We start from the raw sequence: 143,043 nt of genomic DNA, 5'->3' as shown, positions 1-143,043 counted from the left end.
CTCCAGGGTTTGGATTCTATCAGCCTCAAGCCAGAAACGGACCTCAGCATTCAGCCACGGCTTCTGGTTTCACTGTTTGGTGACAGTTCTTAAGATCACTACATCATCCACACACTTGCTTATATAGCCAGTGACAGACGATGCATATCCATCCAAGTCTGTGTGATCTCCTTGTGTAGCAGCATCCCTGAACTCGTGCAGTGTAGCTAAAACAGTCCTATAGGGTCGACGCTGCTCCTTCCAGCCACACTTTGATGGTTTTGTGACTGGTTTCCCTTTTTTTTTTAGAAGTGATTAGTAAGCAGGGAACAGCATCACACTGTTGTGGCCTGAGAGTCCGAGGTGGGGCGGGGGACAGCTTTGTATACTCCCTTTGTAGTGGTGTAAACACTGGTCCAGTGTATTCTCTCCCCTGTTGGGACAGAAACCAGTTTACATGGTTGAAGTCGGCCATGACAATAGTGAAACTGTAAGAGTGTCATAGAGCTCCCCAGCACATTCTTAGTGATGATGCTAGTGCTGGTACTTTATCATTACTCATTCCACTGCGGCAGAACAGTGACTAGAAACGAGAGAAGTGTTCGTACACCAACGTTTAATCACAATGACGCGCAGTCCGCCTCCTCTCGTCTTCCCGGATAATAGGTTTCCATCCACATGGTAGCAGGTAATTCTGTACAGCGTAACTGCTGAGATGAGGATGTTGCTTGTGACATAATTGAAACGCAGCATTCCCACATCTCATATTGTGCAGTCATTCTTAGCCTGAGCAAGTTCATTTTGTTGTCAAGTAAGCAACAATGGCTAAAAATAGCGGGGGTACAGCTGACCTGGAGGGGTTAGGTTATAGCGTAGCTCAGACTTCAGTATGTCTACCATGTTTGTGCTTCTACTCACATCCTCTCCTGTGCTTCGTCTCCCAGGATTGCCATTCAAGGGGAGACCTTTGTGATTGGGCCTGGCGTCTGCTGTAGCCCAAGTTTATTTAGCTCCTCCACTAGCCCTGTTCGTGGTAATTCCTAGTAGTGTTGCTTATAGTAGAAGCTGTTCTTGATTGTGTCAGTGTAGCACATTTGTGTTGGTTCGGTGATAGACCGACTGTGGAAAACATACAATAAATGTAAGATAAATGTATAAAATCAACTACAGATGTGGACTTGGAAAAGCTGCAGAAATTCCATTAAGTAATTAATTCTTAAGTAATTAAGCCCTAATCAGTATGCATGACTTTGGTTGCCATAACACTTGTGTTCTTTGTAACTAAGATTGAAATCTAGAAAGAAAAGTCATTTTTACACATATTTAGCACATAAAAATTTAGTGTTTCACTTATACATACATTATTCAATTCCTAATCCTGTCCAGAGAACAGCTTAGCAAAGGTGGACCTTTTCTCTAAATATCTTCTGTCTTGCTCCAACCCACAGATGTTTAGTTAGCTTATGGTCTAACCTCTTATGGATCTGGTAGCAACAACCTTGAACTGAACTATTAGCGAGCTATGCTCTCAAAAAATAAGGTTCCAAAAAGGATTCTTTTCAGTTTTAGTACCCTGAAGAACCTGTCAATAGATATTATACAACCTCCAAGTTTAAAACATTTCTTTAAGGTTTTAAGCCGTTACATGAAAAAAAAAAAATCTATACCAAATCTTGAGCCATACGTCCAAACCAAGGACTATTTTATAACTTTTATTTGTACGAGTGTAAAGGAGATCCCACTATTTGTGTCATCTTTCTTTCACCTGTTTAATCAGCAAGACATTCTGGACAGAAGACCATTGTCAGTATGCATAGACAGTAACTTAGGCAGGAATATATTTTGGTAGGCTTGTGAAAAGTAGGTAGGCCAATTTAAAAGACACACTCTGTCTGTTTTTACATTAGGCTATTGCCTATTGCTGACAATTGCTACATCACACTACCTATTCCAACAATTCTGGCCCAATGGGGTTTCAAAACAATAACTAGACCATGTAGTTAATGCAGAATTCTTGCACCCTTCACTATAAAGCATGCATCCACTTGACACAGGTACAACTTTTGTCTAATGAAGACAACATAAGAGTTCAAACCGGAGAGCAGAGATGAGGGAAAACAACACAGCAAACCTAAAGCCCTAAACCTAATCATCCTAGGCCAAGCATGCTGCCACTGCAGGCATGAAAAATGTTCATGGAGCATTTATGTCTTACCATTGATGGCTAAATGCACTGAAGTAGACATTATAACACAGCCCATTGTTCCTTTTGTAGTAAAAGAGCACTGTATTAAGTATTAAATTCTCGGACCATTATCAATGATGTTAAAGAAATCTTACTTTTACAGGTCCCCCAGATACATCACTTGACCACAGCTGGAGCTTAAAATTCAAACACAGGCATGTTGATAAAGAACTGAAGGCTTGAAGCAATTTAGATTTCAAATGTTGTTTTACTTAATTATTTCATTATTAAATATCCTTTCCCCCATCTGTTTTGTAGGCCTGTGGTCAATCTGGGTTGGCCCAGGTCCACCCTGGCCTACCCATGGCTATAGCCCCTGCATGGAGCACTGTTGAAGACCCATCAGCATTATCCAACAACATCACTTTTTTGAGAATGCTGTAAGGCACATCCAACCTTTACTATCATGTTCCATTCAAAGAAATACTGGGCTTTATACAACAGTTGGTTACTACAACACAATTTATTGGCTGAGAAGCATTCTACCAGTTTTTTACAGCTGCAAAAGCATAGATATACATACCTGTGTGTATATCTATGAATCAAAATACGTTTTTACTGTGAAGGCAGAATAACTAAAAACTGTGGAATTAGCGAGAAATTAGCAGAATGAGCTGTTAAATGCTTTGCAGCCTGACTGGGACAAGACAACATTGGGTTTTATCTGGCAAGTACTAAAGTATTGAAAAAGCTGTGATGAAACTGAGATTGTGACAGTTTTATGGCTCTATCCATCACAGCACACTAAAGTTGCGTTTATATTGGGTATTTTGCTGGATATTCAACTTTCTCTTTTCAATTTCTCAAGAAATAGACATCTAAAAACAATTAAACCTACGTTTTTTTCACTTCTAACAAGACAACAAACAAACTACAAGAAATATATTTCAAAAATGTCCGCCCTTAATTTCGTTGAACATAATGATTCAGAAATGCAGACCGCTGACGCTTCAGGCATTAGGTGCATGGCACAGATGTCTTTCTAAGTTTTATCTCCCATGTGCTTTACTAAATTAAGACAAAATCACAACAAATCATTTGGAGTAAACAGGAGTTGCTCCCTTTAATCCTACTTCAAATTCCACTTAAGAGAAGCCACTCACATTACCACTAGTGACTTGAGGTGATGTTGCATTCTGTTAGCTAAATACACGGGAAATATGTTTTGACGGTGCCTCAATAATTAAAGTGTCAGTAATCTGCCTTTCTGAAACATTATGTTCAGCAAAATTCATTTGGATATTTTATAAACATCAGTGTCAAAGCACATTTGATGTATTATGCCGTGCTACTTTGTTTTGCTTTTTTATTTAGCAGAACTGTGTGTGTGTGTGTGTGTGTGTGTGTGTGTGTTATTGTTAACAAAATCACAGTACTACAATACTAGCATCTGATTATTTATGATAATAACCCACCTCGTGTTCTATTGCAGAAATCAAAGCTGTTGAAAAAGCAAAACAAACAGAAATAAATCAGCTACAGTGACTGGTGGCCTTTCTGTAGTCCAGTGAAAACAATGGTCCCATCAACCACAACCAAAGTCCACCCTGGAGATACAGTTGACATTCTCAGAGAAATGTTGTGTCATTTTACCAACAATATTTTTAGTTCGTTAAAATCTTTTTAGTTATGAAATCTACTGTATAAAAAGGTGGTTTATTTTTTACCAAAGCAACACCAGCTACATTTTTTCCAAACAAACCCTAACAGCAAAATATTTTATTTAAAAAAAAATCAAATAATACAATTTCCCTGCTTGGTGTTCAAAGTAATTCACTTTAAAAATGTTTGATTACTTATAGAAATATTTACTTATTTTGCTTAAACATGAAGATTATAGCATTGACAAGGTCATGACAAGTGGACCTGTGCATGATACGGTGCACTGGCACAGCATTTGAAGCACTGATGAATGATATTTCATGGGAACATTTTATTCAGTTAAATCAAAATCAAATTTGCCACAATTTTTCCCATTTGCCTTTCGGCTTTTTTTCCATGTCAGACTAACCCTTTTCTGAGAAAGAAATTCCTTGACTTCACTGCTGCTGCTGTGAAGGCTAGGTAGGCTATAAGGGTTTTCACACTTGTCGCTGAATATATGAGTCCGCACCCAGAACCAATTCTGGGCTCGTTTTGGGGGAGGGGCTCATTAATGCTGGTTTGCTCTCACACACAAGAATTCCATCCCAACCGTGGCTCGATTGCGCAATTCCATACGTCACATTTCTGTGCTTTGCTGTGCTGGGCAGTGGGTTGGTGGGAGCGGGAGTTGGTGGGTTTGTGGGAGTAGCGCTGAGTGGAGGCACCCCCCACTGCTGTGTTGAATAAAAGAGCATTCACTTAAAGCGTTGTTTCCCACATCTTATTCTTCATTGACGCCGCAATACTTGATGGACATTTCAAATCATTTTGAAGACTTTATTTCCTTCAGGACGTAGTGCTACATTTACTGAAACGTATGAGGTTTTGATAGATAAAGGTTTCCAACTCACTAGCGTCAGCTATTCATACGTTTATTTACAGACAGTCAAATCTGATTTGACTTTTTTTTGGTAAACCTACCATTTGCTTAATCTGGAAGAACCTGATTTTGTTATTAAAAAGTTCAGATTCATGTTACAAGATGAACAAGATGAAATGCATGCATTTTATCCGATTGCAGTCCACTAACTCCTTAAACTGCACTCAAAAAAAATAACCAATAGGGTTGCTTGAGTGAAAGATGGGAAATATGTAGACATTCTTTAAGTGAATTGTGTTGTCTTGGATTACGTGGACAAAATTTATTGAAAGTACATTTCAGTGAACGAAAAGAGTTTACGTCGATCCAAAGCAAATTCCATTCCAATGAAACCTGAATAAATTCAGTGAAATGTTTCAATTTTGTTCCATCAACAATTGACCTTCATGTCAGGAGGTAAAGTCCAGGTACACTGCCTCTGCTCTGTTTGACTGAATAGAAATGTGCGGCATAATTGAATTCAGTTCATACATTTGTGCTTAAAAGTCTATATGTGGGCCCACATTTCACTGCCTCACATTACATAACTTAAACAGTCGTATGTAAAAGTTTGAACACCCTGGTCTATTGACATGTTTTGTTGATTTTCGATGTGAAAAATAAGTTTACACATCTGCCACAGAGAACACACTTAAAAGTGGCATTTTCCTGCAACTTTGAGTTCCCTGTAATTTTGAGAATTTCCTCTGCAAATTATTTTTTTATTGGAAAAAATAAAAACATGTGCCCTATCGTTCACACAGGCCACATTTTATGTTTTATTCTTACACCAAGATGTTAAACGTGTGTTCTCTGTAGAGGATGTGTGTTCTATATGTATAGTATGTATACATCCACTTCTGTCAGAGTCTCTAACAGCTACAGCCAGCTGGACAGAAGACAAGACGGCGCTGCAGTTATGGGCAGAGCACACAGGCCCTGGGGTACCTGAGGGGGCTGAATTCCAGGAAGTATGAGTCATCTGAAACACACATTGAGTGGTGCCTAATATAAAGCATATGATAACAGCATGCAAGAAGGCTATTTTATCTTTAATTTGCAAAAAAAATTAAACAGCACTGTAAAGGTCAGTTTTTTTCTTTTATTTATTTAAGTCAAAACAACCATAAAGTACAAGTTATTTTTCAGCATAAAGAACAGAACCAGAAAACACATATAAAACAGAAAAAAAACTTAACTAAATACAAAATCACATTATTCAGTATTTAGTGTGTTCACACTTCACCTTCATTTTAGTTTCCAATTTCAGGAGCAATGCGGCTTCTAAGACTGAACTTTTCCATTTTTCAAATCTGCAGAGGTATTTTCCACACCTACAAAGTTTTTAGAAGTTCTTAGATGTTGCTTCTCATGGTCCAAGTAAGCCCAACCACATTCAGTGATGTTGAGGTCTGTCCATTGTTCTGAGAATACAAGCAGTTTTTTTTTAGTTTATTCTTTTTTGTCGATTATCTTTCCTTAGTAAGGGCTTCTTGACAGCTACATATCCTTTCAGACCCATAATAAAATATTAATTACTTGGACTTAATGGCAGTTTTGACTTTTGCACAGTACTATACACCGATCAGGCATAACATTATGACCGCCTCCTTGTTTCTATGCCTTTCTTGTTTCTAGTAAGTGGACACAGTGTTAAAAACTTCCAGTAGCACTGCTGTGTCTGATCCACTCAGACCAGCGCAACACACACTAACACACCACCACCACATCAGTGTTACTGCAGTGCTGAGAATGATCCATCACCCAAATAATACCTGCTCTGTGAGGGTCCATGGGGGTCCTGACCACTGAAGAACAGGGTAAAAGGGGGCTAACAAAGTATGCAGAGAAACAGACGGACTACAGTCTGTAATTGTAGAACTACAAAGTGCACCTATATAGTAAGTGGAGCTGATAAAATGGACAATGAGCGTAGAAACAAGGCGGTGGTCATAATGTTATGCCTGATCGGTGTATATGTCAAAGGTATTCGGGAAACCAAACATGTGCATGTGGTTATATCCATTATATTTCTCTTCACAGAAACACACCCTTTGAGGCATCTAGGTCCACACACATAGGTTGGTTCAAGGGTTCAATACTACATTCAAGTAGTGCATATAAGTCAGTTTACCCTGATTTTAATGTGCTTCCCTGTTTAGCTTCTTAAATGGCTTATGCCAGAATTTTGAAAACATTGGTGGAATTCCCCTTTAAGCTTTTTAGTTAGCTTTGACTGGCTAGCTTCCAGTGCTTCACAATAAGCCACAGATCAGTAGGCCGTGTATACACGGCTCCCACTGAGACTGCAAAGGAGTTCACGGATTTCATTCCAAAGTGATCCAAACTGTTCCGCCCCCTCTCGTCTGTATTATTAACCTGCTGGCATGAAGTATCTACACACTCAGTAGCTGTTCTAGATCACTGTGTACATGACAAGCAGAGGTACATCATCCACTGCTTTTTCTTTCATATTTATCACAGGTACTTCGAAGCATATGAAATGGTGTGTGAAAAGGTTGATTCACGGTCAGTTCTGCTCATCCTCTGCACTTAAACAATGTCAACAGTACTATTAACCTGAGGAAATGCATGACAGTGAAGTGATGACTGGACTAGTGAGTATACTGTGCCTTCTAAGGGAACCCCAACACGTGTGCATCCGTTCACACAATTCGTTCACTTCCCAAAACAAACTGTGAACCCACACGTCTTCCGAGTTTATATATGTAATGTGATGGTAAAATAGTTTTCCGTATGAACTATTTTGCATTACAAATTCTATTGTCGGCATAACAATTTAAGTGAAAAGTCAAATCTTTCTCATTTTAAATTCATTTCATGAATTTCTTTGTATTTGATATGTCCTTCTTTTGCTTTAATGACAGCGCGCACTTGAGCTGGCACAGATTCTGGCATAAGCCTCTGGTAAGTCGATCAAATCCATCTGATAGTCATCTGAACACGTACTTCAACGATAGAGTTCAGACTGAAAACACAAGACTAGACAAGCCTAGTTTAGCCAGACTGCACAGCGTTTGTCATGCAAGTGTCACAAAAATAGGGAAGTAGGGTCCAAAAATGTATCCTTGGTATTAGAAGTCAGCAGCAGAGTTTGACTAGGCCCTGAGCCATGGATTTTGCACCAAGACAACAGTGTTTGACAAACACATTCATGCCACAGTATGTCTTCACACCGCTTTCCTTCTCAATAGTATTTCAAGCGAGGACACACATCTACGTGACAACTATAGATAATCTAAGGTTACCTCTTGTTTCTGCCATGGCAAGATGCACTCCTCATGCACATTTTGTGTTTCAGCAAAGTGTGTCAGTTAGTCAGTGAGCAAAAATGAACCTTATAAGCTGGCCCACTTGGCAGTCCAACAAAAATCTGACCTTTTTGTGCAAAGGCCTGTACATAGTTTATATATATATATATATATATATATATATATATATATATATATATACACATATATCAGTGACCCACTGCTGGCTGGTGCTGGTGCCAAGAGACTCTGGAGTTGTTGTTTGATGTATGGATGGATATGTGTATGTGTTAATGTTAATGGCTCGTCATCACCCAAAGTCCAGAATATAAGGCAGATCACATTTTTAGACTAGAGGATGACTAACACAAACTGTGCTGCAACAAATGAGCTACTGTCTCTTTACATCCACAAAGTGGACCAACAATGTACTTGTCTAAAAGAGTGGACAGTGAGTGGACACAGTGTTTAAAACTCCAGCAGCACTGCTGTGGAAAAAATTAACAAAGTGGACAAAGACTATAGATACAAGGAGGTGTACTTAATGAAGTAGCCGGTTGGAGGCAAATGAAGCCATAAGTTCAGAAAGTAAAGGAATTATATTACAGCACTGGACAGAAAAATACTGGACTTCTGGAGGTCTCAGAGTTCCAGGAAATGGAACGCCTTGAAATGGAGCCATGACCTTCGCACTAATCCTGCAAGGGAAGGTTCATTTCCCTGTACTGTACAAAGCAGCTAGTCCACTTTCTACAATATGATTCTTGAGTTTACAATCCAGTCATTGCAAAAGGTATTGGGTAGTGGCTGACCTTTTCAGAAATGTCTTACAGTAACTGGAGTGAAAGATGCTTTAAGAATGATTATGAAACATTGATGTACTCAATAAGTAAGTCACTCTTTTGGCTGAGGCAATGGTGAGAATGTGAGAACTGAGGGAAAGAGGAAAAGAAATTTAAAGCGATACTCCAGTCAGACTAGAAAAACCTCCTTTAAGAAGAATAATTTTGCATGCTGTGCACGGGAGTGCAAATGACCAGGTTTTACTGTGGGAACCCTATTTTTGTATTAATTTATTTTTATTTTTTATTTATTTATTTCAATGTAGTTTTTGCCTATTCAAAATGCACACTAAAATTCCTATTTCTAACACAGTTTACATTGAAATACACCTACAAATAACCCTTCCATCCATAGCTTTTATATTCAATGAATAAATACTTTACTCTAGGGCATTTCATACATTAAAAATAACAAAACATTTCAGTAGCTGAAAGTCTAATTTTGCTTTCTTAGAAACTTTACCTTCACAGAAAAGACTAAAAAGCATGTTGATTCTGCATTAATGCTTTGATTAAATATCAGGAATTCAGCCATTTAAAACAATTTTATTGCAACTCAGACCTCAGTCCTTAAAACCTATTTATTTTTATTAAACACAAATGATATCATTGATAGATATATATTGATTGCAGGAAATTTAAGGATAGTCATTGCTCCTAACGCCCATTGCACATCCTTTATATTACTCACACAATTTTGTGTACTGTCTATTTGTGACCTTGACCATCAAGATTAACATTTTACATTATTGTGAACATTTTAAAGTGAGCTCTATGGAAGATTTTCACCCATAAACACACCAAATCATCAAATACTATAAATTACATTATAATCTATAGGTATCCAAACGCAAGCCACCACTTTCATTACCCATTGTGGAGTTTCTTGGTTGTCTTCACATACCAAACACTCCACATTCTGACACTCGTTACCAAGGAGTCTACTGGATGACTTTCCGTTGGACTGTACGCTGAACGTGAGGTGCTTTCAACAGACACTTTGTTTCATTCAGACATTTTAGAACAGAGTACATCTACCAAACTATGTTTACATATAAAATTAGTTACCTAGATTTTTGCAATCTGTCTTAATTTGTGCTCCTGGAATGAAGTTCTGGTCCATTCCCACCTCTGGCTGTGCAACTCTTCCCCCAGCAGATAAACCTAGAGAACTGAGGATGTCCGTGTTCAATCAGCAATGGGAGTCTAACAGGGTTCAGCCCAAGGACCAGGGCTCAGAAACTGAATAAAATTAGTTCTCCAATATAGTTCTCCAAAATATTAACGTTTTTCCTTTCTCATGTTCCATCACCAAAATAAAATTCTTAAACCAATTAGAACAAAATTTAAAACACGTTATTTTCATTCTTTTCCCAAAGACCAGTGGGACGTGACGTGGCTGGTGGCCATGAGTTTAATTTTTATTTTTAATTTAATTTGTAACAATATAGACATAATTTCAAAAGGAAAGATCCCAAGCCTGGGCAGTTTACAAATGAAGCATTCAATGTCTCAGACATTAGCCATGTTTACATGCCACCTAATAATCCATTAATAATCCAACAAATAGCTCAATCGGAATAGAATACGTCCATGTATACACCTCAGTCAGAATAGACTAGTCCGACTGAGGCCATTCAGAATATAATTCCTTTCCGATTGAATGAGATGGGTAATCCTGTAAATAATTTGTTAAATAAAAGAATAATATCTGTGTTAACGCCTGTATCTGTTTACATTCCCTATCGGGAAGTGTAAGTACATTCTGCGAATGTGCGCTTGCATCATCGAGCTGTGACATCAGCATCAGTGAGTCATTCGGCTCAGAATATCACCTAAAATCCTGATAATATTGCTCTGCATTTCGGCCTTCATATTCCAACAAAGGGTTAAAATAGCAACATGATTCACAGATCAGATCACTCATTAGACTCTGCCCTCACTATCAGAGTGATTTCTTCCACCTTTGACCATCCATCAGCCAGCAGTCCAGCTCCAAAATCACCCAAACCCACTCACTACTGTTATAATACATATGACAAATATTATTATAAAATTAATTATATCTAGCTCTGTCTTTCAGTTTACATTGATTTTGAGTATTAAAAATATCTGATATTAAATATGCAACTCAATTTATAATTAAAAAAAAACTGTCTTGCTGTCTGTCAGAGTTTAGCACTCAGCATGAATTAAAGAGCACAGAAAATCAATTAAAAATCATGTACCAATAGAATGAATCACCATCAAAATTGTTGCACTTTCAGCTCACAGACACTCCAGACTAACAATTTCTAAAAAGGTATCTGAGGTCTTGTTTTTTAAGATCTCTATAAGCAAAAAAAATTACAGAATTTTGCAGGCACTATGTAAATTTTTGATCAGAAATGCCCCAAGTTTATAAAGATTTCAAATTTCTGTTAGCAATAACATGTCAAAGAATGGCATATCTGAGTAGCCCAGGGTCTCCTGAAAATAACAACATATGGCATGTGTGGCTGTCACATGTGAATCCTTTATAATTGCAATTGTAATTGACCCAAAATACCAAAAAATTCCTAAAAAATCAGAATGTATTCAATCAGATTGACAATTTTTTTTTGCATGTAAACACAGCCAATGAAAAGAAAGAGAAAAGTGAGAAAACCAAGCATAAACCAAAACAAAGAAAAAAGACAGTGCTTGACGTAGTGCTAGGCTTCACATGCGTGGGAACCAAAAACACGCTGTGTTAAATGCTCAGATGTCTTTTCAAATAAAGCTTTAAAGCCGAACATAGTGAGCATGCATCAGAATTTATTGAACTGAGCCAAACCTTTGTTTGCAACTTTAAGCCTGATATCTAACACTTTATGCATCTCATTAGGCAGTCAGAAAACATTATGCATCTCATTAGGCAGTCAGAAAAAACAATCAGGGCTGGGTTACCCCACAGCATCTTAGCACAAAGATGTTTCTTAATTGTAGCGCAATCAACACACTGAATGCCCTTGCTACTAGTTAAGATCTTAACAAGATCTTAATACTAAAATGTTTTTAGGAAACTGGACCCCAATTGGTTAAATCTATGTATAGACTGTATGTAGGTCTCAAGTAGTTGAAAAATAGGTTTGCAAAGATTGTGACCATCATATAGCCCATGATTATTTACCAGAATTATAATTAAAATAAGAGCAAATGTAATGTTATATGCTGACTGTGGTTGTGGGCTATATGAAATTAAAAAATTATATTATTAACCCCTAACATAGACCTAGGCATCAATCCGTACAGGCTCATGATGGAGTTCAAATGCCCCCACACTATGTTTTAGCATATTTTTCTTCACTGACTCATTAAAGCTACTGTTTCCATTTTTAGCAAAAAGTAAAACAAATTGCAATTTGTAGTTTATTTGTATTTAATATAATTAATCTGCTTATTGTATTTAAACTCTGCAGATAGAAAGATTTTTTTTACACTGATATAGCCAAGCATGTTCTGCCCATTGGTTAGGACTTCAGGAGCTGAACTGAAAGCCTAACATGTCAGATTAACCTCAAACAATTCATAACTAATGGTGGAACTGACTAGTCTTGTTTTAATATATAGTGGGTGAAACCAATTTACTGTATTCAAAATAATTTAGTTTAAAAACATGGTCCAACTTTATATGAAGTGTCTCTAATAACTGTGTAGTTACATATGAACAACATATGCAACAACAATGTAACTACTAATGATTTAGTCCCTGTTACAGATGGATTATAGAAGTACACCTTATTTAATTACACATGTGTATTAACGTCAGTTTTGCCTCATGTAATTACACAAGTATATCTTAATAGTTGTAACAGCCTATTCTCTCTCATGTAATTACACAAGGGTAATAACACATGTAATTACATTTGTAAACAGAGTGGAACAGCATTTTTTTCACTTTTTTCAGCAGTAAAAGGAAGTATGTAATAACTTACATCAAGACATTACTTACACTGTATCTGCCAGCTTTTCTAACATTTAGCTAGCATTAATGTTGCTAGTGCTTTGACGTTGTAACCAATTTGAACTTGAAACCATTCTGTGTGTATATGTGACAGTACAGCAGATGACCCCTTCTCTTAAAATGTAACTTTTATGACATTAATTAAATGTGTTGCATTTCCCCAAAACAATGTCTCTATTACCACTCCATTATTACACAGTACCTGTATAAAAATTACACAGGAACTTATTTTAAAGTATAACTTAACACTACAGGAACGTTCTTGTATAGAGGATACACTTGTGTAATTACATGAGGCAAAACTTAAGCTGATACACGTGTCATTACATAGGCTGTAGTTCTGTAATCTATCTGTAACAGTGACTAAATCATCAGTAGTTACAGTGTTGTTGCATATGTTATTCATGTGTAACTACACAGTTATTAGAGACACTTAACATAAAGTGGGAACAAAAACATCACTCTAGGCATTCTGGAAGTTGGAACTGCCAATATGACTGCTAGCCTGACTAATGTGTTTCATTCAGATGCTAGAAATGGAAAACAGTGGTAGCTCTATGCCAGAGCTCTTTACCGAGTCACCATAAAACTGCTACACACAAGGTAAAATATATGCTAATATTTGGTGTTTTTTACAAGCATCAAATGTTCTTGTTTATCTATAACAGCCAAATAATGCTCATGGGAACTGCTGCTCATTTAGCAGTAACATACTATTTACACTTCATACAGGTGCTGCCACAAATTAGCATTATGGTAGAGGTATTTTTTTCCTTAAAGACCTGAACTGAAGGCCCAACTCTAATAGTCACTGATATATGCACATAGTAATTCCATACACAGTACTGTATGGGTGTGTGGTGGGTGAAAAAGTGGCAAAGTTATTTTGTTGTCTCAAATTCTTTTTACAGGCAAATGAAGCAATAACTTCAGAAACAAATTCTCGCATCGAGGATTGTGACAAGAATACATACAGTCCATTTCAGTACCACATATGGGGCCTTGGAAATTTACCTCAGGGGAATCCCCCAGGGGCAGTTTTATTTCTGTATTAGCTGTCTTAGACACGTGTAGTCACGTGTGTTAGACGAGTCCTTGGAGCAGTGAGGTATTGTGGGAGCACAAAAGCCGACTTTGGCAGAAGAACTGGTCCAAATCATTGCGACCTGATGTTTTCAAACCTGAACAAGTGTTGGACAAAGCTAATTGTAAGCCATGGAAGTGAAATACTTTAAAATGCTTAATATTTCAAAAAGTATTGAAACAGGCTCATAGCCTGACAACACAGTACAGATAAAAAGTGAACCTCCAGAAGGCTCAATGCTCCAGTAAATGGTATGACTTGAAATTGAGCCACGGCCTCCATACAACTCCACTGTAGTCCTCGCACTGACCTTGTAACTGAGAAAGAACATTTGCATCTCTCTGGGCCTTGCTGTGAGCCCAGTTTCTAGAACATGACTCTTCTGTGATTGCTAACAAGGTTAACACTGGCTATAATTTCAGAAATAGCTTAACTGAAGCGATTACCTGAAGTAAAACAAGTTTCAAGGAAAAACTGCGTAAGTCATGCATTCCTTTAGCAAATTCACTGAATGTAATGGAGTGAAAAGTAGTGGTGAGAAACTGATAGCTTGAGGAAAAAGGCATTTTAGTAAGCATTCTAACCTAAAACTAGAGTTTATTATTCATGGTCATGTTATGTAGTGTAGTGTTGTATCCCTCAGCCTCATTGGCTTTTCACGTTTTAGTCCGTCAATGTTTCTTCACCACAATACCCAGCATGCATTACGCAAATACCTCATACAGCAATTGGGAATCCCTATGGTGTCTACTAATCCTCACTAACTCTAGCTTGACTACTGATCTATAGGCTAATAAATACAACCAAGACAGCATTAGTGTACCTTTCCCCAGGTGCTGAACAAAATTGTAAAGAAAACAGCAATTCTGTCTCAGTTTGGCATCTAGATAACCAGATAGCTGCCTTACTAACTGCAGCTTCCAGTTTGTTGTCCTCCTCATGTGATGACGCATTTCTGCCGTATGAGTAATCTCTCCATTGTGTTGATTATTTGAAGACAATTACTGTACTGTACAGAAAACCCTTTTCAAAACAGCTACCTCTAAATATCCTCCCCAAACTATCAGTAGTTTTTCAAAAGTTCCTTCCACCATCGTCAGAATGGGTTTTTTTTCTAATCTTTAAACTTGAATATCTTACTACTGTGTCACCACTGTAGGATGTGAGTGATCATAAAATAAAAAAAAACCCAAAAGTGACATGTTCAAGTTTGAATGTCTCTTTAAAAGAAAAAGAATCAAAATTAATCCCACAATGAGAAAAAGAAACCTGCAAATTGTATCTTATAACTAGCTAATCACAACAAAAAAATCTGTGATATGGGCTGTTAATCCTCATTTGCATATCTAAATGTAATTCTTTATAATATTTCTGATACAAAATATTGTATTTGTAAGAATATCTGTAATCACCTGGCAAAAATTCATTTAATGTTTTAAAAAATACACCATTCACTGGTAGTGTCTCATCTTCAGTAGTTTCTTTGAGCTGCTACTTTTGTACTTCTCCCTAATTTCTAGCAAAGACCTTTAGTGAGTCATTATTTCACAAAAATAACAATGCTTTGAATAGAGCATGAGTTTAGGTTCCTCCACCCACTTCTGCTCTTGAGGTTAAGGAATTTGCAAGGAAGGGAGGGAAAGCATTTGTTTCCTTCCTTGCAGTTATCAACAGTGCATCCCAAACAAACTGCTAATAAATTTAGATAACCCAGCCAAACCTATAAGACGTTTACCATTTTTTGTGACAATACAAAACAAAATTCCTTTTAGTTAGTAATAGTGCTCACATTAAGCTATTTATCATCACAGACATGTGGAAGTATTACATTAACCAGATGTTGCTGTCAGAACAAAACCTCATTCTCCAAATCTTCAAAATGGCAACTTACAGTAGAAGGAAAAACTTTACTTTTAATGCAAGTCAATGGAACCAGACTTCTTCCAAGTCATTTTGGGCCATTTCTTTTGGTTCAATCATCATAAAATTTACCAACCGGCATTTTCAAATTATGTAAAAAAAAAACGCTAAAATGACAAAAATGGACATACAAGGTTTTATTCTGGGAGCAGAGCATCACAAAAAACTGAAATGACACCCTTGTTTACACACCCTTGTATGTTGGGCCTGTTAATAGGCATGGGAATAGATCCTAATGCAAGGCCATGACTTAGTAAGGCATGATCTTGTTCCCACGCCTTACTAAGTAGTGGCCATGCATTGGGATCTCGATCCCACGCCTTACTAAGTCGTGGCCACGCATTAGGATCTTGATCCCATGCCTTACATCAGCCACTGGTCATCTGTTAAACCATTAGGATCCTTTACATTGGGATATTAACCCATCACAAAAGCCAAAACACATTACAAAACCATTTGGAACCAACAGAAACACAATGGTTTCTAGGTTGGTCTTTACGGTCATTTTGTACCACTCTAAATTTGGCTACTTAGCTACGTGCTTACCAGTTAGCTTCCTTAGCACACTCAGAAAACGTCTACATTTCCACAGAATCAGGTGTAGAATCAAACAAAGCTTCAACATTCCTCTGTGGTCGCTAGCAGAAATGCTAACAGCATTAGCTTCTTACAGTTTATGTCACCTTGTGTTGAACTCTGTACAAAGTAATAATCATAAAAATCGCAATCAAGTTATCCGAATGTAAGTATCACCAACCATTTTGTTTACAAACACTCTGATTTGGTCTTTATTATTGCTGATTGATGATATCCTGCTTTTCCTGCACCACCAGCACACTTTTTCTGAAAAAAGAGCCACATATACTGACTAAGAGACTGCTCTGTTCTACGGATCCTTTCTCCAGAAACCCATTTCAGCTTCGCAGGTTATGTGGTAGCATCACACAGAAGCCTGCTTAAACCAGAGAAAAGTAACCATGCTTGAGTTTGTGCTCGGAAACTTGTAAGCTAACTTTGTTCTTGCTCTGGTTTGGTTGTTTTTTTGCTTGTGTGGGAAGTTGCTCTGTGTGTGGAAGACTGTAGCAAGGTTTTATCTGGTAACCAGCAAGACCACAGTCATGAAAAAGTGCTGCTTCATGCTGCTACAGAATGTTCCGAAGCCACACAGTAGGGGAGAGCAGGGAACAACCTAATATGGGCCATCCTGACTTTTTATTTTGTTTATCGGACATTTGTATTTTAATGGTTTTAAATAAGTATATTAATGAAACTGACATTAACAGTTGGTAAAGCTGTAGTTATTCAGAAACATATGTGCCATATTTTACTGATAGGTGATGTTTATGTGCTCTCCTTAACTGGACAAACAATAGATTTGTCATTTTTTGACACAGTTTCATGTCAATTTTCATATATAATTTAATGTGTGTGTTTTTATCAGTTGAGCTGTCTGTCTGTCTTATAGATAGATAATACATAATGCAGTATAGCTGGAAAATATATTTCTTTCTCATAACATAAATTATATTAAATTAACTTTGTTTGCAATTTTTCAGCAGACTTTGCTAGCATGTGTTACAACAGACCCTCAGTCTCTAACAATTAACCCCACCCATGGGACTCCTGTGCATTTCCTGTCATTTTCAGTAGAATTACACATGAACAGTAGGTGCTAGAGACAAAGTTCAAGCATTAATTTGAAGCAGAGATGTATATGTTGCTTGTATAAAAACATGATCATTCCAACTTAAATAATTGTAAAATTATTTTGCAAAAACCAAAAAGTGCCCCACTCTTCCCTATATTAGGTTGACATGAACATGGACATGGACACATTACAAAGAAAACATGCTAACAGAAGTCAAAGACTGCAGGACAAATCTGATTACTTGTGCATATCTTAAAGCTGTGGATAGGGAAAGTTCAATCGCCCATCTACATGGAATCTGTCAGCGATTCACAATACTATCTTACATCAATCAGCACTACTCAAAGACTGATGAAGAAGTAAGAAACCACTAGTTGCTATGGATACCAGGCCAATATCAGGAAAAGAAAAGTTGTGCAAGATGCAACAATTAAAACCCACAAGCAACTTCTACTCAATACAAAGTGTTGCTTAAACAAAGTAGTGTAGCTATTTCAGAATGTAAATGCCTAAATATAAATGGGTTGCATGGTAACTGCAGGGGAAAAGCTATTATTGCACCCGCACCACACCCAAAAAACAGCCTCATCTAGCAGCATCTAGAGAAACCTCAAGGCTTCCTCAAGACTATCGTACCTGGAAACGGGTCACTTAGAAAGGTGAGGCGAAAATCTAACTTTATGGTTGTAACTAGAAATGTTATGTCTGGAGAGGAGTCAACAAGGCCCACGAAGAGCACACCATCCCGACTATGAAACATGGAGGCGAATCTCTGGTGTTTTGAGGCGCGTGAGCTACAGTGGCACAGGAAATGCTGATCAAACTTGATGACCGGATAAAATGCAGCAGATCATCAGAAAAATCTGCATGCATCAGCTTGGAAGCTGCACATAGGCCACAATGATTCAAAGCACAGGGTCAAGGTGAGCCTTCAGTGAGTGGAGCAGAATGAAGTAGTGGTTCTGGAGTGACCTGCACAGCTCCCAGACCTCATCATCATTGGGGCACTTTGGGGAAAATAAGGGCACTTTTGACTGTTTTGATTCATATAATACATGCAAATCTCTTTGATAACAGATAGTTTCATCTGAGCACTAGTATTACACAACACACAAGTGTTTTGTATGATCACTCACATTTTTTTAACATTTTACAAGTTTAGCCAGGGGTGTGTAATCTTTTGAGCAGAACTGGAACACATGCTTCTTACATGCTTAGAAGGAAAGATAATTCAGATTAATAACAGGTTATATTATATATTATATCATATTATATGAGGATGTATCTACTCATGGCCTTACAACTAAGTGATGTCAGCTAGTCTTTGTCAAAGTGAAAGCCTAAAAAGAATTTCAGCAATAATTAATAACTAAAATAATTAATGTAATGAATAGATAATTGGTTATATTGAGTGGTTTGTATAGAGAAACTGGTAACACTTTCTCTGAATGTCATGTTTGTAAGCATCTATAAACACATTCATAACATGTTATAATGCATTCATAAGGCATCAAACATGGCAATAAATATTTATAAAAATGCATTTCATGGTATAGCCATGCTTATTATACATTATGAATTGTTAACATAATGCATTATAAGTACTGTTCATAACAAATTATAAGATGTAAGTCGTATTTGTCTGCTCTAAGTGAAGCATACTGTACTAAAGCCTCCTCCAGTGTTAAGAGTGAGGCTTCAAGTTGAAGTATTTACTGAAGAATTTACTGAAACACTAAAACATACACAATAAAGCACATTACAGGCCTCAAATGTCAGAGTTTAAACTAGTGCTGCTATCAGTAGTGTTTTACCCAATGTGGGAAGGTTAATGTACACCACCGTTAGCTTAACTTAACACAGCATATCCAATAGAATGCTAGCAGAAATTAGCATTACTGTAGTGTAGTGTGGTGATGTTACAGAGTGAAGGTTTCTAGCGCTTGACGTTAGAACCAGTGAGGGAAGAAATTACAATGACAGCACTCTACTATCTCGCCTCTCCCTCTCCAGGCCTTCACTCCACAGTAACTTTACACTCAGTGTGATGTCAGAGGGGGTTCAGGAGAGGGGCTGACAGGTACTTGGTTTGCTGCGATGTAATGTAACATTTAAAGTGAGAGCACTGGTTAAGAAAAGCACATTGTAGCAACAATTCTAGGCTGGACAGCCTGTTTAGAGAATCTGCTATAAAGTGTAATTCAATGTAATTAACTTTTCTAAATATTTAATAATAATACCAAGAAACTTCACAGTGGTGGTTGATTGGAACCAGATGTCTGAAGAGTTTAACGCCTCTACAAGTTACTTCACAGTAAATTATTAAAAGAAATGCTTATGAACATGCTGCTTAATCTTTGAGATATTGTATTATATTTGTTGGAGAAAGTTTTGGCCTAAATCTTCTTTTTAATATGCATTTAAACGTAGAAGTATAGCAGTTCATCATAAGGCAAAATAGTCCCCAAAGACAACAATTTTTTTATCTATTTTACCATCATCAACATTATAAACAAACACTTAGAAGACAGTGTAGTTTCACTGGTCGATAAATAAAATGGCTATATTTTATACCCCTGGTTCCCATCACCACCACTGTACTGAAATCAAAGTCAGTATGTTTCTCTACAATGAACCACCTCCCATCAAACTACTCAGAATGACTTTGATTGATATTCAGACAATGATCACAATTAAATTATGCATAAATATTAATACATATGTGAAATTCTTCTTTAAGTTGACTGATTTTGTAACTAGCAATGTGAAATAATGTGAAATACCAAGTGCACATGTGGTTCCTAGTTCCACATGCTGTTGGTTAAAACCAGGGCCTCAAGTTCTAACCGATTCTGCTTTTTGATGAAGGTGGTTATCTGGACTGGGTACATGTGGTTTGCTGGAGAAGTTCTGCTTCCACTGTCTCAGAAGAGAAGTGAGAAGCCCTTTGCTGCACGTGAGTATACAGTAGCTTGCCCAGCATGAAGACTCACTGTAAGACCATGGAATGTGTTTGGGGTTATTCAGGCATTGTTATGCTGGGGGACTCTTATTGGGAAGAGCAGCATTGGGAGCCTCCATGTTTGGGGAACATGGGAAGAACTGGGGGTCAGGATTGGGCACTCGAGCGATGTGGATGTGCCATAGGCTCCTTACCCCCAGGTTGGGAGGGGAAGGCCTGGGTCAGCAGCTAAGTTGGAGAGCTCTGTTAGCATTTTGACCACGTGTGTACAGTGAAGCTGTGGCCAATACAGCTCAATAAAGCACCTGACTTGTAAATAGGTGTGCTTGTCTCTCTTCATAGTAGCCGGAACGCTATAACAGCATTATTATGATTTAGACTGTTGAGCAAATTTTCAATCAAACGGATTCCACCAATGATAAAATTACACCAACAGCACTGTGCAAAGGTCAGACACCAGCCTTTATTTATCTAAATATTTATATAAATCAAATTTATTATTTATACATTTTCAGCAGATATTTCTGAGGAGATTAGATATGAGACAATCCATTTGCACAAGGAAGGGAAGCATGAAAGAAAAGTAAGTGGAAAAAAAGTGGAGTTCAAAAATGATTAAAAGATGTAGAGAAAATGGGACTCCTAACATCTCCCACAAGACCTGGTAGACCACCGAAACTATCTCCATCAGATAAACAGTTCTTAAAGCTTTCATCTTTGAGAGAGAGGAGAAAATCAAGCTCCACTCTTGATTCATATCTAAAAAAAAATCCACAGATGTTTCTGTCCATCCTCAACACTATGAGTCTGAAAGGATGTAAAGCTCTCAAGAAGCCTATACTGGGAAATAGAAATGGCAAATTAAGCAAAGAAGCTGCTGGTGTTCTCATAACGATGGAGTCCAGACTTCGACATCTTTGAATTTGTTTGGGATTCAAAATTAATGATGAATAAAACCAACTTCTAAGACTGAACTTTGGAGGTGTGGAAAAATATCCCTGCAGATTTCTTTAAAAAACTGAAAATGATTCTCTTAAAAGGAATAGAAGTTGCAATAAAGGTAAAGTATGGACACACTAAATACTTTAATTTCTGATATTTAGCTCTATTTCTATATTTTATCTACTGAAAGCCCACTGGTAGATCATTTTACTTGTTTTAAGAAACAAGTAAAATTGCCAATGGAATAAGACACTGTACATAGACAAAACTGCTTAAAATAAAAATGTCTAGAAATAAGTTACATAATCTTATAATATTCTTACTGATATTTTAACATGAAACATACTAGATATAATAACTAGATTTAGGATGGTTTCTTTTTTTTGCATCATAGACAGCAGCATAAATCTAGAGCATAGAGTAAAGGGGTGGCCAGAATGGCCAGTGCCTGTACTGAAATGTGATTGGCCACCCTAGTTCCCAAGCCAAAATTTTTGCCACATCATTGGCTTCCACATTGAGTATAGGTGGGTGTTTATGCCTTTAAAAAGATGGTTTAGTGATCAAATCCCTTATAAACCCCACCAAGCCCCCCACCCCACCACCACACACACACACACAAACACATCTACACACCTAATTTCAAACTGTGCATTCAGGAGGCCCCATTCCCATTTTTTGAGTCCACAATCACTAAATCTCCCCCTGAACACGCCATCCTTTGCCTAACTTTCAGAAACTGTTTCATGTGTGTGTTACAAGTTGTCTTTTAACTGAGGATTTTAACTTTCATGTGGATGACAAACTGACTGTAAGGCCACTGAATTTTTCAAGTCTTGGATTCTTTTGGCTCCTTTTAGCATGTCATTGAGCCAACCTATTAACATGGCCATATTTTAGATTTCATAATTATTATATTATATATTAATTATTATACGAGGTGTTAGCATTAATCTGTGTAAGATTATTCGTGTAGTGATTTCAGACTATTCCTGCTTGTTTTCTGATTTGACTGCATGGTCCGACCTGAACGTTGCAATACTGAAGATTGTTAAAAAAAAAAATAAAAATTACATGTGGACATTTTGCAAAATTACCAAAGAACCAGCTCCCCTATCTCAGTGCATGATGTGGTTCAAAATTTTAACAGTAATTTAAGGCAAACCCGTGATGCAGTGGTGCCTAAACGTATTAAGAAGCCCGAACAGAAAGTTGTGCCATGGAGAACTGAGCAGCTATGATCACGTTTTGTTGATATTTCTAAGTGAAAGTAAGTTAACACACCCTCCACAGGGAACCTAAATATGACATTTATCTGCTTATTTTAATTCTGGGTGACCAGGGTTCCTCCGGTTCTTCTGGTTTCCTCCCACAGTCCAAAGACATACAGACAGGCCATCTGGACTTGCTAAATTGCCCCTGGGTGTGAGTGTGTGTGAATGTGTATGTTTGTCTGTCTGACCTGTGATGGACCAGCGACCTGTCCAGGGTATATCCTGCCTTCCACCAAGTGACCGCTGGGATATGCTCCAGTACCCCATGACCCAGAAGGATAAGCAGCTTAGATTGTGTGTGTATGCATTTGCTCTACGAATTGTAACATATTAGGGAGGGAATATATATTTTATGCTTTATTTCTTTCCCAATCTGTATTATTCAGGGTAAATGTGCGCTGCAATGTGCAGAAGTGTGTTCTCTGTAGAGGATCAACAAGATTAACAGTTGTTTAAAAATAAATAGAGACAACAGAAATTTGGGCACCTGTCTTAGCTGATCACATGTCTAATTGCTTAACTTCTGGTCAAAGTAATGAAGTATAAACGTGTTTTGATTTGTGTAGAAACAATAATATGATCTATGATTCATAATATGAATCGGTTTAGAATCGGTTCTGCCTGCTGCATTCCACAGTCACATGGTAGGTGGAAAATTGTGCCTGTGCACAATAGGAAGTCATTTCCGCAGCTTGCAGATTCTATAAGGTCTCACGCCCACACTAATCATTGAGTACAATACTACAGCCTTCAGAACACAGACAGACTTTTTAGCAGGGGCACAGCCAAGCAGTGACAAGTTGTGGTCAGTGTCACCCCTCTGGCCAGCCCAGTGAGACAGTCAGTTTTCACCCACAGAGAAGTTCTGCTGCTTTTGTGCAAACAGTTTCACAGTGGAAATCCACCATCAGGGCAGCCAGCAGTCAGTTATGATCTGGCGCAACAATTAATAATCAGCATTTCTCACAGGCGAGTCAACACTGCACAAATCCTTAACTTGTTTGTTGTGCTTAAGCAAGCAGCTAACGTGGCTTTGTCCATTAGGAAAGCATGAATTAAATCTCTGCATCAGTGCATTACTGCATTATTTGCTGCACATTGTATTATTTACTGATTATTATTCTCATTGTCCTCTATACATTATTCGTTATTGTTAGACATTGTCTCTGATTAATGTTACTGTGAATGAAGACTTTAATACTATTCTACAGAGAGTAGAAATGGTGCAGGGAAAAAAACATATCATATTTTTTACATAGTCTAATGGAAAACAGTTTTTCAATTTTGGAGTGAATCTGAATTTAAAAATGTGGTTAACCATTTAGTAATGCTATAATTTTTTTTCAAATTAATAGAATTATGACCACACTAGTAATTTGCCCAGTACATTTCTATGATCATTTATCATATATGCTGAACACTTTTTATGTGTATGTTTATGTGTAAGATGCAGGCTAGACTTCATTATATATATATATATATATATATATATATATATATATATATATATATATATATATATATATATATACATAGAGAGAGAGAGAGAGAGATATAGATATATATAAAATGAAGTCTAGCTGATCTATATATATAGATATATATATATATATATTGCTATATATCAGTTTTTGACATAATTTAAAAATACCAGTTGTCCTTTACATTGTGTGTAAAATTCATGAAGAATGGCCCAAAAGAAAGAAATGTGTGTGTGTGTGTGTGTGTGGGTGTGTATGTGTGTGTGTGTGTGTGGGTGTGCGTGTGTGTGTGTGTGTGTCTTAGTGCTGTTGAGACAGCTTTACTGGAGACTTTATTTTTAATGTAAGTCAATGTAACCAGGTCATATTGGGCCATTTTACACATAATATAAAAGGCAACAGTCATTTTCAAATTATGTCAAAAACAAAAATAGGACAAAAATGGAGAAATTAAGTTTTGTTCCTGAAAACAGCCATATATATATATATATATATATATATATATATATATATATACATACACATTTTCTCCATTCTTTATTTAGTTTGAAAACTCCGGCTACTCTTTATTTTGTGTTAAAATTTCACCATTTTAACAGAAAAACCCAAGATTACTTCTCATTACATTAACTTGCATTAAAAGTTAAGAATGTCAGGTGTATATTGGATTAGTGTTTTTTACAAAAAAAAAAAAACTTAGTATCATGATACATATACACTCGCATGCATAAGTTGGAGCACCCCTGGTCAAATGACGTTTTGTTGATTTTCTAAGTTAACACATCCTCTATAGAAAACACACTTAAATATGACATTTTTCTAGTGCCCAATTTATATTTATTTATTTATTAAAAATAAAAAATCAAACATAAAAAATTGCTAAAATTTAGTAAATAAACAGTAATTGTTCATTAAAATGTGAAAATGTGTGTTCTCTGTAGAGGATATTTTACCTTATTTTCACTTAGAACATCAACAAAACATTATTTGACTGGGGGTGTTTATTTGCGTACGACAGTGTGTTCCTTTTTAAGCAGGGACTCAAACATACATCTTCTCATGAAATGCAAAGTTAGAGCTTAATGCTTTAATACTAAATACGTTAAATGACTGTAAACATTAAATGTGCACGAAAGGAACCACTTTTCCTTTCGTCTTCTCCACAGGTATGCAAAGAAAAACCACAAATAGGTCCCACCTAAAGAAATGCTGTTGCTCAAACCAAGCAGTGACAGGTGTTGGATTGTGGTGTATCTGCTTCTAAGGGCCTGATCCTTTTAGGCCATCTTAAGAATGTTCTGTACTTTTCTGTGCCTCTCTATCATGGGTACAACTTGGTGGGGGGTTGTCTGGGCCAGTTGAGGGTGATAACTCTCTGTACAATTGGTCTTTGCTCCTGCTTTCCTGTGGGAGAAGAAACTAACCGGTAACCTGTGAACATCTCTGTATGAAGACGTCTTGAAATAAATCTAACCTTCTCCTCAAAAGTGCATGACTCTGTCTAGTTTATTCTCAATAACTACAGTAACGACTTTACAAGTCAAGGCAGGCAAAGAAGCATAGCCAAGCAGTTAATCATGCAACGGCAAAATGAGTTATAGCCTACAGTTTTCTTTCACTTTCTTTTGTTTTTATCAACAAGATCTTCCTAGCAGAGTTTAGAGTGACTCAGTGAATCTGCCTGAGGCATAGTTACTTTTTAATTAGGCCAATAATTTCATTTTATTAGTTCTTGTCATTTTCCACCTCAAACTGTAGCACAGATGAGACAAGTTAGAAATGAGTTAATCAGAAAATGGAAATTAGCAAATTAGCAGATAGAAATTTAGCTAGTTTTGAAAAAGAAATTTAGCTAGTTAGCAGATGGGAAAAAAAAGTTAGCAGAAGGAGACTTAGCTAGTTAGCAGATGGAAATTTAGCAGAGGAAAGGTAGTAGCAGATGGATATTAAGCTAGTTAGCTGACAAATTTAGATAGTAGTTGGAAATGAGCTAGTTAGCAGAGAGAAATTAGCTAGTTAGCAGATGGAAATTAACAAGTTAGCAGAAAGAAACTTAGCTAGGATGGAATTATGCTAGTTTGCAGATGGAAATAGTCAATAGATGGCCATTTAGAAAGTTAGCAGATGGAATTTAGCTAGTTAGCAAATAAAAGGCAGTAGCAGATGGATATTAAGCTAGTGAGCAGACATAAATTTAGATAGTAGTTTGAAATGAGCTAGTTAGCAGAGAGAAATTAGCTAGTTAGCAGATGTAAATTAGTTAACTCTACTGCAAAGTCACCTTTTCTCATTTCAGATAAATGCTACCTGACAAAGTAAACATGATAAACTAAAGAACACAGAATAGGGCAGCCAACACTGCTGCATGTGTTAAGCTAACGTCAACAACTTATCTTCAATAAATGTCGCTCCTACTGCGAGTTCAGTGCCTCCCAAGAGCCTCCTCACATGCTGCTCTGCAGAAAGCACAGTGGCAGTTTAAGACATCTTGGCCAGGCTTGGCTGTCGCTATTGACCCCTTGCTGTAACACTGCAGCTTGTCCTTGTGTTGACATTAACATTAACAGACATCTGGTATGCTAATGGTAAGTGATGCTAACATCCAACGTACACTGTTTACAGTAATCACACAAACATTTGGTGCATGTGTGCAGTGTGGATCATTTGTGTGGCCTGTCCTAAACGTCCATACATTTGGGACAGGCTGTATAACGTCCAGTTTTGTGTACTTGTGTGCATGTTTATGTGCATGCCATTAAGTATTCAGCTGTGTCCCATTTCTCACATGCGCAAAAGCATACTGCGCAAGAGCAGCTAATCACACACTAAATGCACTCTTTCAGTATCCTAAGTCAGTACTCCACAGTTCAACATGTTGATATTTAGAGCAAGGCTTTCACTTTCAACCATAAACATTAGTTCTTGGTCAAAAAAATGAGGAAAGAAAACTCAATGATAAAGCTAATCCTGGAAGCTGTCACTTCCTAATTATGTTGATGCATTAGGCCTTCTGTTAATGTTAGTTCGGTGTTAAACATGTCAGTGTGAACACTGAGCAAACCAGAGCTAAAATACAACAATGTATCATTCTCTGCTTTGGTCTGGACCAAGGGAGCCAACTATATAGTATAAACGGAGTAGAAACACTGCCATACTGCTACTAAACAAGGGTTTAATGTTCTTTACAGATGTTAGCTAGCAAAGTTTGCTATGTGAGCAAAATCAAGTGAAGCATGCAGGGTCAAAACAAACACTGACACTGTTTATGAAAACGTTCGCAAGGATGTGTTATTAGCATGACATATGCTACATATGTAAAGCTGAAAGTCAGTTTTAGTCAATCAGTAGCCTAATTGTCTTTTGTCAGTCACTGAGACGTCACGGTTCCATGTTCTACTTTTTTTGTTTGTTTGTTTGCTTTTTGGGAAACAGTAAGTCTTTGGACCTTTAGAAGTGAGGTGTGGTGACACCTCTGGCCTGACCAATGGGAGAGCTCTCTTGGCTGTACCGACATAGATACCACATGAAAACAAAATCCCGATTTGATTTTTCTGTGGGGCGTTTTAAGAATATAAACCTTTTGTTTCCAACCAAATGAAACAAGATCCTCACAACAAGAATGATTATATTCAATAAAAATGAACTAAAAATTACAAACATGCATATTCAGTTGCCAGAAATCAGTAGGCCTTCTCTGAGATATTAAAGAGACATTCATCGATGTTTCAAAATTTAAGTCATACTTAATACTCCATTCTAGAGAAACTTACTGAATCAGAATTGTTCACAGTGGTGGTGAAAGGAATCGGACATCTAAAGGTTTGATGCCTCTTAAAGCTCCCCCACAAAAGGATATTGCATGAAATGTAATGAATGCCTAAGAAAACAAAAGAATGTTGTTTTATAGTCTCTAGGAGAGGTTTGGGGGAGGTGTCCATATGGGGTATTGGCCAAAGTTAAGTGGGAGGGGTCCTAGAGTGTAGGAGAAGATTGAGCAGTAAGAGAGGGGAAAAAAAAGGCAGAGTTTCAGTTTTGTCAAGGGAGAGTGGTGTCTGCTTTGGGGACGGCCTCCATTGTTGTTTTCCGCAGACGACCTTGGGTTTCGTTACAATCGCTCTAGAGAAAAAAAAAAAGGCAACAAGAAAGCCTCAGCACAAGCTCCGCTTTCCATCTTAATCACTGCTGCCACTAGAGTTACCCCGCAATGCTACAGTAACCATACGTGTGGAATCTGGGGGAGGCCAGCTGTCTTTATTCTACGCTACCAGAGCCATCCTGCGTAGCTTAAAGGAAAAAAAATAACACCTTTATTCAGTCTTTGTATTATTGTGCTCCACCCTGTCATTTACTGTTTTTTTTACAGGTTATTCTAAGGGCGTTGATTTTGTGTGCTCTAGTGACCTCCGCCCTCATTGGCTGCCTCAGTCGAGAGGAAATGTGGGGGTGAGCAGTGTGCGATGGAGGAGAGGTTAACAATGGTTAGAGCGGCGCACAAAGTGCACCTATACAGTAAGTGGAGCTGATAAAATGGACAATGAGCGTGGAAGCAAGGAGGTGCTCATAATGTTATGCTTGATCGGTGTATGTATATGTTTAATGATACAAGAGTGTAATGATGAAGGCCAGCGCTACATGTATTGTTTTTAAAGTGTAGAAATGTTATGCTGTAAATAATATCTTTCTACATAAAAATCTCAAGAAACTTGTTGTGAAGTAAAAAGTTTTTAAGTACGACTGCCAGAAATAGAGAGGCGAAAAACAGGTGATATTTTTCTGTTCTAACTGGCTCAAATGAGCACCTGTAAAGGTGAACCTGCCCTGCAAATTCATTCATTTGAACAAAATGTGGCATGTACCGTAAGCGCCAAAAACTGGGACTTGTGCAACCACATGCAATGACACCGCATGGGACCAGTGCGCAGGGTTAGAATTGCTACAATTGCGTAAGTGACAACAAATCAGGTATAAACCTAGGTTGTGGGCAGGAGCAAACGGCATAGATTTCAGTGGGGGTGGACAGGAAGTGAACTAAAACTCTCTAATAAAAGTGGGGGTGCACATGCTTCACTTGCTCTATTGCTCAGGCACCTATGGAGCACACTGTAGTGAAACCATACATGCTCAACTTTTTAAGCTAGTTTACACTGAGAGCCAGAAAAAGTCACTAAAGCATGAGAATGTTCCGGCCAAGCAGTGTGTCATGCATGATTTGCTTTGTAAGTGGATTTTTTACTTGCTTGCCAAGCTCGCTGATTTGTTAGCATCCCAATGGGATTTCAAATGTTACGTTAGTACCAAGTTAACATAGCGCATATATATATATATATACATTCTATAGCAGCTTTCTAGCTTAAACACACACATTTGAAGCTTGTAACTGACATTCAGGTAGTACATTACATACTCTGGGTGTTACAGTTTAGCTGTTGACTCCTTCAGTAAATATTTAAACTGAAAACCTGTCTACAAATGTTATTACAGCCTGTTAGGTTAGCTGGTATGGTCCAAATTATGGTCCAGTTAGCCCACAGAGATCCTGTTAACATCAATAAAAAAGAGTCTGCACAGTCAGTCACTAACAAAGAAGTTTAATGTTTGCAAAGTGTGACATTAAATCACCGTCATGTTTATCTGAAGAGTCTGTATATGAAACGACAGCTGCAACAGTAAAAGTATGAAAGCTGGTTGAGTGGGTATGTTTGAGTGTGGTGCAGGATGTTTGCTTGATGAGATGCATCTTCACATGCTTTATGTAAAAGGGAAATATGCCAAAACGGCAGAAACTTCACATTTCTGAGTTTCTCAGATGGTGGATACAAGTAACATGTTTATCCACTACTGGCTGCACTGCCTCAGAGGAGCTCGGGAGGTGTGGCCATGTGAACGGCCATGCACGGAGGCTCATGGTAGAGGCCCTCATAAACAGGGATTTATTTGTTGTTGTTAATGTCACTGTTTGTTAGTGTGAAGGTATGTGTTTATTGTGTTGTTCTGTGTCAGGGAGCGGGGTTAGTTAGAGGGGGTTGTGTCTACGACAGAGTAGATGTCTATGGCTAATGGTGACCTCTTCCATGAGTTTAGTGCTTTGTATGTTCCCTTCTGCCCTAGTGTTTAATAAAGTGCACTTCTCGTGGTGGAATCATGGCTTCTCCTGTGTCTTACTCTATATCGATGCTACATTTCCCTGTATGTTTTGCATTATCTTTTCTTATCTCAAATTATTTATTTCTGTATTTCTCATTTACTTATTTCTGTATTTACTTCTGTTTAAATGCCTTGTTGACATTAGGGATGTTGTTGCATGTGGAAAGCACATTATACTAACTTAAGCTTGTTTTCTACCAGAAATCAAGCAGAATGTGGACAGAAAATAGACAAAGCTGATTCGTGCACTGTTGTTACAGGTCTTGTGTTAATATTGTTCATCATTTGAAAACATTTTCATATTCTTATTATTAAGTCAATTATTTTTTCCCTTTTTTTGTCATCAGTGGCCTTCTAAGGTCCACTGACTTCTCCTTAGTTTAGGCCTGAGGACCACCAGTGGGTGCTTTATTACCAACTTGTGGTCCAAGGACCAGTGGTTGAGAAACCCTGGTTTAAACAAACAGCAGATGCAGAAGACCATAATTCATGAATGAGTTTTGGTTCCTCAAGCTCTTAGGGACTCATTAAGAGTCCACATATAGGCTTTACATAAATGAATATGAATTTAATTTCCTAACACGCTCCTAAGCACTAGTACTTCAATTTCAAATAGTTTGGATACTTATCCCCATCATTCTGAGCAGGTTTTCTGGTTAATGCCTTGGGTTTTCACAGTAAGTTTCACATCCTTGCATGTGAAACTATAAAGTGTTTTTTGACGCAGTTGCGGTCCGGTCACTGGGAAATTAACAGCAAGAATACATCTTCCTTATCTTTAGTTAGGGAGCATAACTGTATCATATTCAGTTGCAGTTATATTTAAAAAAATAAATAACTGATTTCATAGCCACTGTCTTCTCTCCAGGCTTTTATTTTATTTTTCTATTTAAAGTGATTAAGCTATCAAAAAGAACAAATACGCCCCTCTCCCAAGGAAAACTGAATGTAATGTACTTTTAAAACTCATCGAACCTTTGGGACAATCTTGTACCTTTGAGGGTACATTTTAATAGTTTGTACTTTGGGGGACTAAAATGTACCTGACCAGTCAACCAGGACCATCACATTACAGTGCATAACTTTAATACAACCAAGAAAAGGCCTCAACTTGTCAAGCTTGCATATATCCAAGGTCCTCCATTACATACTGGTACTCTTCTACCACTAATATAACCAGCTTTTCTGTATAAAATCCAACTTCAAATACATTTATTACCAGAGGTTATTCTATTAAAAGAGCCAATGTTCCACACATAGTGTGTGTTTTTCAGAACAACAAGAGTGTAACTCTTGATTTTAGGTCAAAATGAATTAGGACTGAATCAACGCAAGTATTTGAGAACTATAAATCACCCTAAACAGAAGCTTCATATTGACCAGCACTGTTCTCTAGATCTAATTTTTCAAACACACCCTAGACCAGTGGTTCCCAAACTTTTTACAGCCCCATACACCTTCAGGAGTCAAACCTGAACCCCCTCTCGCAATTCATATACTGACATGACATTTAACCTCTCAGCATAGTTTCAAATGTTACAAATTATGTTTCAAAAGTAAAGATATGGCACGGAAGAAGTGTTTACTAGTGTTATATTCAAGAAATATGTATGAAATTTAATAGTAGGTAGATAAACAGATAAATCCTCCAGATGTTCCGAGCTGCTGCCTGCGCAGAAATGTGTCTAATTACATTTTGCCATTAATATTCAAAAACTCAGGCTTTCATCACGGATCACGGACATATTGTGTCCGAATTTTGAATGCTCAGTAGTAACGTGATATCCATAACCTATAGCTAGCTAGCTAACTAACTGCTGGCCGTGCTTCTGAAACAGAGGCCACACAAGCTCCTGTTATGAGTCAACTTGGACATTTTCGGACAGCGTGGAGAAATTTCTTGTAAAGTACATTTGCAGGGAAAAACTGAGTCATGACTGTATGGGTAGCTACCATTTCTTTTTATTCCTACAGTTAAGGTGGGCTCACTACAACTACAAACCTGTGAAGGTGAAACTAACGTCAGTACCCAAATAACAAAGAGTATACATTCCTTAGCGACACCTCTTTTACACTAGGAGCAGCAGATGACAGTCATCTAATCGATAACCAACACAAGGAAGGTGCTGGAGTGAAACAGCCTTTCTAACAATCTTTTGTACAATTAATATTGAATTTAAAGCAGAATCACTGTTTTTAATGCAAGTTTTTATTAACATAAGACATGACACGTTACATTGGTTACAATATGTACATCAATGGATTACACAACATTATACACATTAACAGAACAGGTCAGGCACATTAAAAAAACAGCGCTGGGCTAATTAGTTTGATTACAAACTGAATAGCTACACTGAGAATAACTGTTTTTTATGTTTCCAGGCTTCCTTAGCAACATTACAATATTTCTCTAAGAGGCTTTGCTTCCATTTTTAATTTAATTTTTAATTCAATTTAAGAAAGTGGACCAAACCTGATCAGTTTTCCCTTGATAACCATTACATCTCGTAACCAGAGCTTCAAAAGAGGCTGTAACTGTCATTAATTTAAACAATTCTACAAATGTAGGCTAACCTGCCTCTTCCAGTGATGGAGGATGATTCTTGCGGCAGTGACTGCCAGCGCTAGTCCAAATGCTGGTGTAGATACACATGGTGGTAAAAAAGATTTGTCTCCCAGCAAATAAAGCTGGGGAGATTCTGTTAGCGGTTTTCCCACCCACCCTCCAAGACTTCCGATTGTTTGCTTGCAGAAAGGAAAAACACAGGAACACACCCACGTTGCGTGCAGGAAGGTTCCTGCTCTGCCCCTACACTTTCAGCACAGATCATTATCCGCTAATCCTGTTTTCTTGTGTTGTGTTTTACTGGTGAGTAGTAAAATCTATGCATGTGTAATTTTACCTAGTGCATCCCTGACTGAGCACCCAGCACACCATGTCTTTCCATGTATCCTCTGCAATGTCCGAGCTCAGGTCCTTTTCCCAGCTTAGCCTCAAATTCCCACATTTGCCATACAGATTATCTGATAGCATTTTAGAGCCTTGCAGCTGAAGGCTCAGGAAGCATGCCTGTTTATTCTCAAACTCCATTAGCATGATGTCAAGGCTCTTTACTCAGCTGCTCGTCTGTAAAGTCTCCCTTGTCTTTTAAATTAAAACACTGTTTAAGCTCTTGAAAGGACTGAAATATATCATCTCGATACAGGTCAGTGACTCTGTTATGTTCCTGATCTAGCCATGATTCTTACAAAATCTGATTTTCCTCATTTAAGTAGCAGGATTATTCCAAACAGAGAGGTATCTCTGTATTGGACAATGCACAATACCTTATGCAATTTAGCCCACACCCCCTCAGAATGTTGTAATATAGGATTGGTGTTCCTCTTACTAACTTGTGGTCAAGTGATTAGCCAAGTTTGTCATTTCGAAAGCCATATTATATATCTCCACACTGGACAATGCTAAATGTCATATATTCCTAGTTGTATATAATTTTTGGATTTTAATTCAGGGTCTTTTGCATTCTACAAAAACTCCCTAATTAATTGACTGTACTGTTTAAAAATCCATGCAGGAATATATATTGGCACTATCATTGAAATACCGGGTGAATCAGATTCATCCAATTTCAAAATAATTTATTTCACTTGTAAACAATGCAGTAAATTGTAATTGGTAAATGGTCCTCCAGCTGTACAGACGACATCAATGCGAGAGGCAAATTCATCCCATTGATTCAGCATGTGGGGTGTCACTGTACTCATGGCTCTCTCAATGCGTATTCGGAGATCATCCATTGTTGTGGGGAGTCGTGGCACATAAACAGAATCCTTAGCATACCCCCACAAAAAAAAGTGACAGACGTGAGATCTGGTGATCTTGGGGGACAGTCAGAAACTATGACCCCCTCTTTCAATTGGTATGTGATTGTTTCCTAGGCGCCTCACGGTTGTAAAAATATGGCGCTTTGAAATCAGATGAATCTTTTTGAATCACCCTGTATAATTGAACTGGGGAGTGACTTAACATTTTGATGATGCTTATCTTTCCCCATAAACTGAGATTTATTGATTTCCATTTATCTGAAGAGTTACCTTGTTCCAGTGAACGAGGAGCCAGGTAACTCCAATATGTTGGATGGTTTGATATGTTAATGGTTTATCATGTCCCTCACTGATGGAGACTTTCTATGGGTCTAACGACACCATAGTAACATCTTGCCCTGTCACAGAGAAGGAACACAGAGCAATCCTAGTAACGTGGAGTAGGACATTAACAAGAAGTTATCTAGCAGAACTTTACTGAGAGCAAAGGGAAATTAAGATGGTCGGGTGGTGTGGCCGTATTCAGAAATGGGGCTTGAGACAGTGTTTGAACCACTTCTGTGAGGATGATGAAAAACAGTCATACAGGAAAAGTTGTCGCCATGTTGGTGAGTTGGAATGTTAGAGGTTTAAACAACACAATAAAGAGAAACAAAGCTTCTGTTCATCTAGATAAATTAAAAGGTGAAATTGTGTATCTACCCTTATGCTTTTATTACTATTTCAAACTATTCCAATCTTTATTGCTAAAGAACTAAATAAGTTTACTTCCACCTTCTCCTGAAACAGGATCTTGCCTCCGATTAGGGAGGAATTTTTGAAAGAAACAGGGAGGAAGGGGGGGCTAGCCTTGCCAAATTATGTGTACTATTACTGGGCAGCTACTCACAAGCTATGGTTTTGGGCCCTAGTCTCACTAAAAGAAGTTCCAAAATGGGCTAAGATGGAGCAGCATTTGTGTAACCCAGTATCTGAGCCCCATTACCCATTAGCAGACTTCTTTTGACAAATAATCCAATAGTGAGTGGATCACTGAAGATCTGGTCTCAGTTTAGGGTGCATTTCAACAACAGACAGGCTCTCCCCTCTGCTCTTATTGTGGGAAATGCCCTATTTCCTCCATCACTTATTGACTCTGCATTTCAAATGTGGGCTAAGAAAGGTGTGAGGTGTAAAAGACCTGTTTAAAAACAACATCTTTGGTTCATTTGGACAGCTTAAGTCAGACTTTGGTATCCCACAATCTAATATTCAGGTACACAGCTTCATCAAAAAAATATTTCTCACCATTTAGAGTGACTGGATAGACGAATGCTTAAATATAAACCCTTCAGTATCTGTACTATATGAAAAGAGTTACAGAATACAAGAGTACAAGAACAATCAGAAGTCATAGTATGATCCTCCGTGGGTGGAAGAGGGCCGAGACACCGTCTCGTAAAAACAGGATCAAAGAGGTCACCGTCCATTTTAAACTTGAACATTTGAAGCATATTACCAGGTTCAACCAGGAGGTTCTGTAAATGCCGGCAAACGTTTGTGACACATTTTGAGACATTCTACATTCTATTCTCACTCACTAAACATACCATAAAGGTCCTTTTTATTTATTTTTTTCCCCCCTATTTTTTCTCCTTTCTCCCTCTTTTGCTTTGCTCCTCTTTCTTTCTTAACTTTAGCTAGGTCTTAGAATATGTGTAAGTGAGGATCGCTGTTGGGGGGTTTAGGGGCCAAAAGAATTTGACTGGAAGTGTTTGTGCATAAATATTGAAAAATCAATAAAAACATTAAAAAATAATAATGAATACCTGATTTATGTCCTGGGTTTTCCACTTTCATTTTTAATAAACAGTATTACGTAAGTTGCTTCCTTTTTGTTTTAGTTGTCTAGCTAGCAATTATCTCTGATCTTCGCTTTCAAAGAAATTGGTTTTAGTTTGAAACATGACATTAACTTTTTTTGTTTATCTCATTCAACTCATACTTAATTTCACAAATCTGTTTCAATAAGGCCTCACTATACAGGGTGATTCAAAAAGATTCATCTGATTTCAAAGTGCCATATTTTTACAACCGTGAGGCGCCTAGGAACCAATCACATACCAATTGAAAGAGGGGGTCGTAGAGTTTCTGACTGTCACCGGAAGATGGCTCCCTTCAGTCTGCGAGGAGATGCGACCCCTGAGCAGAAAGCGTTTTGTGTTCTCCACTTCAATAAGAGTGAATCCATCATGACTGTGCAGCATGATTTTCGTTAGCAGTGAACCTCCAACAGCTCAGAGCGTTCGTCGTTGGTTCCACAACACTGGATGATCTCCGAAATCGCATTGAAAGAGCCATGAGTGCAGTGACTCCCGACATGCTCAATCGAGTACGGGATGAATTTGACTATGGCGTTAATGTTGTCTGTACAACTGGAGGAGGTTCATATTGAGCACTTGTAAAATTACATAATAAACTTTATGCTCATTTAAACCATTTACAGTTTACTGCATTGTTCTGTAATGATTTATAAGTGAAATAAATTATTTTGAAATTGGATGAATCTTTTTGAATTGTATTTTTTCCAGTTCACTCTCTTTCTTTTTTAATTGGGTTTCCAATCTATTGATGTTGTCCTTGTCTTTTTTGATGCATGGGCAATGATTTTTCCACTTTGAGGCCTTCCACACTGCCTATTTATTCAGTAGACCCCACATTTATCTGAAAAAAAAAGTTTTTAAGTTCCTCTGGCAACAACTGCTTAAATGCTGGATTTTGAAAAAGAGAGGTATTAAGTCTCCACCATTACTCTTTACTGTTTGAGCATCTGTTGTTAGACACAGCTGCACTGTTGTGTGATCTGCAAGAGCAGTTACACTCATCCTACTCTCTAGGGTTGACTCAGTCATTCTACTTAATACTAGAAAGTAATCTGTTCTACAGGGAGATTCACTCGAAAGAGGCCCCGGATATTCTGTAATAACTCTCGCTAAGATGAAGCAATCTGAACGAAACAATGTGCAATGTGCTCCTCAGTACATGGAGCTTTGAACAAGCTGGGATGCCCCTGCGTCAGAGCGATGGGGTAGGTGCCGGACAGCCGTTACGACGCTTAACCTCCGTTTGGAATTTCTGGGTGCATACCCCCGTAGCCCTTCATGTGTCTGACAGAAAACAGAGATCATTTCCAGCATCGCACGTAATGCAATCGATTACACATACATTAAGGTATGTAGTGTATTTTTTTGGTTTAGATTGCTTTATCCCTAACGGGAGTTACAACAGAATATTCAGGGCCTCTTTCAAGTTAATCTCGCTGTAGAATATGACTTATGTTTATGTGAACAGAAAGTTTGTTCTCTCCTGTTGGAATGTGTTAACCTCCAGATGTCATCTAACCCAAAACCTTTCATTAGCTGAAATAATGCATGTCTGTCCTTTGAGACATTACACCACCAAGTATTGTATTCCCATCTTCGATAGTTCCCACCAGCCTGTTCACTTCATGGAGAAAACAGGGGCGCAGTATTTGGAGGAAAGTTAGGACGAAGTGCCTGTGACTCACAGATGCCCTCAAAATGATTAGAAGATAAGGTAATCTGTGCAGTCTGTAAGTGGTGGAAATTAACCTCTTAGCTTAGTCCATAGTTAAATAGGCTTCTGCACCCTTAACATTAGTTACTTAATATCTTCAGAGAAATTCAGAGTGTTTCGATTTCTCTCCTCTTTTAGCCAACATACAATCAATGCAGGCAAACTTAGCAAGCTATTCATACTAAATGAGTTAGTCTGCCTGGTGCCAGGCCCAACAGATGCAGCTTTAGGCTCAGCAGTCCTGTCTCCCCATCCAAATACCCCTTAGTCTACATTCCATTAATTATGGCCTCGACACATATTATCCTCCCCTCTTTGTCTTTATGTTATTTCAACAGAATGAAATTGAATTTCTCATTCACTAATATAGCAAACCCTCAACTCTGACTATTAAATGAGCTATAAAAAAATACCTGGCTGAGCCAGTCTGTCTTCATTTTTTCAGCATCTGATTTATTCATATGTGCTTCTTGTATAGATGCCACATCTGTCTGATGTGATTTGAGACAGAGCTTGTACGTCCATATGTCTTCAGTTGTGTTGCCACTCCTATGAGCCTTTTATCAACAGACGTTTTCCAACATAGACAACAAAATATTTTACTATTGCCTCTCTAGCCATCAACATCTTTAGAATGAAAGAATGTACTGCCAATATCATTCAGCGTACCAGTTTGAGAACCACAGCCGTGGACAATTCATAATATTGTTCTATCATAACACTAATAAAGTGTGACATCAGTCTAGGGGTCTCCGAAGACTGAGCGAAAAATATAAGACTGAGAACATTTGAGAACGGGTTTGCTGGCTCAGCCTACAAGACGCTTATCATTGTTTTGACTCTAAAGTAAACTGCAAACAACACTGTAAGTGCCTCATTAAGTAATCGACAAGAACCCAAACTTTCCCATTAATACTACTACTGTCACACAATGTTCAAAGCATAACTGAAACGGAGACAAGAGACCAGAAATCTGAAAAAACACACAGTTGCACAGTTGTCAGCAGCGCTTGGGTAACTGCCAGGAGTGTAAACATTTCTGAACACAGAGCTCAGTTCCGCATTTAGTGTGGGCACATTTGTAACAGGAAATTGCACAAGACATAAAATTACACGAGTACATTTACATCACGTCATAAAGCTGTTACAGGAACTTGATCTCTACCACACCTCTTTCAGTTAATCAAAGGCTTCTAAAGACAATCATTACTGAAACAGTTTGGCAAAAAAGTCAAGCTCACTTTTGTCCTTTCTCCAAATGTAAATCAATAAGACATGTTTGAAGAATACTTATTTAAATAAATACACACAAGTCTAAGAAAAAATACTTCACGATAGCTGCTACTGTTTAGTTATGCAACATAGTTTTCATACTTTTAGATAACAACGTCACAGTGCCAGAAACCACAACTCTGAGTTTACTCAACATGCAATTTGCGGCAACTGTGACTTTTAAGATAACAATTAGAGATAATAATAATAATAATAAGAGACAATTAAGATAATCCTTTATCAGTCCCTGACTGAGGAAATTCACAGTGCTACAGAAGCAAAGGGACAGCAAAGCACTCAAGAAAAGGAGTGTCAAGAAGAGAACTGAGAAAGTACTTAATCTTATTAGTTACTTAACAATGTTACTTATTACTATATAGGCAACATACACCGATCAGGCGTAACGTTATGACCACCTCCTTGTTTCTACGCTCATTGTCCATTTTATCAGCTCCACTTACTATATAGGTGCACTTTGTAGTTCTACAATTACAGACTGTAGTCCATCTGCTTTGTTAGCCCCCTTTTACCCTGTTCTTCAGTGGTCAGGACCCCCATGGACCCTCACAGAGCAGGTACTATTTGGGTGGTGGATGATGGTGGGTGCTGAGAATGATCCTCCACCCAAATAGTACCTGTTCTGTGAGGGTCCATGACCACTAAAGAATTGAAAAAAGAGCTGAAAAAAGGACAATGAGCGTGGAAACAAGGAGGTGGTCATAATGTTATGCCTGATCGGTGTATATAATACTAAAGATGAACATAAACTCTATCCTTCACAATTTAAGAAAAACAAATAAAAGAGCAAATTTTTTTTACACTATATAGAGATTTTACACATATTGCACATGAAGTATTGATTCATTGGTGGCTATAAATGATTACTTGTTAGATACATTAGCCTCCAGGCTCAACACCAAAAGTAAAGCAAATGACAAAGGCCATCCCAATGCGCTCACTAGTTCTGTATGTAGTAAATAAGAACATGATTCACTTCCTAACCAGTGTGACACAGACAGTATACAGCACCACCGAGTGGGCAACTCACCCAGTGTGTTGTGCTCAGCCATACCGTCATTTTTAGGATGGAATATTCTAGTCATTACATAAACATTTCATTTTGTTTACACTGAGACCCAGACACAGCCATGTATCAGTCACAGTGTTTAATGCTAACCCTAACTTTTGATTTACACTGCTAGCAAAATGCTTTTTTTGCTAACATTGCTAGCACCAAGTTAACCATGGTTTACCCATGCAATTTAGCAGCTGTTGCTAAAACAGTAGATTAATAACTTAACTGAATTTCTGTTAACATTTCATTTGACCATATCAATACTGAAACAAAGCCTATTACTGAGTATTTCAGAAGGGGCCTAATTAGCCTGCTAGCAGGTCAGCTAATGTCACATTTTGCTCTTAAAATGAATAAAAAGTAGTACTTTTGAAATACATTGTTACAGACTTTGTATAGAGTAGTTTGCGGCAAACGTCTAACTTAATATGCTTGATGTTAGAGACGGATGTAAAGGGTTAGCAAAGTGTCTAACAGGTTGCTTTGAACACTTCAGTTAGCTGAAAACTGATGGACATGTCTCACTATAATCAAAACCTTTATTTTTACACAATACTCAAGTGTGAACATTTTTTGGGGCACAGCAGGTGAGAACAACATTCACACCCATTTTAGAAAACTTTCCAAAAAAGTTGGACTGAAGACAAGATGCCATTTCCAGTCAGAGAGCATAGTAAACAGTCAATGCCCACTGGCTTCTATGGGGCCTAGTGGGAACATTAAAGGAACAAAAGGTTTCTTTGCACTAGAACATCCTGGAAAAGGGCAGATTTACCATAAATACTCAAACAGGGAGCTCTAGACACATTGTAAATGCTTGGCCACTATTTTTGGGTTAAGGCAAAATGGCAAATTTTATTATGACCAAGTTATCACTTCATAAAGTATTTAAATTTGCTCCTGGTGGAGCGGAAGACTTACTGCTTAAGTCGCCGTGTGTAGAAACTGGTTTCTACAAGCATATTGAAACAAGGTAGTGGGCCAAAAGATCTTGCTGCCATCTAGTGGTAGCCACAAAGCACTTGTATTTCTACTCAGCAAGCAACAGGCAGTTTTTTAAAAAAAATGTTTTATTTAGACCACTTTCTCCATTTCATTTTAGTACATACATTTATTAAAATAATGAACCTTAAAATGCCTGGAAGGCACTATGCCATAGCTTCTCATAAATAACTTAAACACTTAAATCAAGCTGTGTACACCTGCCAAGAAATACAAACACAGACAGACAAAGGCTTTTTCCTATGAGCGGTTCTTGCTGACCCAGTGGTATTTGTCCACTCGTGGACCAGAGAAGGCATAAGAGGGCCTGTAATTTTTGAAGCTGTTGTGTGGAGGGTACGGGCCACTCGAATGCTGCTGATAGCCGTCCCCAGCATAGGGCTTCCTTTTTGAATAGGGAGCCCAGGACTGCATGGGTGCAGGTGGGCCAAACTCGCTGAACTGAAAGAATAAGAGGGAAAGTTTGAACAATCCTTAAATAAAAAAAAGGTAACTCCTTTCATAGCAACATTCTCCAGGAGAAGAGAACTGTGGGAGTGCTGGAGCTTACATTTCAAAAAGGTACCCTCATTTGATCAGTGTGCCAATAGCCCTTATAGTAAACAGCAATCTTGTGCTTAAACAGATTTGCTAGGCTTTAAGCCATTAAGTCTGCTGTAGGCCTCCAATACCAGTTTGGACAACATGGGAAGTTTAGACATACTTAAGCAAACAAGCACCTTAACTAGTTGCTCAGCCTAAATACTTTGAGCTGTTCTTTCAAAGTCTCTTTAGCAGAATTAAACTACTCAATTACTAAGCACATGTAAATGTTCCAGACTAAAACATGCTGTTTTATGTGCCAAAAAATTCACACTTGTGAATTCAGTAAAAATAAGGGTTTTCTTTATAGCAAGACATCCATCAGTTTTCAGCCAACTAAAATGTTCATAGCCAGTTTCAGGACTTCATAACTGCATCATTCATGGTTCAGGTACCAAAAAATCAATTCATTTCTACATGACCATTTCAAAACTCTTACTCTTACATCTGAACAGGCTGTGGCAATGTGCCTTCAAGACTAATATGCAAATGAGCTCTGTTAGGATTGGTTGCCCTGTACCCATCTACTGTGCCACAATCAGTAAGCAGCCCAGCCTGGAACATTCTTTATAGCTTCAACATGAATGGGTAAGGCTAAACTGCTGTTAATTTGTGACAAACTAGGACCTCAAAACAGCCTGCTTCATATCTGGCCTGGGCAGAGAAGGTTCAGAGTTGTGTTTTTAAAACCAGTCCATTTTACAAAAAAGGCTTTTAAAAAGTGGCTTCAGCTTTTAGCTCCATGTCCTGAGGACTCCTGTGATTTGCATTCATTTTTGGTGTCACTGGATGAATGAAGTGACAGATCTGATGTTAAACTGGTTAATACACCAGTAGTTCCCAACCCTAGCTCTGGAGTGCCTCTGTCCTGCACACTTCCACAGCTGCCAAGACACCTGATCCAACTAAGCAGTCAATTAGCAAGCCCTTTCAGCTCAAGTGGGACTTTTAGAGCAGGAAAACAAGTGTGAGGGGCAAGGCGTACTTCAGGGCTGGGAGCTTTAAGTACACAGTTGATTAATTAGGTATAGCAATAATCTTTAACTAAAGCCCAACCAGGTCAGGGTTTAGAATACACTGGTCTTTATAAACCTCCAAAGAAAATGTTATATAGCCAAAGCTAGAGACAAGCCTATCCCATAGAAGAAAAGCTATAGGTTGTTCCTGAGGAGTCTTACTTGACTCAGAAGATTACTGAAACTTATGAAATGCGCTCCATACCTGGTAGACACTATTGGGGTTGGACACAGTGGGGATGCACTTCGGCTCAGGAGCTGAGAGAGTACTGCTGCTGCTACTGCTGATCATGCTGCTGTTGGAGCTCTCTTCGTCTGAGGACGTGCCAGAGTAGTAGTCTGAGGAAGCCCGCTCCACAGCGTTGTTTATCCTGCGCGAGAAGTCGCTGTCACCCTTCTCCCCATCCAGCAGAGTCACGCAAAACGGTGTGGTCTTCTCACCATACCTGTAAAACCAGTTGTCAGACAAGGCAATTGGTCAACAATTCTGACCTTATGAGTTATCAGTAGTGATGTTTAGCATTGCTAAAACCTACAGAAGACTCAATCACTTCCCAAGCACAACACATGAAAACTGCTAAAGCACACTTGTTAATGCTAACACTAAGATGGCATCTTGCCTTAAAGCATGCATATCAATCTAGGGACCTTCCAGGTCAAAGTGCTGCAGAGATTAGCACTTACCCTCATCCAACACTCTGAATTCAATTCATGAAGGCCCTGCTAGTTAGCTAATGAGCTGAATGCTCATGCAGGGTGTCATGAGGCAAAATACACCCCAAAGAAAACTCAGATTTACCACAGTTTCACCATAATCAACATTACATATGAAAAATACAAGACACATGCATGCTTGCATGTCATTCTGGATAGCAAATAAAAACAGCTATTTGTGTTAGACATCACAACCCCAGTACTGAGTTAACTAATTAACTATTAATTTTAGATCAAACTATCCCAATTGACTCTGCATGCATCGAAATTAATGGATGGAATTGGTTTCAGGCAAAGTAAAGCATCGCTTCAGCATTTAAAAGCAGAAGGTTTGAGGTGTCTTTGAGGATGTCACCTGCAGGACACTTCTCCTGGGTCCACCCAAATGGTGATCTCTTTTGGCAAACCCAGGTCCTCATAGTCAACACCACTCTGTCTGCAAGCACGAGCAATTGTGGGATCCCTCACTTGGGACTTGTTCATCCTCAGACACCTTAAAAAGAAGCATAGTTGATTAAGACTGAAACCAACTGCTGCAAGAGTCATGCCTCTACACAAAAGAGCCTCACCGAAAAGCCTGTCCTTTGCATGGGTTCTCAGGGTACCAGTGGCTTTTATAATTCTCAAACAGAACTGACGTGAAAGCGACAGCAAACTTCTCCCTGTGCAAGCGGTCTAGTTTTCCATGTTTCTTTGCCAGCCTTGCCACAAAGAAAACTGTGGCTGCAATTTCTTCTTTCATTTTCACAGATTTAGAGACTTTCCACACACAAGAAACTACAGTCCACCTTTTTTGTGTTAATCTAAAACTTCAGTAAAACTAGAATAAAACCAGGACTCTTCACAAACAAGTAAACAGACTTGCTCTTAAAAACTTTACAAAACTGGCAGAAACAAGCTCAAAAGCACAGACCAAAGGGAGGACACACTGAACATTCAAAGCATTGTAGCAAATAAAGAAATGCTACCTTTTAAAGAGGTCAGTGGATACTTAGCTGGTTAATGGCTAATTAGGTGTTTCAACAGGTGTTTTAAATTAGGAGAGCTTCTTCACATTGCTTTACTGACGTTGTCCAGTAGATGGCACCAAAGGAGAAGTTGTGCCCCCTTCCAAGTTCCCCTCAGTATCAACCGGGGCCAAAGGTTCCCATTTTAGGCCTTAGCTTGGCTACCTCAATGTGCCACTGTGTCATTCCCACATGGGAAGAATGTGTGTTACAGGACCGTGAAAAATTCTCTGTTGAGGGGCATTTAATGGTTTAATGGCTTGGGCTATTTGAATTAAATAAAAAAATCCAACAGTTTTTTTTTATTTTCTGCATAACAGGCAGCGTATATAACCATAACCATTTCATGTAATAACTTTCTGTGTTGTAGCTTTTAGAGGCATTAAAATCACCACCACTGAGAACAATTTTGTAGGTTTTGAAGTAGATAGATATAGTGGGTGAACTGTGATTGGGTCATGTGATGTCTACTGCAAGAGCTTCCATTTCTGGTCCTGGGGGTTGGGGGGGTTGGGGGGGTTGGGGGGGGGCAGAGTCCAGCACTTATATACATTTATATACAATCAATGGATTCAACACTTAAACACACATATATGTGCTTGATAAAAAAAATACATTCAAAATGTGAGATATTATTATGGTAGTTATTTTTCTAAGTGTTAGTTGGCTCAGAACTAGTTTACAAGTCTGTATACGCTTTCAGTCTTTGCACTTCAACCTACATAAGGTCTACACTGCACAAAAACGATATCTTAGCAAGTGAGATCAAATTAAATTTAGGCAATATGTCTAATATTTCTCATTTTGAGATTGTTGTAAGAATACTGAGTTGTTTTTAGATATTTTACTTAAATAATTTTATTAAATGAATTAAGCAAAATTTCTGATCAAATGTAGAAGTAAAAGCCACCATAGAGTCGACAAATACAGGTAAATCACAAGGATTTTAAATCAAATTCAAAAAATGAACATTGGGCCCATGTTTTATATATATTTATTTTGCTGAGGACTCTTATTGTAGAGGGAGGGGCTAGGAGCTGCCCCAGAGTGTCTGTGAGCAGCAAGACAAGAGCTGAGTAGCAAACAAGCTGTTCAAAAAAGAAAATAATTCACTTAACTAAACTTAAACTCAACTAAACCTAACTAAACTTAAAAATTAAAAAAAAAGTGAAAATTATTATACATGAACATCTATTCAAGATCATAATTCAATGTTTTAAAAATTAATTTAATGCTTTAAAGCGCTAGGAGCATTTTGGGAATTAATGTCAATGTTAAGACATGTAAGCATCAATATGGTATACATGTCCAGTACTATTAAATTTGTCAAATAAACCAAGCAACACATATATATAGAGAGAGAGAGACCCTGTCTCCTGCAGGTTGCCATTTTTGTTACAGCATCAAATCGTTGCTCTTTCTCTTCTCCACTGAGTGAGGAAAAGCCAGCTAAATATCTATTTTAACTCAAATATATTAATCATCCTTTCCAGGTTTAGTTAGAATGTAAAAATGAACCAAGAAAAAAACTATTGTCCTTTTTCAGCAGAACTGTGCAATAATGGTGACCAACTAGTAAAGGGATTTTACCAATTCCCATGTGTTTTTATAATAAACAAAACATTTCCGTTTAGTTGGACATGTGCGCTATGTTAAAGGGGATTTTATGCATAATTAAATCACTACAATAAAAACAAAGTCATTTACAGTTTCATGCAAAGTGTAGTGTGTTAACTGTAGGGAAACTTACTGACTCAGATTTCTTTATAGTGGTGGAGGAACCACGTCTACAACTCAAATAGAGCCATTTTATTTACTATCCAAAATCACCAGTCAACATACACATGTGAAGTTTTCTTTAGGGACTATCTTGCCTTATAACACACTACATGATCTCTCTGCCTTGACTGGATTTTGTAAGGTAGGTTTTAGGCCAAAACCTTCGCAAAATTACTCAGACATCAACCATTTCAAAGTAACAACTCTGTGAAGGAGCTTTCAGAGGCATTAACCTCTTCAGACGTCTGGTTCCTATCACCACCACTGTGAGCAACTCATTCAGTAAGTTTCTATGGAACTGAACATTTCACATCAAACCACTCTGAATATATGTAGTAAAATTCATGGTACCACACTGAGGTGAGTTTTTCTTTCAGTAGCAGTTTCTTTCAGAGCAACAGTTGGTAATTTTGTTAAACGATAAATGTTAAACTCTCAGGGCAAGTCTGGACATGCCTTCAGTGGAGGCAAGAAACATTTAGTAAATGGTTTCTCTAGTAACCCGGTCAGGCAAACCTTTTGTCCACAGTCAACACGTGTAACACGCACCCTACCAACAGCAACAACACGGCCAACTCGGACATAAATGAAGGCTCTCGGTGGCGGGTTTACTTCGTATCTAAGGAGTCACTGAGCCTTTTTGTTTCTTCTCTTCGTCTAAACTAGCCCAACAATAGCGAGCCCAACGGTGCCCGAGTGACAGTTACCTTGCACTTTACGACCTTGAGTCACCCCGACACAGGTAAGATGGTCATTCACGTCAGAGAAATCATTAACCATTAGCTTTACTCTGGACTTGAGTCGCAGACATTTATGGGACGATAAGTTAAAACCCGCTTATTAAACTTTATTTTCAAAGAATTAAGTATAATACCAATATCTCCTTGTAGAAAAGGTGGGTAGAGTTGTCTAACTCAAAGGGGAATTCCACGGATTTTTCAAAATTTCTGCACAGTTTTACAATAGTTTTGTGATACGGCTTTGGACTAAAACCTATTTCAGTAGATTTATTTTAACCTATTTATGGCGGAGAGATATATAAAGGGTGTTCTAAGACAAAATAGTCCCCAAAGAAAACGTATTTTTCTTTTTTTTTTTAGATTTATGACTATTTTGCCGTCATCAACATTACAAACAAAAGCTCAGAAGGCACGTGAAGGTTCACCAGTGGTTTTGACAGAAAATAAAATGGTTATATTTGTGTTGTAGACATTGTGACCCCTGGTTCCTGATATATCACCACCACTGTAAAGAAATCTGTTTGTAAGTTTCTCTACAGATGAACCATTCGGTTCACGTCAAACCATTCGGAATGACTTTGTTTACATCACAACCACTGAATTATGCAGACATTTTAAAAAAACGGTGGAATTCCCCTTTAAGCATAAATATAAACAATGATTCCAGTAGAATGAAAAAGTAGCTACCAAAGCTAACTTGAGGTAAAAATCAGGTCTCTGTATGTCCCTGGGTTCCCTGTAGAACTACAGCAGAACTCCTTGATAAATCCAGCCTCTACTGGGAAGTTTACTAGGCTATGTTCTTCTCTTTTTTGGGGATTTTCTAGGTCTGAAATAAAATGCTAAAGCTAAAGAGGTGCGAGCAACAGCGAAGTCGAGGCTGAAGTTGGCTTCCTTTCGCCAGCTTTTTGTTGGAAGTCTCCATTCCACCTTTGGTGTGTTATTTACTGAATGTAATGTTTATTTTCCATACGGGAATAATCAGAAAATAACAATCCATTCAAATTTTAGTACATGATACTGCGTACGCTTAGTTACTGCTCTCTACTATGTGATGGTTGCTTAATTAAAAGGGATGGTATTTTTTAAGTATATTCTTAAAGTAAACTAAGAGTTTATCATTACAAAACGCAATATAAACCACTTTGAAGAATGTTCTTTTTTACGTTAATTATTTACGTTGTTGGGCTGTACGCATGCGCGAAATATCAACGTTATATTATGACAAATGCCATCTTTTTTTAGAGAAATAAATCTGTTTTATTCGTCAGTTGTTATTCTTTATAATCTGCATATCCAAAATCGTTACAGATGGATATAAACAGCATTTTGGAATTAAACTCTTCAAACCCCAACGCTAGAATTAATTCATTCCTTCAGTGGCGGTAAAGAAATGCCTACAAACGACATAGTGCGAAATGTCATCATGTAGCCCGCGACGCAAGTTTACCACCCGTTTTCGGTCCCGCCTCTTGCGATAAGTTTGGCTAGCGGTTCATAGTTACAAGCGATTGGCTGGCCGTTTCCGAGCGTGAACTATTAGCCAATCACAGTGCAGGATTCCACCACCAGCCAATCATCGCGCAGGACGGGCGGGACGTGTCGGAATACGGGCGTGAAAAAACATCAACAAACTGCCGTAACGATTAGCTCGCTGATGGCGCCCCTGTTCCCGCCTCTGACTGCTGGCGCCTCGCAGGGCGCTGAATTTGAACGACCAGCGGCGGCTCCCGGTTATAAAAGCCCTCGAGTTTGTGTGGTTAAGTACAAACGGGCTGTAGAGGCTCACTGCACACTGGGCTTCAAGTTTGTGAAGTAAAATCCGAGTGACTGCGACGGCGAAGAAGAAAGTCTTCAGCCGGACTATGTAGTTCTGGACGGCTTTCCCTTCATGTGAGTACTGAGTTGATGAGTAGACATGTCCCAGCTTAACCCTTTTCCTTTATGGACATAACTTTGGGAGTGTGTTCTGTCTCAAATCTGCTGTGTTCTGCTGTTATATCTTATACTTACAGGGGCAGCTTCCCAGACCTAGATTGACCCCAAGTCTGGACTAAAAGTAATAACCAAAATTGATTCATTTTCAGTCCTTTAATTTAGTCAAGGACTGGGTTTAATCCAGGTCCAGAAACTCGGCCCATGTTGTTGTCTGGTTGCCTGTCACTATAGCCATTAATTGAGTCTTTTCCATTTTATAACAGCAGTTATTAAACAGCTTTTTGTCCAAACAGGGTTTAAGCATCTGAAAAGTTTGAGCATTGCACTGAGAAAAAAGCAAAGGCCTGCTGAAATAGTGTATTTTAATGGTGTGCTGGGGTGGGCAATATAACAATATTTTATTGTTATTTTGATACAAAACATGCTTTTCTGAGCATAACATGGATATAGTCAGTTTTTAAAGATTACTGATCAATGCTTTCTTACCAAGAGGGCAAAATTAGTCCTGTTTAACTGGATTTAGTGCAGTACAGTATGTGAAATGCTAAATAATAATCATTGTATTCATTGTTTTTGATTGTAGGTTTTAAATGTGACACTACTAGTGTATTTCATCTGTGTCAGAACATCGTTATGCATATCGTATATCATGAAAATGTCTTTAAGTATCATGACATACTATTTTTCTATTTTGTTAACCCCTGGTGTGTGCAAAACTTTTACATGAATAATATATATCAAATCTATTAAATCAATCACTTATTGCCAAAAGCAAACAAATGAAAGCCCAAATTGTGTTGATGTCATATATTTTATTCATGTCGAAATTATGTACACAAGCAAACAGGTAGCGTAACTAACCCATAATACCATTCATTGCTTCTCTGCTCTACTTTGTTATGGCTCAAACAAGTTGATTTTCTGGTGCCAGTAGTATCACATTAACCAAAATGTTTACGTTAGACCTCTTATTTAAGATTTTAGAATTATGTATAATGAGTACATCATGTTGTGAAGCTTATCTGGTTGTCAAGAAATTAGATCTTGGGTGTACTGCACCATGGGCTCCAAACAGATTAGACCGCACCCCCAGTAGTTATGCCATCAAGGCAATTCAACGCATTACTTTTTCAATGACTGCTAACATTGCATTGTGTGGTATATCGTTATATAAATAAGGCAGGACTTTCACAAGTATTGCCACGCATGTTTATATAATTGATATTCTCATAATAAATGTAGAAAGTCTTTGTTAAGTTATTGCAAGCAAGGCGAAGATATCGTGCTCACTTGTATTTTGAAAAGCTTAGTTTCCTCAAACTTTTGATGCAGTGCAGCATAGAGGGAAGAGTCAGCGTCTGTTCTACTCACCTGTTCACCTGCAACCCCACCTGGTGGTGTGACGTCACCAGGGCCGTGACAACAAGAGACACAAAATGTACACACACAGCAGAAAGGAGAGACACTAGTGTAAAGGTGGCATTCCTTCAGATGGGGCCTTGTAGAATGAGGAATTAGTTGTTTTGAAATTCATCATGGATCTTGTAGAGGTGGGTGGTAATGAGTTATATGTTGTCAGTATTAATAGTACTTTTTACTTTTACTCAGGTATCTTACAATTGCTAAAAACAAGCTGTGTTTACAGAGATATGTAAGGTCTCTGAACTGTAGTCAGCACTCTTTTTCTGTATGCCCTGCAGATAAATGCAGCAACATTGCTTGGAATAATCTGTTTTTTTCTCAGTACTCCAGTCTTATAAAAGGAGAAAACAACCATCAGACTCATACTTTGGACTTGGAGTGAATAAAACATGATGTAATCTGAGTGTTTTTCAGCCTGCTGCTACTTTTTGTACTCAACCAGTTACTTGTGCCTTGTTCTTCTTTACTGTTCGGTCCAGATTCACATTTAAACCAATGTTATTTGTCAGAATGTTCTTTGTTTATTTGCTCTGCAACTGTGGAAGTAAAAGTATGTCAAGTTTCACTTTTTGCCTGTTTTGTAAGTTACAATTTAGTTCACTAATGTGAATCCACTTGCTGTTCTTTCCCCCTGCTGCTGTTACATATAGTCGCCTGGGTTACATGTTGGGGTTGGTTTGTAGGCAGTGTTGTTAGCTGATTGTTTTATACACTCTACAATCACTAACCATACTGCCAACACAACGGCCTGCAAGCAAGCACAGATCATCGTCTACAGTCCCATACTGTTGTCAGACAGAGTAAAATATTATGTGGTAATGTTGTGGCATTCTGGACGGCTCCTGGAGAACTGATACTGTGTGGTCATTTGGCAGTGTAGTTAGCTGATTACAATGTACAGTAATCACTAACCTCACTACCAGCTGAACAACAGAACTTCTCAGCAGATATAGCTTTACACCTTTTGTTGTTATTGGTTATAAAAATTGTAATAAATTGCATTTTCATAATAAATAAAAAGACAAAACATCTACTTATTTGGGTGTCTGGCTTAAATATCTAAGTAGATAGTCCTTACATGATGACTCAGCCTTCTTTGGTCTAAATGTTCTAGCTAGTAATGTAAACAATGACTGCTCCAGTTGGCCAAATTCCATGAGTAAGTGTGGAAGAAATGGAACAAATTTACCTTTGTTATTAAAATAATGGGCTGTAGTAACAGCATGAGACTGAAGTTGACATAAAATTGACTAAGACATGAAGTTATGGTAGATGATGCAATGGATGAAACTGTAATCACAATAGACATGTTTTGAATGGTTCTTTGAGAAAAAGTCCTGGTGGCTAAAAAATGACATGGGTTTTTCAATGATGGGTAAAAAAAACTGCCTGCGAAAATTATATTGAGATCATTATCTTGGGATTATCTTTAAATAATGATCATGGGATATGTTAATTTGAGAAAAAATCTCAGGTCATTTTGCAGGCAGTTTTTTTTACCCATCACAGAAAAGCTCATGTAAGTTTTTCCCAACACACCTCCCCTCCAAATGTCATTTCAGGGGCTCTGTAAAAAGTAAGCTTCAGTCAAACAATGAGCCTCATTCACCAATATCTTCCTAAGTTTGTTCCTAAATGTGTTCTTGGTAAAGGTCCTAAGAAAAGTTCTATGTCAGATTCATTTGTGTTCTTAAAGTACAGAATTGTTCTCACCTTTGTGTTCTAGAGTGTGTGTATATTCTGATCTTACCTAAGAACAAACCCCAAATAAGAAAACATGAGTGAATGTCAGAATCTTTGTGAAAACTGTGTAAAAGGGTTTTAAGAAGAAATTTCTTTTTAACAGTTGGTGAATGAGGTCCAACGTTTCCTGTCAACATGCAGTATTGGGCAAATGCTTTTGGCACCTGGGTCATTCTACAGAAGCGTCCACTTTTTTATCTATTCATAGGAGTCACTGGTGTTACTGATCGTCCTTGGTGTTACACATAAAAAAGGTAACACCATGTAACCCTAACATGTTTTTTCAAGTGTAATATGTCTGAAAACGCTAGAGACTTTTAAATGGCCGTTTCCATAGAATAACTCACCTGAGAAAATGAGATTTAAAAAAAGGTATTTAATCTGTCAGTAAGCATTTTATTTCTCTGAAGAACTGTAATATTTGAATAAATACAAATAATATTAATAGAAAGAGTACTGATTGTACATATACCAGTGTTTTCATTTAACCATTTCAGAACCTCTCCTCGAGGAAGCCCATTATTTGCAGTTATCATTCAACACTTTGGCTAATCAGTCATTCATCAGGTGTGCTGGTGATGGAAATGAACAAATCTAGGAGAAATTTAAGAAATGTGTTGCTTTTTGCTGTGTTAAAGGGAAATTCTGCTGATTTCTCAAAATTTCAGCATAATTCAGTGGTTGAAATGTAAACAAAGTCATTCAGAGTGGTTTGATGTGAAATGGTGCTTTTGTGGAGAAATAATGCAAATATAGCCATTTTATTGACTGTCTAAAACCATCTTACACATGTCTTCTGAGTTTTCTATATGTAGTGTTGATGTTTGTACACTCTTAAAAACAGATGGTTCTTCAAGGGTTCTTTAGTAGAGCAAATGATTCTATATAGAACCATGAACACTCAAAGAACCCTTTGCACATTTAAAGCGTTCTTTTCATCATGAAATGGTTCTTCAGATTGATGGAGAATGTGCTGTAGGTGGTTCTATATAGAATATTTTTGAAAAGGGATCTATGTAGCACCGAAAATGGTTCTGCTGTTGTTATGATTTCAAACTTGTAACAATAGAAGATCACTTTTCACGTTCTCCTTAAATCTGCAATCGTGCAGAGGGTTCTTTGAGTGTTCATTGTTCTATGTAGTGGCAATTTCTTTACTAAAGAACAGCCGAAGAACCATCTTTTTTAACTGTGATAGTGACAAGTCTGAAAAAAAAAGTTTTCTTTGGGGACAGTTTTGCCTCACAGCACCCTGGATGTATCCCTCCGCCGTGAATGGATTTATATCAATTTATTGAAATATGTTTTAGACCAAAAACATTATCACAAAACTATCATAAAACAATGTCTCAGACATCGAATGTATTCATAAACACTTCGTATAATAACGTTTCCGTGAGGGAGCTGTTAGAGGTGGATGTCTGGTTCCTATCACCGCCACTGTGAACAGTTCTGACTCGGTAAGTTTCTCTAGAACGAAGCATTTCACACAAAACCACTCTGAATGACTTTGTGGACACGTTAACCTTATAATTATGCAGAAATTGTGAAAGATCGGAGGAGTTCACCTTTAATGTTTGCGATTATTCTGATTTTGCTTTTTTAACAGCAAAAACACAGCGTATAATAATAATACGCTCCAGTTTCACTTTGGCGTCTGGATATTTTATCTACAGTGTAGAGCAGAAAGAGTCCCGTCTCTGTGACTACCACGAAAGCATCCAGTTTCCTTGGCAACAGCGTCTAGCAACGCTTCCTTGCCAACCAGCCAGCGCTCTTTCCGGCGGCGGCCTAGAACAAGAGGATCATGAATGACCTGCAGGACTTCAGTGCTCTGGACAACCTCTCAGATTTGGAGAAGTATTTCACCGTGTTTGAAGGCTCGTCGCAGGAAGACGTGGCCTACGCGAAGGTCTTCTGGAATTCGCTGTCTCTGCAGCCACCAGTAGAGTCCAGCCTGGTCTCTGTAGACATCAGGCAGCGGCTGAAGGTGGCCAAGACCCCACAACGTGAGTTATACAGTTCGGTGTACGAGTATTTAACTCTTTGTGGGGACCCAAATTGAATTGAAAACGGTGAAATGCAGTACACACGACATTTCCATACTTTCCATAGTGATAAGATAATATACATGCCAAAATGAAAATAAAGCCTCTATTGCATTGTATTAACGTCGCTTGACCTCTTTGCTGAATGCACGATGATATGCTTTTAAAAACGCTGAATTCATGTCAGAGTTGAATAATCCACTTTACACTGTTATAGGGATGGGCAATATGATGATATTTTATCGTTAAAATGATAAATCACAATATGCTTTTCTGGGTGTATCATGCATAATTAGGCCTGTTTAATTGGATTTAGTGCAGAGCAGTTTGTGAAACGCTGAATAAAATCTTTGTAGTTGTAGTTATTATTATTATTATTATTGTTGTTGTTGTTGTTGTTATATGTGGCACTACAGGTTCTATTTTGTCTGTTACAACTGATTGTGATGCATATCATGCATCATTAAAATGTCTTGTATTGTGATATCGTATTTATGCAATATCGCCCCCTCCTAAAATGTGATGAATGCAGTTATATTGTTTTTCACTGGGCAGTGCTTTAAATTAATTTTCCTTATTGAAATGCAACAGTGAAAATAGCTAAATACAATGCACATATGACATCTTTTCCACAGGGGGCAGGCGGTATGCTTTCACATGTTTTCACATGTCTTGATCTCTTTTTTTTTGTACTTTGTACTTTAAATGTATTTGCCTCATTGAAATGTAACTAAAATGGTCAAATAGATAGATAGATAGATAGATAGATAGATAGATAGATAGATAGATAGATCATTTTAAAATGATTACAATTAGTACAAATAGTAGTGATTTAATGTATATCATTGCACATTATTTAACCATTTCCAAACCTCTCCTTGAGGAAAGCCCAGTATTTGACATTTAACAAATTTATGCAATGGATGGAGGCACAGAGGAAAAATCGATGCCTCCATCCATTGTACAATTATTATTCTAGCTAGCTCACATGATATGTATTTATGTTTATTATATTAATTCTGATTTATATATACATATGCAAGTGACCAATATATTGTGTTTTTATGTGTATCATTGTCTAAGCACCACCATTTCCAAAGCTCTCCTCAAGGAAGGCCAGTATTTATATTCACCATCCAATACCTATTTTATCTAATCAACCCTTTATTATTATTCATAAATTAAATCAGTTGCTGCTGATGGAATTTAACAAATCCATACATTCATAGGTGTGCAGTGAGACATCAAGAACTGAACCTGTTTTCTTCTAACATTTTTTGTTCTTCTAACCTTTTAATACAACAAGTACTGGTATTTATTCTAATGTTATATAGCATTTTACTGGTTATAAAAACTACTCTTACTACCAAGATAAACAGTTTTGCACAGTACTTTCATTATATATAGATATAAGTATGTATGTATATGTACAAAAGAAAAGTCCTAATTGTTTTGTTATGGTTATTTTCCTTGTTAGCCACCAACCATGGTCCCAGGCATTCATCAAACTCCAGTAAGTAACATGCTTTATTCTGCATTTCACTTCTTTCTCTCCCTTTCATTCACCCAATCTGACCCCATGTCCCCCTCCAGAGAATGATGAGATCCTTCAGAGGGCTTATCAGAGACAGATGGAGGACGAGAGGAAGAGATATATGGAAATGGTGAGGAACAATCTGTCTCTAAACTGCAGTGTCCTTGTATGAGCATAAGGCATCGAAAAGTCGGCGTCATAATTGTCATAACGATGACTTGCACAAAAAAACGGGTCATGGTCTTAATGAGAAATCCAAGAGGAAATGCTTCAAACCGGCTTTGCAGGCCAAGTATTGATAGCATCGGGAGATGACTCGTCCTCTCAAATTGAAGACGGTTCGATTCCGTGCTCAAGTGGCCTGTGATGTATGATGGTACTCTGAGATGTGCTGTGCTGGGCCCTCCATCACTTCTCTAAATCTTTATATGATAAAGGGTATGCATAACACCATGCCAGTCTCAACTTGCTGCAATGTAATTACTAAAGCACTTGTGAGAACAGAGATACGCAGATCATGCACAGTAAAATTAAGCCTTTAAGATGAATTTTAGTTTAAGGTGGCTGACAACGACTTAAAGGACTTTAAGATTCACTTGTAATTTGTGTTTGAAGACTAGCAAACCAGCTATAACTGCTTTATGGACAGACTAAGGTGCTGCATTTGGCCTGCAACTGCTTAACTGTGCTTTCAGCACTAATACTTGGCCTAAAGGTGTTAACTGTATGTAGGTTCAAGGTGCAAAAAACACCTCTTGGACCTCCTGAATGCCTCAAAATCAAAATCCTTGTAGGGTCCCAGAAAATAAATGTATGACATTATACTGTCTATTAGGGAAAAATAGATGCTCATCTACAAATTCAGGGAAAGGTCATTGTTTAGCAGCTTCACAAACAATCTGCTACAGTCTTTGATATTCCCACTAGAGATGCAGCGCTGGTCTGCCTCAGGGTGGTGCTGTAGCAAATTGGTTCACCCAGTTCAGAGGTCAGCAACCCAAATGTTAATAAGAGCCATTTTGTCCTTTCAACAAAAATCAAACTGCTTTGGGAGCCACAACATTTTATGTCCATTTTACCATCTGGGCTGTGAATATGACTCAATATGTGCTAATGTACTAATATAGGCTACAAAAATATTATCTAAACGAAAATGCAGATTTACTTTGCTCTGCTTTAAGCTTTAATTCAGCTATAAACACTTTTCTCTCATCTCCAGCAGGAAACTTTTCTGCAAAAGTAGAGTAGTTTCTTGTTAAATTTCAGACAACGTTCAACTTTTTATGAGGCTGAAGTCAGCTTTTCATTCGCAGCTTCTTGGCGCCAGAATGTAACTGCTGCACCATTTAAGGTGGAACGGGTGAATTCAAATGAGAAGCTTTCTCTTTGTCTAAGCGTTAGCTACTAGCTAGACTAGATTGTTGTCTGCATTGCTATAGTGATCAGCAGTCTGTGCGCCAACCTTCAGGATTAAAGGATGGGGAATTAGCAGCATTTATCCACCATTTAAGATAATTAATTAAATTAAAACTGTGTTAGAATGATCCGCAGCTTTATTTTACTGCAAAGAGGTTTATTTTATATATACCTAAAAATCTAATTCTGCTACCGCAACAGGGCAGTAATAGTGCCACATGTTGCCGACCCCTGACCTAGTTGGTCCTTCATAGCCCAGCAACTTGAATTATGCCCAGGATACCTCTGAAAAATTTCACAATATGCTGTTGTACATTTGTTAATCTGAAAACGTGCCTAATTCACCAAGAGTTTGGTGGAAAGAGTGAATTGTTACTTATTTCTCAAACCAAAGACAAAAAAGGAGATATATAAGATCTCAATTGATGTGTGGAAGACTATTACCAAACTGTAAAAAAGAATTTCCAGAAGAACAATTGTTAAACCAAACATTTTGTTGCCATTGAAGCTAACATCAGCAAAGCTATAGCGAGTTAGCAGCCCACCAACGCTGGAGTAGCCAGCCAACATGGTTCCTGCTGAATACCAAGGGGTATTTCGCACGCTGTGTAGGTTTATGCATCACCATCCTGTTCATGCTAATCTCATGCACAGATCTGGTTTAGCTTCACTCTAAATGGACATTGTTCTTAAGACAGGTAAGGCAGTTTCTCTCATTTTCTTCTGCAGATTCCCAGTATGATAAAGATTTCTCAAAACATCTTTTACCAATAGTCTGGCCTACAAGATAGGCACATTACACATGCATGTTATAGATGTGTAATCTTTCTTGTGAAGTGTACGTCTAATTGAGTTTTCTTCTATTCTTTGTAACTGTATACTAGCACTAATGGTGGATTGGGAGCCAGTTTGCAGTGGGCAGTTATAGATCTCTGATGAAAGATGACTTGAGATCAGAGGGGTTTTGCTGGGTGTGGATCTGGCAGGCAGAATCTGCTGGCTTTAAGCAAAAAGGCTCAGCAGACTGCATTAACAAAATGAACCTCCCACCAGCCTCACAGCGCACTTAAGATCACGGCGTAAATTGACCGCCACCACACGCCCCCGCGATTCAGGCTAGATCGCGCTGAAACTGCTGCAGCTGGATTAAATCTCTGTATAATTTTTTGTGAAGAATATGCGTTGGTTACAATAATAATATTCACCTGATTAGCATCGTAGTCTAGGCCACACACTCCAACATGTCCAGAGGAGCATACTTTAAATGGATAGTAGGACGTTTACCAGTATAAAGGTGAATACCAGTATAAAGTTACTACTGGATATGGCTTTAACCCCTTAACAAGCCAATTATTAACATTATTATTATTATTATTATTATTATTATTATCAATAAAAATGCAAAATTTTGTTAAGTATAAGTATACAATTATTGTCCAGGTCATGGAAAATATTGTGATAAGAATTTCAATTTATATCACCCACCCTTAAAGGGCCCATATCATGGAACACCAAAATTTTCCTCTTTTTTTAAACAAAATAGTCTGATGTAGTATGTAAACATTTTTAAATATTTTTAAATATATACTGTTCACTCCCCCAGTCTACACTCCATATATGGAAACTAAATTGCAAAAACAGCCCTGTTTTAAATGGACTGTTTTTGTGATGTCACAAGAAACAAACACATTTACATTTATCCGCCTATTCAGCCTACCACAGTTTAGTCCCACCCATTAATGCTAATGTTATTAGGAGTGTTGCAGCCAGGACTGATTTTTAAAGCCAAACAGAGCAGAGCTTATTTACATATATCAGTCTAAAAGACAGTGATTCTAAGGGAAGAGAGGATGGACAAGGGTCATGCACAAACAAATTATTTTGACTGTTTTTTTGTGCATTGAACCACACAAATGTCATAAGTGGATCTCAGAGAAAGAAATATAAGACCAGAAAAAAATAGGATTTGGGCTCCTTTAACGGATACCATCATTCCTCTAAAACATTTACAGCTCCTGATGTGTTGTGCGTTTCATATTATCAGCTAATAAAACTCTCCTGAGTGATTGTCCATCTTCTGTGTGCACCTGATGCTTTGAATCAGGACTAATGTGATGAAAGCAGTCTGGGGCGCTTTGATTTAGAGCCCTCCAATGCTGTCCAACTTGTGTAAATTCTCCCACTGCAGAACCACCAGGGAGCCAATTCAGTAATGCTATCCCAGAGTCTGGCATCTTTAACGAGCTTCTTAGCCCCACTTAGCCCTGCGCTCCTGTGCTGATGAATGTGCCTGTGGAGCCTCCATCTCTTGCTATGTCCTGCTAACCCCGACCACTAATCGGATTAGCAGGCCAAAGCCTGCAGTGTGTACTCTGCAGATCAATTCATCTGAAGGGGGCTCGGAGACTTCAGGGAAAGTCCATTTATCCCACTATGGGATCTGGAGTGAGGAAATGCCCTGTTTGAGACTGGAAATGGCTTTAAAATGCAGATAGTGTCACTTGTTTAACTCTCCAAGGCCCACAGGATCACACTTGGTGTAATTTATATCTTTTGATCATTTTATGGTTATAAAGTAACTGTAAGAGGAGCCTGAGGTGTGAAGTATCTTGTATAAATTTGTCTCCTTTTCAAAATGGTGTTTTGTGACACGAACAAAATAAAAACGCATGGATTTTTAGCCATGTTAGCTCTTTTTCTTTATACACTGCCTGGCCAAAAAAAAGTTACCATATGGAATTAGATAAGAAAATATATAAGAGCCTTTGACTGTATAATTACTGCAGTGATCAATATGTTTCAGCTGGCAACAATTCTTTTAACCTGAACTGACGCAGTGAGTAGCTTCTTATTTCTTAAGCAACCATGTCGGAAGATGAATCCTGTGGTCATGTGTTTCAGAAGGGTCAGATTATTGGCCTGCATCAAGCAAAGAAAACAACTAAGGAGACTGCCGAAATGACTGGAATTTGGTTAAGAACCGTCCAAATGTATTATTAAAGCCTGGAAGGATGGGCTGAGCCGTCAACTTTGCGGATGAAATGTGTTTGGAAATAAAATGACCATGATCAGACATCACTTAAACACTTGGAGAAGACGTATCGTAAAAAAACGACAATAGAATTCACAGTTATGTTTAATAGTGCAGAGAAGAGCATTTCACACACAATGCAATGAGAACTCACAGGATTGGGACTAAACAGTTGTGTGGCTATAAGAACACCACTTGTTAGTGAGGCTAACTAAAATGAGGTCAGCTGACTCCTTGAATATACTGACCATCAATGGATTTTTTCTTCGCTGATAGCAGTGTATTCAAGGACGACAATGCCAAGATTCATCGGGCTTAAATTGTGAAAGAGTGGTTCGGGGAGCATGAGGAATCATTTACTCACTTGAACTGGCACCACAGTCCTGATGTTCAGACTTTGGTTTGACTCTCCCGTCACCAATACAAGATTACAAGGCAAAAATGAATGCAGTAAAGCCAAAGATTACTGTTATGATGTTGCATAAGGTTGTCAAAACAATGCCACAGTGAGTGTGCACCATAATCAAAGCTAAAGGCAGGCCAACCAAATATTAGTGTGTCATTAAGGGGATAAAATTCACCTTGGCCCAGGATGAAATGAACTCCACAGTGCTGGTTAAATGCTCCAGCCAAAAAAGAGTGTTGAATGGCTACTTTGATTACTGAAATGCAACCTGCAGTCTTGCATTTTCAGTTTCAATGTATTGTTCTTTTATTTAATTATTTTTTTCTAAATTCCACTTCAAATTCAGTTTGCTTTGATGTGATTGCTCCTTCGTCAGCCAGTGTGAGGCCATTCAAAGGTCTGTTTTTGGGACACAGATGAGGCCTAGTCTTAGAAAACATTATAAGAGGTGATTATTAGAAATTCTTTTAAAGCATTTAAAAACCTTAGAACTTAACCCTCTATTGCACGATGTTGCATTAATGCAACAAACTCATTTTGCTCACTTAATAACATTACAATAACATTAATAACATAATAAGATGTACAATAACATTATATATAGTTAAAGACAATAATAGGGTTAACAATAAAGGGAAGAGTTTGAGTCAACGAAAAGCATGTACTTGGTCATACTATCTTTTAGTTGGCACATTTAAACCTCTTTTTTAACATTCAGTATCAATTTTTTCGTTATGAGAATTTGCAGAAATACGTTTGTTGCCTAGAAGCAACACTGTGCGACAGTGGAATGGATTTAGCCAGTCACAAGCCAGGTCTCACCACTTCAGGGAACATGGCTGTATGCCATTTCTTCCCATAGTCTCACAATGTTGCCTCAAGGCAACATACTCCAAAAAGACTCCTGCACGCATTATTTTTTTTTCATGTTTTGGAATTTAATAAACAGGACTGATTATTAATAATCATAATATATAATTTTATAATAATATAATTTAATAATCAAGGACCATTTTATGCAAGAAAAGTGAACGCAAGAAGGTGAGTTTTTTAAATTGCTCTCACAATGTGTGCAGTAGAGGGTTAAAGGATTTATATATTATCAAGAGCTCACCCTGATTGTGAAAAACCCTGTGGACGCATCGTTTCCCAGTGACAGAACTTCATGAACTTGTCCATGTGTTGGTCTCCCGTGACCCATTGTTAAGTTATTCACTTACAGCTTGCATTTAGACTGAAGAAGAGTTCTTCCCATTTCTCCACTGCTCCACTGAGAGCAATCAACATGGAAGCCCCAGGATAGATGGCCCTCTAGAGACCAAATTCATTTCATTCGAGTCCTCTTAACTAATTAACCTTCTTTCCTAGGCCTCCAAAGCAGAGATCTAGAGAGAAATGCTTGGCTTTATTAGGAAAAATTGCCTTTTCCATCAAAGAAACTCACTTAATGCTGGATGCAAAGTCAATTGTGCCATTTTTGCGTCCAGTGTCTTGTGTTACAACACAAAAGAATTAGGATACGAAGGCATGCTCTCATATCGTGGGTAATGTAATTCAGCCATTATACAGTTGGATGGAATTTACAGATGATTCTTTTGTGAGGCAAATTCCTTTAGATTTCACTTTGAGTGCTTTGGGAGCATGTAGCATGAGTAATGTTTATAGCAAACGATAATAATCAAATTCGACACTGCATTACTGTAACTGATTAACCTGCTGTGAAATAATGTCTGCTTGATAAATGGCTACAGAGGCCATATTCGGAATGGAATCAATCAAATGACATTAAACTCCAGCCAGCCATGTAGCCAGAAAGTGGGTGTGTTAAATGAGAGTTATGAGGCTTGTTTAGCAGTTGTAGCGGTTGGCTGCTGCTGCAAACTGCCAGCTGCCTTCTCAGCATCGCAAAGACTATATGCACATATGGGTTTTTGTGGGACCGAAACTCAGGTGGCCATAGACAACATCCTGGCTCGTTTTACCTTTACTATGTATCTCTCTTGACCCCTGTCATGACTTGTAATCAGGAATTCCAGACTGTTTTTGCACTGTAATTCTGTCTTATACATACTAAACTAACTTACACCTAGAATCTTCACACGTTTAGCACTTTGTACATATCTAATACAATTGTGGATCCACCAGATGTTTGTCTGATAGTTTCTGGTAGACTTTTAACATTACCCATCAGCTCATCTGGTGTGGGTGAGAGGAGCATGGGTTCTACTTTTGAGTCTTGGTTCCACTCTGTTTCATCCTTGTGCGTTTAAGGAGTTTTTCCATTTGAATCTTGGTTCCTCTGAGTGGTTCGTCGTCATGCTCTTTGGACGTTTTTCCTTTTGAGTCTTGGTTCCTCTCAGTATTTCTTCCTCATCCTCTTAGGGAGTTTCTCCTTTTGAGTCTTGGCTCCTCTCAGTGGTACTTTTTTATGTTCTTAAGGATTTTCCCCTTTTAAGTCTTGGTTCCTTTCAGTGATTCTTCCTTATGTTCTTAAGGATTTTTTCATTTTGAGTCTTGGTTCCTCTGAGTGGTTCTTCCTTGTACTCTTAGATAGTTTTTCCTTTTGAGGCTTGGTTCCTTGTGTTCTTAAGGAATTTCTCATTTTAAGTCTTGGCTGCTTTCCGTGATTCTGCCTTATGTTCTTAAGGAGTTTTTCCTTTTCAGTCTTGGTTCCTCCAAGTGTTTTTTTTTCATGCTCTCTGAAGTTTTTCCTTTTGAGTCTTGGCTCCCCTAAGTATTTCTTCCTTATACTCTTGGGGAGTTTCTCCTTTTGAGTCTTGGTTCCTCTCAGTGGTTCTTCTTCATACTCTTAGGGAGTTTCCTCTTGTGAGTCCTTGTTCCTCTCAGTGGTTCTTCTTTATGCTTTTAAGAAGTTTCTCCTTTTGAGTCTTGGTTCCTCTCAGTATTTCGTCCTTGTGCTCTTAAGGAGTTTCTCTTTTTGAGTCTTAGTTCCTCTGAGTGGTTCTCCTTCAAGCTCTTTGAACGTTTTTCCTTTCGAGTCTTGGTTCCTCTCAGTGGTTCCTCCTTATGTTCTTAAGGAATTTCTCCTTTTTAGTCTTAGTTCCTCTTGGTGGTTCTTCCTTATGTTCTTAATGAGTTTCTCGTTTTTAGTCTTAGTTCCTCTCAGTGGTTCTTCCTATGTTCTTAACCAGTTTCTCTTTTTAAGTCTTGGTTCCTCTCAGTAGTTCTTCCTTATACACTTAGGGAGTTTCTCCTTTTGAGTCTTGGTTCCTCTCAGTATTTCTTCCTCATGCTTTTAAGGAGTTTTTTCTTTTGAGTCTTGGTTCCTCTGAGTGGTTCTTCCTTTCAGTGATTCTTGGATCTTAGTTTCTCTTATTTACTCAGTATTTCTTCCTCATACTCCTAGGGATTTTCTCCTTTTGAGTCTGGGTTCATCTCAGTGGTTCTTCCTTATGTTCTTAAGGAGTTCTCCTTTTGAATCTTGGTCCCTTTGAGCAGTTCTTCTGCATGCTCTTTGAAAGCTTTTGCTTTTAAGTCTTGGTTCCTCTCAGTATTTCGTCCTTATGTTCTTAATGGCTTTCTCTATTTGAGTCTTGGTTCCTTTCAGTATTTCCTCTTAATGCTCCAAGGGAATTTTCCTTTTTCAGCCTTGGCTCCTCTAATTGTTTCTTTCACATATAATATAATAATGTTGTAAAAAACAAACTTCTACATAAATAAGTTAAACTGAATTGAACTGATCATGTGCTGCATGCCGCTTCACTGCTTGTGTCTTTTCCTTGAAGGCGAAGAAACGAGATGAGATCATGATGCTCTTAAAGAAGCAAAGAGAAGAGCGCATTAAGGTAAGGATTGAGGTACAGGATGAATCCACTTTGCCTCCTTCATAAAACCTTATTGCTGGTTCTCTTCATTTCTGTCTAGTTGCAAATATGACTGTGCATGAATCACCCCAGTTAGAGCCTGTGTGGATTTGGAAAGGGCAGGAGAGGACTCCTCTAGACAGCCAAGTGTTTTATTTCTCTCCTATCCATTAGAGTGCTTTCTCTCGCTGCTTCTCCCTCTCCTCAGCACTTTTTCCTCAAAGCCTCAGCATTTCTGAATCTGGCCACCCCAGAGAAAAGGGGAGTGGAGTGGGCTGGAACTGAGCCCCCACTGGGCCTTCATTTCTCTTTGGGGAAAAGGGTGATGATTAGAGGCTGCTGGGGCTTTATCCTCCCCCCGCAGCATACCCTACCAGTCATGTTTAATCAGACCATCATAGCCAGTGTCTGCTTTTACATGCTTACTTTGCACAAACGTGCGTAAAAGCAATACGCCATTAGAGGCAGTGCGTTTTAGGGATTTTATCTTGATTAATGTGAAGCAGACAAGTTCATATAATAAATCAATTAAATAAACAGTTTCAAACTGAAATTACTAACAAAAAAGGCCCATATTCTACATTTTTCTACATTTTCCCTGAAGTCCACTTACAATATGTGTGGTTTTATGTACCAGAAACATAATTCATTTTTATATTACCTCTCTTTATATTTTAGACTGATGTATGTATGACCTCTGTTCTGATTAGCCACTGTGTATTGCACCTCATTCAAAAAGCAGTATGAGCTGAAAATACTCTTCATAACTTCAGTGTGAATTGGCAGAGCTAAACTGCTGTAGGCTGTATAGGCAGATATATGAATGTGAATGTGTTGGTCTTTGTGACATAAAAGCAGTGAATTCAAAACAGGCTTTTTTGCAGGTTAGCTTCTATAAACTCACTGTATGGACTGGGGAGTACAATGAACTATATTATTTTTAAAAAGTGAGGAGATTTTAATTTTCCATGATATGAGCCCTTTGATAAGAATGTGTTATTAACAATCACAATCACAACATTCTTACACCATACAGTGTAGTTTGCCAACAGTATGGTTGTCAAGCAACATAACTTTTTAAACCAAAAACATAGAGGGACTTTCATATTCCATTCACAAAGATTCACTTATATTCACAATAGATCACTAATTATTTAATGGTTATAACAAAATGACTATAATAAAAAGTTGTTCTCTTATTATTATTGCATTTTTCATTTTTTGTTATTAAATAAGTTGTCTTTATTTTTTGCAAGTGAGCCCATTTCCTATGTAAAGCTGTAAATCTCTCTTCATAGCTGTGAAATGTTAACTGTGTGTTCTTCACAGAAAGAGATGATATCCTTACAGCACAAGCCAAGAAGGTCGGACCCGACTGAGAGGTACCAGAGACAGTTTGAGCTGCTAAACTTCAGATTCCTTCGGGGATGCAGCAGTAGAGAAATGATGCTTTGAATTGCTTACGATAAGAGAGGCAGGGTGATAGAGCCCTGCATTGATCGTGTGGATACAGAGGCAGTAACCCTATCCTGACTGGGAATTTACTGCTGGGGAAAGTGGGAGGGGGAGCTGTTTTGCTGAGGCTGCTGCCATAAATCACATCTAATTAAAATAAAGGAAAACAAATAATTGGCTACCCTCCTTTAATTCTCGGTAGAGGAATTGCTCCAACTTTACAGGTAAGAGGAAAAAGGATGTGTGTATGTGGAGGGGTGTGTGGGGGGAGAGGGGAGGGAGTGTGTGAGCTGGGTTTTGTACATGCATATGACAAAAACAGGAAGAAATGAGCCTGACTTTGTAAAGTGCTTTGTTCTTTAACAAAAGCTCAATTTTTTTTCATTTTTACAATAGAAAGGCTGCATTAATTTACTCAGATTTACAGTCAGTGATGTATGTAGAACTTTCAGAAGACCTAGACTGTTAATCTGACGTGGTAAACCTGAAGACCTGACCAGGGGGAGAGCTCGCTTGCCTGTATCTACCTACATACCACAGAGAAAAAATACTGATTGGACAGTTTTCTGTTTGGTGTTTCAGAAATCCAAATAAAATTTAATGATGAAATATGATTATATATGATTTAATGGTGATATATATATATATATATATATATATATATATATATATATATATATATATATATATATATATAAATGAAGATACAAGGTTTTGTTCTGACAGCATATATATATACACATACATATATATGTGTTGTCAGAACAAAACCTCATTTCTCCATTTTTCAGTTTTTGACATAATTTGAAAATGCCTGTTGTTCTTTACATTGTGTGTAAATTTAATGAAGAATTGACCCAAAATTACTTGGAAAAATGTCTGGTTCCATTGACTTACATTAAAAGTAAAGTATGTTTTTTCCTTCTACTGTAAAGTTACCATTTTGGAGATATGAGGTTTTGTTTCAAAAGTAGCAATATATACATGGTATATATATATATATATATATATATATATATTTATTTATATGTGCGTGTGTGTGTGTGTGTATGTGTGTATACCATGTATATATTGCTGCTTTTGAAACAAAACCTCATATCCTCTCAACCTCATAACCTCACAAGGTATATATATATATATATATATATATATATATATATCTCACTGCTGTGGGAACAAGACCTTGTATCTCCAAAATGACAACTTTACAGGAGAAGAAAAAAACATGCTTTACTTTTCATGTACATCAGTGGAGCCAGACATTTTTCCAAGGAATTTTGGGCCATTTCTTTCGGTTCATTCTTCATTAAATTTACACATACACAACATTAGATGTAAAGAGCAACAGGCACTTTCAAATTATGTCAAAAACTGCAAAACTGCAGATACAAGGTTTTGTTCCAACCTATATATATAATAAGCTACAGTTGAGCCAAGACAGTTCAAATCCATTGATTTACTGTCTTACTATATAAAACAGTTCTTTTGCTGATTAATGTATGATGTGCCTCACTCTGTAACACTTTCCCTAAATCACTAAGGATGGCTACTCTGTGTGTATTAGCTGCCAGCTAAGGTGAGGATGAACAGTGCAGCACTTTCTTTACTGCTGATAAAACATTTCTAGTATGCGCATCTTAAAATGATGGCAAGGTACAGACACGTCAAGGCAGAGGCTCTCAGTGGGACTCCTATAGAGACCACAAGCTCTGCACCTTTTTGTGTGCTGCTGTAGCTTGGTAATTAGCTGAGGGGTTGAAACATTTGTGTTAGATTAGGAACAATATAACTATGTGTAGCACACCCTAGTACAATGTGTTCTATGTAAGCCTGCTTGCTTGAAATAATTCTATTATACTGTGTTTTTACAGCGTTTCTCTAAAGACTCCACCTGAGGTTCTGGATCAGGACATAAAAGAAGTCCAAGCGCTAATATGAAGGGCACCTTCAGCTGTATGCAATAACCAGAGACATTCCTCCTCTCCTACTAAAAACATCTCTGTTTAAGACATTTTAGATTCTGGAGAGTAAGCGTGGATGAAAGTACACGTTATGAGTGAATGGCTGTATGTGACATCGGCTGTCAGAGAAAAAAGTGAGAATTTTTGCAAATATTTGCCTTGTTGAGAAATGTCTCATAGCCATTTGTATCAAAGTAGCCCCCATGAAGCAGTCACCACTGAGGCTGGCTCACCAAACTCCACATTAGTTACCACTTTATATCCCATGACTCCTTGCTACAGAAGATTCAACAGAGCAGTGCAAACAAATTGTACAAAAGACACAGCATTATGTAAATCCCTGTTATTAAAGTGGGATACTTTTACTGTCAAAGTGGGACACTTCATTTCTTTACACTGTGAAAAACAGAGCATGATACTTTAATGAACATATTAGGGTTAATTTTGCTTGTAATGTGCTTTAAAGGTATTTTTGACTGATATTTGTGTGTCTGTTGAAGAAATTTCAAAGTAAGCCTGTCCAGTTGCTTTATGGTTTTTGAAAATCCAAGCAGGTTATTTATTTAAGAAAGAACAAACACAAGCCTCTGAATCTCCAATGTCCAACGGGGTGAGAAACTCTATAGGCCAGTACTTATTACTCATAATTGATAATTGCAATTCGCTGCTGTCGGAACAAAACCTCGTATCTTTATTTTTGTCATTTTTCACTTTTTGAGGTAATTTGAAAATGCCTGTTGTCCTTTACATTGTGTGTAAATTTCATGATGAATGGACCAAAATAAATGTCCCAGAATGACTTAAATTAAAAGTAAAGTAGGTTTTCTCCTTCTCCTGTAAAGTTCTCGTTTTGGAGATACGCGGTTTTGTTCAGACAACAACGAATTGTATCTTGTATCTGACATGGGAATAAATCATGAGCACAACAAAACAGTATTCACCCATTAGCCTCCCAGTAGTGGATTTGTGATAATGGTGGTATCTCTGCATTTCCTGAATTTTAGTGGATATTATGCACTATAAAGGGTAAAATACCTAAAATCCTTGCAATACTGCATTGAGGAATGTTATTTTTACACTGTTGGATGCTGATGCCTTTTTAGCAAAGTGGCCAACCTCAACCCATCCTCAAAAGGAGATTCCTAGTCTTAAATTGCTCCATCCCAACTTTTTTGGAACGCTTTTTTGTATTTTACTTACTGTACCAACTTTTTTGGAATTAGGTTTGTATATGTGTCTTTTTTTGGCCGAAATATGTGAACTGTTTTCAGTAACTGGTGTGACGCCCTGAATGACTTCAACAAAACAGGTCCTGTAACTGTTGATCAGCCCTGCAAATTGATTTGGCCCATTTCTTCTTATCGAGCTGCTTCAATTGGTGGGCTTTCTTGCATCAAAACTATGTCGTAGTTCCTGCCACAACATTAAGAATGGTTTAGGTTCTGGACTTTGACTAAGTCATTCCAAAATGCTAAATTTATTCTGCTTTAACCATTCTTTCTAGACAAGTTTTTGTCAGTTCATGGATAGATACATTTTTCATCAAAATTTTTTCATACTATCTAGATTTTGAGTAGGGGTGCCCAAACTATATAAATACACACACTGTGCTGCTTGAAACTTTGTGAACCCTTTAGTATTATGAGAATTTCTGCATAAGTGTGACATAAAATGTGATCAGATATTCATAGTCAGATCTTCATAGTCATAGTCATAACAGTAGAACCCAAGAAAACAAATAATATAAGGACTTATACAGTTTTTCATTCATTCATTGAACAAAGTGATCTAACGTTATATATTTCGGTTGGCAAAAATGTCGTGGTTGGTGTGAGTGTGGCTCTTAACCAATTTAAAAGACATCAACCTGAGTCTTCACCATCATGTCTAGTCTTTGCCACACACATTTGTTATTGCTTGCCATGCCTCAGTCAAATGAGATTTCTGAGGACCTCGGCTCATAAGGCTGGAAGAGGTTCCAAAAACACTTCTGAAATGACTCCAACAGTAAAGTATATAATATTCTGGGAGATCACAAAAGGACCAAGGGTAACAGCTAATGTTCCACAGGCCTCTCCTACTCTGGCTAATGTCAGTGACCATGAGTCCACCATTAGGCAAACACTGACAAAGAATAATATGCATGGAATGACAGCATAGAGAAAGCCACTACTCTCCAGGAAGAACATTGCTGCCTGTTTAAACTTTCTTCCAAGTGAAGCTGCAGGGCTTGATCAGCATGTACAGGAACCATTTTGTTGAAGTCAGTGCTGATCAACACAAACGTACATGTGTATATATATATATATATATATATATATATATATATATATATATATATATATATATATATATATATAAACATGTTTGGCAAGAGATCTAAGAGATCTGTGAGTGTGAATAACTTTTTAAATATTTAGAGAACCTTCACATAATGTTAAGATCAGGCCAGGGTCCTCCCATGGGTTTTATGGCCTCGTTCCTGTTAAAGGCCCTCGCTACTAAGGGGCCCGGGCGAGCAATTATGACTCTTTTTATGCCTCTTCCAAACACTACTTATTACACAATCATTGAGCTATCCGCCACTACCTTGTCCAAGCGTTAATGCTTCTTTTTCAAGCTAACATTCCAATCAGGGACCCTCCCAACATTTGTGCCCAGGGACAGATAACTCAATGATCCATGCCTGGTAAAGGTTCTATACCATTTTAAGGCTTGTTCCTAGAAATTCTGAATTATGTGGAGGTTCTTCAAACTTTTAAAATATTCTTCAGACTCCCATCCATTGAAAGGTTCCAAAAGTAGAGGCCAACATGGGGTTACTAGCATAGCACAATTGTGGCTAATTAGGATCCATTTGGAGAAACTATGGTGGACTAATGAGCACATTAATGCAAAAAAAAGTCCCTCTAATCTCTAATGAGGGTCAGAAGAATGTCCTAAATCACCCTTTCACTTCTTCTAGAATCAGGTAGTGAAGCTTAACTGGAACACAGAGGGCGGAGCCAGAGGCTTCACCCATGGTCAGTCTTTGACCTGCTGGTGATGGATGACGTGGGTCTGGTGCGCGCCCCAGATGCTCGCCCCCGACGCATCTCTCTCCAGCCTTCAGCGGGAGCGCTCAGAGATGCCAGCGAATGACAGGGGAGAGAAGTGTTCTTCTCAGTTTGCTGTGAACAGAACTCCTCTGTGGATATCCCCGATCTGGATCTTCTAAATACATACAGAGCTGTTAAAATGCTCGCGCTTTAGTCTTATGTATATATATGTACATATATGTATATATAAAAGAAGCATGAGAAGAAACTAGTGCAATGGATTTGATGAGTGCGGTGGGGTTCGCAGCGCTGATGCTCAGTGTCCCTGCGTTAGGATCCAATGTGTTAAGCGGTAAGTTGACGTTTGTTTCTTTATCAAATTAGTTTTTGGTCATATTGTCTTCCTATGCTGCTTAAATGGAAGCCTAAGTGGTTTTTAATGTAGTACGAAAATGAGGCTAAAGTTGGTTTCTTATTTGAATTTTCAGTTCCACCTTAAATGGTGCAGCAGTTACAGTCTGGCGCCTCAGACGCGTGAACGTAACTGCTGCACCATTTAAGGTGGAACGGAAAATTCGAATAAGAATTGAAGCGTTCGTCTTTGTTTCCTTCATCAAATGTGTTTTGGTCATATTATCTTTCTATGCTGCTCAAATGGAAACCTAAGTGCTTTTAATTAAGTGCGTTTTGAATTAAGCACTGAAAACGAGGCTGAAGTTTCTTGTTTGACTTCTAATTCTAATTTTCCACCAATTTGGCGCCTCAGACGCCAGATTGTAACTGCTGCACCATTTAAGGCAGTTAAAGGAAAATGAGCTTTTAGCCTTCTTAGCTTTTAGCTTTTAATGTAGTGCGTTTTGAATAAAGCAATGAAAATGAGGCCGAAGTTGGTTTCTTCTTCGAATATTCCGTTCCACCTTAAATGGTGTAGCAGTTACAGTCTGGCGCCTCAGACGCCTGAATGTAACGGCTGCACCATTTAAGGTGGAACGGAAAATTCGAATAAGAATTCGAAGGTTCAACGTTTGTTTCTTCATCAAATTAGTTTTTGGCCAGATTTTTATAATTTTTTATGCTGCTTAAAAGGAAACCTAAGCGCTTTTTAATGTAGTACGTTTTGATTAAAGCAATTACAATGAGGCTAAAGGTGGTTTCTTATTCGAATTTTCTGTTCCACCTTAAATGGCGCAGCAGTTACAGTCAAGTGCCTCCGACGCCTGAATGTAACTGCTGCACCATTTAAGGTGGAGCGGAAACATTCGAATAGATTTTAAGTGTTCGTCTTTGTTTCTTCATCAAATTTAAGTGCTTTTCTAATGTAACGTGTTTTGAATAAAGCAACGAAACAGGCTGAAGTTGGTTTCTTGCCTCAGGCGCCAGAATGTACGTGCTGCACCTTTTAAGGTGGAACGGAAAATTCGAACAAGAAACCGACTTAAGCTTCATGAAATGAAAACGTTATTAACGGTTGCTCGAAGCGTAGATCGCAACAAGTTGCAACCCCAAGTTTGGCTACATTTCTCTTCATGTAGCTTATGTATTTTTATAGTTTGAGCTAGCTAGGCCATTAGCTCTCTCTGCAGACCCCCCTTAGTGCGGGAGTCGTTTCCTTGTGTGGTTCTTTTGATCGTGATGAAAGCGTTTCTTCTTTCTTTACTGCCTGTAAACCCGGGTTTGGACCGTTTCCCTGCGTCGCAGACATTTACGAGCACAGAGGTATGTCTTACACTGCAGTGTTCACTTAATGAGCCAGTGTTGCCATTTCAGACTGCATTCGTTATACAGGGAGAGAAGTCCTACACGTCATTGTGTTGCGTTGTCATTAATTTATTTAGCTGTTAATGTCCCGTAGAATCATTTTCAGCCTTACATTTGCAAATTATCCAGCCAACACGTCTGTGTGGGAATCCTATAGGTTTAAAACAGGTGGTTCATTTTGGTGTTGTGAGTGTTGTTCCTAAAAGATGCCACAAAGGGTTCCTTGAGCAACGCCATAGAACCGTGTAAGATTGGAACAAAATATGGTACAATATGGTAGGAAAATCCTGAAATAATTATCTAAAATTCAGAAGTGCTGAGTCAGACTCCGCTGGAGTATTTTGGAACTTGTTGTATGTTTTTATGTATTAACATCACATGCACAGGTTTAAAAAGAAAGTCCAGCTCGATGGTCTCAAGATGCAAAATCAGCATCATGCTGATGAAGATACGATGATGACTCACTTACATCCTCAAGTGTTCCCCTTTGAATGCTCTTTCAACGCCCTCACAGTCATCAAATTCATCCGCTAGGAGATGCAACTGCGCAAAAGCACATTGCATGCAGTTACACATTTTCACCAGTGAGGTCTCCAAATCCCCTAAACTGACATAGTGCAGCTTTAAACAGGGTCTTCACACTACACATCTCATTTCCAAAAATGGTTCTTTGAAGAACATTGTGCATTAGCACCTTTTTTGAGCAGAGGTGGGTAGTGTAGCCTAAAAACAGTGAAAGTATTGGTACTTGGTAAAATAATGACACAAGTAAAAGTAAAAGTGCCTTCCCAAAAAAACAACTTGAGCACAAGTACGAACGTAGCAGATCAAAAGACTTATAGAACTAAGTAACTGCAGGAGAACTTCTTAGTAAATCCAGCATCTATCAACGTACTCAACAGTGAAGTAAAGTTTGTTCGAAAATGCTAAAGCTCCAAAATTAGAGATTGAAATTGAAAGCAATACAGAAGTTATCACCATCAAAACAGAAATATATTAACCCTTATGTGGTGTTGATGTTGTTGTTACTCAGTGGTCTAGTGGACCCACCGCATTATTGTTTTTAAATCAATGCAGCCATAACAATGTATGAAAAATACCAGATGTTTAAAATATCACAAGTGGCCAGCGTAGGGTTCTCTTTTAGCAGCTGTAGCCAATCAGCAGCCTGTCCATGTTGTCCACCCTTGCACACACACACACATATACAAACACATACACACACAGACACACACGCACACTAACAGCAGGTCATGTAGGAGGAGAACAGAGTGAAGGGACACAGCATCTCCACACTTCTACTTCGTGGGTTCACCCCAACACCACATGTGTAATATAAATGTGTAGGGGGGTTCATTGTGTAGTCATTGAAACTGTGTTATTTTATATGTTCTGCACAGAAAATGAGCAACGACAAAGGGATCTGAGGTTAATATAAAAATAAATCGCATCATTTTTTCTTTTGGTAATCGTTGAAAATGGGTCCCACAGACCCAAACACCACACAAGGGTTAAATGCAAAAGAAGGGATTAGTAAACATAGGGCTATGGGAATATAGAGTCATTTCCAAGAACATTTCAGTGAGGGAACATAAGGCCCTGGAACCATAGGCCTTGGATGTATAGGGCTGTTTCTTTGAGTAAATAAAGGGATTCCCAGCGTCCTTCCCCATTTGGGCAGCATCACCTTTTCCTGATTATTATGTGAATCCACATAAAGTTGGGTGACCGTAGTTTAGTTTTTAAAAAGGAGAACACTGGGGCAGGATGGTGGCATGGGGCAGACTGTAGAGAGCAAATTTTAGGTCCGAAAAACCTGGAAAAAGAGGATGAATGGTCACCCTAACATCATATGGATGGATACATGCAGTGCTTCTGAGCAGTCTGTACTGGTTTTCTAAGCAGTTACTATATTGCTTATATATTCGCTTTTAACTAGATGAGCTTAAGTGAGTATGACTTTTTCATATATATAGAATATTCAGAGGTTTTGGCACCCTTGTTTATTTGCTAAATTTAACTTATTGGGAAAAAAACATAAAATGAAGCCTTTGCAAAAGTATTGGCACATTTTATGTTTACATTTTATATTTTTTAATATGTTAAACATTTGAGCAGGGGTGTTCACATTTTGCATATGAATATATATACTGAGACATTTTCAGTAAGTGCAGAAATATGCAGAAACCTGAACAACCTCTGAAAGATTACAAATAATGATCAAATAAATTATTATTATTATTATTATTATTATTATTATTATTGTCAAATAATGAAATAATGTTCACTGTCTAAGTCTGTCTGTTAGACCTAACTCACAAGTCTATCTGCTAGACCTAAAATAGACTTTTCTGTGTTACTCTAAATTGCTTTAAACACTAAAACAAATTATACAGAATAATTCAATAAGGAGAAAATAAATTGAAAGCAATGGCTGTGGTGACTTATTATTGAGTCTTTTCTGCTAAGCGGCAGCAAAATACATGAATTATGTGCGCTCATTAGTAATCCTCCCACAGACTGATACAGCAGCCACACAACTTTAATAGAGAGTGAATAGAGAGCTGCTTTTATCCAGCACATCTACAGGAACCGTTCTCTAAAGTGGGCTACACTAATCAGCAGAAGACCAAAAGACAGAACTCTTAACTGATATGCTGAAGGCAAACCAAAGAAAGGCCAAAGATGTGTGGAAATGTAACAGAGAGAAAGTTTTTTTTTATTGAGTTAAGCCTAAGAGAACCTAATATGGGCGAGACCCTCTATCTGTCTTTGGCACGCATCCACTGGGTCTGGGTCGGTTTCTCAAAGCTGAACTGCTCTGTCTTTGGTGCCTGTAATGGGGTATTGGGTGGATGTGCTGCAGTCGGAGTGAGCCTCCACATCCGATATAAGGTGGCATTATGGATGGTTGCCAAAGCTGCCAAATTACTGGAACCAGTGTGCAATGAATCGGAAGCTGAAAGCGGGGGTGGCGGTAAAACACTGTGAATAAATGAAAATGTGTCAACACCAGAGCTCAGATGCTAGGCATGCGCTTTCTTGGACAGAAACCAAGCCTTAGAGAAAAAACCAAACAGCCTTGCTGACAGCAGTGATGCAGTGTGGTTTGATGTGAAGTGCTCCATTCTGGAGAAACTTACAGAGTCAGAACTGTTCACAGTGGTGGTGATAGGAACCAGACGTCTGAAGCCTTTGATGCTCCTAAAAGATTATGTGCAGTGGTTATGAAAACACTACCTGATATTGTTTTATGATAGTTCTGAGAAGGTTTTGGCCTAAAATGAGATTTTTAGAAAACCAGTCGTGGCAGAGAGGTACATGCAGGGTGTTATAAGGTGAAATAGTCCCCAAAGAAAACTTATTCTGTCAAATTCATCACTATTTTACCATCACCAACATTACATATACAAACTCAGAACATACCTGTAGGTTCACTGGTGGTTTTGGATAGTAAATAAAATGGATATTTTTTCGTTGTAGACATCACAACACCTGGTTTCTGTCACCACCACTGTAAAGTAATCTAAGAAGATAACTTTCTCTAAAGCAATCTAAATTACTTTCTCTACATCTCAACAACTGAATTGTGTAGACAATTAATGAAATTCCTGTTTAAGACTGCCCAGTATGGTAGCCATAGCAAAATCAGTGAGGCCTCGGCATGGATATCAGAAAGAAAAAATTGCAAATTGCAAAAGTTGCTAAATTTAGAAAGTAGAGAAAATTTATTAAATATGCATTTTTCTGCAAGTTTTAGTGCAGAAGTTCTATTTGTTTGTCTAACCACTTAAAATCCCTGGCTTATTACACACTAAGGCTTATTATTAAGTAACATCAGGGAGTTCAATGCAAACTAGTGGAGCTATTCTTAGGTTATAGAAGTGTGTTATACAACTCTGTGCCTTTTAATAGGTTAATACATTGGAAAAGTAAAACATTAAATATCAAATGTGCTGTTTTTGCAACGGCCACATTTTGTTTTTTTCTTCCAATATGTTAAATTCCTCAAATAAACAGTAATTGTGCCTTAAAATTCAATAATTGTGTTCTCAGTAGAGGATATGTTAACTTACTTTAACTTAGAAAATCAACAGAACATGTCATTTGAACATGGAGTTTTGCTCAAACTTCTGCATACGACTATATGTGGATTTTCTTTGTTTTCCAGTTGTTAGAACTCAAAAATGACGGCTTACCCAAAATGTGTGCTGATATTTAACCCCTTACATGGCCATGTTTTATTATACACTTCTATAGCCTAAGAATAGTTCAACTAGTTTGCATTGAAGTCCCTGCAGTAAGTAAACAATAGGCCTTAGTATGTAATTAGCCTGGGATTTTAAGGGGTTAAATCATTTGAATAAAATGAAACACAGCTTATCTGGGCAGCATCTGGAACCTTACCAGCCTGCATTCAATCCATCTGGGCTCCACAAAGGCATGTTGGCAACACGTCTATTGTGATAACATTCTCAGTTTAAGAATTTTCCATGTTTTTACAGGCATATGTGAGCGTATGTACACCACAGGCTCAAACCTTAAAGTAGAAGTGAGATTTCATTGTATTTCACAATAGTCTAGACCTCTTCTTAAACCATAACTACCTCTTAACTATCTCTTACTCTTCCCTTTAAAGGCCAGCCGATCTGCAAGCGCGGCACCGAAAAGCCCTGCTATAAAATCGCCTATTTCCAGGATAGTCGGCGCAAAGTGAACTTCGATGAGGCCAACCGAGCATGCAGGAGCGATGGAGGAGAGCTCCTCAGCATCCAGTCAGCTGATGAGCAGAAGCTGATCGAGGGCTATATCCAGGAACTGAAAGCTTCAGATGGAGATTTCTGGATTGGCCTTCGCAGAGAGCCCATCTATGAAGAGAGCAACATAGACTGTGCGTCTCAGTACTACTGGATGGACGGCAGCCATTCAGCTTTCAGGTCTGACATGAGAAATAATCTCTAGAACTGCTATGATCTAATGCATAAGTATAAAAACACTGGCAGAAATGTTCATCTAAAGTAACACAACTGAGATCACTAGTTGCAGTGTAGTGTCAGTGTTCCTGATCTGATAATATTAAATGGTCTATATCATAGAAAACTGAAATGAAGGAGTATGATGTTGCACATAAACACTGTGGTAGGTTTAAATAATGTGTCATTCACTCTATAACATATGCAAAATTTTGGGCACCCTTGCTCAAATGACATTGACTGATAAAACATAAATGTGGCTTGTGCAAAAGTTATGGCACATGTTCTATTTCATGTTTTATTTGTTCCAGTATGTTAAACTTAGTAAATAAATAGAAATTGTGAACTAATATTGGCAGAAAATGCTCTCTGTAGAGGATGCGTTAAGTTATTTTCACTTAGAAAATCAACAAAACATGTAATTAGACCAGGTGCGCCCAAACTTTTGCAAACGACTGAGGAATCTATAGTGAAACTTGTAACCATTCCTACATATGTTGAAAGTATGCCTATTCACATCCTATAGCGGCACTGTTGTAGTCTCTAGTGTAAGATTTTACAGTCTAAAACTGAAAAAATCCCCTGGTGATGTATCTTGAAGGTGGAAAGCACTTTTGAAAAACTGCTTTGGGGTGGATTTTGGGGAGTGCGCTGTTTTAAATGTGTGTTTTTTTAATTTAGCTGGTGAATGCAGAAGGAAAGCAGATAGCTAACACTGCAGATAGAAGGCTGAATATCTTATTGCAGCCATATAACTGTGGTAGCTGCCTAATCTTTAGAATGGAGAGAATGGGCTACTCAAATGACTCATCAGATGACCAGGCTATTTAGATGCCTTACCTCAGTTTGGCTACCTTCCTCTGGCTGAAATGAAGTTTCTGGTGTCAATTTTGTGCTAAATAAAGACAGAGATTCTGTTTTCTTTGCAATTTTATTTGACAACTGAGGTAAGAGTTACACTAATACTAGCGTGGTTGCGTTTATTAACCTGTAGATCATTGGCTAGTCTAGCAGTCACAATTGGGTGGCACCACAGAGATTTCCAATGGTTGTATGACATATTTTTGTAATGCCTGCTGGGTATTGTAGTGACAGAATGTTGAAAGCGATACATGAAAGCGATATAAAAACATAAGTCATGTCTAAGAGATAAAATGCTGTGCTATAAAATATTGCAATATGACAAATAACACTTGTTAAAACTCTTGTTTGAGGCTGGAAAGGCCCTCTAAGCTGCCAGAACAGAATTCACCATGGTTGTGTTGTCACAGCTGTGAACTGAGTGTGGTCATTTTTGTGTGTGGGAGCAGGAACTGGCACTGGGACGAGCCCTCCTGTGGTTATGAGGTGTGTGTAGTGATGTACCACCAGCCGTCAGCTCCTCCAGGCATCGGAGGCCTTTATATGTTCCAGTGGAATGATGACAACTGTGAGACTAAGAACAACTTCATCTGCAAGTATACCAAAGGTGAGGCTCTTTCACATGTGCTTATGGTCACTCAAAGGGGAACTCCACCAAATTTTACAAATTTCTACACAATTCAATCATTAAGATCTAAACAAAGTAATTGAAAGTGGTTTAATGTGAAATGCGCCACTTTGTTGTATATGGTTCTACATAGAGCCTTTTTGAAAAGGATTCTATATAGCACCAAAAAGATTTCCTTATTGTTATGATGTCATGACTGTAACAATGGAAGAACCCTTTTTGGTGCTATGGAGAACTCTTTAAAAAAAGGTTCTATGTAGAACCATACATTCTCCACCAATCTGAAGAACCCTTTCATGATGCAAACAACTCTTTAATCATGCAAAGGGTTCTTTGAATGTTCATGGTTCTATATAGAACCATTTTCTGCACTAAAGAACCACCATTTTTAAGAGTGAATCTTGACATTGTAACAGTAGCGGGACCCTGTTGGTGCTAGATAGAACCATTTTCAAAAACATTTTCACAACACATTCTCTTTCAATCTGAACAACCATTTCACCATGCAAAGAACCAATTAACTATGTAATGGTTTTATACAGAACACATGGTTCTAAATAGAACCATTCCCTTTCTTAAAGAGCGCTTGAAGAGCGATCTTTTTTAAGAGTGTACCCGAATATGTTTTTAAGTAATCCTCCCAGCGCTGGTTCTGAGTGCACTGCTATGTCTTTGAGAAGTGCAGAGTATCTCCAAACCCCCATTCAATCCAGGCTAATCAGAAATTGCTCCATTCTGATTTGGCCTCTATATCTCTGTTATGACTCTCATCTGTATCAATGCACAGAGCACCATTATGCCACCCCCACAAAGAGTGCATTCGGTACCCTGAGGGGGCGGAACAAAAGGAGCACAGATCCTGACCCTATCCATGAAATATGATATTCATAAGAGATTTAACAGAAGTGAAAAGTTCAAGATATGGTTATGCACTAATAATTAATATAATGTTTTTGGGGTTTTTTTTTCTTTCAGATAGAGCACCACACCCCACCACTGCAGGAAACAGAACACGAGCAGGTAATTGGTCGAGAATAGTTTGATTTAACATCTAATATCCAAATACAATAGGGGTGGACGATATGGCAAAATATTATATCATGATACTTCAAGACATCTTCATAATACATGATATGTGTCATGATATTTAGTGTTTCTGAGATTGTTGGAATAGACAAAATAGAACCTGTAGTGCCACATATAAAAAGTATAATAATAATAAACCTACAACAACGATTGTACTCGGTGATTTACAAACTAAATTCAATTAAACAGGCCAATGTATGCTCAATTTGTATAAAACGTAGTTAGTCAGTTTTCTTTAAGTACTGATGACATCCACAATATGCTCAGGAAAGCGTGTTGTGACATAATAAATCACAATAATGATAAAATATCCATGTTAGGTGTTCATTTTTATAGATAACAGTGTGTCATATAGTATTACAAACCACATAAGAAGTCTGTATGAAATTGCTTAACGACTCAGTGTGGTTTTATCCAACTGCATGACGATTTAGCTACGCAGTTTACATGATGCTAATCGGTGGGCTACGAGCTTCTGTTACTTGTTAGCTGCATTCTTGAAAGAGATGTTTCTTCAAGGGCTCTTTAGTAAAAGGAATGGTTCCATTCAGAATCATGAGTTCTTTATAGAGCCATTTCATGCTTATATGGTTCTTTACATGGTGAAATGGTTCTTCAGATTGATGAAGAATGTATTGTTCATGGTTCTATTTAGAACCTTTTTGAAACTTGTTCTAAATAACACCAAAAAGGGTTCTTCTGTTGTTACAATGTCAAGCTTGGTGCTATGTAGAACCATTTTTAGAAAGGTTCTATACCTCATATAACACGTTCTCCATCAATCTGAAGAACCATTTTACCATGTAAAGTACCATTTAAGCATGAAGCAGCTCATAGTTCTAAGTAGAACCATTCCCTTGAGAACCATCTTTTTTAAGAGTGAACATTAGCCTCATAGCTCAACTCAATGACTACATTTGCAGTAAGGGGAAAATTGTGTACATTTATTTATTTATTTATTTATTTATTGCTGATCTATTTTTTAATGAGGCAGTATCAGTGCATTTCAAATAAACTGTATAAAATGAGTTGTGTCATAAAGTAAACAATTTACTGTAACATGAACTAAAGCCAAGTCTGATCAGTACTGACAGACTGTAATAACTCTTCTTGTGCTGTCAAATAAGGACACCTAGTGGTTAAAACTATGAAATTATGTCATGGAAATCTTATTGTCTGCAAGGAACTGTATTTCTAGTCTGTGATTTGTGCAGCGGCAGTTGTATTTCTCTCTTTCTTGTGTTCTGTTTGTTTTTTTCATGAAAAATAATGGTTGATGTTCGTTAATCTATTCCAGCTGTTCTGCCGACAGCAAAAGTACCCAAAAACCCCTCGGTCACAGTTAATGATGACGGAATGAGGGTAGTTGTTTCTGAACCAACAGGTACGAAACGTAGGTGTCCATTTTTTACCACTGTCAAATTTACCATGGTCAAATTACTAGTTATTGTTATTAACTTGCTAAAACTGGGAATACAGTAAAGAATGCAGTACTGTACAGGTGTTTTTTTTTTCAAAATGGCCCTAAAGTACAAGTTATTCAGGAGATCAGATATAAGATAATCCACTAGAACAAGGAAAGGAAATGTCAGAGGAAAAAAAAACATGAGTTTCCAAAACTGGAGTTAAAAAAAACATTAACAGATACAGAGAAAATAAGACCTAGAACAACCGTGCAAGACCTGGTAGACCAACAAAACTGTCCCCATCAGATAAACAGTACTAAAAGCTTTAATGTTTGAGAGAGAGGAGAAAATCAAGCTCCACTCTTACTTCAGATCTGAAAAATCCACAGGTGTTTCTGTCCATCCTTCCACTGTGAGAGGACAACCCAACACTATTAGTCTAAAAGGATGTGTAGCTGTCAAGAAGCCCTTATTTAGAAAAAAGAAATAAATTAAAAAGAAAAACATTTGTAAATCAAAGAAAGAAGCTATTATTGTTGAATGTGTTTGGAATTACTTGGATTGTGACAAGCAGAACTTCTAAGACTGAACTTTGGATTTGTGGGAAAATGTCCCTGCAGATTTCTTTGAAAAGCTGAAAAAAATGAAGTTGTAATAAAAGCATTAATAATAAGGTGAAGAGTGGACACACTAAATACTAGAAAATCTTGATATTACTTTTAGTTGTTTGATGGCCTTTGTGTTAAATGTGTTTTCTGCTATTTTCTGACACTGAAAAAATGAATAACGTGTACTTTATGGAAATGAAATAAACAAGGGATGGTCTCTGACTTTCGCACAGTACTGTATTTTGGATAAATAATTTATCAGATTTGATAATGAATTTTATAGAAGAATGATTTGCTACTCCAGACAGGTTATATATTTGATTCTAGATACTGTTTAATTCTGAACATAATCCTAAATGCTTTGCCTTTCCCATATTTTTCAGATAATGCTCTCAATATCGCTTACATTGTCCTCCCTACAATACCTCTACTTCTGCTCTTGATAGTCGCAACTGCAGTTTTCTGCTTCAAGCTGTTTACAAAAAGGTATGCCATTATACTTCTGCTGAAGCTAGATTTACTGATTACAGCTTTGCCACATAGAATAACTATTTGAATAGGTTGTTTTTTAAATATTCAGTATTTCTTTTACTTATGCAGAATGGCTTAAAAAGAATATCTTTCATAGTAATTACACAGTAATAACAACATAAGGGTGCAGGAAGCTTTAGATAGATTAGATAGCGGTTTTAGATTCCAGCGCAGGCTTATTTTAAAAGATTCGTTCTTAATGAAGAACAAATACACCGATGTGCCAAAAGTCATGAGATGGGAACTAGTACTGTGTAGGACCCCCTCTAGCCCCACAAAGTGCGGCAAACTCAACGAGGCATCAATTCCACAAGTGGACGGAAAAAGTCTGGAGGGACATTAAGCCATGCTGTCTGGATAGCCACCCACAGCACTGTGGTATTTGTACGTGCAGGATCTCAGGTGAGAATGGACCGCTAAACCACATCCCATAATGCTCGATTAGGCTCATGTCAAGCAAACATGCAGGCCAGACTATTCATCTGAACTCATCAGAACAGCAGAAAATACTGCTCGAACCAGTTCTGGACAACTTGAGCCTGATGGCACAGTGCATTATCCTGCTGGAATATGCCATCATTGTACATGAACTACATGAAGTCCATGAAAGGCTGCCAATGGTCACCAAGCAGCGTTGTGGTCGCCGGTCAATGGCTTGTTTAGGCAGACAAGTGGACCCAACCCATGCCATGAGAACACACCCCACACCAGTATGGAACCGCCACCAGCCTTCACAGTGCCTTGTTGACAACTGGGGTCCATGGCTCCATACTGTCTGCGCCACACACAAACCCTACCATCACCCCGAAACAATTGGTACCATGACTTACCAGACCATGTCACCTGTTGCCAGTCCTCTAACCTCACGAGTGCAGGTGAGGCGCTGTGTCTGGTGTCAGAGTCGCTGTGTTCTCACAGACAATTCTACCCAGACACTGCCTGTCACAATCATTAAGCACCCGTGGGCGGCCACTGCGCTGTCCAGTGTGGGTGGTAATGCCTTCTGTGACACGCTCCCGGTATACACCTGACACTGTGGATCGAGAAACATTAAATGCCCGCACAACTTCGGAAATAAAATGTCCCATCTGTCTGTCACCCACTGTCATGCCTCGATTCATGTTGCCTTACCATGAGCACACTGGCCAGTGTTCAGTCTCACTCACAAGATGACACCTCACAACTTATGTTAGGTGTGGGTGTTCCCATGCCGCCCCCTGAGCTAACGCCACTTCATAATCAAAATTTACACACCGCTATCCCATCTCTGGAGTGATAGAGTTCCATCCAGTACCTTTGGGATGAGTTGGAGTGGCGTTTGTGATCCAAATCTAATCATCCAATATCAGTACCTGACCTCGTTCGTACCCTTGTGGCTAGATAAAATATTACAATATTAATGCATAATATCATAAAAAGGTTCAAGGAGTCTGGGGAAAAACCCTGTACATAAAAGGCAAAGCTGACAACCACAGCTGAGTGCCTGCACTACATTCTTTCAACATGACAACACCAAGCCGCATTCTATATGTGTTACAACAGTATGGCCGCGTAATCAGAGTGCAGATGCTAGATTAGTCTGCCTGCAGTCCAAGCCAGTCTTCTTTTGAAAATGTGAGCCACATTTGAGGCACAAAATACAACAGTGAAGGTTGTATATGGTTGCACGGAAGACTTGTGTAACAGAAGAATGGCGAAACTGGATCAACTGGTGTCTTTATTCCCCAAATGATAAAGTGATTATATATATATATATATATATATATATACATGTGCTGTTTTGAATTTAATACAGGCCAAATACAGGCCAAAGAAAATTACTAATCACTCCTTTCTGATTTTATTTGCATTTTACATACTGTCCCAACTGTTTAGGTTTCTAAAAGCCAGTGGGCAGTTGCTTCTGTTCTAAGCAAGTTTTGAGTGCACTACAGATTGAGAAATGTTCAACAAGCAAGCGTCTGGATACTTTTGGACATTTCCTGTATCTATCTTACAAACATGCAAACTTGTCCTTAATGTACAGTACCTTTTTTCATCTTTGCAGGAAAAAGGAACGAACAGAGACTCCACCCAAGGAGCCTGGGTACTGGCCGTCCGGTGACCGCTGCAACAGCCCCAGCCCTGACGTCTACAACGTCATCCGGAGGCAGCATGAGGCGGACCTGGCCGGCACACGGCCCGATATCAAGAACACCTCCTTTCTGGGCTCATCTCCAGACACCCCACCCGAAGACTATGACAACCTGGGAGGCCGGGACACAGAGAGTGGCTTCGTCACGCTGGCCAGCACCGAGAGCGGCTTTGTCACCAACGACATCTACGAGACGACCTGCCACGGCCGGGGAAGTCTGAGATACTACAGAGAGCACGGCTGGCTGGATAATGAATTGTACGGCTACTGAAGGAGAAGCCAGTGCGATCCGGATTGTTTATAGCCCTGTGGTCCAGACAGCTAATGCCTCTGCTTTCCTTTGCCTGTGTCTGGTAATTTGGTCTTTTAGGAACTCGAACAGGCAACCAAATGATGGATTCTGACAAGTTCCAAAGTTATATTAACTTGCTGAGAGTTTATCGAATGGTAGAAGATGTAACCAATGGGGCCCAGGCATTTCAAAGGATTAAGATCAGTGGAAATCAAGGACAAAGTGTGGACTCCTGCATTCGCATGAAATCAAAGACTATGAAAATGTTTAAAAGATGGCATATAAGTGTCATGAAACCTTTAAAGAGTTGATCAAAACGTTTTTGCTAATTTCTCTGAATGACTGCTTGTGCAGATACAGTTTTGTTGCTAAGAATCTATATTTTTACCAGACATTTTATTACTATAAATTACCAATGAAATGTCATGTTCTCTGTTCCCCAAGCTTATCCAAATTGGAATAATCACCGTCTTCTAGTGCATATACTCAAGTGCGCTTAGTCACTTCTCAAAAAGTATAAAGAAGCTTCTTCTGGAAACAGTTCAGTCAGTTTTTCTGCATAATTCAACAGTTGTGATGTAAACAAAGTCAGAGTGGCTTGATGTGAAATTGTTCATTTTAGAGAAGCTTAAAAACTCTTATTTTCTTTATTACAATGGTGGTAGTTGTGAAGAAAAGTTTTCTTTGGGTACTGTTTTTCCTTGTGGCACCCTCTACTGCGCCTGTCCACTTTCCTCTGTGTATTTAAAACTATATATGTTTTAGGCCAAAACCTTCTAGCAAGTTTGTTGTAAAACAATATCTCAGGCATCAGACAACGTATCTGTAAGCATTTCATGTAATCACTTTTCTGTGAAGTAGCTTTTAAGGGCATTAAGCACTTCAGATGTCTAGTCACTATCGTCACCACTGCGAACAATTGTGACATTGTAAGTTGCTGTAGATTGGAGAATTTCACATTAAACCTTTAATTAAATCTTTAATGAAGCAGAAATCAGTGGAATTCCCCTTTAAACAGCCCTTATCATAGAAAATGGATTTGTCCTGACTTTTTAAATAAAAAAATTCAATGTAGTTTGTAAACATTTTTAAACAGTTTCAAGATGTACCGTTCACTCCTGACTGGACACTGTCCATATGAGGTAACTAAGCCACAAAAATAGCCTGTTTTCAATTCATTTCTTTCGTGATGTCACAAAAAGCAAACACATTTACATATATTCACCTGTTCAGCCTACAGCAGTTTAGCCACACCCATTCACGCTAAGGGAGTGTTTCAGGCAGCCCTGCTTTTTTGAATGAGGTACAGTGCAGGACAGCCAATCAGAACAGAACTCTTTTACATATATCACAGTCTTAAATGTACAGTAACACAAATGGTCATGTAAAAATTAGACATCAGTGGGCCTCGGGGGTGGGGGGGAATAAATTACAAGAAAAATACAGGATATGGGCCCTTTAAAATGTAGTGGGGCTGAGATCAGATTAACTTTGTGAATAAGCTAGAGTAAGGTGATTCTGTATGTGCTTGCCTCCTCATTGGTGAGTTTGCATGGCCCTGTTATGCTGCTTTTCTTCCATACTGCAACGGTTGCTGCATTGATCTAAAGAATTAAAATGTGATCTTACAACGATGGCGATGGCTTTGAGACTGTTTGCCTGAGAAATGTCCCGAATCCAAATATTCTGTGCGTTTTCTTTCAGAAACGTGTGAATGTGGTTTGTGCTCATGTTAATAAAAGCCATTAATAAAACAAAGTAATGAAAAGCGTTTTTCCCCATTTAAAACCATAGTAGTACTCATTTTATGTGCATGCAGTTGTGAATGCCAGTGCGGACTGGGAGAGGCAATGCACCGTCGCGGCCAGCAGATGTCGCTATATTACACAATTTCTCTTACACATTTGCATGCGTTAGAAAAGCTTAGGCAGACTCACGTGCATAATATACGAGTGTTATAAAACTGTAATTTTAACGTAGAAGTAAAAGAAAAGTGGGGCAACGGGAATTCTAACTATTTTTCCATTTTTCTTCATAATTAAATGGCTGAAAGGTAAACAAAGTCAGTCAGGGTGGTTTCATTGGAGAGAAAGTCGGGAGTTCTTTACAGTGGTGGTCAGGGAGCAATGTCAACAAATCAAATTGCCACTTTATTTACTTTCAAAGTTATTTATGTAATGTTGATCATGGTAAAACAGTGGTAAATCTGAAAAAAAGGTTATAATAAGTGTTCTATTTTGCCTTATAACTGCTCGCATGTACCCCTCCGCCATGAAGGATTTTTGTTTGTTTTTTTTTAAATTACATTTAAGTTCCAAAGCTTATCTCAAATCTATCGTAAACAATGTCTCGGATATCAGGCAGTGTATTCGGTGCATTTCATGTTAATATTTCTCTGTGAGGGAGCCTAGAGGCGTTAAACTCTTCAGACGTCTGGTTCCTATCACCACCACTGTGAACGATTCTGACTCGGGATGTTTCTGCGGAGTATTTTACTTTTTTTTCTTTGTTTACGTCTTAACCATGTAATTATGCAGAAATTGTGAAAAATGGGTGGAATTCCTCTTTCACTAGGACGTTTAAAGGGGTATGACGACCTCTTCAGACTGCGCCCGGGTGTAATGAGTGCACTTTTGGGTTCATATTTTAGAGAAGAATGAAACAGCCGAGCTTCACAGACAGCTCACAGTCAGCTGCCGACTGACGCATGAGGCGGATAAGGTTGTCTTGGTTACTAACCGCTCGCGAGCTGCGTGGACCCGCCCCCTCCCCGATAAAAAATAATTAAATAAACAAATAAATAAATAAATAATCCCGTTAGCGCTGACGTCAATGCACGTTGAGCGCCAAGCTCGCGCCGGAGCCGTTAGAGGCGGTGATGATGATGATCGTATCTGAGGCGATACTGAAACGGCGAGCAGACAGAAAGCAGGAAAGAAAAGCGGCGATGTGATGAGGGGAGCTAAGGCGGAGCTAGCCAGCTTAGCGCCAGTGTTTTGAACTTTCAGCCGGGGCATGTAAAGCGCGGTTCGGCTGGTAGAGAGTGAGAGAGGCCGCCCCACTCCCCTCCCCTCCCCTCCCTCCCCCTCACAAACCCCCGCCTTTCGGCTCGGGGAGAGCACACAGGTGTATGAGCCCCAAGCACTCGGCTAACTCTCCGACTCTCAGCTGAAAGGGCCACCGGGAGGAGAGCCACGGCCATGGCCGAGCCGGCCGAGCCTAAAGCCGGTCAGCGGGCGCCGGTTCGCGTCGGATTTTATGACATAGAGCGGACTCTGGGCAAAGGCAACTTCGCCGTAGTGAAACTAGCCAAGCACCGTATCACCAAGTCTGAGGTAGGTTAAGTGGACGCTGTTCACGTTTTTCTCACAAAGGCTGAAGGGGGAGTTTACCTCAGAGAAATTGGGAGAAATTACCTGAAACTTCTTAGCTGGTTTTGCGAGCAACAACTAGAGTAACGTTAAACCGAGGACCGCGTAACTTCAGCTGCAGGCTGCGCTGCACTGAATGAGTCCTGTGGTGTAACTGCTGTATTTTTTAGTGGGACCGAATGAAACGCTACAGTGCAGAAGCTCAGTGGCCAAATTGTATGTTTAATGGTTACACCGCTTGCCTGCTGGCGACTTTTGCTCGATGCAAAACCATTTTTCATTTAATCTCAGGCTTATTTTATTGCTTATTTTCAGTAAAATATGTGCACAATGATAGAAAAATCCGTGCACGCAACGTGCATTTTGAAATGGGCGGTTTGCCACGAACAGCAAGAATCACCTTTGCCTTTTGCAAAGTTTCAGATTGGCAGACAACAACAAGACAACACACACGAGGTCAGAGAAAACCGAACAGGTCGTGCAAGCTTCCTAAAGCATGCCACTGTGTGTTGATTTGCCTTTCATGTCAAAGTATGTCAGCTGTAAAGCGCTGGCTGCACTGGAATGTTCCTAATACCTGCTGGCATGTGGCGGCATTGGAGATACTGCTGTGCCGACTGACATGACGTCAGCGTGTTTGTCTTCAGGGGAAACTCTTCATGTTCCTCTGCTGCTCCTGTTTTACAGAGAGCTCGTGCGCTTCTGTGAGCTGCAGAATCCGTACACAGCTTAACATGCGCGCTCCTGGCCAGCCTGTTGCAGAATCATGCATACCTTTGCAATGATGTTATGTAATAACGTATTACATTATATAATGGTTTAATGGATCTGAATGGATGAATCTATAGATCCCCTCTATTTCTCCTGGGCAAGTGCTTTGCACTCCAGTAAACTCATTGAAACGTGTTCACAGTGCTAAAAATTGTAAGTGCTGCTTTCCATCAACATGCAGGTGGCCATAAAGATCATTGACAAGACCCAGCTAGATGCTGCCAACTTGGAGAAGATCTACAGGGAGGTGGAGATTATGAAGCTGCTGGACCATCCTCACATTATCAAGCTCTACCAGGTGCGTCAGGGCTGCCAGTCATCTGTGTCCACCATTCAAATTCTTGTAATTCACTCAGCGTGCAGTCATCAGGCCAGATTACAAATCCGGTTGTACCAGTTTGTCAGAAATTTACTCATTTCCGACACCAAGTGTTATGTCATTGGCAGGGATTAAGTGCATTAGTGGGCTTATTTTGCAGAATTTCACCATACCGACACTGTTGTCTTATAATGAGAGTCGATTTAGCCAATTGGGCCACTGCTTGGTGTGAAATGCCTCCATCAATGTTAACAACTTGATATGCATAACTCTTAGCTCCAGCAATGTTCTTCCAATATGTTGGAATTTAAGGATATTTTACGATACTCATGCCCACTGGAGTTCGAAGATGCTGCTGACGGTACTGAGTGCATTTCCCATGCAAGAATGTAAAGACTTGCACTGGAAAAAAAGTTACTTGTGGAATTAAACCATAGTATTTTTTTTAAGAACAATGCAATAAATCTATTTTTTTTTGCCAAATTTAACAACCGGAGGCACACTGTTAAAAAAAAAAAACAAAGTCACAAGGATGAGTTGAGTGATTTTTTTTTTTAAGTGTAAATCTAAGCCCTAGGTTATAAGCTGAATAAAGGTAGTAATAAAGAAAAGGCAGCAGCAGGCTGAACGAGTGCTGTAGCGTAACTGGTATTTTTTGGCATGACCGAATTAAACACTACAGTGCAGAAGTGCCATGTCATCAGATGTCATGTTTTATGGCCACACAGCTGTTGGCTTTTGTTTGATGCAATATCATTTCACCTCACGCTCCTTTTATTGATTATCTGCAATAAATAAGCGATAAATCTAAGTCTGTGCATAGGTTATGCTAGGCTAGCTGTGCACTCTTGCACCCTGCAAGAGAGACTGTTTTTCCTTCAGCTCAGTTTTCATTCATGCAGCCACTCTGCTTTAGAACACTGACAAAGTAATACCACACTCAGTCTCGCATAAACTCACTATTATCATTGATAATACAGGTTATGTACCTTTTGTGGCAGTTGCCCCAAACATATCTCACATAATTTTAAAAAGGGGGGGAGGGTCCTCTCCACCCCACCGCCTCTTATTTTGCACCAGTGCATGCACACAATTTTTGGCTTCATCATTTGATTAAACATAATTGACTGCAATATTGGGGAACTTTGCTATTTAGCATTTAAAGATGCACTCAGCTAATGTGATTAATTGCCAGCCTTATTTTGATCAGAAGATTTATACATTTTAAGGAATGTCAGCCTATAATGTTCAGTGTAAGAGAAAGTGATTCCATTTTTCAGATCTGAAGCAGGAGCAGAAAAATAAAAATGATTTTCATTTTAACCATTATCGTGCAACCCTAGTGGAAGTACATATGACGTGTATTAAACTGCTGACCATCCCCTTTTAAGAGTTCGTCTCTTCAGCATGAGTCTGATCTTAATACTCGACCTTCTGGCCTCGCTCATATTGCATTTTCTGCCGAGACTTGAATGAAAAGCTACCCTCTTAGACACCAGCTGTACCAGCAGCAGCGTTCTTTGACCTGAGCTCCTTCCGCCATAGAGTCTTTACCATTAGTCATAATCACCTTTCGCGTCCCCCGTGGGAGTTTGTCCGCTTGGATCCCAGGAAGCTGAAGGCCAGAGCGAGGCCTGAATCCAGTTGTTGTGGCTGCGCTCTTATAGGGTTAGCCTCGTTTCGTTACGTAATGTTTTTTAGGTCGCCCAGGGCTGGGATGCTGTGAGTAGCAACAGCAGTCTGCCTCTGTTACACAACAGCAGCAGCAGCAGCAGTGAGTGTGGTGGCAGTCCGGCGCTGACCTTCGCTCAAGCTGTGTTGGGCTGTCATTCAGTGGTTACCCACGCTTTAATCGAACGCTGAGATTTCACAAAATGTTCACTGCCGCTACACTGCAAACTCCACTGCTGTAGAACGGAAATCACCTGTGGCTGTCTAAAGCCTACTAAGAAGCTTATGATGGGTTCAAGGCTTTCATGGACATTTTGTCACAAGAATATAAGGATTCCAGTTCAAGCGACCCTCTCCAGCTGAAGTGAACATAATGAGATTGCAGTGTCAAAGACAATCTGAGACATATTGCAGGACATGTTGCAGTCTATGGTTGTTAATGTTATTTTGCTACACATTACGTAAGAATATATACGTAGTTATATAATTAATACATTTAATATATATACGTTACTATACAAATGTCAGAGACCACCTTTCATTTATTTTATTTCTATTAAAAAACAGCTATTAAATTCAAGTTATTTCATATTTCAGTTAATGTTTCTGAGGAGATTATATATAAGATAATCCACTTGCATAAGGAAGAGGAAAGTCAAAGGAAAATAAGTGAAAAACAGGAGTTTTCAAAACTGGACTTTGAAGTAATAGAGAAAATGGGACTCGAACAACTGTGCAAGACTTGGTAGACCACCAAACCACCCCCCATCAGATAAACAGTGCTTAAAGCTTTTTGAGAGAGAGGAGAAAATCAAGCTCCACTTTTGCTCCAGATCCAAAAAACTCCATATGTGTTTCTGTCCATCCTTCCAAATAAACTCTATTGGTCTGAAAGGATGTGTAGCTGTCAAGACGCCAGTACTGAGAAAAGGACACAGACAAAAAAGAGGAAATATGCAAATCAAGCAAAGAAGCTGCTGGTGTCCAAAGAACAATGGGTTGACCCACTGAGTCCAGACCTCAGAATCACTGAATGTGTTTGCGATTTCTTGAATCGTGAGAAACAGAAAATGCAACCAACTTCTAAGACTGAACTTTGGAGTTGTGAAAGAAAATCCCTGCAGATTTCTTTGAAAAAACTGAAAGCAAGACTCCTGAAAAGAATGAAAGTTGTAATAAAGGCAAAGTGCAGACACACCAAATACTAAGAAATAAAATGATATTCGACTTAGTTGTTGAGGCTTGAGTATAATTTTCTGTTAAATGTATGTTTTCCGCTGTTTTCCTGATGCTGATAAATTAATAACTTTCATTTAATGGCTGTTTCAGCTGGAAATGACATAAAGGAGGGGTGGCCTCTGACTTTTGCACAGTACTGTACAAGTAAACACTTCTGCTTTACTGTATTACGGTGTATTACCAAACTATACTACAACACCGTAAACAAGATGTCTTCAATTCATGCAAAATGTCCTCTTCTATTGCCTTTTGCACTAGTTCTGTCCTCCCTGCTGTGGTATGACCTATGTTTAGTGATAATATTTTTGGCGCACTACACTGAAGTATTACACCCTGTTTCTCAAGCTTCTAAGGCAAAATCTTTGGTGCAACAGAACAACAAGTGGTATTATTATTATCGCTGTTACGGTGGAGATTTGTGCTCTTTTAATCCTGTCATTCTGGGTATTTTTTTATGTGTTTATCATCCACTGAGCTTTCTTCAGTATGTGAAAAGCCAGTTTCCATTAAAGCCAGAACTGCACACTTTTTATCAGACAGCACATGTAATGGTGGGAAAATACTTCAAAACTTCAGTATTTTGTTGCAGAAGACTTTGTTGGTCTTTTGTGGTGCTAAATAGCATCAACGTCTGTATGAAACCTGTTGATATGCTTGCGCTTGTTCTCTTCTAACAGGTCATGGAGACCAAGAACATGCTCTACTTAGTCACAGAGTATGCCAAAAACGGGGAGATCTTCGGTGAGTGTGTGTCTTATTCTCCACAAATTTGCTGAGGTCAGGTTTTTTCATAGTAGAGAGGGGCATTTTAACCTTTTTAATTGTCCACATTTTTACATTATGTTTCCCAATGGAATAATATTTTATATTGTTATCAAATAAAAACAAAAAACACAAAAGAATCATTTATTGCATGCAGCTAGCAAAAGAAGTGATCCATTCCTGGTTGTTTGAGTTACCATGGTAACAACTCTAAATCGGTAACAGTAGTTGTCTAAACTTTGTTTAACATTATTTTGATTTCATGTTTACACATTTGTGCGTATGGTCAGTTCTTGGTGATATGTGTATGAGTTGATTGACGACTTTGATCGAGTAGTGTAGAATTTTCTGTCTTGAGACAAAATAATATGCCGTAAGATAAGATAAAATACCCAATTTAAAATCAGATTTGCTTCTGTAATATGAATTTGTGAAAAATCTTATCTTGACCTTGTCCTGTACTTAGGACAAACTTAATGATTCAAGATTCAAGATGAAAGATAGGGATTGTCAGTGATACGACTCCTGATCTCAGGACAAACACTGTCATGTCTCAGCTCTCATACAACGGCCTTGGAAATGGCCTTGGACAAAAAGCATCAGGCTTAGCGGCCACAGACACCACGACCCAGACTGTAAGGTTCGTGTGACATCTGCAATTTCATTCTTGCTTACTAGATTAATTAGAGGTTTGTGGTCAAATTAAAGATATAATATAACCCCAAAGTTTACTCAGTTGGACTATTAAGTTCTTTAATTTGACAAAGATTATTCTTTGACGCACGCTATTCCTTACTAAGATGGCTTTGGATATATGTACATTTCAATAAACATGTCTGTCCCTTGTTTTTGGGGAAGTTCTTCTGGGACTCCTTCAAGTTGGTGCCTTTAGAATTCCATTGTAGTACTGTACATGCATGCAGTGACCTACAGCGCTTGCCATCTGCATGCACTGAGTGCTGATCCTCCAACAGTCCTCCTCCAATTAATGGACACATTGAACAGATGCCATTTGTTTATCTCTGTTAATTAGCTGTGGCACCTGTAATGGAAAAAAGGTCACCATGTTTGGGAATCTTGCTCCGTGTATGGCGGCTGGCTGGCAATTTTTGTTTATCGCCGCTCAGGCTCGTGCTCTTGTGGCGCTTAAAAGGGCTCATCTAAACTGTACTCTCACCCTTTGTGAAGCTCTATTAAATGGGGACAGTCACTGCATTCACACGTCAATGGATTAGCCAGTTTGATAGCCTCTTTAGGATGAAAGGTTGCTTTCGATTGAGGCCACTGTCATATGATAATGGCTATAATAAAAAAATAAATAAGCACACAAAAGGATTGTTATCCACAGAATGGTGTATTTGATAATGGAGAAAGCAGTTAGTGAAAACAAAAAAAACCTACAGCGGCCAGTCGTTAACCCCTGTAGACCGACTCTAGCTGGTGTCTGGTTTGGATTAGTGCTCCAGGGGTCTAAACGAGTAGCTCTGACGTTTGTAATGTTTTCAGAAGAGGTGGTAACTTCAAAGCGCCTCACGTTCTTGGCAGGCTTCCTGAACGCCAGCACAATAAGCCTGCCCGGGACCAGAGAACAGGGTGTCGTAGAGAGCAGATCGTTATCAAAGCCAGGTTTTGTAATAATGTTTGAGTGGGTGGGAGTAAGAGGGGATAAAAGGTTACCCAAGATTTCAGCTTGTCCATTTGCCTTATGGATATGACACATAGGCTGTTAGGAAGAAAAGCCACTGGGAATTGAAATGACATTTGGGAGACCAGAGGCCAAAAATAAAAAGCTGATAGCAGAGAGTGTCTCTATAATAAGGCCCAGAGCACCCTGGCCCAGTGTTCCCCAACAAACGCCAGCAAACCCAAACACTGGGTTCACACATATGTGGGGTTTTTGGGAGTGTCTAGAATGTTCTTCCACCATTTACACTGTTCTACAATGTTCTACCCATTCACACAAATCTCTGCCCATGTTTGTTGGAGAATGTTGAGTTTCAGGATGCATTGACTGAATCACCCAGTACTGGAGTCAACTGTAACTAAGCACAGCTTAGAATTGACTTGTAACTTTGATCTCTTTCCTGTGGGGTTCCTTCACCACATTTTGAAGGATGAAAGCAGTGAGTCTTGGTCTAGCAGAAGATCTGAGGTCATCAGTTCCTCGTTTGTGTGACCTGAACAGATGTTTGGAGATGTTTTCAAAGTCAAACATGGCTTCTGGCATTTGGAGCACCCTCCTTCTTCATCACAGTGTCGTTATGAGTAGACCATCAGGGTTGGTTATTGTTGGGCCTCATTTACTTCAGCTTGTCCTGCAATTACAGTATGAGGTATGAGGTGATCCTTCACAGAACCACATGTTATCAAATGTCATTGCTTTCATTGGCTGTGTTTACATACAAAGATTTTTGCCAATCTGATTGAATATATTCCGATTACAGATTAGGACTGAGGTGTTTATATGTTCACTCTACTCAACAATCTGATGGAAGATCTCCGTTTACATGCGCACTACAAGTAATTAGATCCAAAATGACACATGTGGGTAGAGTAACACTTAGTGTAGACGTTACCATGACAGCGAGCATCACGTGCCCAGTCAGACTGAGATGAGTTATTAACTGGCGGGCTTGTGTTTTTAAGTGCTTTAAAATGATGTCAGACTCAGGAAAATGTACTTTACATGTACTTATTAAAGAAGGGTAAGAGGAAGACGTCGTGTTCTGAGACACATAAGCTGGACGCCCGTCCCACCGCCGTCTTTTAAAGCTCAAAGCATAAACTTCGTCCCCTCTGCAGACCAGTTTCTGCTCCCGCCATGTTTAACATTCTAAGCTTCCGCTTTGACGTGACGCATATGTGCAGAATGTACTTACACATTCCGATTGGGAATGTAATTGGATATAGGCATTTACACGGCTATTATTCTTCTATTTAACAGATTATTTACAGGATTACCCACCTCATTCAATCAGATAGAAATTGTATTCCGAACGGCTACAATCGGACTAGTCTATTCTGACTGAGGTGTATAAATGGACATATTCTATTCCGATTGAGCTATTAGTCGGATTATTAACAGACTATTAGGCTGTATGTAAACTTGGCTATTATCATTGCTTTCAATGTTATACTTTGATACTTGCAGAATTGTGCTTTTGTGCTGTGGTGGTTTTTCAGATTTTTTGACTTTCAAAAAAGATTTTTTGACTTTTGAGAGCTGTGACTTAGTTGTTTTCTTTTAACATTTTTCAAATATTTTTAATTTTCAGAAAAGGTCGTAGGTTTTGAGGCTTTTCCAGACTTTACTTTTAGATGAGATTTAGACTTTTCCCTGCCTTTTTTTTACTTAGAAAGTAAAATAAATCAGTACTTTTCCCCAGAAAATGTAAGCTTACGACTTCAAGAACAGTACTTTACTTTGCACATGTACCTTTATTTTATAGCTTCTTCTGCACATAGAGAGCCCTCCTACTCTAACATCACTGCTAAATCACCATTTAATCTATATTCCTGCAATTTTGATGTTGCTAGTGTTTTTTTAAGGCTGAACCTGATAAAAACCCGGACCAGATGCTCTGCTCTTGGCTAACGTCACGGTGCGAATGACGCTTTGTTGTCAAATACTTATACCATGTGGATGTGAAGCCATCTGTCAGCTGACCACGATGCCCCGTCCCTTTCTTAAACCAGCGCGGCCCGGGCCTGGCTGTGCGCTCGCATGCGCTCCGTGTCCTCTGAAGTCTTCTATGTGTGTCCTCAACACATGGGCCGAATGACGCACATGAGGCTTGTAGCGCACACTGCCTGCTGTCTCCAGCTTCACACTGACATGATCAAGCTCTGAGAGCTGCTGTTTCATTAGCACCAGAGACACACTGCAGCGCCTGATGCGCACACACTCTCTCTGAAGGCCTGCTCTTCTGTCCTCTCACCTGCCTCAGAAAGAACCAGCAAGAGCTGATAGTTACAGAAGCTTTTGCTGCTTCATGTCATACTAGCTTCTTCATTTCACATGGCATGCTGATGCCTTTGTAGTGTTCCTTTTTGGCTGCATGCAGAGCTCCTGCTTACTGTGTTTTAAAAAGGCATTAGTGAATAATACTAATACCGTACTGTGCAAAAAGACCACAGTGTAGAGACCACCCTTCATTTATCAACTGTATTTTTCCACGCCCCCAAAGTTCAGTCTTAGAAGTTGGTTGCATGTTCTGCTTCTCACAAACTAAGTAATTCTACAGTAGAGGGATGGACAGAAACATTCCGAAGTAAGAGTGGAGCTTAATTTTTCTCTTCTCTCCCAAAGATGAAAGCTTTAAGTGCTGTTTATCTGATGCTGACAGGTTGGTGGTCTGCCAGGTCTCACACAGTTGTTAGAAGTCCCATTTTCTATATATCCTTAAATATTTTTAAGTCCAATTTTGAAAACTTTTTTTTTACTGCAAGACAGTATATAGTGTGAATTGAAGTTTTATATAAGTTTAATAATAATAATACAACAATAATAACAATCATTTTGACAATACTGATATCAAATGAAGGATCACAGTATTCCATAACAAAACTATACTATGACAGAAATAAAGCCTAAAGCCTAAACAACTTGTGTGCAATATATTGTGCCTTGTTCTAAAAGCAGTCCATCCTCAACATTCCTTATAACTACAGAGTGATGGGGCAGAGCTAAACTGCTGTAGGCTGAATGAGCAGATGTGTGTAAATCTGTCTGTTTTGTGATATCACAAGAACAGTGAATTCAAAATGGGTTACTAGTTTCCATATATGGGCTGCATGGACTGGGTTTTCTAAGATCTAGGCTTTAAAAAAGAATTTGTAGATATACAGTATTTGAAGTTAGAGGACTGAATTGTTCACCCTGTTGTAGTATTGAAAACATATTGAATTTTTGACACAACAAGATTTACACGACACGACTAGATTTAAAACTTTATAAACTACACACTTAATGGTATTTTTAGATGTTGTATACAGCATTCCAAGGATTTTGTTATATATATATACTGTAAATGTTGTAAACTCTATACTGTAATTAGCTATTTACATGATTTTGGGTCAGGTTATCTCCACTTTTTAATCTTATCCCCACTTTTAAAGTATGAAGTATATTGATGTTAATTTTGTTATTACTTCATTCTCAATGCTCTGCAACCTTCTCAGTCATTTACTCATCATTCATCTACAGCCCTCATCATCCTGGACACATCTAAAACTTCTAAATGTTTTTTACAGTTTCCTACTAACTATTTGCAAGCTAGTTTGCAAAGGACTAGCACACTGAATTCATTATATACATTTATTTGATTTTTTATACTTTTATATCATTGAAAACATTGATCCCAGACTTACAAACAACAGTTTGCATGTATCTGTTTGCTAAGAAGATTACTTAGTTGTGTTAGTGCTGACAGAAGACATAACTGTGGTCTTGTTTTGGCAATTGAACTTATCACTGACCACAACAAAAAGCAAAACGAATACTGCTATTGCTTCCATTCTGCATCAAAAATGTAATGTAATGTAAGGAGATGCAATAAACCACAAATATCTACGAGATGACATATTGGTATTAATAGGTATCAGTATTGATCTGATATCAGCAGAAAATGCTGGGTTAGATATTGGAGAGAAAACAAAAATGAATCTGATCCAGTTGGGTAACAAATGTATCCTTAAGTACCACTCACACTGTGTGATGTGATGTTAGCTGTGTACGTCGTTCTTTTTTTCGAAGCGCCTTAATTAAAATAGCTTATTTTAAAGTGTAGTAGCTTTCAAAGTGAAAAGTCTTCTTGGTTTCAGTTTTGGGTCAGTTTTGAAAAAGGAAAAAGTGGTATCGTGTTATTTCTAGTCATCTCTCCTACTTGTAACTCTGACTGAATGAACTTTTAAAAAGTTTAAAAAGTAACCTACAATATGCTAATCTTATAATGAATGAACCTTTAAAAAGTAAAAACTTTTATTTTTTGTTACATTAATAGATGTTAAAGTTTTTTTCCTTCCTCTTAAAGTTAATATTTCAGAGACAAAGTTTTCTTGCAACAGCAGTGATACTTGTGCACTTGAGCATGTGGTGCAAAGAGGACGACTTGTCTGAAATCTGTCTTATCCACAAAGTTGAACGTCTTGAGCAGACTCGTTTTAAATACACTCATCTGTTCACTTGGCCTAGTTTTATTAGTTCTGGCAAACATAGCAAAATATTGAACAGATTGAGCATTCTGTGTGCCAGTATTGCTTCAATGATTTACAGATGATCTCAGCATTTTAAGCATTGGCTGTGTTAAATGCTCATTTAGCTTTGATTGTCTGTGCTTTGTAGCGCACAGTGTACTTCTGATAAGAAAGCTGTCATGTCAAGTGGATGTGTGGTAAGGGTGGACAATGCGATGATATGATATAATAACGATATACTCTGTTGAGTATATCATGGACATAGTCAGTACTTCTGGAACACAGAACTGTATGCATCATCCAATAGACAGATTAAAACACATTATACAGACCCTGTAAACAATAACTAGTGTGCAGCAGCTGCATAAACAGCATAGTAATGAGTAGCACATTGAATGTCATTACATTATGCCATTAAGCAATATATATATAAATACTGATTTATTTTTGTCAGTTTTTTTTTGGTAAACTTATTAAAATATTGTTGTCATTGCATCATAAGATCAATATACAACATTTTACCTGTTCCAACTTGTTCGAAAAGCTAAATATTGTGTATCTTTGGGAATGTTAATGTGCAGCAGTAACAGCTGATATATGCTGATCTGCAGACTACCTGGCCAGCCGTGGGCGGCTGAGTGAGGCGGACGCTCGCCGGAAGTTCTGGCAGATTCTCTCGGCCGTGGAGTACTGCCACGAGCGCGGCATCGTCCACCGAGATCTGAAGGCTGAGAACCTGCTGCTGGATGCACATATGAACATCAAGATCGCAGGTAAGTGGATGCAAGTTTACATATCTTTACTATTAATTGGTTATTGGTTTTAATGATATACTCCAGTATAAAGCCCAGTGATAATCATAGTAGTTCAAGTTTTGATAATTCCAACAACCACAGATGTCTTTAAAAAGTCTCAGTGGAAGCAAGACATGCGTCAGGACATCACTTCTTCATAATGAAAACAGCAGTAGTGCTGGTGATAATTTCACATTTGTTCAAGTTGTAGTGTTGTTAAATTGTAGTTGCAGTTGATTGGTGTTATAAAATAATATGAGAGCTGGCTGATGTAGTATCTGTGCTGCATTACTGCTTTTTCGGTATATTTTAACCATACAGTGATAATGCCAGAAATGTTCATACCGTCCCATCCCTAAGACATGTGCACACCCCAGTAAGAAGTCATGCAACACTTCTCCACATGCCCCATAAAAATAGAACACAAAGAGAAAATCTGCCTTTTTTCTTATAGACAACCATTCACTATGCTGAGTTATGCAAAATGCTAAACTTTGCTCAGGTCAGGGTTTTTGGTGTGTAAAAGAAAGGCGTTAATTGAGAAGGGCTGAAGTGTTGATCTAAGTAATCTCTTAAACCCGCAGGAAACCTAAATCCGTGTTTTCTTTCTAATTAGGTTAATCTTGCTCTTTGGGCTCAAACCACACATGTACAAAGTATACCATAGGAAAAAAAACGTTCCAAATGAGTAATAAGTGGCCAGTGTATTTCGCCAAAATTTTCCCCCTTTAATGTAAACTGTGCACTCCTAATAATGGGTAGTGCTTATGTTAGCATTACCCTCACCAATCACAAGGCTGTTGTGAGTTGGCTAACCCAAACAGCTTCACCAAAAGTGGACATCTTGAGGTGGAGTAACGTTTTATGGACTGATTAGTCTAAATTTGTTTCCCTGTGGTCTCTCTGTGTTTGAGTTAGAGAAACTTGCAGCAGCTAACTTAGATTATAGAATATTATGATCACACCCTGACCGTTTTCTTATGTTTCATATGTCTGATCAATGTTTTTTGAGCAGTGTTTTATCACGTCTGTCTTGTTTTCTTTTTCTTTAAACTTTGTCGGTTGTTTGATATAACACTCAATTTTAATATCTTACGAGTATATTTAATATTTTACTGTTTTCCTTGGGTTTTGAAGATGTAGGCTTGTTGTTCTAACTACAGTAAATTATTTAGTAACTGCAAGAGATACATGCTAGCCTTATTAGATAATTTTTTGAGATTCTTCGAGATACTTTGAGATTCTTTGAGAGTATAATTTGCAGGCAAAAGTTCCACCTCTCTGGTGGAAATGTGTAACTGCATGCAACATACCGAAGAAAATTTTGTAACTCTGGTTGTGTTTCTGACCCCTTCCCCAAGCGGATGAATCTGATGATTGCATGTGTGTTGTGTTCAAAACTTGGTGAAAGACTCCTGTCTTCCGAGTATATGAGTGAATTATCTACTGTTGTCGTCATATCTTTATAAGTATAATGTTAATTTTGCATTTGAGACTCAAGCATCGAGCCGGATCTTCTTTTTGAGCCTGTACATGTGACGTTGATCTGTAAAGATGTATTAATACTTAAAGACATATGACATGGTCCAAAAAAACCCGCAAATTCTAACCAGACACGTTTGACCTGTGTGGATCAGTAATGCTACTTATTTCAGTTTAAACCAAATGTCTTGCAAAGTGCAGCTTTAACTCTTAAGAAGCTGGTTTGTAAGTTCTGTAGTTAACAGGTTAACATACCTGTTTTTTATTCCCAAATGTAGTTCCTATACAGCAAATGTATGTTCATTTTAATCTGGTTCACTAAAAATGGGTTAATTATTCAGTTTTTATTGTAATTTAGTTGCATTGTGCACTTTTTGCTGTGACGGTTCTGCCTGCAGTATGTGTTAAAGCCACAAATCCAAAAAGCCCAGCCTTCACTTTCCTTCAGGCACACCACATTTCAAACCAGATAACACACATACACGCATGCATACCAACAGCAGTCAGTCTCTCAGCCACTCCGGGATCGCATATTTACCCAGTGACGTCAAGTGGAAGTCAGGCCAGTAGCACTGAGGAATGAACTAATATGCTCTGAGATCAAACACGCACACATTCACAGAGCTGTAAAACCGGCTGAGCATGGTGAATCACCAGGCCTCCCACAGTTTATTTGTAAGAATCCAAAGATTTGAGGAAATGAATTATTACAAACATGCTAGGGCAACATGACAGAAGATGTATTATGATTATATTAATAACTTTTTTTCGCAGCACGCTTGTTGCTTGGCTTGGTTAAAGATAGAACTGAACAGTTTGGTTTATATTTGTCAGTGTGGATCCCTGTTGTTCTCACAGAACACAAAAATCTTCTGTGAGCTGTTAGCACGTCCTTTGCGATGTAACAGCAAATTTTAGTGCATTCACACTGGGAAATGAATCGGCATGTAGTGCACTCTAAGTACCTGAATTATGTTCTAGAACCACTCAAAAGTAAGCGTAGAACAATGCAAACGACAACCACAGGCTGTCGTACATAGCAGAAGTGGAGGAACCAGCACAGGAAGCTGCAGTTTGTAATTTCAAACAAGAATTGGATATAATGCAGTACCTGCATTTTTGTATGTTGTTTGCATTTTGCATTATGCAGCCAAGTATTGCAGAATGTTATAAAGGTATCTGTGCATCTTATATAGGTTACTTTAGTTCACTAGCGTAAGCTGACTGTGAACCGAGGTGCGATTCAGTCATGTGAGGTACCACACAGTAATTTGTCATTTCCATTTAGTGCTAATCGTTAGTGTTTGATTTGAGACAGTGCTACCCTACAAAAGTTAAAGTGCTAGAGAGAGAAGTACACAGTATATAGTGTAAGAATATAGTGCACAGCAGCTGAATTGAGTCTGACTGTTGTAGCTGTCGACAGTATAGCTAACCATTAGAGCTAACACTGCTTCATTTAGATATACTTCTGAATTGAATAGTTTACAGTGACTTTCTTGCTGATGCATTGCAGAGACCAGTATCGCAATTAGGGCCAAGATTACGTGATTAAACTTGGATTTACTTGATTCAAAAGAAAGAAGTGATAAGACAGTGGGAATTGAGTGAAACATGGTAGCAAGGAAGGTCTCTGAGCAACCTGAGTGTTTTTGGTGGTGGTGGTGGTGATTGTGAGGGGCGTAAAACATAATATTGGTATTAATATTAATTAATTAATATTATTTTTCCTTGCCTGCTAGTGCACAGTGATGTAATTAAAAATGAGAACATTTTACATTTACATTTTTTTTGAAAAACAAGAATTTTGTCTTTGAAATGATAAACTGGTGACTAATATGATCAGGGACTTGAACTGAGCAGATAAAAAATGTCAGTTTTGATTTCAAGTTGATTCCTCATAATAATCAGTAGATTACTTATAAGATTAGCATATTGTAGATACCACAGCACTTAAAGAACACTGACTACGTGTTTCATAACATACTGAGCATAATTAGGCCTGTTTAATTGGATTTTGTGCATTATTTTATTATTATTATTATTATTATTATTATTATACTTGTGGTAGTGCAGGTTCTATTTTGTCTGTTCCAACTTATTAAATCTCAGTAAATAGAAATACCAGTCTGCATATCATGTATCATGAAAATGCCTTGAAGTTTTGTGATCTTTTTGCCACATCGTCCAGCTTTATGTACAAAATATTTCACATGCAATAATACTTTTGTCAAACCACACCAGAAACTGTAGAAGTGTCACAAACTTTAGCATTTTCATCTAATTCAGCTTTCTGAATAGACAAATACAGACATATAATGGTTTCAGAAAAGCATTCACACATCAGCTGTAATGCCCTCTCGGCATGAAAAAAGTGTGAATATGAAAAAGTGTGAAATCTTCACCTTTGCATAATTTTTACATTTGCACTCCCCATCCCCCACTAACCTGGCAAAAGGCTTGTGATCGCAAACATCAATCACTGCATCTGACCTACATTCTCAACTCCGAGACATTTTTGTGTGTGTGCGCGTATGTGTGTGAGTTGTAGGCTCACTTTATCTAGATCCGTAGCTTGTTGTTTTCCAAGTAAATGATTGCTGCAGTGTGACAATGGAGGCTGGCTCAGACTGAAGTGATAGAGTGAGGGGCCAGCCGGGTGTTCCATAGGTGCCAGTCTCCAGCTGCTGAAAGACGCATTGTAGAGAAACGACTGTGTCTGCATTTACGTCACAACAACGTGGGCGAGGGAGGGGTCAAAAGACTGAAACTGCATTATAAGGCATTCCTAGTTTCTAGAGCGTCTTGTATATACAGTGAGTTTTACTTTATTATTGCTGATGCTTTTATTGCACTCATTACTTAAGATGACGTTCGATATGGAAATGTTTATGGAGGTTTATTAGCTCATATACTCATAAACTCCAAACCAGTTTTATCAAATGGTCTTTGTCATCATTTTAGATGCAGAACACCTCATGGATATAGATTGTAACTCACTTAGTCACGCAAACACACACTCAAGGATGTTTATCAGGCTGAAAATTCTCCACATAGGGGCAGTGTTTGCAGTTTTTGGTGCTTCTGTTTTAGTCCAGACCCAGACCACAAATGCATGGTGTCCAGCCAATAATTACAACTGATAAATTTGCGGTAATTACTGGTTATTACTAGTGTTGTGCAATTCCTCAAATGGATAGCATAGTGTATAACATCATAGAGTTCATAGTCAGTAGTTATCATGGCTATGCAAAATGAATAATCATCCATTTTTAGAGTTTTTTCACGTGAGCTTCTTTTAAAATGCACAAAAATAACGATCAGTATCAGCCGCTACAAGGTCTTCATCATCGCTCTGAAATCCCATATCAGTGCTTTAACCTTTTACACCTCTGATTCATTCCATTGGTTTTTCATTCCTCCAGTTTGGTAGTGAAAGAGTTAACCTCCACTGAAACACTCCCATTCACCCCTACGTGTCAGTAAAGCCTTCGACCTGAACACTTCAGATACCATGACCTCTTTCATGGCCTCAGCTATAATATTCCCCCACTGACTTTCAGTTTGCTGCCCTTTCCCTTTCCCACATGCTTGCCTGTTATATAACAAGGGCAAGGCAATAGATTGCGTTCAAGATTCCATCATAACAGCATAACGCCAGCAGTATGTCAGCAAGCAGTCACTGTCAATTCATCCGGGCGGCCCCCATGAGTAGAGGAGCAGGGTTTTTTGCCCATTGTCCAGGCCTGTTTCCCCCGCGTCAGTCATTTGACAAATACATAATCCTGTAATCTCCTCTTATTAACATGTTCCCAAGTACATTTGTCCAGTTTTATTGATACAGAGTCAGAAACTACATAAGCAAATCTATGCAGGTCTAAACAAACCTATATTACTTCTTAGCTACGATAGCCACAAAGCTCCAGTGCAATACTAACAAAGCAAACTTCAGACACCAAACATGTCTTGGCTGATCGATTACATCTGGTGAAAACTGTAAATTTTTATCTTTTTGGCAAACTCTTCCTTTAAGTTTATAAAAATATGAACATACAAATATATTGTGTTACACAATTTTCAGTAGTCATTATCACTCTATCCCACTGAGTATAGAAGACGAGAGTAGTATGTCACGGCTTTGCACTGCTGTCGAGGTGAGCTTTTTACAAGTTGGGGGTACTGCTGCGGTGGCCCTTTTCACTAGGAATGCTTCATATTTGACAACATTTGCTAAACTGAATGTTGACATTCATGTTTTGTGACCTTACCTTTTGTTCTAGACTTCGGCTTTGGAAACTTTTTCCGCCCCGGAGAGCCTCTGACCACGTGGTGCGGCAGCCCCCCGTACGCCGCCCCGGAAGTGTTTGAGGGCCAACAGTATGAAGGTCCACAGCTGGATATCTGGGTAAGAGGATCCACAGTACACTTCAACCACACAAGCATGTGCAGCACTGTTTAAAAGTTTCTAATCACTATTCAAAAGTTTGGAATCAGTGTTTTCAGTATTATAAAACAAATGTGATTGCAGATAGATGTATATAGTGATTCTAATTCCCATGCAGCATTTTCAAGCAATTAGTAGAAAGCTATAAAGCCTAAAATAATTGGTGAATCTGAATTTTTAGATTTTGAGTTTACCTTAGGGCATAATTGTCAAGTATGAAGGAAATAAGTATAATTATTTTTTTGTTTTGTGTATTTGCTTTATATTAATGCCAGGATTCCATAATTTATAACAAATAAAATTATAGTATATAATATTTAGGTCTGTATTATATTAATTATCAAATAAACAAAAAAAGAAATACAAACTTATGAAAGCAACTGACGTCAAACCTTTTGATCAGTACAGCCAAAAAGAGGCCATCATCCATCGTCCACTGCTGTGGAGATACAAAGATCAAAATTGTGAAATACAAGCATCCCCAAGTCCAAAGCTCTTAAATTGCTAAAGGGCTTGCTGTCTGCTGTATTCGTGGCCTCTTGTCTCACTGGGACAAGCACAGTGGGTTGCGTCACCGGCTAATGGTCATTTTGATTGATTCTCCACTCCAAGAGCACATGCTTGTTATTTCCTGTTTGTTGTTGAAGTGGTCCTCTATGAGTAATGCTGGTGTGTGTGCTGTTATGTAGAGCATGGGGGTGGTCTTGTACGTGCTGGTGTGCGGAGCTCTGCCGTTCGATGGGCCCAGCCTGCCTGTTCTGAGACAGAGGGTCCTTGAGGGCCGTTTCCGCATCCCCTACTTTATGACCGAGGGTAAGGCTATAGTTTCCTCTTATTTGAAAACAAGATGTTCACCACAAGTGCTCTATTGAAGAGCCTGGCAGAGCCTGACTTCATTACTGGGATTTGCCTTCAGATTTGTTACATGTTGCATTATGTTTGTCTGCTTACCAGGAAAAGAAAGTCTGAGCGTATAACTCCAGTCTTATTCAGTTTATACTGGCTTCCTGTTAAATTTCATATTGACTACAGGGTCATGATTGACATATACAGCTCTTAATGGCCTAGCTCTGGCATATCTTAGTAAACAGTTGAAGTGTTACAGTCCGTCCAGACCGCTTCACCCAGCTGAGACAGGTTTAGTGTACAATTCTATGATCTCGTACAGCTTATTTGGTGGAAAGTCTTCTTCCTATATGTCTCCTAAACTCTGCAACAGCATTCCAGAGAGCAGTAGGAATGCAAACTCAATAGGTGTTTTTAAATCAAGATCAAACATATACAGTATTGTGCAAAAGTCTAAGCACCTTGTTTAGTAGTTGAGCTGTTGTGAGCTGGTTAGAAGAATGCAGGTTCCAGATTCCTCCTCATTGTCCCCAGCTACTGCGTATATTTGTTCAATTTCACCTTCAACACACCTGATTTAATTGAATGAAGTACTGATCAGTTAAACCAAGTATGGGATGATAATACTGCCCTGCCAAGAGCAGAAGTTTGGAAATGGTTAAACAAACACACAGAATTGCATGAAATCATTACATATTGTATTATTTGTACTTTGTATTTATTGTATTTTGCACAGTACTGTACAGGCTAGCATATGCCTAGAGTACTTTTTACTTGTCTTGTAACTAAAATGAAAAAATGAAAAGTGCTATGTTATTATTATTATTATTATTATTATTATTATTAATTAACTGGCCTAATACTCTTCCATTACGCTAACAGCCTGAAAGTTAAGAATGTTCTTACACTTACCTGCTAGCTGATTAGCCTCAAGGTGGGAAAATATAGCTAAAATTTAGACAAAAACTGGTAAACATTGTCTTTAAAAGAATAGTTTGGCAAAAAATCTAATTCATACAGTTTTACCCTTATACCAAATATAGTCAGTCACCTGAGGCATGTTTGGTGTCTGAAGTTTGCTTTTTTAGTTTTGTACTGAAGTTACAATAGTAAACAAAAGTGTAAACAAACCCGGTCAAATTTTTGAAAATGAAATGAAAATAAGTTAATATATCCTTGACAGGGAACAAACTTAAATAAAAAAAAAACAAAAACATAAAATACTAAATGTGCCGTAACGTATGCACAGGTCACGTTGTATGTTTCGTTGCTTTTCCCCAATATATTAAACTCAAACGTGTCTTGGCTGAATAACTACATTTGGGGTAAGGCGGGAATTGTATGAATTAGATTTTTTGCCAAACTGTTTCTTTACAGTACAGGTCTTTAAACCTGACGACTGCAAATGTTTGTTGTTCTCTCCTCAGACTGCGAGCACCTAATCCGGAGGATGCTGGTGCTGGACCCGGCCAAGCGTTTGTCCCTGAGCCAGATCCGTGAGCACCGCTGGATGGTGCAGGAAGTGCCGTCTCAGAGGCCTGTACTGTATCGGCAGGGCGTGGCCGCAGACGGCAAGGTGGGCTTGGGAGAGCATAGCGAACAAGTGCTCCGTCTCATGCACAGTCTGGGCATCGACCAGCACAAGACTATAGAGGTGAGGCTGGCTTTTAGCAGGTTAGAGAAGCAGCATTTAGAGATACATATGCATTGCACTGTGATTGTAGATGGTCGGGATATAATATAATGGGGTCTGATGAACGATTCGGCAAGTGCTGTGGTCCATACTTGCAGGTTTTTAGGCTATTGATCTAGTTTTGGCCATGTATTTCTGTATTATTATATCCTTTATGATATAAGAGGCAACCCAGCTCAGCATATCTAAGAGCTTTTACAGTTTTTTTGCCTTAAAATGTAGTTGATCAAAAAATGATTGGTGTCTGAAGTTTGCTTCTTTAGTTTTGCAAGGCTATTTTAAGTAACAAGTAAGGGAATTTTATAGTTGCTTCTTACTTGTATGGTGTCTGACACTGTATGGCTCACTAATGCTAATTATAATCCTATAAAAATGGACAAAAGTATGTTGCATGGCCAAAAAACGGTAGAAGCAACCATCTTGAAGTCTGGATTTTGTCCATGCTTCTGTCCATTTTTATGTATAATGTTATATCATTCAGAAATCACATAAGCATTTAAATCTCTAAAAGAATGTGTCAGTTTTCCATCTCCTTTTCTCCCATGCAGTCTCTCCAGAACAAAAGCTACAACCATTTTGCTGCTATCTATTACTTGCTGGTGGAAAGGCTGAAGGCCCACCGAAGCAGCTTCCCCGTAGAGCAGCGGCTCAACGCCACCCAGCGCCGCCCTAGCACCGTCGCTGAGCAGACAGTTGTCAAGGTAACGCTCTCCTGCCAAGGTGCCCCAGCTATGTTCCAATGGCAACATTCTAAGAGCGCAAATAAAAGTCACACGGAGCAAAAGCACCACATTCCTGTGATCTTGCTGCTCAAGGCAAACCTCTGATGCAGCAATTGGAGAACACAGGAGTTTATGGTTCACCATTTGGTTAAAAAAAAAAAAAACATGGTACTGTGCAATTGTGTGTAGGAATTTGATAGGGAGTACATTTTAAAGCAAGAGTTTAGCAACAAATCTAATCTACACAATTTTCTCCTTACCCCAAAGTTTGTCAGTCAGCCAAAATACATTTGGTGTCCAAAGTTTGCTTTAGTTTTGCACTGGAGCCTTAAGGCTGATGTAGCTAACAAGTAACAGAAGTAAATTAGCATTGTGCAAATCATATGCCGAAATCATTGCGCACTTGCCTCAATCCTTGTCAGGTTATGTAATCTCAAATAGACTTGTATTTGTAGTATATTACTGTATGATAAACTATTGTCTATAAAAACGGATACAGATACAGTCACCTCTGAAAGTACTGGCATGGCAAGGCCAATTTTTTTTGTTTTTGCTATGCACTGAAGGCATTTGAACTAAAGATCAGAAGATGAATATGAGAAAGTAGATCAGAATTTCAGCTTTAATTTCCTTATACGACACCAAGACGTGTTAAATAACTTAGTACATGGCACCTTTTGTTTGAACCCACCCACTTTTCAAATGAGCAGGAATATTGCACAAGTGTTTCTTGTTGCCCAGGTACGTCCTGTCAGATTGATTGTTTAAATAATTAGTAGTTTTCAATGTCTAACTTTTGGAGTATCTAGCCTTTGGGTTTCTGCTCATGACTCAAAACATAAAAGCTTATTGTTCAAGCCAGTGGAGGTAGTGTCACAGCTGCTTCTGGAATGGGCTCACTAATCTTTATTGATGAGGCAGCTCATGATGGTTGCAACAGAATAAATTCAGAAGTCTACAGATTCCATCTGCCAATTTACAGAGAAATGCATCCAACCTCATCAGGAGGAACGTCATCATGCAGCAAGACATTGACCCAAAACACACTACCAAAATAACAAAGGGGAAAAATGAGTGGAAGGTTTTAGATTGGCCAAGTCAGTGAATAGATCTTTACCCAATTGAGCATGCATTTTTACCCCTGAAGAGGAGACTGAAGGGAGAAACCCCAGGACAAACAGCAACTGAAAGAAAAAACTGGAAAAGCATCACAAAAGAAAAATGCAGCAGTTTAGTGATGTCAGTGGGTGGCTGGCTTGATGGCAAATATTAAGCATTATTTACTTTAATTTAAGACCATCTGTTTCTGTACTTTTCCTACCCAGAAAATTGGGTGGTCTGTCACCGAAGGTTTAACACATGTAGATGTAAATATCAGGGGAAAAAAGCTGAAATTGATCTGTTGTCCCATATTCATTCTTTGATCTCAATCCAAAAGTCTTCATTTGGCCTTGCAGTTCCAGTACTTTCAGAGGGGACTGTATGTTGCCTAGAGTTTGTCTGTGTTTTAGCCTCGTGGTTCCAGTGCAACACCAAAAAAAGCAAACCTCAGACGGTAAACTGGTCTTATAATGTAAATTAAAACTTCTACTCAACTACTGTTTCAAAGGAAAATCACCTCAAAAACGTATAGATCTCACCATATGTTAACATGGCATTGGCATTCCTTTTTTTTTTTCTTCTTACTTACAGGCTTCTGTCCCGGCCCAGGTGGGTCTCACCCCTCAGTCTGCACGCCACCTGCGCTCACCGGTTCTCCTGCAGACCTCCACTGAGACATTTAGCTTCCCACAATGCCCTGCTTCCCCAGAGCAGGCCCTCATGGAGGAGGAGGTGGCTACTCCCAAGGTTAGTGAGAAGTTTCCGGATGGGAATATGGTGTTTGAGTTGTCCTCGTTATCAAATTGTAACAACCGGTAAATTGAGTTTGGTATCACATGAACCATACATACATTCGCTGGGCAAGACAGATTTGCCACATTTTTCTACTGTGCATTCACATGATATCCAGGAAGGTACTGGCCAGAGATACATTGTAAACTCGGGTAGGTCTTAAACTTGGGATACTTGTGACTTCTGAATTCTAATGGATAAGAGAACCTGCTAATATACATGGCCATGTGCTGTGTTGTTATTGTTATTGAGTCTCACTCCGGTCACATAATGCTGACATGTGAATGTCTGGCCTGTGACCTTTTAAATCAGTACTTTATCCTGTACAAATCCATCACAAATTACAGAACCTCCTCTGGTAAAACTAATCCAGCTACAAAAGTACTTTGGTCAGACACTCGAGTGCTGTGAACTCAGAAATTCACAAGTTTAAGAATGCACCAGTAGAAACAAACGTGGCATTCTTTAGCAAGGCAGCAAGTCCCACCGGCGGCTTGTGCAGGGAGAGCGAGCGGAGTCAGAATCCATGCGCTTTAGCCGGAGGCTATATTTGTGCGCTAGTCGGGTTTTTTAAAATAGCAGCGTTACTCATTGGGCGCCGCTGGATGACGCCAGCGAGGGCTTCTTTTGTCTGCGCCGTGTGAAGTTCCTCCGCCACCGTGCCACCTTCCACTCTTCCTCATGACTCATCATCATCATCGGCGGAGAATCGGCCTCTGCTCTTGAATCCTAAAATAACACCAGTGCAGAGATGGCAACTAATGAAACCCCTCCCCGTTTCTTTCTACTTAGCTTTATGTCTCGACGTAGCTGGCTAGGGATGCGTATGGATTTGAGTAAGAGTGTAGGGTGTATGCTCTACAGCTTAAGTGAATTGTGAGTGGAAAATCACTGTGAGTTAGGATTTTTGAGCTATGTGGCCCCTTTGTTTGGGCTCAGTTGCTTAAGTCCCACTGCTGAGCCAGGCCAGCTGCCGGCAGTTACACAACACACCGGGCCATCGGGCGTCTGCCAGCCCTCATCTGACCAGCGCTGGGCCGCCCGCTAGCCATGCTTCTCCCTCCCTCTCTCTCTCTCTCTCTCTCTCTCTCTCTCTCTCTCTCTCTCTCTCTCTCTCTCTCTCTCTCTCTCTCTCTCTCTCTCTCTCTCTCTCTCTCTGCCAGCCATCAGGAGGTGTGACTACGTACCACCTTTTTCAGCTAAATCAGGACCCTGGCTGTCGCTAGGCGGTCGCCATAGTTACCGTATATTTAATTCCTAGCACTGTGGCTCAGCCTTTTCGTGGTTCTTATGAGCATCAGCCCATTTGCCCTTAAAGGAATACTTCCCCAAAATGCTAACATTACTAACACTGCATCAGAATCAGAAGTATGTGCGCACACACAAGGAATTCAGTCACATAACGCAGAAGCTCACAACAGATATTTTTCACTTAATGCGGTCACATAGACATTTATTCCCTGAATACACGTTAAGATGCCTTCAGATACTCATTTCTGTAAACATTTGCACAGACATAGATTCATAAAAGCAAGAGTTATGCACAGATTCAGCAACCAGATAATAGGTAACAGATGGAAATTAAACTCAGTGGTGCAGTGTTGTATTACCACATTTATGTCTGTTCATTGTATATGAGTCTATTGCCTCTCCTCCCTTTTAACAAACCTCCAGACGAGAATTCAGGTTTACAGATACTTACAATTAGTAATAAAACAACTATTTTTCACCCTCTGGAACCTGTTTGGAGTGATGCGGAACTAATTACATCAAATCACAATTTGGTAACATTACCACTACGATAGCTAAAGTGATGGCAAGTGACATCTTTCTAGAATTCCAAGCATTTCTTCAGAGCATGCCGTGACTGAGTTATTAAAATGTGGCTTTACTGTCAGTGGCAGAGCTCACAATAAAAAGAACCGGATAAAGGCCTATTCACACCGAGTCCGATTTTACAGCCGGAAAAAACGCACGTCCACTTTTGACCAGACGTATGTTAATGCTGTCTTTCACATAGAGTCCAAAACAGATTACGCACTGTGCAATTTTTTAATTAGAGCCTGCTCGTTCTTCTGCATTGTACAGATATATAAAAAATCGGGCTGGCCAATCAGCACTGTCATGGTTGCCGCCCAGATAAATATGCATCAGGATGCCGGTGTGGCTTGTAGCAGAGCACAAAAGCTTTTTCGACAAGCAACATGGTGACTATAAAAACGCGGAGGTTAAAGAAAGTAGCTATATGGTGGATCATGGCTGAAAGGGCTGGTGAATGAGAATGAATACATTAGAGCAACAGTATAAAGGTTTTTTTAGATTATGTAGGGTGGATCCTGCTTTGCCCACAAGGAACTGCAAACTATTAGATTTCCTCACTAATGAAGGCCCCTTTTTAATTTGAGGAGCAACAAGCTCATTATACAGCTTCAGCTCTTGTATAAGGCAGTGGAACTCCCCATGCTGGTGTCTTTTCTGTAGGATGGGGTGAATTCAGTGTGTGTGTTTTGTTTAGTTGCAGTGTTTAAAAGATAATTGATTAATTCACCAGAACTGCTAGTCAGAGAATCTATTTCTTCTTCCTCTTCTGTCTTCTTTACGCGTTTGTTTAGACAAAAAAACGCTCTGGCTTGTTGCAAAGGTCCCACTACTTTTTTTATTTTTTTGTTTTTTATTTATTTATTTATTTATTTTAATTTTTGCATGCTTGTTAATTGTAAATATGATGTATACACTAGAGGTCTGCACGGGCTTGATTATTAATGCCTGCCCCCACCTACTTCAACCAGCAATCACGTCCACACCCGCCTGGTGTAGGACACATCCATGCAGAAGGATACGCTTTAAGAATTTTTTTCACAAAGCTGGCCACAAGATTCACTGGTATAGTGCAGATTTTTATTTCCATCCTACCCCTTTTCATGAGTATAAAGACATGAGGAAAGGAACTTTTATGCAGTTTTGTTGTTTTAACCCTTACAGTCACTGTCGGCTTATCTCATAAAAAGTATCTTTACAGGAGAAGGAAAAAAAATTATTAACTTTCAGTTTTCAGTTGGAAGATTTTATTCTAAGTCATTTTCTGCCTTTTCTATAGTTCCGTTCGTCATGACATTCTGACTAACGGCAGCTGACATTTTCAAATGATGTAAAATATGTGGTAGGGGTGGGCGATATGGCAAAAATAAAATACTGTGATACTTGAAGACATTTTATCAATACACAATATTTAATTTTTCTGAGGTTTGACAAGTTGGAACAGACAGAATGCACCTGAAGTACCAAGTTAAAAGTACTATTAAACTTCTGTGTTTAACATTTCCCACACTGCTCCAAATCCAATAAAAGTCATGAATTATAAAAATGTAGATTTAGTCCAATTATTGAAAGCATGTAAAAATCAATCAGTGCATAGTAATTGCATAAACTGCATAGTAATAGTAGCTGATTGGATGTGAGCATTTACAGGTGAAGTATACTTTTAAACAGGTCCTATTTTGTACATCTTGCAAAGATCACACCAGGGCGCCTCGAAGGATCCAGATGTTTTCAGATGCTCTGTTGCCCAGAAAAGCTGAAAGGACAGCAGAGTAGAGAGAATGCTGTCGGATTCCCAGCCCTGACAAACGGATCACCAGCGGGCTTATCCTGATTTACGCATCTGCTAGAAGCCAGCAGGCATTTGATAGCATGAAGTAGTGTTACATAATTCAGATAAATAAAATGGACCAGGGGCACGTAATCGGAACCCTGCGCACAAAAGATGATTAACCGGCCGAGGATGTGAGGAGGCGGAATGGTTAATAGAATTTTTGCTCTGCTTGTTGGGATTCTCAGAAGCAGGCACCGGTTCCCCAACGGCTCAGGCATCAAGGCCCCGTTTTTTTCTGCTGTTTCGTTTTCTTGCTCTGCGTGTGATGCTATTGTGATGCAGATGGTGTATGTGTTTCTGTGTTTCATCTGCCTATTCATAACATAAAACTCTCTTCCTTCTTTACCTAATTTGCATACTGTGCAAGAATAGCAAGCAGCATCTCTTTTTGAATCCATAGTGTGTATGTGCTGATTCTAACGCTTCAGCTTTGTCTGAATCTAAGGCAGCCAGTCTCTGACCTGAAAACATTTTAGTTTGATTGCAATTCTTTAGAAAAAGGTTAATCAAATCTCAGTTTTCATGATTCCAGGAGATTCAAAATTCTTTTTAAAAATATGCAGAGATGACTGAGGTATTTACACAGTGGTGAAATATGGACAATAAAAGCAATTCATCAAGCTTGAGATTTCCATTTTGTTTGAAAAAAAAAATTATTATAACATATTTGAACTTTGATTGTGTTACCGCCTTACAATTTATGCATCATGATACATCAGTGCATAAACCTCTCAAGGCTACAGCTTGTTGTTTGTAGATAGTTTCTTGTGAGCAGTGTGCATTTCATAAATGCCTTCCCTTCAGGTGGACGGCTGTCTGTTGGACCCTCTGCCCCCAGTTGTGGTCCGCAAGGCCAGTGGCTCGCTGCCAGGAAACGTCCTGGAGACGTCCATTGACGAAGGAATTGAGGCTGAGGAGGAACAGACTACGCCTCCTGCCGCCTTCCAGACCACTCGCTTCAGCCAGCGCAGGCACACACTGTCTGAGGTCACCAACCAGCCGGGAGCTCTGCCCACCACAGGTCTGTGTGTGCGTGTGGTGTTGGTGCATGTACAGCTAGTAGTTTTTGAATCACAACTTCTATAGATGCAATGCATACTGCACTACATGTTTGTTTATATATAAACACTCGGTACTATGCATTTAAATAAATAGGTAAAAAAAAAGGTTACGAATTTTTCAGCGCCAGCAGAAATCACATATTAACTGAATATTACACAGAAGCCTCAATGACTAAATCTTAATTTTTTCAGTATTAGTTTATTCACTCTTTGCCTTTTATTACAGTTTTCTTTCTTTCAAAGAGACTTGCTTTCAGTTTTTCACAGAACTCTGCATTGAAATTAATCTGTGTATCTAGACAGGGACTCGGATAGATGGATAGACGTAATAGAATGACAAGCAGATAGGTAGATGGATGGCTAGATAGGTGTATAAAATAGATACATGGGTGGATAGATAGATAGATGTATAAATGGATGGATCGATGGACAAATAGATACAGACCTAGATGTCCTGAAACTGTAAAATGTTCATACTGGGGTAGTAGTTATAAGCAGTACTGCTGTAGGGTAAATGAGTTTTGCCTGCATGTTGTCTTCACAGGGAAGCTACTTTCCATGGGCCTGAACCCGTCTCTGGGCAGCATGGACTCCGAATATGATATGGGCTCAACACACAGTGACCTCAGCCTACCTGAAGAGACTCCGACTCTTACAAGCATGCTGGCTGCAACACCCGTCAGTCAAGGAGGCCCCTCCTTCATTTCCATGAAGCCTGCTAACCCAACCCTGCAGGCCCTGAGCTCAGAGGGGCGGGACACTCACAATCATTCACCAGTCAACTTCCGAGAAGGCCGCCGAGCGTCCGACACTTCTCTCACACAAGGTGGGTTTTATTCCCTTCTATTGGATAAATAGGGAAGATAGGTAGATGGATAGATTAATGAATAGATAAATTAATGGATAGAAAGCAGGATGAATAGACATGTATAAATGGAGGAATGTGTAGATGGATAAATTGATAAATGAATAAACCAGTGTATAGATAGCAGAATAAATAGGTAGAGATGGATAGACAGATGGATGAACAGATAACAGGATGGATTGATAAACGGATAAATGGATGCATGAATTGATAAATGGATGGATTGATGTACAGATTGACGGATGGTTGGATTTATGCATAGATAGACTGATGGATCGATGGATGGTTGGGTGATGACTAAATAGCAGGATAAATAGGTAGAAGGACGGATGGATAGATTGACAAATGAATAAAGAGATAAATTTATGCATGGATTGATGCATAGACTATTTGATGGATGACCATATTATCTATACTGTTCCTGTTAGTTTTTGGTCTCTTACAGGTTCTTCATCACTAATCTTTTCTGTCTCGCTCCTCTCTCCCTGTCACTCAGTTGCTATAAAAACCCCATTTGCGTCAGTCTGTCCAAATCCATTTCCAGCCCATTCTCGGTTCATTTGAAGAACCCTGTAGTGCCTCCTTTCCCAGCCCACACCAAATGACACTCACTCTGATTGACTCCTGACCTCCCATTAATGATGATTACGTCTGATTCCTAAAAAAAAACCTCTTGATGATTCAATTCAGCAGCGATCAAGGCAGCAGTCAAAACTATGAAACAGCTTATCTCTCGCAACAACTGCAGAGCTACAGTATTTGTCTGCCATTTAGTTTTTGCGTTCTGTTCCATTATGCCTTGTGTTCTACATGCTTTCTAGGTCTGGTGGCTTTCCGGCAGCACCTCCAGAACCTGGCCAGGACCAAGGGCATCCTGGAGCTGAACAAGGCCCAAATGGTGCTAGGATCTGGGGCTGGAGATGCCAACTTCCAACCTAAACCCCTGGAGCTCTCAGAGCTCTTAGAGCCTCAGCACCAGGTAAGGATTTTCAACATGCCCTGCATTTTGATTCTAGAAAAAGAATGGCACTTCTAAACTTCCCAATTTTGAAGGGCATTCTGAGTCTCAGGTCAGCAGCCCCTCGAACCCTGAAACTGATTCAAGGTGGACTTGTACACTTAAAAATGTACACTTAAACCGTATCCCTGAAATTCATTATGATTTGATTTGATTATGATGATGATGACATTTACCAAGCAATATATTTGCCAGCACTTCCGCAAATTAATTATATTGTATGGGTCTGCAGGGAGACGGACATCAGTCTCACAGCGGAAAGGACATGGCCACGTTCTCTACAAAAATGCATCCTTATCTGCTGTCCAGAAGACAGTCTCTGGAAACCCAGTATCTTGCTCAAAGGCTGCAGGTATTCTCACTTTGCATTCAACTGTTAACAATTGCCGTTCATTGTGCAGAATGTTGACCCACTTTTGCATTCTAATTTTGAAGATGTAGGGGCTCGAATCGTGTGTTAAAATAGCAGTGGGCCAATCGTATCCTTAAATAGCACTTAAGAGTCACTAACCAACATTAGTCACCACAGGTCTCGTGGTTTCTAAAGCACGTTTTTGAAAGATCTCCTTCTCTGTATAAAAGTTGTGAAAGTAAAAGAAAAAGACGGAGGGCGACTGCAATGAATCAGAATCTGGTTTTGGTGGCCTGAATAAGTATTAATCTAAAGCAGGTTTGGACGGTCCAAATTAAACTGCAGATTAGACCAAAGAGATTAATTGGAGAGCACAGTGGGTTGGGTTAATGAGGATCTGTGTGTTTTGCCAGAGGGCCAGTCTGCTGGCCAGCGGTCCTGGCAGTGGGCAGATGTTCTGTAAGGAGCCTTTACCTCGTACACTGGAGCAGCAACTGCAAGAACACAGGTCAGGACTTTCATAGTCAACATTATATACATTTATCTTTTTCCCTAAACTCATAAGAAACATGGACATTGCTAATTATTAAAGTGCGAGTTTAGAGCAAAATGTAATTTACACAATTTTCTTTATCCATCAAAATGTGCCATAAACGTGCCAAGACAAGTTTGATGTCTGAAGTTTGTTTCTTTACTTTTGTGCTAGAGCTACAATACCATGGTAGCCAATACAGATTTATGAGGGGTTACATCGTAATGATCAGTAACATTTTTATAAGTTATAACAACTGGAGAGACATTTCCACAAACCACATACTATGCAAAGTCTATAATTTTTGTAGAAAAGACGTAAATGCAGTTATATCACCAATCACAAGGAACAACATGGCATTGCTGGCCATTAATAAACTTAAATCTATTTTGCCTGATTTTTCTGACCAGTGCATTGCATTGAAAGCACATTAAAAATTTTGGCTGGCTTCATGCTTTTTTGCTTCACTCTGTTTTAGCACACTATGACAACACAATATCATTGGTTTTATGAAAAAGTCACATGTTATCCAGAATAGGGCTTTATTTTTTTCTGAAAATCTCTTGACCACCAATATTTAATTTGAGTCCCCCCCCTACCCAGCATTTACTCACAAGCTGCAGATCAAGCATAACTTGGGCATCTTACTGTCCACAAGCATTTTGTCCAGTTGTATTTAGCCCATTTTGATCCAATTTTTTTTTAGAAGGGGGTAAATAGACACTTTATTTATAAAGTATGTTGTGAATGGTTACCCTGCAACTAAATGCATTCGCAGTATTAAGGCAGCTAAACTACATATTGCTTGAAAGCACCTTGGGAAATGACAGGCTGAGGGGGCACAGTGGGTGTCCAGGGCAGGTCCTAATGCCCGCATGTGCCGTACTTATGTACACCAGTTAGCAAAGTGCACACCTAAATCATCACACACTTTCCTCAAACTAGGTGAGGTTATTAAAGATCTCAAATAGACTTTTGTGGTTTTGGAGACTGTATGACATACAGTTGATTATAAACACAGACAAAAGGACAGTGGCTGATTTTAGCTTTAATCTTTTTACAGATAATATCTTGTTATAAACAAGTCACATGCCTCGGCTAATCGATTATATATTTGGGATAAGGGGAAAAGTCTGTCACCAAACTATCGCTTTAACAGATCACTTCTATGGAAAAGTAATTACAGGATGGTCCAATTTTTTTATATGCAAGCTGTTGCGTGCATCAAAACGTGCAATAAATGCTTGTGACCCCATCACCAGGCTCCAGCAGAAGAGGCTCCACCTCCAGAAGCAGTCACAGTTGCAGGCCTACTTCCACCAGATGCAGCTGGCTGAGGACCAGTACCCACCGGCACAAGAGTGCTTGGACCCCCAGCACAGCACGCCACTTTCCAGTCCGCCGTTCTCCCGGACCCAGCCCCTCACTCCGCTCCTAGAGCCTGGCACCCCGACATTCCCCTACAGCCCAGACCTGCTCTTCCCCTCTGCTGCATCTCCCCCAGACTGCCTCACGTTCAGCCGCTCCGCATACACCCCATCCACCCCCACCGAGCCCCTGTACGCCTGGAGTCCAGCTCAGCCATCCCCACTGCCCCCCAGCCAAGGAGAGACCAAAGCGGCCCAGCCCGCCCCGGAGCCTTCCTACATGGACTGTGAAATGATGGAGACGGTGGAGGCCCAGCAGGGTTGTGTGCTGGTGAACTGAAGCTCTACTGCAGTGGTCACCAATCCCCCTCCTCGACATCTACTGTCCTGCTAGGTTTGATCTCCAACCCAAAAGACCTAATGTAGCTAATCAAAGCATCCTGAACGCAACTGCTAACATACTACACACAAGGTGGGAGAGAATTTGGTAGCACTGGTATAAAAAAGCACCTCATCAGGGCTCACTCACACTCATTTGAGATGGTCTGAGCAGGTACTAACACGTCACGGCTTACTGAAATACACAACGTGAGGCGTTATTAATGAAAATAAATTATGATTATTATTAATAAAAATAAATTTTACATTTTATTACACTCTGTCGTACACTACTCAGCCGTTTCTGCCATTTTTCCAAATTAAGGTCTTGAAGGTTACACAACGAAGCATGCTTTTCTTGGCCGCATCCAAAGGATGCTACAAAACAGGACAGTTTTCTTTGAAACAACAGCCAAGAAATGCATCCTTGCATTTGACACACGGCTAAACGATCTAGCATGCATGGGTGGATTCTTGAGTACGGTGTTGATGGACACCATTGTCCAACAGTGCACACCATGCAGAAAGGGAGGAGCAACTCATGGCTGGTAAATAAACTTACATACAGGTTAGTAATTAAAGCTTTACTCCTCTGCAGGAGGGTCTTTACCATCTCAAAGAAGTAGAATTAATGAAAACCAAAAACACATAAGCAAGTCCGTGACACCTTTAGGGTTGGAGTCAAACTCTGCAGGATCGTACATCTTCAAGAGCAAGATTGGTGACCACTTCTCTACTGGTTCAAATGGGGTCACACTGGGGCTGGATCTCAGGATAACTCACAAGGAGGGGCCACTTGGGGTTGGAGAGCCCTCAGGGACAAACAAGATGCCGTTGTTGTTAATAATGTCCAACTGTATTGACCCTGTAAACCTTCCCCTTTTGGATCCCAGGGTTCAGATGATTTACGTTGTCAGTCGTTTGTAAGACCTGTAGTCTTTAAAAGAATTAGCTCAACAAGCACAAAGGGAATCAGAAAGCACATCACAGTTACAGTAGATTCATCAGTATTAAAGCAATATGTTCTCTGTAGAATGCCCTGTAAATTTGATAGGGTCCCTCCTCTCTCTCTCTCTCTTTTAAACCTTTTTTATATCCCTAAATTGTTGTCATTGAGTCAACTTTCAGTGTTGGTGTCATTTATTTTGTCTGGATTTGGAAAGAAAAACTGTAAATACTGAGACCTCTCTGCGAAAAGAGGGTAAAGGAAGTTTTACACATCCAAACGGTTCCACTAAGGTACTTTAAAATGGAGAAAAATGGTAAAAGTGGTAAATGGTAATGACCAAGAATGAGCACAGTGTAAAGCTACAGTAAATGGTAGATCTGACCATGCAGTTCCTTCTTAGGCACAACTCCGTACGCTGCGGTTCTGCCGTTCTAGTTTCTAGGCTCGGCTATTTTATGAATGGACAAAGCAAACCACTGATTTTACTGCTGCTCCTAGTGAGCAATAAGGAGCTGTAAAATGTCCTCGCACAAAAGGCTGCTAGATGAACTCTTCTAAAGATTTCTCCAGAAACCTTTTCTAGTGTTATAGTGACGTGCCTTTCTATTCCTTTTTTCTTTTCTTTTCAAGAATGTATGTTTTAATGGAATCCTGCGAAATTTCCTGTCAGGGAATAGTGTTAAGTGACCTCTTTACAGAACCAAAGCCCCTCCGAGGTCCTCCTTCCAACTCCACTGTGTGGCTTTTAGGGGGATCAGATGAAGCTACGTGACATGGTTACGGTCCAACAATGTTATACGCCGTCCAGAAGTATAATAGCAATATCTGAAGCTACAGTAATAGTCCTGATGCCTAGAATAGGTGTCGGTAGTGAATGTGTTTACTTTGTCTGTGCCATTTCACGCCTTTCAAGAAAAAAAACTTCATCAATTGTTAGAGTTTGTAGTCAAGCTTTTGTTGGCTATACTTTGTTGGTATTAAACCTGAGAGATTGCAGTTAAAGAGGGCTGTTTGTTGGGGTTTTTTTTTCTGTTATGACTGAAAAGTTATTCCAGATAGCCTGAACATACAGTACACCATGCTTTACATAGACAGATATGCCTTGTTGATCCCTGGGGAAAATGTGGGATTGTTCAACAAAGCGGCTGTTGAAAAGATGAATGATACGCTGAAAGGTCCTCTGGCTCTGTCCACCTCTCAGATTTCAGTTTAAACAGAGAGAAGTTTATACAGCACTTCTTGAGGATTTCATATTTAAAGGTACACCAACCAATTGTTTTGCCAGTTTTTAAGTCTCTTTTTTATTTCAAATAATTTTGGTAATTTCTTTGTGAAATGTGTGCTTTTCAAGTAAGATATGGTATTAAAGTTATCTCCAATAGGCCAGCTTGGGCTATAGAGCAGCAAGTTTTACGTTCAAACTACTCTTCCAAAACCATAAAAAACAGGTCTGCAACTTAATATCCTTCAATTATTGTACGAATTATGAATGAGTATTTCAACATTTACCAAAAACGTTTAGCATTACATTTTACCTATTAGCCTGTCAGTGTTCTCACTATACTAGTGGACTCGTTCCTTTATGGAGGAAAACAGTACCAGTACTGCTTTGCCACATGAGAAATTCTGTGGTCCTTAGTAGTGCTGGGTATCATTACCTTATATCATATCTTGCCTTTTACACCTTTTCAAATACAACAAAAAAGTTACATATAAAACATTTCTATCTGCAGTTTGTAAAAAGAGAAAATGTATATAGAGATAATGTTTTTTTGGGGGCGCTATTATTTTTCCCAAATAAGTTACCAAAAATAAAATTCCAGGCACAGCATTATAGACAGTGGTCTCAGACTTTGAAGGTATTGATGGGTTCTGTGGAAGCTCATTACTGCCAGGTAGAGGAGTATTTCTTATAAGTGGTGGCAATGGGCTTCTGTATTTGTTCAACAGACATCTGATGTTAGCAACATTATGATATTATTCAGAAAGCTAAACATGAGTTTAGATGTTGGAACAATTAATGCTTATTGGCTCTCAGACAGTGCCAAGACTTACTGCTTAGGTACTGAAATTCGGTATTGAATGACATGGAATTTGTCTGATACTCTGTAGTACTGAAGTAATTTGGTTGATGCCACAAAAGTACTGCATTTTATCACTCACTGCTAGTCCCTATGCCCCATTGAAAACTATGGGAAGTAATTTCTACCTCATATTTTTGGAATATTAAACAAAAATTTAAAAGTATTTTAAAAGACTTGGAAAATTTAACAAAAACATTGGACTACTACTTTTACCCCAAGCCTCAACAGGCTAACTGTAACTCAACTGGCTGTAGGTGTACCAAGAACTTGCTGGACCATGTCCTTAAGGCCAGGCTGAGCCACCAGAACCAGTCAGGCAGCCAGACAGCTCTTATCCGTAAATCAGATTACACTATAACGCCCTCTCCTTGGCTTATAGCTCACTGTATGGTACACTGATGGAGGGCAATCTGCCACAAACCAGCTCACTAGCCTTAACCTCAAACCAGATCCTACCCCTCTAGTGTCCGTGTCAAACACTCAGAAAATAAACATTTTAAAGCCCTTGAGAGGGAAAAACAAGAATCATAATGGTCAAACGAGCAGTCAGATCCAGCAGAGTTTTCCTTAAATAGCTGTTGTGGCAGGAGGGAGCTTAATTCCCCTGCTGATTGAGCCTCATGATGAGTAAAGCGCCGTCGACACTCACAAGGTGAGTCGTGATGCCGCAGCGGCGAGCCGTTCATCGGCGCGCACGACAGCAGCTGTCACACAAACCACACCAGACGTACAGCGGCCTTGTCAGAACAAAAGCTCTGCCTGTAATCATGAAGCTCTCACCAGGGCTCTGCTAGACCTACTGCGGTCCAGAAGAAAAAACACAAAACAGCAGCAGCAATTGATCTCTAAAAATAACAAATCGTCCAAGCCTACAAAACTCGGGAAAACTTCTTTTCAAATTCACAATAAAACAAGACAATTGAGGAAAGTTCTACAGGAGAAACAAGTGCCAAAAGTGGAGACTGACACAGCTGTGCCTAATTGTATATACACAACAAAGCCGCATGAGGCGTCATTCTGACTGAGAAAGAACCTCTGAACTCCATCACTTATTTGCTTTTCAGCACAGCTCTTGACAGCTTGAATGAACTGTTCTGATATGGGGGGAAAATGACTAAAACAAGGTAAACACAATAACCCATCCTCGCTCACGACAGTCAATATTTTCCAAAGGTTTCAGGCCGCAGACAATGTGATGCCTTCAAAAAAGCTCAGAGAGAAAAGGAAAGACAGTGTTTGTCAGGTTCTTTATTGATTCTCCCCTCCATCTGAGGGTAGTGTGGGTTCACGTTCATATAAAACCAAAGAAAGCACATTCCGACAACAACCACAACAACAAAAAGGGGGGGTGGTGGCTCTGCTTTCTGAAGCTGAGGACAAGTAGGCATCACTGGCAAAGCAAATGTGTTAATAAGGGAAACATGTTGCCTGGGAGTGGACACACTGATCCCTAACTGTCCCAGGCTCTACCTACAGCAGTGGAGTTCATGCAGAAGCTTAAGAGTAAAGGACAAAAGCGTTACACAGATCTGTTCAGTATAAACAAAAACAAACACAAAGAGGCGGGGGGGGGGTCTATGTTGGTTAATGGCAGATGGCGGAGAACGTCCAGAAAGAAAGGAGCTGTAGACGCTTCCTCTGGGTTATGACTGTTACTAGAGTCAGATCTGATTCGCGGTGGTCCCTTTTAGAACATAACCATTCGATTTCGAGTTCTAATGGAGAGCTAGACTATGACAGCAAAACAGCATGGTGTGGAAATACTGCAGCCAATGTTTTGAAGAACCTGGGCTTGAATGTATTCACAGCCATTTAAGACAGATGGAATGCACAGGCTAAACGCTATGAACTAACAGCAGTTCTATGCAGTCTGGACATCCACATGCATGGTGGGGAGGCGAGACTCAAAGCAAGCCATGCAAGCTCTGAATCAGTATCAATAGCCCATAAGCTTCTGTTCATAGCACACAGAAACTAGATATACAGAGTTATATCTGGGGCCTCTAGATCATCATCATCACCACGTCCCCCTAAAACGTTCATAGTTTGAAAAATTACTTATTTATCTTCACAACAGTTTATTAAATAGTATGTCTACATCTAAAAGTGCTGCCCATGAGGGGGGATTAGCAAGTGAAGAGATGTGAGATACTACAATGTAAAGATATTGTGTAGGGTGGGAGGGAAGCTGTTTGTGTGGGACAAGCTGATGTTAGCTCCCCAAACTCTTAGAATAAAGGGTGAGATGTTCAGGATCATTCAAGGCTGAGAGAGAGAGAGAGAGAGAGAGAGAGAGAGAGAGAGAGAGAGAGAGAGAGAGAGAGAGAGAGAGAGAGTGTGAGAGAGAGAGAGAGAGAGAGAGAGAGAGAGAGAGAGAGAGAGAGAGAGAGAGACTCTCGAACCAAATACTGAGGACAACTGAGATGTTCTCCAACGCTTGTATATACGAGAGAGACAAACTGAAGGAATTTCCTCTCTAATAACAGTCTAATGAATGATCCTGGAGGACAATCAGTATGGTGCAGGTCAGCTTGACATGGGAAAGGATTCAGCAGTGGCTCTATTAGGCCAGGGCAAGAACTACGGAAGAAGAAAGAAGAAATCATGATTGGTGACATTAAAAACATCAAACAGCTGTGCAGCTGTATCACATCCTCATTGTGGCAGCTTACCACTTATGGCCTCCTGCGCAAAGTATTTGACGTCTATGTCTTGGTCTGCAGCTAGCTTCTCCAGTACTGGTTTCACCTCAGTCTGCAGACAGCTGTGAGAAAGAAGCGCTAATGAGACAACTGGGTTTTAACTTCTGAAAACACTGAAAAATAATCCACATTTCTAATATTAAATCCTAAAACAGGTGTCAGGTCTCATGTCCTCAAGGGCTGCAAATAAGGGTGGCCAATGTGACAAAAGTACGATATCTGAATGCATTTCCACGATACAAAGTATGCATCACAATAGTTCGTTTTCCAGATGTTTGGAATGGACAAAACACACCAGCAAAACAGGAGAGGAAGATTTCAAAAAGGCAGATGCTACAGTTTGGATATTGACTCCTTCAGATAAGTTTTGTACTCAAAGCCTGTCTGATAATTATCAGAGCCTGTCAGCTAATCAGTATGTCCAGCTTAGTGTAGTGAGGACAGATTATGATCCAATTAGGCCCCACAAAGCCTGTTAATTCCAATGGAAAAAAGACTGCTGAATAAGAGATGTCTATGTGAAATGGCCGCTGAGATGGCACAAGTCTGAAGGCTGGCCGAGTAGGAGCAGTGATTCGCGTGCAGGAATATGCAGTTTGTTTACTATGTCTCTTTTAATAAAATTAGATAATGGCACAGTGGGCTGACATCCACTCTGCTATTTGTGGCTATACACTGGCTGTTGTTTACAGCCTCCCTATAATTGGTGTAAACCGTTTTTATACATGCGACTGTTCTGTGACCTAAAAGTACTGATGACACCACGACTCAGAAAGAGTCCTGTGATAATTTACCACAATAACACACTTGTCCACCCACAGATTAGAGCTTTCTCTCTTCTAACACTCTGAACTCAATTCATGAAGGCTTTGCTAATTAGCTAAAAAGTTTAATCAGGCGTTATAAACAAGTAAGAATGCAAAGCCCTGCAGTGATGCGGCACTCCAGCACTGGAGTCTGATACTTGTGTCCTAAAAGGGTACTGCAAGACATACTTGCTGTCCAGAACAGGGCCGATCTTCTGAAGAGACTTGGCTACATTGAAGCGCACGTTGGCCACCTGGTCATTGGACATCTTCAGGACGACGGGGAGCATGTGTTTGGTGGTGATCTCCTGGCCACACGCTTCTGACAAGGCCTGAAAGACACGTGCATACATGAGTGCTTACGTAAACCAGCTGTGTCTGCTCATGTGAAGGGTTAGTCACTGGGCGCATGGTGGTGGTGGTGGTGACTACACACATCACTGAATCACTGACAGAATGCAGGAAATGGAGGCTTATTCGCTTTAAACAGCACTTCCGTTCTTTAGTCAAGCACATGGATTCATAGCCCAGTTCCTAACTTCTTACTCCCCAAAGGTGCTTAAGCCCTAGGTCTTGCATTGTTGCCATAGCAACCGCACTCCTTTCCTGCCGCTGTGAGGGTGAGTCAGCGCACACTCGTGTGTCAGCATAGGAGCAGCATACTCACATTGATGCAGAAGAGAGTGGTCATCCGGTGCAGGTAGTTCGGGTCGTTGGCCATGCCCAGCACTTTGGGCACGATGGTGTTCTGAGCCCATTCAGCTCCAAACTTCTCCACCAGCTTTGTCAGGTTACACGTGGCCGCCTCTCTTATGGCGTATACTGTCAAAACACGGGTGAGAAAACAGACAATTTTACATATAAAGCAAAGGAATCTGGAAAGTGAATGTTCTGGTAGTGTTTTAAGGAAAAATTAGCCGGCAAAATGTAATTTTTTAAATTAAAACTCCACAAACCCCCAATAGTCACCAGCATTATGAATATTGGGGTTAACGTACCATGGTCGACGAGCCATGCCATGCACAGGGAATTCAGTTTCTCATCAAAGAACTCCACTCCCTGAAGAGAACAAGAAAAAACAATCAAAAATCAAACGCAGCAGTCTCATGAGCACAAACACCACAATCAGCCCTGGAAGGAGGTCAGGCCAGTTCAATTGCCTCTCTACAGGCAAAACAGACAACACATCAACTAAAGAGGTCAGGCCGAGTGCATACACAGGCCGTGACATCTATTTCACTGACAGATGTGGTTTACTTACCTAGAAATTAACATAAATTACCATTAAATAAGCCATCCAAGGTAAAGGTATATGACAAAACATTTTCCTTTTCAGCAAATCAGTTAGAGTGACAACAAATTAAATCCCATCAAAGAGACCAAAGAGCAGAATGGACCAATACTGACCAGTTGGCCAGCAAGAAGCGGCATGTACTCTATGATGGCTAGCCGCACCCTCCACTTGGCATCTTCTGCCAGCTCCACGATAGCAGGGAGAAGAGACTGGGAGAGCTGCCGGATCCCGATTACTTCGTTCACACAGTCTAGATTAGAGATTATGTTCAGACGCACCTCTGGACACTGGAAGGGAGTAAAAAGAGTGGGCATTAGAATGTTTGTGCACCCATTAAGGAAAACAGCAAAGGGGGGTGGGGCTGAAAATGCAGGCTTACTGTTCAGTTACTGATCTAAACATTTATTACTCAGCAATTACTAAAAATTACTTATCAATTATGAAACTATAAGCAAGTTATGTAGTTATGAGATTAAGGGCCGAAGTGTTGGTTGCACATCCAAGCCCTTGCAGTTCATACGGTAAAAAGACCAACCAACCAAATTAAATGAGATTTCCACCGACTTTCCTTTTTTTTGGATTATGCAATCACTGAGATCTGAACAAAGCGATTTAGAATGTTTTATGACACAAGAAACTTAAAGACTCCAATTTTTTTACAAGTTGGTGATATGAAACAAGCTATAACACCATTACAGCCATTTTATTCACTACACAAATCAACTAGTGAACCTGCACAGCTTCCTTTTTATATGTAACATCAGTAAGGATGAAATGGTAGTACCATTTTACCTTGGCCCGCCTGTACCTCTTTGCCATGAACGGGTTTCATGGCAGAGAGGGACAAAAAGATACGTTTTAGGCCAAAAGCTCATCTTAAAACTGTAAAAACTTTCTGCGAAGTTGCCTTTGGAGTCATGGTGTCTGGTTTCCATCACCACCACTTAGTTTTTGCATAGACACATACTTAGAGCAGCGATGACAGAACATATAGAATTACTTCATATACACAGCGCCAGAGAGATGTCATTACATTGCCTGCACAAACCATTAGAAGTCGAATGAGTGGTTCGCTGTGCCGGGATTGAACCATGCTCTCCCATGCAGGAGACAAGTAACTTAACGGTGAGGCAAAATGGCCAAAACACATCACACATTAAGATTGTTCTCACATCCAGAATTGTATTTTGGGTGTGAGAGGCAGTGATTTCTACTGTCACAACAAACATATTCAATAACTAAGTATGAATGAATTAATGAATGGTATTAATTTGTGTGTGCCTATATGCAAATAAAAAAAGCTGTTGATGTAACGCTGACTGTTTCTCAGCCTTTCAGAGCACAAAAAAAAAAATGTGTTTGCAATTCTGATGTTGGTCGCTGTTGGTGTTTCGTTTTCATTCTGCTTAGTGAACGATGCTTTTATAATTTTGTATTTCGCTATTTGCTTAAAAGAGAGGTTAGTTAGATTTCTGTTTACACATCAAAAAGTCTACATGTGCATCACATCCAGTCAGATGCATAACCATTTTAATAGTAAATTATCACTTCTCTTACCATTGTGATATCCAGCAGCTTTACTAAACATTGCATTTTATATCTATTGTACAACCCTATCTAAGACTCTTTCTTGTTTCACATCAAACAACTCAAAAGACTTTATTTAAAACTTAATGGTTTAAATTTGTTTTAATGTAATTTAATTTAAAAGAAATCACTGGAATTCTCCTTTAAAATGTAGCTCTCACAGTATCACCACATCAGTAAACACTACTATAGTCCCAGTAACCTTTATTCTATTTGTCTATTCAGTGAGGGGGAGACGAGACACGTTCAAAGACCCAGCTAAGAAGGAAGGGAACAATGCAGACCCACGGGCCTGCAGGGAGCAATAAAGAGAGCCATGCAAAGATGAAACGGGAGAAAACTGCACAGCACTTGTCCATTCATCCCTCACTTCAAGGCTTCCCGCTGGCCTGCGGGATCAAAGTGACCAGTAGCACAGAACGCTCATCTGTGGCTAGAAGATGACGCAGATCATCTCACTGAAGTCTGGTTTAGGTCAAACACATACATGCAAAACACATGCACAAACCACAAACATGGTCCACAGCGGTGTGATCTGAAGGTCTTACCTCATCCTTGAGCTGGGCCAGGAAGAGAGGCAGCAAGTGCTCGATGGTGTTGTCCTTGCCCAGGATGGTCGACAAACCCATAATCACTGAGGCTAGTGCCGATTTGACATGCTGATTTGTGTCTGAAACCAGTTCCTATGGACACAAGCATACAAAACAAGACTCTGGAGCATTAATGAGATATTTGACAGCTGTAAAATCCAATGTTAACAGCCCCCACAACTCAAACTGCATGAGTCATTAGGACTAAATGAAATATTACCCCTGCACTAAACCCTGTAATTACAGGCATTATACAGTTTAATTGTAATTATGAATCACACTGCAGCACAGCACACATCAGAGGGGACGAGGGACCATATGAATCAGCAGGGAAGCTGCTCTCCTGTGGTGGGTTCAGTGAAACTTTATTTGGGCTATATACTGTTTTTGGTTTTCCTTTACTGGTTTATGCACCCTAAGACTGTTTTGGTTATTGTGCCTTTAAGACTGATAAGTAAATGATCTCTGTTCTGACTGGCTGCTGTGTGTCTCATTCAAAGAGCACTCTAGACTGAAACACTCCTGTCACTTCAGCACAAATGAGCAGAGCTACACTGCTGTTGGCTGAATAGGCAGATATATGTAAATGGTTTGGTTTTTGTTACATCACAAAACCAGGGATTACAAAATGCCGTTTTTGCAGCCGACTGTATGGGCTGAATATTGAAAGGACTGGGTAGTGGACCGTACCTATCATGCCTTTAACAGTGTTTACATACAAAAAAAAATAAAGAAAATTCAGTTTTACATGATATGGGCCCTTTAACAGTGAATAACACGTTTCGCCCAACCCCTTCAATGAATTCCACAAAAGATTCTTCTATTATTATTATTATACTATGAGTCAGCGCAGGGTATGAGCCATCCAACGGTGGACGTCATTACCTACATACTAGTTAAGACAAATGAGGCGACAGCAGTTGCCCTGTTGTCAAAGTAAAAACGTGCCAACTCCATTCAAACCACCACTCTTGTCTTACTTCTGTTAAAAGAAGGTCAGAGCTGAGACACAGTGGGTCATGCTAATTTGATCTTGTTTAAGCCTTAGCTGCTTACACCAGGGACAGATGCTGAGTCAGAGAGTTAGCTGCCAGTCAGAACACTAAGAGAGCTTCAACTTCTTGGGCAAATTACATGAAATCTGCCACTTTTAGACCACTGCACAAGCTCTGAGGGGGGAAGAATCTGTCATAGGGCATAAAGGCTACAGAACAGCCGAAAGCTAGAGAAAACAGAACAATCAGATAGATGAATCTGATAGCATATAGTCAACAGAAGCTGTTTAAAGTCTAGAGATCCAGTTGGCTAGTGACTGCATGAGTAATGTACCTTGACGCAGGGCAGAATGTGAGTCATGATGATTGTCTCTCGGCTGTCTTCCGGTAAATTCTCACAGAATTCTGATGAGTAAGATAAAATGCATTAAATCAATGCATAAACACATTAGTGGTTCAAAGGATTCATGCATATGGCAAATAAACTTGATTCTGAAACGATTCTACACGCCTGAACTGGTACTAATATTAACATCCTGATTTATCAATGTTAATAATGTTAATTAACTGATGAGTTGAGGCATGCATTTACCTTTGACTTTATTAGCAGCTGCAGCCCGCACCTCGGCCTCACAGTCTTTGAGCAGGTTCTGGAAGGCTGGCACGAGGTCATTCTTAGTAATTTCTGGGCCAACTGCTTTTTGTAACTGCAAAGTCACAAGAAACAACAGCAATTCAAACAAACTGTGCATCAGAAAATAGCTTGCCCAAAGACAACAATTACACTGGTCTTGCACCGGTCCAATAAATGAATGCAGTATAACTTGGTAAATGGGGTGAATAAAAAGACTTATGAAACATTAAAGCTGCCACAGCATTTGTCTGGTACACCTCCATGTTCTTAACTACTGGTGGTACTAAAACCCACTGTTAGCAAATGTGGCACATGGTCCGACAAACTATTTCATTATTTTAGAACACTAAATAGTAATTCTTTAATAAGTGGTAAGTGATAAGTGATTCCCTGTGTGCTGTGTTGGCACACAGAAAAAATAACATTGAGAATATAATCTCATATTGAGAACACACATCTGGAGACAACTTGTCCCACAGGCTTTGCTGACAACCCGTACCCAACTTCCTCCAGTTTGTGCACTTTTAACCTCGAGAACATAATCAACAGCACAGCAACATCTGACTAGCTAGTGAAACACTGTCTGCCAAAGTAGCAGCCAAATCTTTCCACATCACTTTTACTCCAGCTGTGTTGTTTGAACTATTAAGAGTGGAGAACACAAACAGCCACCGGTAATTTGATGGTAATGTTTGCCACCTGTCCAGTTAAGTCTAAGGCTAAAACCCACTCCAGTTTAACAGAACAGTTTTCTCTTTCAATAGGTAAAGTATTTTTAAAACACATGTAATGTCTTCTCTGTGTATGGTTAATTGGAGCCTATATAGGGACGTTTGAGCCGTGCTAGCTTTACAACCATGGCTTGTTCTCAGGTGGACAATATTGACAAGCACACCACCCTTGAAATCCACTCTCATGAAGCATAAGATGGGCTTAGAAATTTCAAACTCAGTTCTCACCATAATAAGTTTTTGTTCCCCACCCACTTTTAAGCTAATCATGGTCATGGCTAACCCTGCAAGACCATAGGGCTCTTTATCTGGAATGCAAAACTGTGCATGTCTTATCTATAACCTAAAGTAAGTACCGTTGCTACTGAACAGGATGCGCATGCATGCCAGCAGGTGGACTTTAACTGAAGTCAGCATTATGTCAACAGTGTGGGATTATTTCACGTTTGAGACAAGCAGAAGCAAAAATGCTCATTGGAAAATCTGTAACGGTAGTATTTCAAGGGGAGGTACCAGACGTGGGCAATATACCCACGATATATTCAGCCTAAGGTATCAGCCACAAATAAGCCTATAATGCTACGTGCAAGTAGTGCAAAACACAGTAGCCCTTTATCGGAATGGCTGACTCAAAGATCTTTCAGCAGTCTCTCATCCCCTGTTTAGTCAGTTACAGTCTGATTTAAACATTAGTCAAGGTTGTTATCAAGGGAGCGACCATTAGAGAGACATTTGGAAGGAACCTCCAGCCTTATGGAGAAGTGAGAGCCCTTAGTATAGTAGCCTGCTAGTCATGCTAGGATTTTCTCTAATACTGCCTATGGTGCACCTCCATCAGTGAGCTGCATCAGATAACAGCATGGTCTGTGGCCTGGCCTCATATCTGCTTTTCAACAGCTGCTGCTGAGTGCATACATGACTAATATTTACCAAATCCAGCAGAGTCTGACTGTTGTAAATGTATGCACAAGTGTAGGGGAAACATGTATGAGACAAATAACCTATTATTTAGTCTTTACTTTTGGGACAGAGAAGCTGCTGAGTGAATATGCCTTCGCACCACAGGCTTATCTACATATTTTTCAGTTCTGTTTTTACTATTCTGAGCAATTTAAAAACATTTTTTTAGAACAGAACTAAAGATTGTCTTCCACGGTTTCTTACTAGCATAAAATTTTGCAGATGCAAGAGAGAATCCTCACACCACATCTTATTTATTAGCCCTTATCCTGTCATAATCAGAGTATATGCTTTCTTCTTACCTCAGAGAACTTGTCAGCCACCATGTACCGCACCCTCCAGGACTTATCTTCAGCTGCCTGGCGCAGGGTTGGCATGACCAGAGTCTCCAGGTCCTCCTGAGGCAGCAGTGTGGCAATGCTCACACACGCCTCCACAGCCAAGAGACGCACAGAGTCCTGCAATAAACACCACATGTGGTCAGCTACTTAACCATGTCAAACTCATACTTAGAACCTTGCTAGCATTAAAATCAGGCTTATTTTCAGCCTCACTGTGCTGCCGTAAATACAACAGAAGGGAAAGTGCCAGTTAGAAGTGCCTATGCTTGAGGGATGTGTGAATTACACGCATGCAAAGGTGTAAATTCATGTACATGTTCAAATTTACGTCATGGCGTCTTGCTAATTTTAAGATGCGTGCCTGGGAAGGCATGAGGAACTGACCTGTTCGTCAGAGGCCAGTGCAGTAAATAGAGAGATAATGTCACTTTTGACGTATTCCAACTCCAAGACTTTGGCAAACTCGCCCAGCTTGGAAGCAGCAGCACGGCGCACCATAGGCGTGTCATCAGAGCACAGGTTACGGAAATGCCTGAGAAAGAGAACATTTGATTTTATCTTAGTATTTGAGTGACAGCTTTAAAGACACTCAACTATTTAAAAACAGTAGTTACAAATATTACACGTCAATGTGCATTCTTTGAGGGTCACAGCACTGCATGCTTTACTGTCCTCCCCATTTAACAGACCTAATTAATCTGGTCACCTAATTATCAAATCATATATATATATAATAAATCAGCCATGTTGGAGCAGGAAGAATTCTCAACTCTGCAGTGCTTCGACCCTCCAAGAATGCAGGCTGACGTCACAGCTACAGTGTGGAAGGCTATCATTTATGGTCACTATGTTTGGGTTTCCTAGACAGGAATTAAGCCTAGTGCTGAACTACATTTTCCTCTCAACAGAAAATCTCCATTCAGAATGCTGCGTAGTTTAGGACTAGGCTTAATCCCTACTGAGAAACTGAGCCTGTGTTTAAATAGCACCTTTGGGAAGAAGCTCAGCCTGCAATTTAATACTGGTCATCAAAAACAGCACCAAATTAAAGCAATGGTTTGGACAAAAATCTAATTTACACAATTTTCCCATATTCCTAATGAAGTCAATCAGGCATACACTGGTCTCAAAAAGTATTTGGACATCTTAACTATTGGTAATTTTTTTTTTGTTACTTCATAAAATGTTTGTGACATTTATTTCATTAACATTACCTGATGGTAGACTGTTTGTGTGGGGAAAGCCTGGAAAAGAATTCCAGCCAGATGGCACTAAAACTACTCTAATGCATAGAGGTGGAAAAGTCAAAGTCTGGGACTGTTTTTCTTACAATAGTGTTGATGAGCTTGTGTGTACTGAAGGGACGGTTGCCCCTTGGTTTGACATTTCCTGACACAATGAACCAACTACGTTTTTAAATATGGCACAAGTGTTCAAATATCATTTGGGGCCACTGTATTTGGTGTTCTTCAGTGTTTCAACAAGACTAATAAAGCTAACAAATAATAGAAGCTTACAGGTTAGAACCAAGCATATTTTGAACCCTATTGTACTTTTTATATGTCTATGTTTTTTGATTAAACCATTGCTTCAAGAAAAATATTAATCATTAGGAGACGAAAGGGCAACTGACTGGCGAATCTCAGCTTTGACAGTGCTGGAGACACGTGGATAGCAGACACTGAAGAGACCACAAGCTGAGGTACGGGAGGTGAACCAGTCGCCGCTGGCCAGACGCTTCACCAGCGGCTCAAAGTGCACCTCTAGGTCCACGGGTGAGTGCTCGTGGGAGATCTTGCGCAAGGACTCCACTGCCTTGTCCCGCACCACTGTCTCCTCCACTGTGGCCAAGCTCTCCAAGGGAGGCTGAGGACAGAAATGTATGAGAATAATGAGTAACAGCATGAAAAAAACGCTTAATTATGTAAAGTTTCAGAACCGTCCTGATAAAAGACGACATTTGGCACTTACAAGGAGACAGTGCACATATTCTGGTCCTCCAACCAGCATGGTGAAGTTACCCAGCTGTTCAGCAAGGGCGAGAAGCACTTCATCTTCATCATAGATGGTATCTAGATGCACAAGAAACAAGCCACATTAAAACTTTTAATAATGCAAGGCTGACGTCAGTGTAATGAAAATGCAGCATCTGTAAAAACTTGCACAATGCAGGTAAACTGTGAAGTTTAGTCATCAATTCCCTCCTTGGTGGATACTTTTTTTGCATTACTGTCACAAATAGTATCTAGAGAGATACACAGGTACAAGCAGCCGGTTAACTGTTCGAGGTGCTAGTATCTGAATACTGAAATCACTTTTCAGGTACTTCTTGTGTTTCATCAGAGGAAGATACACAGAAAATACACAGACCAACAACTCAGTGAAACACCAATTTAATGTTTTAACAGGACTGTCAAATCTGAAATTTTGTCTCGTATTTAGGAGCACGTGTGCTCAGACTTTGCTACTCCAAAACGTGAGCACCTTAATGTGAGTGCACTGTTAAGAATGTGAAGGGAGAGACAGCACAGCTTTTACCGCAAAATAGGCTAGGCTAATGTCAGGTCCAGAAACAGTCCAAATATACTTCTCAAACAAACTAACATGCTGGCAAACCATCCACTGATTAAGGAAAGAAAACAATTCTAACCATTATGTTACTTATCCAACACAAAAATCTACTAATTTCCTTCCGCTATTTTTGAATAATAAAAATGTTTGTTGAGTTGAATGTTGAAATGTATTTGTCTGTGTGATGCTAAATTTTTGTGTAACACCAGCGCTGTCCTAAAAAAAGCAAGCTAAAGCTCCACATTATGTTTTTCCTTTTTTTCTACTCTTCTTTCACTGCAGTGAACCGTATCTCCATTCATGAACTTTTGCAGACATTTGAATATCAAAATTAGTCAGAATGCACAGGCCTAATATAGTCTGTGCGATACAGTTGAAATTTGAATGCTGCCAAGTGCTTCCATGAATTGTAAGTATTGTCCTGCTCTTCAACTTCGACTGACAGTCTAGAACAACAATCTCTGTGCCATACAACATAGTGGTATATGTTTATTGATTGATAGTGATTTTTTTTAAAAACTAGCCACATCTGACAAACCGTTGCATCTAACCAATAGTTTTAAATGTGCAGTGATGTCATAAGACTTTGCGTGTTAAGACTATTTTTTTCCATACAGATTTCAGAAGTGGCAGATAAAAATGTCATAACTGCCAATGTGGCATTCTGGTAACATGTCCGTGCAAAACTTTCACAAGTGCCTACCTGTTAGGAAAGGGAGAAGCTCGGTGCGTGTCCTCTCCACTCCCAATGCCAGGGCAATAGTGGAAAGTTTCTTGATGCTGTTCAGTCGCAACTGTTTCAGAAACAAAACAAGAGTTTATGCAAAAACCAAAAAAATTAGACTATGCCAGAGTTAACCTACAGTCACTGCAAGCATTAAACCTAATATGCCTACACAAAATGTTAGAATAGCAAAGCCACACTATGAACAAAGTGTAAAATGACAGAGTGCTACATTTGCTGCAGCTTTTCTCTACGTGTAACAAAATTAAAAGATAATTTATTCATGGTTAAGTTCAGAGTAGAGTTTGAAATATCTGTCCAAACCATAGTGCTTACGTCAGGTTGGGAAGTCATTTTCTCAAGTGTTGTCCTATTCAAGTCAGGTTCAAATTCACACTGGGTTCTCACAGCCTGCCTCTCATTTCCCTTGCTTTAGTTTTCTTATTACTTTATTCTTATTTTCCATTTCCATGCTAGAGTCAGCTCTTTGTGTTGCTTTGACAAAATTTTACGTAGAAATCCATAAGATCCGAGCGTGCATGTGTGGGAAATTTAAAAATGAATCGATATATAGGCAGGGCAGTTTAGTGCAGTCAAAAAGACTTTTACATTTAATTCTTTTGGCCAAAAATGTATTTGTTACAACCCCGGTCCCAAAAAAGTTAGAGCGCTGTGCAAAATGTAGATAAAAACACAATGCAATGATGTGCAAAACATTTAAACCCTGTGTTTAACTGAAAATAGTACAAAGACAACATATCAAATGTTTAAAAACTTTTTTTGTTTTTTTGAAAAATATATGCCCTTTTTGAATTATAAGCCAGCAAAATGTTTCCAAAAAAAAGTGGAACAGGAGCAACAAAGACTGGTAAAGTTGTGTAATGCTAAAAACAAAAACACCTGGTGGAACTTCTCTTACCTAATTAGGTTAATGGCAACAGGTCAGTTACATGATTGGGTATAAAAAGACCATCTCAGAGAGACTTTCAGTCTTTCAGAAGTAAAGATGGGGAGGGGTTCACCACTCTGTGAAGGTCTGCACAGGCAAATAGTGCAAAAATTCAAGAATAATATTTCTCAACATATCATTAAAAGATTCAGAGAATCCAGAGAAATCTGCAAGGGACAAGGCCAATAAACAATACTGGCTGGCCGTGATCCCAAAGATGGCACTGCAATTACCGCTGCATCCACAAATGCAAGTTAAAACTCTGCATGTATGTCACATGGACCTGCACATCTGTGAAGGCACTATTAATGCTGAACAATATAACACAAACTGCCATTCAGACAATGTCTTTTTCTGGGAAGGCCTTGTTTATTTCAGCAAGACCACTTCTACATGTATTACAACGGCATGGCTCAGTAGTAAAAGAGTCTGGGTGCTAAACTGGCCTGCCTACAGTCCAGACCTGTCACCCACTAAAAACATTTGGCTCATTATGAAACAAAAAATATGACAAAAAGTGACTCCAAACTGTTGAGCAGCTGAAATCCTATATCAGGCAAGCATGGGAAAACAGTTCATATTCACAACAATAGCAAGTGGGTCTCCTGAGTTTCCAAACGCTTAGAGTGTTAAAAACCTCTTTGAAACGTTATGCTGGCATTAAATTAAAAATGGGAAGCATTTTAAAAAAAAATGATTCGTACAGCATTGCATTCTGTTTATGCATTTTGCGCTGCATCCCAACTTAATGTTGCACGGTCAACATGTTTTATCAAGGGAGTAAATGCTAACATCAGTACCACACAGCATCAACAATGCATTACGGATAGAATGTATATGCACTTTTAGTGCAGATTAAAGACATTAGGATGCTGTCTGAAAACACTGCTTGATCAACAAATTTGTTACGGCATAATGTAAACTTTACACAGCTGACAGGTTTTTTTTGCCCTCTCCTGTAAAATTACCATTCTGGTGATACAAGAGTTTATTCCAATAGTGACAATATATTGCTGCTGTCGGAAAAACCTCATATCTCCAAAATGATAACTTTACAGGACAAGCAAAAAACACACTTTACTTTTAATATAAGTGAATGGAACCAGATTTTTTTCCAAGTCATTTTGGGCCATTTATTGTGACATTTACACACAGTGTAAAGGGCAACAGACATTTTCAAACTAAATCAAAAACTAAAAAATGACAAAAATAGATACAAAAGATTTTGTTTCAATGCCCCACCCTGATGCCCCTCCCCAGGGTTATTTTAGATCTGTGAGAAATATGATATGTTTTATCTATGCACTAACGACAGCTAATATTGTCACTGCAAGCTAAAATAGCCAGCATGATAATTTAAAATGCACGTTAGCACGTTGAGTGATTGTAGGCTGGTCCAGGTCAGTTTCAGACAGAATTTTGTTGGGCTGGAGTCAGTTTCAGACTGAAAACTGTACCTGAGAGTCAGGCTAGTAAGCTACTTTGCATTCAAATAAATTGCTGTGAGTCAGGTTGGGTTGGGCAGCATTGTGTTCAGACAGAAAGCCCTTGGTCGGTAATCAGGTTTAAAACAAAATTTATAGTCTGGAGTTTCAGAGTTTCATGGTAAAGTCTGGTTGACAACAAGGATTGATGTGATCATGGGGACAACACTAAGACCAACAAGACCAAAGCTGTGTCCAAAACTGTGCCCTATTCACTATATAGTGCACTATTTTGGGGTGTCGCCATTTTGTAGTCTGAAAACATAGTGCAGAGTATCCAGTGCACTCAAAACAATTCCACAATGCACAGCAATAAGGAGTGTACAACTGATGTACCCTAACAGGGTCAGGGATACCTGCAATGCACTGTGGTGTTTGGTTTAAAGATTCACATGCAACGTCTCTTTGGAGAATTACAGAGCCCAGCTACAACAGTAACCACAGACCTCTCTACAGGCCTGTTACAGATGTAAAGAGGCTCTTCTCTTGTGTGCAGTCAGACTCAGCTGTTATATTGATCTAGTGGCAGGACATTTCTAGTGTTTACGTGACAGAATCTGCTGTCGCACAGTAATGAGCAAACCCATATGATGTAATGTCCAAAATAATTTACTACCATCACAAATTTTATTCCCTATAATTGTGGTCTACATAGTGATTATGGGACTATTTCAGACACAGCAACAATGTTTAATGACATGACAGCTAACTAGAGTACGCTTATCAAAAATCAGTATGCGACAAGCTGTCATGATGCCGGTTTATTACATTTTTAATGACAGGTATTGATAATGGCAACATGACACTATCATACTGCAGAACTAATAACAGCATAAGACATCTGCCATTACGTGTTTATGGCATGGTCATAGCAATGTTATGTCGCAGGGTTCAAATATAGTGCTTTCCTCATACATCTCTCATTTTGCCTCTAGGTTGTCTGAAAATGGCTCAAATCATTCGTCTAGTGAACACTGGCATCTACAGAAGTGGGACATCTAATGCAGAGAGGATGTACACTCCCACATCACAACTGAAGTGCTCAGTGCTTGTGTTAGCTTTCGTAACAGACACAGATGATTTATATATAGCTCTTAACAGGATGACGCATTTACTTACACTGATACACCGGCGAGCTCATTATTGATAGCTCAGATTGCGAAATCAAACCCTGAGGGTGATTCAATAAGTTAACCGCAGATGGCCGGTTAGCACATTTTGGGTGCTGCTTCAATGAGCCAGCTGTTCTCTCTACATAAAACGTGTGCGCTTTACGGTTTTCAACAGCTGTCTGTTTATACAAACATTAAGTTATATTATTAAAAACAACTCGTTCGTGAGGGTTAGCTTTAGCTTAGCGAAATATTGGCCTACCCTGTACACTAGCATGCCGGTTTATGTTGGCAAACACAACAGCTTGACCTGAATTCTTATTTCAAGCGTTCAGGACAAAAAAACAGCACGGCGCTATTAACGAAATGAGTGAAGACCAAGCTTTGTTTCTTGTTATTGTAACGTTATTAAACATGTGTGTTAAACAGCTGGGTTACGTTAGGTGTCCTGTGATGTATGTTAGCTAGCTTAGTTATCCATTGAAACGCATCACTCTAAATGGCACCGGTGGCTAGCTAACGTTAGCTTGTTAGTCGGCTTTTCCGTTCCACCTTAAATGGCGTAGCCGTTACTATGCGGTGCGTGTACAGGCCCCAGAATGCAACTGCTGTATCATTTTAAGGTGGACCGGGGCGTTCAAATAAGACGCTAACCTCAGCTCTAGCTAGCTTAGCGGTTAGCTCGCCGCCTGAAATCCACACCAGAGGTTAGCGATGCTAAAGCAGGGGAGCTAGGCTAAGCTAAGCTAATACAGGCCCGAGTTTCCTTCTCGCTAGAATACTTGGTCACGGCTTACAGCGTTCATTCACTTCAATATTTAAGCTACGCTGTATTTAAACACACAGAACACGCAGCTACCTGAACGTCTTCATTCCTCAATTCGTCGATAAGCACCGCAATAGGGTAGAGAGAATCATCACCGTCGGCTCCCGCCATCTTGTCTCAGGCTGTTGGCTGCTGCGGGGTTTCCGCAGAGGGGCAGTTCAGTACTTCAGCCCGGAGACGAGCGGCGGAGCGCAGCGATTGGTCTCCGTCACAGCGGCGCTCCAGATGAACTAACAGCATAACAGCTACCGGTGCTGAGGGCGGTACGGTAGCATAATCCCAGTCAAGTAAAGGTTATTACGGTACGGAGCCCCTGAAGGGACGTGGTGTATTTTTTTAGGTAAAAATCTGGTGCACACCAGATACTATCAGGTGAGCACCCAATACTATGTGGTGAGCACCCGATACTATGTGGGGAGCACGCAATGCTATGTGGTAAGCACCAGATACTATGTGGGGAGCACCCAATGCTATGTGGTGAGCACCAGATACCATATATATATATATATATATATATATATATACATACACATTTGTGTATGTGTGTGTGTGTGTGTGTGTGCATCTGTATATGTATAAACAGTGTCAGTGTTGACTGGCAACAGGTGGCACAAGAACAAATGAAGCAATGTAAAGATGATAAGGTAAGTTTGTTCAGGCAGCCATAAAAACCTTAATAATTTACCAATTTGTCCCTTTCAAAGATATATAGCTAAATGTAGTCTGCCTTTGCTAGATATAGTTAGCTATAAATTATGTGAAAAGTCCCAGCTGCTGAATGAGGTGGCAAAACTGTCTGTTCTCCTTTCACATTTCCAAAATGGAAAGTAACCCACCCAATGGAATCGTTTACCCGTTTTGCGATGAGCAAAAGTTATCTTTGTCACTTGAACCTGAAGACATTTTGCCCACTTGCTCATTTTTGTCGCAGGTGTGTATAGTTTTAATGCAAAAACATGTATTGCATAGAGAACGACGTAAGCCTGACTGTATCTACAGTCTAAACTGTATCTAGCAAAGATATCTCTTTGAAAGGGACAAATTGGTGAATTATTAAGGTTTCTATAGCTGTCTGAACATATAAATTTACCTTATCATCTTTAAGTCGCTTTATTTGTTCTTGTGCCACCTGTCGTGACTCTATAAAGTCATAAATGTCTTCTTCCATGACGAAGGATAACAAGCACAGCCGGTGCACAGAGCAGTGGCCTGTGAAGTCATGATACTATGGAGCCCAATGAACACAGACACTGTTCATGGATATACAGATGCACACACACACACACACACACACACACACTTCTTTTTTTGT

General features: G+C 39.1%; 5 protein-coding genes across 7 annotated transcripts; 3 read left to right on the top strand and 2 right to left on the bottom strand.

The window, feature by feature from the left end:
- Window positions 1–41,004: 41,004 nt before the first annotated feature.
- Window positions 41,005–44,262, bottom strand: btg4 (B-cell translocation gene 4). The gene is made up of 4 exons (XM_036580893.1): window positions 43,916–44,262; window positions 43,702–43,839; window positions 42,838–43,078; window positions 41,005–41,475 (listed from the first exon to the last, which is right to left on the bottom strand). Exons 1-4 carry the CDS (start codon window positions 44,086–44,088, stop codon window positions 41,275–41,277), a joined length of 753 nt encoding a protein of 250 aa, XP_036436786.1. The 5' UTR covers window positions 44,089–44,262; the 3' UTR covers window positions 41,005–41,274.
- A 6,049-nt stretch (window positions 44,263–50,311) lies between these two features.
- hoatz (HOATZ cilia and flagella associated protein) lies at window positions 50,312–67,689 on the top strand. Its single transcript, XM_036580892.1, has 7 exons — window positions 50,312–50,360; window positions 53,652–53,984; window positions 55,501–55,536; window positions 55,617–55,687; window positions 64,157–64,216; window positions 65,564–65,616; window positions 67,561–67,689. Exons 2-7 carry the CDS (start codon window positions 53,783–53,785, stop codon window positions 67,625–67,627), a joined length of 489 nt encoding a protein of 162 aa, XP_036436785.1. The 5' UTR covers window positions 50,312–50,360; window positions 53,652–53,782; the 3' UTR covers window positions 67,628–67,689.
- A 3,089-nt stretch (window positions 67,690–70,778) lies between these two features.
- On the top strand, window positions 70,779–86,032 carry layna (layilin a). 3 transcript variants are annotated; one of them, XM_036579819.1, is made up of 8 exons: window positions 70,779–71,040; window positions 72,387–72,404; window positions 77,086–77,383; window positions 78,730–78,887; window positions 79,884–79,928; window positions 81,292–81,378; window positions 82,392–82,494; window positions 84,587–86,032. In XM_036579819.1, exons 1-8 carry the CDS (start codon window positions 70,965–70,967, stop codon window positions 84,942–84,944), a joined length of 1,143 nt encoding a protein of 380 aa, XP_036435712.1. In that variant the 5' UTR covers window positions 70,779–70,964; the 3' UTR covers window positions 84,945–86,032. The 3 variants fall into 3 exon arrangements, with proteins under 3 accessions (XP_036435712.1, XP_036435711.1, XP_036435713.1); XM_036579818.1 differs by having other exon boundaries at window positions 81,292–81,387; XM_036579820.1 differs by lacking the exon at window positions 72,387–72,404 and having other exon boundaries at window positions 81,292–81,387.
- A 1,826-nt stretch (window positions 86,033–87,858) lies between these two features.
- Window positions 87,859–122,343, top strand: sik2a (salt-inducible kinase 2a). The gene is made up of 15 exons (XM_036579816.1): window positions 87,859–88,300; window positions 89,289–89,405; window positions 93,014–93,077; window positions 99,905–100,066; window positions 105,850–105,974; window positions 106,703–106,826; window positions 108,287–108,513; window positions 109,101–109,253; window positions 110,967–111,122; window positions 115,624–115,840; window positions 116,425–116,706; window positions 117,567–117,724; window positions 117,996–118,115; window positions 118,529–118,623; window positions 119,910–122,343. The coding sequence occupies exons 1-15, from the start codon at window positions 88,166–88,168 to the stop codon at window positions 120,352–120,354; spliced, it is 2,580 nt and encodes an 859-aa protein (XP_036435709.1). The 5' UTR covers window positions 87,859–88,165; the 3' UTR covers window positions 120,355–122,343.
- Window positions 122,344–124,653: 2,310 nt separating this feature from the next.
- ppp2r1ba (protein phosphatase 2, regulatory subunit A, beta a) lies at window positions 124,654–141,902 on the bottom strand. Its single transcript, XM_036579817.1, has 15 exons — window positions 141,765–141,902; window positions 137,340–137,430; window positions 136,037–136,137; window positions 135,699–135,931; window positions 134,450–134,597; window positions 134,027–134,182; window positions 131,992–132,106; window positions 131,734–131,804; window positions 130,363–130,497; window positions 128,341–128,514; window positions 127,932–127,992; window positions 127,601–127,755; window positions 127,123–127,265; window positions 126,098–126,189; window positions 124,654–126,005 (listed from the first exon to the last, which is right to left on the bottom strand). The coding sequence occupies exons 1-15, from the start codon at window positions 141,840–141,842 to the stop codon at window positions 125,989–125,991; spliced, it is 1,770 nt and encodes a 589-aa protein (XP_036435710.1). The 5' UTR covers window positions 141,843–141,902; the 3' UTR covers window positions 124,654–125,988.
- Window positions 141,903–143,043: the final 1,141 nt, after the last annotated feature.

This window comes from Colossoma macropomum, unplaced genomic scaffold (assembly GCF_904425465.1).
Source record: "Colossoma macropomum unplaced genomic scaffold, Colossoma_macropomum, whole genome shotgun sequence".
Taxonomy (NCBI): Eukaryota; Metazoa; Chordata; class Actinopteri; order Characiformes; family Serrasalmidae; genus Colossoma; species Colossoma macropomum.
The sequence above is the reverse complement of the archived record's forward strand: the minus strand, read 5'-3'. Positions and strand labels throughout refer to the sequence as shown.

Bases quoted from the DNA above. Each gene is read 5' to 3' on its own strand.
- sik2a (XM_036579816.1), top strand. From the start codon at position 88,166: ATGGCCGAGCCGGCCGAGCCTAAAGCCGGTCAGCGGGCGCCGGTTCGC. The intron at 88,301-89,288 runs GTAGGTTAAGTG...ATCAACATGCAG, and splicing joins ACCGTATCACCAAGTCTGAG to GTGGCCATAAAGATCATTGA. The intron at 93,078-99,904 runs GTGAGTGTGTGT...GCTGATCTGCAG, and splicing joins CAAAAACGGGGAGATCTTCG to ACTACCTGGCCAGCCGTGGG.
- ppp2r1ba (XM_036579817.1), bottom strand. From the start codon at position 141,842: ATGGCGGGAGCCGACGGTGATGATTCTCTCTACCCTATTGCGGTGCTT. The intron at 135,932-136,036 runs GTAAGTGCCAAA...TTCTGTCCTCAG, and splicing joins AATATGTGCACTGTCTCCTT to CCTCCCTTGGAGAGCTTGGC. The intron at 134,598-135,698 runs GTCAGTTGCCCT...TCTCTTTCTCAG, and splicing joins GTCAAAGCTGAGATTCGCCA to GCATTTCCGTAACCTGTGCT.
- hoatz (XM_036580892.1), top strand. From the start codon at position 53,783: ATGAATGACCTGCAGGACTTCAGTGCTCTGGACAACCTCTCAGATTTG. The intron at 53,985-55,500 runs GTGAGTTATACA...TTTCCTTGTTAG, and splicing joins GGTGGCCAAGACCCCACAAC to CCACCAACCATGGTCCCAGG. The intron at 64,217-65,563 runs GTAAGGATTGAG...TGTTCTTCACAG, and splicing joins AAAGAGAAGAGCGCATTAAG to AAAGAGATGATATCCTTACA.
- layna (XM_036579818.1), top strand. From the start codon at position 70,965: ATGGATTTGATGAGTGCGGTGGGGTTCGCAGCGCTGATGCTCAGTGTC. The intron at 77,384-78,729 runs GTCTGACATGAG...GTGTGGGAGCAG, and splicing joins GGCAGCCATTCAGCTTTCAG to GAACTGGCACTGGGACGAGC. The intron at 81,388-82,391 runs GTAGGTGTCCAT...CATATTTTTCAG, and splicing joins TGAACCAACAGGTACGAAAC to ATAATGCTCTCAATATCGCT.
- btg4 (XM_036580893.1), bottom strand. From the start codon at position 44,088: ATGAAAGAAGAAATTGCAGCCACAGTTTTCTTTGTGGCAAGGCTGGCA. The intron at 43,079-43,701 runs GTGACATCCTCA...CTGGTTTTACAG, and splicing joins CCAGGAGAAGTGTCCTGCAG to GTATGGTGAGAAGACCACAC. The intron at 41,476-42,837 runs GTATGGAGCGCA...TTATTCTTTCAG, and splicing joins ACCCCAATAGTGTCTACCAG to TTCAGCGAGTTTGGCCCACC.